The 108,577-nt window shown below is 45.0% G+C and overlaps 6 protein-coding genes across 27 annotated transcripts; 4 read left to right on the plus strand and 2 right to left on the minus strand.

The window, feature by feature from the left end:
- Positions 1-829: 829 nt before the first annotated feature.
- On the plus strand, positions 830-5,072 carry GINS3 (GINS complex subunit 3). Its single transcript, XM_015873887.3, has 3 exons — positions 830-1,043; positions 1,447-1,680; positions 3,482-5,072. Exons 1-3 carry the CDS (start codon positions 864-866, stop codon positions 3,710-3,712), a joined length of 645 nt encoding a protein of 214 aa, XP_015729373.2. The 5' UTR covers positions 830-863; the 3' UTR covers positions 3,713-5,072.
- Positions 5,073-13,791: 8,719 nt separating this feature from the next.
- NDRG4 (NDRG family member 4) lies at positions 13,792-28,240 on the plus strand. Of its 5 annotated transcripts, XM_015873551.3 has the most exons (17): positions 13,792-13,921; positions 16,894-16,985; positions 17,091-17,135; positions 22,214-22,319; positions 22,703-22,823; positions 22,975-23,037; positions 23,210-23,270; positions 23,508-23,594; positions 23,727-23,783; positions 24,048-24,151; positions 24,324-24,380; positions 24,461-24,512; positions 24,659-24,706; positions 24,916-24,951; positions 25,094-25,145; positions 25,503-25,541; positions 26,100-28,240. In XM_015873551.3, exons 1-17 carry the CDS (start codon positions 13,885-13,887, stop codon positions 26,252-26,254), a joined length of 1,212 nt encoding a protein of 403 aa, XP_015729037.2. In that variant the 5' UTR covers positions 13,792-13,884; the 3' UTR covers positions 26,255-28,240. The 5 variants fall into 5 exon arrangements, with proteins under 5 accessions (XP_015729037.2, XP_015729038.2, XP_085407132.1 ...); XM_015873552.3 differs by lacking the exon at positions 25,503-25,541; XM_085551006.1 differs by lacking the exons at positions 13,792-13,921; positions 25,503-25,541 and adding an exon at positions 16,612-16,707.
- Positions 28,163-51,868, minus strand: LOC107319038 (uncharacterized). Of its 6 annotated transcripts, none has more exons than XM_015873528.3 (4): positions 51,551-51,769; positions 40,482-40,587; positions 33,372-33,420; positions 28,163-33,039 (listed from the first exon to the last, which is right to left on the minus strand). In XM_015873528.3, exons 3-4 carry the CDS (start codon positions 33,398-33,400, stop codon positions 30,147-30,149), a joined length of 2,922 nt encoding a protein of 973 aa, XP_015729014.2. In that variant the 5' UTR covers positions 33,401-33,420; positions 40,482-40,587; positions 51,551-51,769; the 3' UTR covers positions 28,163-30,146. The 6 variants fall into 6 exon arrangements, 3 of the variants coding, with proteins under 3 accessions (XP_015729014.2, XP_015729015.2, XP_085407122.1); XM_015873529.3 differs by lacking the exon at positions 51,551-51,769 and adding an exon at positions 41,273-41,357; XM_085550996.1 differs by lacking the exons at positions 40,482-40,587; positions 51,551-51,769 and adding an exon at positions 34,518-34,639.
- A 24-nt stretch (positions 51,869-51,892) lies between these two features.
- SLC7A6 (solute carrier family 7 member 6) lies at positions 51,893-77,344 on the plus strand. 12 transcript variants are annotated; one of them, XM_085551002.1, is made up of 12 exons: positions 51,893-51,980; positions 52,738-52,791; positions 54,871-54,964; positions 56,496-57,068; positions 60,725-60,850; positions 62,188-62,332; positions 63,485-63,608; positions 72,100-72,203; positions 73,255-73,351; positions 74,412-74,561; positions 75,299-75,482; positions 76,481-77,344. In XM_085551002.1, the coding sequence occupies exons 4-12, from the start codon at positions 56,537-56,539 to the stop codon at positions 76,573-76,575; spliced, it is 1,557 nt and encodes a 518-aa protein (XP_085407128.1). In that variant the 5' UTR covers positions 51,893-51,980; positions 52,738-52,791; positions 54,871-54,964; positions 56,496-56,536; the 3' UTR covers positions 76,576-77,344. The 12 variants fall into 12 exon arrangements, 11 of the variants coding, with proteins under 11 accessions (XP_085407128.1, XP_085407126.1, XP_085407125.1 ...); XM_085551000.1 differs by having other exon boundaries at positions 51,893-51,942; XM_085550999.1 differs by lacking the exon at positions 54,871-54,964 and having other exon boundaries at positions 51,893-52,001.
- Positions 77,345-79,345: 2,001 nt separating this feature from the next.
- On the minus strand, positions 79,346-83,461 carry SLC7A6OS (solute carrier family 7 member 6 opposite strand). The gene is made up of 5 exons (XM_015873559.3): positions 83,288-83,461; positions 82,387-82,764; positions 81,577-81,777; positions 81,005-81,131; positions 79,346-80,232 (listed from the first exon to the last, which is right to left on the minus strand). Exons 1-5 carry the CDS (start codon positions 83,444-83,446, stop codon positions 80,111-80,113), a joined length of 987 nt encoding a protein of 328 aa, XP_015729045.2. The 5' UTR covers positions 83,447-83,461; the 3' UTR covers positions 79,346-80,110.
- Positions 83,462-83,507: 46 nt separating this feature from the next.
- Positions 83,508-98,457, plus strand: PRMT7 (protein arginine methyltransferase 7). Of its 2 annotated transcripts, XM_015873545.3 has the most exons (17): positions 83,508-83,781; positions 84,700-84,736; positions 85,713-85,862; positions 87,088-87,196; positions 87,534-87,646; positions 88,348-88,589; positions 88,708-88,885; positions 89,942-90,069; positions 90,316-90,457; positions 90,955-91,038; positions 92,432-92,479; positions 92,806-92,895; positions 93,513-93,674; positions 95,819-95,893; positions 96,352-96,512; positions 97,546-97,642; positions 98,247-98,457. In XM_015873545.3, exons 1-17 carry the CDS (start codon positions 83,687-83,689, stop codon positions 98,403-98,405), a joined length of 2,070 nt encoding a protein of 689 aa, XP_015729031.2. In that variant the 5' UTR covers positions 83,508-83,686; the 3' UTR covers positions 98,406-98,457. The 2 variants fall into 2 exon arrangements, with proteins under 2 accessions (XP_015729031.2, XP_085407123.1); XM_085550997.1 differs by lacking the exons at positions 97,546-97,642; positions 98,247-98,457 and adding an exon at positions 96,625-96,810.
- The last annotated feature ends 10,120 nt before the right edge of the window (positions 98,458-108,577 follow it).

Below are 108,577 nucleotides of genomic sequence, written 5' to 3' on the forward strand. Positions count from 1 at the left end.
AGCAATATTTATGCATCTGACATAGCACTCTGTTCTCTTACTGGTAATCCTGCTGAAGCCAATTGGCTTACCTCAGTTATTTGCCTGCATTTGCACAACAAAGGAATTGCAAAAGCTCGTGTCACAAATCCAGCATGACATTATTACTTACAAATAAGAACTCTCTGCCACAGGCGAAACAAGCAGTTTGGAAATGCAAATCTGTTCCTGAGAGTGGAAGTGATGGAGGGAAAGGAGCAACCCAGGCAGTGTCAGGAAAGGATTTAGGGTAATGGCTCCGGCTGTGGGGTCAGATCAGACAGGAGGCAACCCAGCCTTCCCCCAGTGCTCCCAGCCATGTCCCTGCAGTTTCCTCAGCTGTCTTACTTCATGTATTTAATGCTATTTACGTTGAAACAGGCCCAGCTGTGCAGTACGAGCTCTCTGCAGAGCCCATTGAGGCTGCCTCAAGCCTTCAGTTCTCTCTACCTCACTTTGCCATCTCACACCACAACCTGATGCACTTGGAGAAAGGGATTTTCTTTATGTACTGCGCCCTACAAGAGCCTATTCCCTTTACATCCCTCCTTGCTCACAGCGCAAATCTGGCATTTCCATGTGAGGATCTGCCCTCCAAACTCGATGAAGAAGGGAATATTTTCACTAAGCCATCATCAAACCCTTGTGTTTTATTTCTCTCAGTGAATTAATGCAGGGTTTAATAAGGTTCCACCGAGCAGCTTTAGCTGGGCTCTGACTGACTGGGCTCACCTCACACAGCACCGCCCGTTCCCGCCTCCGCGGCGGGCGGGAATTCTCCGCGCATGCGCAGCGCTGCCCGCTGCCGGCTGAGCGGGAGAGGCCGCGCTCCCACAGAGCTGAACATGGCGGGGGCGTATTTCCCTGTGGGCCCCGGGTTGGGTCCCGAGGAGAACTTCTTATCGCTGGACGACATCTTGATGTCTCAAGAGAAGCTGCCCAGCCGAGCCGAGAGCAACCTGCCCCGCATGGCCTTCGCGCTGGGCCAAGGGACCGGCGCCGGTTCCGGGGATTGCATCCCTGAGGTGAAGGAGTGCTGGGAGAGCGAGGCGCGGAGCGGGGCTGCCATAGGGGGGTATTGTGAGGGGGGGCGTTTTGTTCTGCTTTTGAGGTGGATATAAAGAGCCGGAGTCCTGCAGTAATAAGTATAAAACAATAATAATTAGTGCCTCTGAATAGCGGCTGCTTTATCACAGTTAGAGCTATAGAGCCCTCAGAGTTGGAAGGGACCTTTAAAGGCCAACAGGGCCTGATCCAGCCTGGCATTGCCAGCCCCCAGGGATGGGGCAGCCACCACCTCTCTCTGGGCAGATATATAATAATACCATATAATACCAGGTCTTCACTATGAAAGCTTCCTGTCAGCTTTGAGGGCTCATCCATACGTGTTTTCTTAGGAACAACCTTTACCTTTCTCTCTTCACACAGGGCTCAAAGCTGGAGCTCCCAATGTGGCTGGCCAAGGGGCTGCACGACAGCAAGAGGAGGCTGATCTCAGTGGAGCTGCCGAAGATCTACAGGGAGGCGTGGAGGACGGTGTTCAGCGCTGATGCCAACGTGGTCGATTTGCATAAAATGGGGCCATACTACTATGGATTTGGCTCCCAGCTCCTGAACTTCGACAACCCAGAGAACCCCGAGATAGCTCAGACTATCCTGCAGGCAAGTATTAGAGCTGAGGCCTGAAGTTTGTCTTTGTGTTTGTATATCTTCTTGTTCCCAGTTGCCCAGCAGACTGCAGGAAAAATATCTTGCTCCAATTCAGGTGACTTCATAATGGATTCATGATTTCTAGATCAAATGATATGACCCTTTTGGGGAATGGTGCAGCCTGTTAATGTCAGTGGAAGCCTCAAGTGCCCATCCAAGAGTGGGATTTTAACCTGGAGTTGCCATGCTGTAAATATATTTCAGAAAATCCTGTAAAACAGGACTAAAGAGGGTACAGCTGTATTTAATTTGTCCCCCTGCTGCAAGGCAGAACCTATTTACCCTATTTTTTGTTTTTTAACCTGTTTTTAAAGCTCTGTTCATATTGTCCTGAGCAACTATTCCATTGCTTCACCATAGGCTTAAACAGAATCTGTTTCACAGCAATACAAGCTCTGTTCTGTTTGCCTCACACAAAGTAAATGCTGAGAACAGATTATTCTCTTCCTTCCTGAAGAAGGCTATTATGTATTTGAACATTGGTTTTCTTCACTCTGGGATAAATGGACCCAATTCATTTGGTACCTCACTATGTGTCATGCTTCCTAACCTCGGATCACTGCTGGTATTTTTCCAGTTCAGCTCCATCTGCTTTGACAGGCAGCATCTTGAGCAGCACATCTTCCTGCTTTGTGCCCTTGGAAGCAGAAAGACTCCTCTGTGAGTTTTCCAGGCCATTATGTTGTTTGTTCATCATGTCACAGCTTTTCTGTTTTTCTCGATAGTGTGACATTGACACGTTTGGTCTGCAGTCCATAGTGAGGTGGTAAAGCATATGCAGACCATCATTCTTCGTCCTGCATTTTTGTAGTAAATTACTTCTGCCTTAACGTAGAACCTTGCAGTAGTCCCAGCTAAATTACATCCGATGATTTTCAGGCCATATTTCTAGTTTGCCAGGATTACTTGTGAATTATTGTTTTTGTCCACAGTCATCCCTCCTCCTATTCCTGCATGTTGTTTGCTAACCTAATAAACACAATTTCTATTCCATTAATTAAGTTCATTCATTAAATTATCAAATATTACTCCTTCCTTAGAGTGCTCTACTGAGGGCTTGCTTTCTGCTTTGAGGAGGTTTCCTTTTTCCATCTCTTCCTTCTGTTAATGCATGTCTTAGCAAGAGAACCACTTCAGCACACATCACTAGTTGACAAATATCAAAGCATGCAAGGTGCAGCTTGTTGAAAGCAAATGAAAGGAGCTGTGCTGTTTTACTTTAAAAGAAACACCACCATAAATAAGGCGTTGACTCCTTATTTTTGTTTGGGAATAAAGCCTTTCAGTATATCCTTTTACTTTTTAAAATGTTATGTGTTAGTTGTAGATTTGAGCAGGGGGCAAGTGTTATTTCAGCATGCCAAATGCTCCTCAGTGATGACGTATCTTCTGGTCCATTCACAAGCTGCAGCTTGTCTGTTCCTACAGCAGCTGTTGTGGCACAAGATTCATTCCACTGGTTAAGTGAGATGGAGTAGATGCTAATTGTGTTACACCCTCTCGTCTTCTCAAGCCTGTTGTTAGAGAGCAGGCAAATCTAATTCCATGCATGCTTCCTCTCTGCTATATCAGATATTCACTCTCCAAGCTCATGCAGGAAGTAGTTTGTCTTTGCAACCAGGATTAATTGGTGCTGTGTACAGCAGCCCTGGCAGACCAGCTGTAAGCATCTCCCATGTCTTGAAAGGTTTCTAGCATTCAAGCTGAAGCAGCCTCTGCTTTACGTGTCAATAACTCTGCTTATCTTCTTTAGACATTTATTAGCCGTTTCCGTCGTATCATGGACTCCTCTCAGAATGCCTACAACGAGGACACGTCAAGTCTGGTGGCTCGGCTGGATGAGTTAGAACGAGCCTTATTTCAAGCTGGCCAGAAGGGGCTGAATGACTTCCAGTGCTGGGAAAAGGGACAGGCTTCACAAATCACAGTTTCCAGTCTGGTCCAGAATTACGGGAAAAGAAAATTTACAGACATGGATGGGTAAAAGCCTGAAGAACAGGTGGCTGCAACAGAGGACACCGAGATAGATAGTCACAGAAAGGAAAGATGAATCAGCTTTGGGAAAGGACAGATTCCCAGTCCATTAACAGGAGTTCTTTCCTAACATCTTCATATTAGCCTAGTGCAAATCTTGAAGGCAGATGGCAAGGATATTAAAAATAGATCACATCACATTGCTGGATAGCCTTACAGCTTACTCATACCACCCATGAGGATCTGTGGTTATAGTGCTTGCTAAGTGGCTGAAAGGATGTGAGAGGATTTTCTAAAAGGGTAATTGCTATTTATCATTCTTTAGCTTCCAAATTGATATTTGCAGTGCCAGATCTGTTTGGAAAACAAGTGTAATTGTTTATATTCCATCCTTTCCATACCAGCCTCCTGGGAACATCTGCTTCCAGCTTCCCTGTTCTTTGGAGAACCCCAGATATATGGAGGAAAAAAAAAGTGCTAGAAACTACACTGCACTTTTCCCATTTCTTATACATTTAAGTTTAACAGATGCTCTCTATGAGACAGGGATCCCTTTCCTTGCTGATTTTTGTACACAGCATTAGTACTTCAGAGAACGCTTCTCCACCTGTGCAGGTCTGAGGAGCTGCCTTGTCTTTTCTTTCCCTTCCAGCCTTTGTGGGATCAGTGCTGCAGGTGATGGAGGATGTTCCCATCTGCTGTGAGTGCCTTTTAGCTCTTCCACTCATTTTACAGGAGCATCAAAAGTTAGTCTGGGCTGGTTTAAAAGCAGGTGCCTTAATGGAAATCATCCTCCATTGTCAACCTGTGTCATCTGTTTTCACCATGTGAAAATCTACTTACTAAGTTCAGTTAGCAGTGGAGGGACAGAGCAAATGAACTGAGTTTCCTTCCTTCTGATCCATCCGCAAAGTGATTCTAGTAAATATTATCACTGCCAGTAGGAGAGACTGAAGCTGGTACTCGAACAGCCCAGCATTTATCATCCTACCCCTTCCTGCTCCAGGAGTCACAAGGTGACAGCAGCATTTCTGATGCAAAACCTTCAAGATCTGATGCACCAAGTCTTGTAGGAGTTGCTTGTCTTTGCAGGTGTACCTGGCCATCACATTCTTCAGACTGAAGACCTGCAGTGCAAATGATGCATGGTCATTCCTCTGAAGCTCTGCCCTGGAGGTCATGAGAGGGGGCAGGGTGTTGGCTTCAGCTCTGCTGGGGAGACTAACTGGAAACTGCCTCACAAAGTATTTGGGAGTACTTACAGGCTCAAATGCTGCTGTATGTAGTAGCCTAGACATTTTCCTGGAATATTTGTCTATTTTCTATTTCTGGATTTTTATGCTGAATAAAGATTTTTAAGGGGGAAGTTATTTGATGTAAAGTGTCCATTGTTAGCTGTCCAGCAATTAGAAATTAGTCACAGATAGTGCAGATCTCTGCAAAGTCACGTCTGCAGAGGACAATGCAGTCCTGGTCATCCCATGCCCATTCTCTTTTAGGTGACGTGGTCATGAACTGTTTTCCTGCAGTCAGGTGCAGTCAGCTGTCTAACACACCCCACGTGAGTAGTAGCAGTTTGTTAAAGCCATGGCACAGACACAAAATCAATAGCTTTTATCAGGTTGCAAGTCCGCATTTTCATGGAGATGATTTTCAGCAGCACAGCAGCCAACAGGTGGGAGTTGGCTGTTTCTGTTCATACCCTGCTGCTCCAAGTGCTAAAGCACAGATTGCAAGTCATGTGTCAAAACTGCATCCAGTGTTCCAGCTGTATGGGAAGCAAGATTAACTCCACCTGTGATAAGAACATTTTAGGTTTGGAAGTGTTATGTTAAGATGGTTGCTTTGAGATCTAGTTGGTTTATAACCAAAAATCATTCCACAGTTTCTAGATTAGATTTAATGACTTTCTGAACTCATTTTGTTGTGTTTGTAAGAACGTTTCTCATCATTACTGCTGGGTACAAATCCCAAGCAGATGGTGTACGCTTGCCAGTGTTTTGTGCAGCCAGTTTCAGAGTAGGGAGATTGAAGTAGTCCTTAATGTCAGATGTCACTTAGTAACCCTGAGTGCTTAGTAAAAAAAAGCACCATAAACCCCTTAAATTTCTGATCCTGCAATCTTTAATTGCTCTTTCTGCTAGTAGATCTGATATTCTGTAGATTTTATTAATTTCTGGCAGGAACGTTTTATTCTGTTTGGAAGCACTTTGCTGCTACTGCAGACACTCACTGCTGCTGTTAAGCCTTCAGGGTAGCTGACAAAAGAATGCTCTGTAATTTTTATGAACACAGACTGTCCTTTATGATTGCGCAGCAGCAAGCTGTGTCAGAGGAATTTGAACTCCTGTATTATCAGAATGGCACAATAGCTTACTGAACTGCACAAAAGAGGTACAAAAAGAGCTTTTAAGTGTCACTGCTCCCCATGTTTCTCATCTTTCACACTGCAGGATTACTGATGTCTGATGTTTATGAGAAAGCAGCCCATAGACGTATTATACAGCATTGCTACACTGTTCTCCATGGCAACCAAAATTAAGTGAAATTCAGAATGCTGGTTAGTTATGTGTTCACATTAAAACTCAAAGGAACATTCTTATTATGTGTTTTTTAAGAAACCCACAGGCTGGCTTGATCTGGTCCTTCCAGACCCATCTCAGGGCAATGTTAGTCTGAGTAGCTCCTCAAAAGCTGTTTCTGCTGGACACCCTCCTTGGGAGCTCCGTTCCATTGCCATGCTGTGCTGTGTGACAACCAGGGAGCTGATGTGCACCAATGCAGCAGAAGATGGAGTCACTTGGACTCCCTGGCAGTGAGCTGTCACGTTGGTCAGTGAAACTGAAAAGCTTTCCTCAGCTGAATTTCACATGGACACATGTGAACGTTCTAACACACCAGGCTTCTTCACTCCATGTATTCTTCCAAGTATGTGAGGCAGCTGTAGGCGTTTGAGGCCCAGTTAAACACAAAGAGCTTTGCAGTCACCCATGCACAAACTCTCAGCTATCCAAACTGCTTCTTCATAAGAGTTCTTCTTTACTCCCTTGACTTTCATTGACATAAATGAGGCTTCACTTCATCCTCTGGCCTTGGTTTATTTTTGCTCAGCAGAAAAAAACCCAGCTGTTGATTGCTTCTGCTAGCCAGGAAGCTTTAGACAGAGTCATTCAGACCAGCATCCAAGAGAGGTGGCAGTAAGGAGTACTTTGAAAACTGACATGCTGTAACACCATGTACTACTTGTAGCACAGGAACAATGACATCTAACTGAATTGAAGAGCACGAGCATTCCCAGTTTTGATCTGTGTAATGTGATGGAAAGTGTAGCAACAAAAAAGTAGTAGTGAAATCCTGGGCTGTGACAGGTGAGGATATACTCAAATGTGGTAGCCATAAACACAGAGAAAGGAAAAAAGCTGCTTACCCTTAGAAGACCTTCAGCAAGCAGGAACCTCCAGAGAAACATCCTTGCTCCCCCTGCCAGCCCTTAAATGAGGTCTGGGAAGGGGAGGAGCCAGAATCTGGTCATTCAGGTACATTGCTTGCACCTGAGCTCCACTGGGTTAGCCCTGCCTTCCCACCAGGTGCTCCATCACTGCTTCAAGCTGTGATTCAGCATTTCAACTGCAATCCATGATTTTTAGCCATTTTTGGTGATCAGCTCTTAGAAGAACCTCATTCAAAATGTCAATTAACCCAACTGCTGAACAGAGATGTGATGTAAAACAGCAGTGGGACAGTGGGGTGTGCTTTCTTTACACAGAGCTGCTTCTGTACCCAGATGTGCTGTTTATAAGAACACATTGTCTGGCAGCACATCATACGGCTCAGGAGATTGTGGTTTTATTTAAACATCCACCTTTCTGTTTAGTGCTGCCTCTGCCTCAGAGGTAGTTCTGTACCTCAGTTTCTTTTTCTGATGGTTGAATGATTCTGTGCTCTGGATGGGAAGCAGCAATGTAATTTCTTACAGCCAATATGTTGCCAGGCTTTCACAGCTCTGCTGCATCTGCCAGAGCTCAGCTACTTACTTGGTGAGTGCTTGACAGAGCTAAAAGATTCCCCTTTTCAGAAATCATGCTGGCTTCCTTGATGCATCCCATTAAATCCTTGCTGCTAAGATTTATCAAGGCTGCCATGTATCTGATTAAATACGGAGAAGCACTTTTCTCACCCTCCATCCTTCTCCCCCACCCAAACAGCCAGTTGGCCCAGCAGGAGATTGGCCAAGCATGGATAGCTGAGCCTGCATTTCTGCTCCATTTGCCTGATATTGCCAACTCAGAAGTACTTGTACTGGAGCTGACAGCAGCCTGAGCACTAAGTGCTGAGCTGAGTCGTCACTGGGACTTCACACAAACACTGACGGAAGGATAACAGCTACTGTGGTTTCATCATGTCACATTGAATGGGAATGAAGGGAGACCACACACATTTGAAACTTATTTCTGATGGGTTTGCTTTTAAGTCTGGCTTTGGGAGCTGATCTCCAGTTGATAGAGCATGTTTTGCTTTGTTTCGTGCTGACCAGGCAGGGGGATTCAAATCTGGGGCAGTCAGATCCTGTTTGTGAAAGAAACTGGGCAGTTAAAAGTGTCTCTGGCTTCAGATCACCTGTGTGCTGCATCTCCTGCTGCCATGACCGTGTGGCCATGGCCTGGGAGGGCTGCTGTGTGCCCTGCTGGCCAGCAGCTGGGAGAGGAGGAGTCAAGCTGGAGATGTTATTTTTGTGTGAGCCCTACCACAACTGCTTGTTTCAATTGAAGGTAGTGAGAGCTCTACTGATGTTCTTGTGCCTTGGAGACCAAAGTAGATGGGTAAGTGACTTCTTGGAGTGAGTGAGACTCAAGGTGGATTTAGGTTGCACAGTGGTCAAGAAGGAAGAAGGAAATCGATCCTGGGATCCCCTTCCCCAGCACTGAGGGCTGTCAGCTTCCCAGCACAGGTGCCAACCTTCCAGGGATCCAGGCTGACCCCACTGCTGCACCACAGCACCGTGCATGAGAGCAGTGTGCTGCAGCAGCCAGCCCACTCCTTGGCTGCATGGAAAGTTACAGGGGGTAGCACAGCCCCAAAAAGCTGAGGCGTTTGTTCTGGTTTTCAAAACACTTCATTAATGTGATTGGCAATGCTAGAAGGTTCCTGAGATTAGAATGCTGCTATTTTTGAAGAGTTATTTCTGATGGCGGGCTGCCAAGCAGTGCCACCGGCCTCTGTAATCTTTCTATCTGATTGGCAGGACACACTGTGGTCTTTTGCCTTTTGTTAGCCTCTCTGAAGCCACATGGTTCCAGCTCTTCACAGGCTTCTCCTACAGTGAGAGAAAACACACTTTATCCAGGTTTTCCTGCCCTATGGCAAGGCAGAAATCCCTCATGTTGTGGGGTAGAAATCATTTGTCCTTTAGATGCTGGTATGCTGCTGAGTGGGGTTTGGTGAAGGAGATACCTCCTGAGAGTCGTGGCGATGCTGTCCCATCTCTGTTGTGATGCTGTGATTAAAACAACAGCAACAAAAGTGATAAAAGGCAAATGGACATTGTGCAGCTCTACCTGCGCTCACATCTGCAGTAGCTCACAAGGCTGTGCCTGTCTCCAGCAGTTCTCAGAGTCCCTCAAGGGCTCTCAGGTGCTCACTAGGCAAAGCAGGAGAATATTTGTTACAAAAATGGCTTGTGAACATGCATAAACAGGAGGTCTGGCCTGAACAAATAGGCAGAGTTTTCCCTGACTTCAGACCGAGAGATTGGCAGATGCTTAAGAAGCAGCATGGCTTTTCTTCTAATGCATTAGAGCAAAATGGGAGTAGGGAGATAACCACCCAATAGCACAGTCCTATAGCTGGGGGGTTTGGCAGCAATATACGTGGGAACTGTGAAGCAAATAGAGAAATAAAGGCACCATCAAAACAGCCCTCAGATATTTGCCTTCAAAGCCCACAGCTAGACTGTAGAAACTCTGGGGGAGGCATTAATACCTGTTTGAATGGCAGAGGCTCCAGGTTTGCTCCAGACCGTCTGGATTTATTACCATCATTTTACCAAGCACTGTCTGGAGCCTGAGCTGTGATTTTTGCCATTCAGTTTGGGCTCAGGTGCACAAACACAGCTCTGTCTGCCTGGCTGGCACAGGCAGAGATGGGCACCGCTCTGCATCTGCACCAGCAGCATCAGAGGGAAGCTCTCTGCACCCAGAGCTTTGAGTCAGCAGGGCAGGATGACACAGAAAAAAAAGAAATCACTGCATCGTCTTCCTGCTTACCTCTGTGCACAGCTCTGCCCTCCCACAGCCCTGGCTCTTGGCTGGGTTCCTTTGGCAAAGGGATCCAGCAAGGAGTGGCTGCCACCTGGCAGACCCCTCACCCGGCCCCTCTGGCTGGTGGCTGCCCCTCTCTTCCCCCCTGAAAACTCACAATCACAAGCTGATTAAGCCCAGCGTGTTAATTGGCTGTGACAGCTCATTTTGTTATCTTGTAGTTCATTATTGATGGGGTGCGTGTGACTGGATTCCAAGCAAAGGTCAGTGCCAGGCCTCCCTTTCTGCCTGGCCGGGATGTGGGCACAGTAGGGCGGTAGCTCTGAGGATGGTGCTGGTCATGCTGTGCAGGGGGATGTCCCATGGCACCGGGTGGCTTCACCTCGGCTTCTCCAAAAAACAGGGCTGAAAGGGGCAGGAGTGGGGAGGGAGGTGTGCAGTGGAGGATCAGGAGGATGCAGTGGTGTGCTTTGGCTAAAAGCTCCAAAACTAACGTGCTGTCCCTCTGCCTCCCTCCTCAGCATCTGCTGGGATTGTGGCCCAAATGCAGCACGACGTGAGAGTTCATTAGTGAGGAGCAGGATGAAATCATTAGGGCCGATGGATCCCTCTGAGCAAGAGGCATTGATCAGCTGCAGGTCAAGGAGAAGGTCAGGGACAGAGCCAGCAGGGTGCAGGCATGGGGAGCTGGGTGTACAACTGCTCTATGAAAGCTCTCAAGCCAAGTAAGGAGCAGGGGGTACAGAGACTGACCAAACTTCATCCCCCTGGGAAAGCAATGTGTGTTTCCAGACCTGGTGCCCTCAGCATCCCAGAACTGTGGTGCCCCCAAGCAGCCAGCAACCTGCCCATACCTGTCTGTGTGTCCCCAAACACCCCCAGTGGCAACAAGGCAACTATGAAATGTTGGGGAACCATCAAACCTTCCCACTGCATCGCCACCTCCTTAAGCCACCCCAGCACCCTGGAGCCTTGGGGATGGCATTACCCCACTCTCCAGGGGAAGGTTAAAGTGGGCATTGCTGCTTGTTGTGCAATTGGAAACGCTTTTTAATGATGGAGCATGCCAGACTCTGGGCTCCAAGGAGACACCTTGCAGGCTGCTCTGTCTCACGCCTGTCAGCTTGTTAAGCACATCTGTATGCACACAGTTGCTTTCTGCACAGCTCTGCTCTGCTGACAGGTATTTATTTAAAGCCTGGCTGTGAGTGGGAGCTGCATCCTCCCTGCCTGGGAGGTGGCACCTGTCCCTGTGCACACCAAACCAAGGCGGGACAGGGAAATGCTGTGGTTTCCATGCATCCTGAACAAGGTTCTGGTGTCTCTTGAGGCATTCCAAGGCCTCCAGATGGAGACTGTTGGACACAGCTCTTGCTGTGGACACAGAGGTAACACCTGGCCCTACTGAGCCCCTGCAGGCGCAGCCTTGGAACTGAGCTGGCAGCAAAGTCCTCATGGCTGCCATGCTCCTGGCTTTGCCCTGAGCTCCATCACTGCTGGGTGCAGCTGATCTGTGGGAATTCTGCCTGGCAGCTCGCTGGGCAGGTTGTTGGTCTGGTTTTTGATCAAAATCGTCCCGTTTTGCTACGGTGGAGGGGCTGTGAGTGAATGAAAAGGGAAACTTGAATGGAGCCCAGCCGTTAGAGAATCGTGTGAGAACAATTCATTGGGGCCCTTGGGCTGAGCCGGAGCTTGCAGCCAGGATGGAAAATTACTGTGAGCCCTGTGCTGCAAGGGCAGGAGGCAGCCACAGCTGGAGGCCGGCCAGCACTGCCACGAGGATGGTGCTGCTGTCACAGAGCGTGGACGAGTGTGCCCATGGGCACAGTGTGTGCCCGCAGCTTGCTAAGGGCTCCAGAGATTGGGGTGCCCTCTGCGTTGCCCATTTCCAAGAGTGTTTTAGCAAACAGGCCCTTCTCATGCATCTTGCCCATGGCTGATTCTCCTTGTTTCTCCCCTTTCTGATTGCCTTGACCAAAATAGCCCGTCACAGATCCAGGGCGGAGCGAGGCAGGACCAGCAGCCACGCACTCCAAACAACATTGTGATTTAAGGGTGGCAATAAAAAACATCACACTCCTGCGCAACTGGGGCTAAATTTAGTTCTGATCCTCAGCACATCATCACCGGACTGCGTGTGCCTGGGGGCAGCACCTAATTCCTGCTCGATAAAGCCTCATTGAGCGCACCCATCCCCTGCCTGGGCTGTGTGTGACCATCACGCCTGCCCCACATCAGTCTGAGCTGTGCCACCCCAGCCCCCTGCTCCCCATCCACCTGCCCCATGCTCTGCCATCTGAGGATGGGATGCTTCTCAAACACCTGCAGCCCAGCCTCAGCATCATCACCTGCTTCAACATCTCTGGGCAAAGGGCTCCTTAGTTCTTCAGTGCCACCAGGAAAAGAGCAAACAGCAGAAAACAGCACAAGTCTGCACACTGCATCCCTGACCCTCCGAGAGTCCTTGTCCACAGCTGTGACCTCCCTGATGCCATCTCCGCAGCCAGACCTTGGTTTGACTGCCTTGCTGTCACGTGGCTGAGATGAAAGTGCATGGAAAGCCATGTGGAAAATGCCACATTGACCTGCAAAGAGAAATGTGGAAAAATCCATGCTGTAAAACTCCCTTTAAACATGCAATTGAGGGTGCAGGCCGCACCACGTGCAATGCAGATTCCGGTGCATGGAAAGCTTCTGCTCTCTCCATACACAATTAATTGTGCAATTATTGCAGCCATATGGCCACGCTCCTTTGGCAAGGTAGCATCTAAAAGGTCTTATTTGGTCAAGTTGAACTTTGTGCGGAGAGGATACATTCCTGGTGTGAAAACCATTTATTCCTGTAGGAATCCCTGGCAGTCAGAGGAGGTTGACTTTTGCACAGAGGATCTGATCCCTTCATATCCCTGCCCAGTTCCGGGGTGAACCATTTGCTGTGGTGTAAGAGGCAGCCCTGAAGGCAGAGAAGCTCCTGGCTGAACAGCCCCGTGATCCCCAGCATCCCATTGAGGTGAGAAGGTGAACACAGCCCAGCATGCAGAGCTATCGGCGACTCAACAGGAGAGGCTGAAGTCAGCTGGAAGCTGGTTGCCATCCAACAAGCCTGGGACAAGCTGTCAGCACAGATGTACCGGGGATGGAACAGACGTGTGCCCCAGCCCCGCTGTGGGACAAGCTGCACTTGTGATTGTGCTGTACAGGAGGAGTGCTGTGAGGGCACCCACTGCAGGCCTGGACTGGCCAGAGCAAATACAGCACTGCTGCCCTGCTGCCTTGGGAGCCCTTGGGCTCCTCCATAGACCTGAACGCTGTCATGAGAGTGACTGGGTGATCCTCAGTCCCAAACACCCACAACCCCACAGCTCCTTGTATGTGTACAGGGTCCATCTCCATCCCAGCCATGGCGTCATCTCCTGGGTGACCCCTTAGACCCCACATCTATCGCCATCCCCACTCCCTGCCCCCCAACTCTTGGCCATGCTGTGGGGACACCCGTTGCCCAGCTCCCCCTTATCGCGGTTCCTCCCGGGTCTGTTCACCATCGTGGGGACCCCCACCCTCCTCAGCCATCACAGCCCCTTTCCTGAGGATCCCTCGGACACAGCGCTGCACCCGGAGCTCTCCATCTTCCATCGCTTCACCCCGCTCCCTTTCTTACACACCCCCCCCGTGCCCTCCGCAGCTCCACAGTTGCCCTTTCTTTCCCCCCTCCCTCGTTCTTATTATCCGTCCGGCCCCGGCCCCGCTCCCGGCCCCATCTCCGGCCCCGTCCCTCCTCTCCGGCCCCGCCGAGGGGAGGATCCGCTCCCCTGGGCCGTTCCGCCTCGCCCCTGCGCCGCCCTGCGCTCTCCGCTCCGCTCGGTTCCGCTCCTCTCCGCTCCGCTCCGGCTCCGCTCGCTCCCCGCGCCGGGGCCGCCGGCCCGGCATGAAGGTTCTCCGGCACAAGATCGAGCTGCTCACAGGTACCCGAGCCCCGGGGGCACGGCGGGTCGCGCTGCCGCATCGTTCCATTCGCATCCCATCCGAAGGTTGGGGCTCAGCTTCGCGGTGGCTCCGTTCTTTGCTGCCTCAGCCCTCGGGCTCGAAGCGCTCGTGGCCCCGCGTGGGCTGGGGAGGTTATGAGGGCTGCGGGGTCCTTGTGCGGGGCTGCCGGAGCATCCTGCGGCTCAGCCTCGGGGCCAGCAGCCCCCCTGCCAGCTTCCCCGGTCAGCCTCGACCCGGCTGTGGGGGCTTGTCCTGCGCCGGGGGGTGGCAGGGGGCCCACGCCGTGCGCTGTGAGGTTTTCCAGCAGCCCCGTTCCTTTGGTTTCTCCCCCCCATCCCCGTCTGCCGCACGCCGCTCCATTCACCCCGAGGAGCTGTGCCGGCACCCCGGGGTGCCACGCTGGGCAGCACACGGGGGGCAGCAGGGCGGCCCCTGGGGGTCACCTGCCTTCTGGTCACCACTGTTAAACTCTTCCTGCGGCCTCACTGGGATGAGAAGTATGACAGTGAGCAGTAATGCGTTTCCTTGCCGTTTGCTGATTCTCTTTCAATAAGTGAGCACTGGGCTGCAGGTTGCCAGGGAAGGCAGAGCCGACGGGGCTGCCTCCATCTGCATCTCCGCGGTGCCAGGGCCCCGCAGGGCAGAGCCGCAGCGGCCGATTGCATCTCCCTTCCTCGGCTCAGCCCTGGAAGGTGCAGGGAAAAGGCTGTTTGCAGGGGTTTGTGCTGCCGTGCTGTGAGAGCCCAGGGTGGGTGGTTCCTGGGCACGTGTCTGATCCGTTGAAAAGAGGGAAATGGAAAAGGGGTCGCTTCAATTGCTCCTGGCAGCGCACACAGTGTGTCCTACACAGCAGTGCCTTCAGGGGAGCAGCAGGGCACTGTGCTCCTGGCCCTCAGCTGCTGCTTGGCTGTGCAGCTGGTTGGTGCTGTGCTCTGTTTGGGATGGGTTTGGGATTAGGGAGGAAATGTGCCCCAGCTCTGCTCAGGACGGGTTGGCACCACGTGGGGAAGGCGGAGTGGGAACACCTGGGGATGGATCTGCTGGGGAGTATTGGGGTGAGCTGGAGGGGAAAGTGCTCAGTGCCAGCCCTGCTGGCATCTCCTCGGCCAGCACGTCCATCCTGGGCAGCTTGGAGCTGGGCAGGACTTGGAGGGTCCCCATGCTGCCACTGGCTGGGCCCACAGCCTGGGGCTGCCCACTGGCACTGCTGGGCACCTCCAGGGAGCCACGATGTGGCTGTGATTCCTGCTGCGGGGCTGCAGCACCCCTGGGGCTCCCTGTTATGGAGATCCCCAACGCTGACCCTTAGCTCCCCTCCTGCTCCTGAGCCTATAACTGCTCCTGATGGCTGTCATTCTGCTCTGAGGATGCTGGTTGGAGTGGGGTTCTGCCATGCCTCCCATGGGCCGGTGTTCCCCCCACCACACACCAAGATCACGGGGCCGTTCCTCATCGCTCAGCCTCCCTCCCTCTGATTATCGGCTTTAATTAACGAAGGCACCGACCGTGCGCTAAGTGCTGTCCCCAGCCGCCCTGTGACTGCGGCCACGCAGCGGTCGGTGCTGTCAGTGCACGACTCTCCTGCTCTTCCAGACCTGGCTCCCGGTGAGGCCAATTTCCCCCCACTTTTTAACCTTCCCTCCCTTGAGATGGGGCACAGGGCTGGAGCTGCTGTGGGACTGGGGCTGCAGGAGCTCTGGGAGGCTTTGTGCTGCTGCTTCTGCTTCCAAACCTCTCTGGTTTGTTGGACTGCTCCCAGAGAGCTGAGCAAAGTGTGGTTGCTGCAGAGAGCAGCCAGGTGGCAGAGCCCGCTCGGTTTTACAGCTGAAAACTCGGTTGGATTAGCAGAACACAGCTCTGGAGGGAAGCTTCCCATCACTTCTGTGCTCTGGGTGGCTGGGGCAGGGCTGAGCACACCCTGTGATGTTACTGTAGTTCTGCAGCTCCAGCTGGGGCTGCCTCAGGTGAGGTGCTGAGCAGAGCACGCAGCAGGCCTGGCTGATGGAGCGGGGGCTGCTTCTGCTTGGCGCTGGCACAGACCTGTCCTCGCTGGGCTCCATGGAGGGATTGTGTGGGAAGCAGCAGGAATACGGCCGGACGCTTGGCAATGGGGAACGGGTGGCCATGGGACCTGCTGGGACCCACCCTGAGCATACACAGGGCAGCCTGCACTGTCTCTGTCCCCATTCCCTTTGTCTTTGTCATTGTCTGAGTGTGACCAGCTACTGTGCAGCCCCTCGCTCCCCTTTGCTTCCTGAGCTGTGCTGATATCTGGGGGTATGCTGGCACTGCTGGCATTGGGGTGTACAAAGCCTCGGTGCCCTGCTCAGCAGCACACAGCCCCACACACAGCGAGCACCATCCCTGCAAGCCCTTACTCTGTAGATGAGGGGAGAGCTGTGTGGGTAAAGGCTCCAGGTTTGGCTTCCTCCCATCATTGCCACCTTTGGGTGGGCTCTGCTCCCTGACGGAGCCATTCCTGCTGCTCAGAGCGTCCCTCTGCGTGGCTGAGAAATGTCACACCTCGGTCTGGCTCTGCAGGGAGCTCTCCTTTGCTCCCACACTGTCTGCCCACAGCCTGCACGCAGCTCAGACATTGACCCATCTCTCTGGCCAATGCTGGGAGCTGCCGTGGAAATGGGACCACTGTCGCCCCAGGCTGTGTACTCACAGAGTGACCAGCACTGACACACACTCTGCTCTCCCAGTCTGCCCGAGCCCTTAACTGGAGAGCTGGAGCCGGGTGGGAGCTGAGCTCTTCCAGGTGCTGCCAGCCCTCACTTCCATTCCTGGCCTCAAAGCTGGGTTTACTGCAGCCCCAGCCCAAGCCAGTGCAGCGGGCCCCGCTGGCCAAGTGGATGGGAGCTAATGTGGCTTTCTGGGCAGAAGGGCTGAGGGACAGCAGAAGCAGGACCCCGCAGGGTGCTGATGTCTCCCTCCCCTCGGACAGGGCTGCTGCTGCAGGAGATGACCATGGCGGGGCTGCATGAGCTGCGCTTCACTGAGGAGAAGCCGCTGCTGCGTGGCCAGGATGCTGAGCTGGTGAGTTGGGGGACAGCTCTGGCTCCAAGCTGCGTGTTGGCTGCCAGGACTCAGACACTGGTGCGCTCCAGCCCTCAGTATCTAATGGCTCTTCTTCTCCCACAGGAGAACTCGGACGTGTTCCTCTCTGCTGCAGACACAGACTGGAAGGTAGGACTGGCTGTGAGGGTGGACGAGTTGTCTCTTGCCCCAGAGCTTGGGCCAGGCGCTGGCTGCTTGGTGCCTGTGCTGTGGGAAGGGGGCCGTGGCTGTGGGTCTGCCTGCAGAGCCCGGGGGGTGCTGGCTTGTCGCCTACTGCAGCACTTGGTGCTGGCGGTCGGATGTGGCTGGTGGGCACTTGGCAACGAGCCGGGGACAAAACCTATTTAGGACTGGTGTTTTCTTCTAAAAACCAGGCTGCTTTTCCAGCCCTTCTGCCATTGCCATGGCAATGGTTCCCTGGGTGATGCCAGCTCCCCAGTTACACAAGAGTGGGTGAAAGTGTCTTTCTCTTTTTGGGAGGCAGAGCACTGCCCCTGCCCGGCCCAGCTCTCCTGAAGCAGCCTGGCCTTGGGGCTGCCCGGCAGCAGGAGGCTGTGGCTGTGAGTCCCCGCAGGCTCTGCTTGCACCTGGTTCCAGCTTGTATTTCAGTCCCTACTTCTGTCTTGGGCTCAGCCTGTGCCGTGCTCCCCTGATGGCAACTGGGCTGTCAGTACACAGGGACTGGGATGTGGGCTGCTGCTCCCTGGCTTGTTGCCTGTCCCTCTTCCAGCAGCAGGAAGGCTGGAGCACAGCGTGTGCTTTCCCAGGTCCCTGTAAGGGTACTGCACAGCATACATTGGTGAGCTGAGGCTTGCCAGTGCTGGCTGCGTCTTCTCAGCTCCTATGCTGAACTCCCAGCTCCTGTGAGGAGCAACTTAAGCTGATTTCAGTCACTCTGCTGGACGGGCAGGAGAGCCTCAGTGCCTGTTTGGGCAGACACAGTGCCCAGGCTTTTAGGACTGGCCCCTTCAGCCTCCATCACCCACGTGTGTGGAGTGGCACAGCAGAGTCCTGTCAGGATGCAGGGAGGTGTGGTTTGCAGAGCCGATGGGAACAGGCTGTTATCACCAAGGCAGGGGTGAGGAGGGAGAAGCAGGTGGTGTTGCTGATGCCGTGCTGCTGGAGTGTTTCGAGTGTTTTAGGGAGAACTATCTTCTCCCTAATTGTACCAGAAACTGAATTGATGCTGCCAGGCCTGGAAATGGTGATTTTTCTTACCATTCCTGAAAAACAAAGACAACATTTTCCAGCTTCCTGTTGCCCGGGACATCTCCATATTCCTAAGACCATTGGAGAATAACTGAGGGAAGAGTTTCACCATTATATCATCCACTTCTTTCAGTACCTTGGGATGTTTCCCATTGGGTCCATGGACTTACATGCTGCCACAATGGCACATAGACGTGTGGACAGCTTTGTTCCTGTGCTAAAAGTCTGTTGGGACCTGGGCTTCCATCTCCCACGTGGTCATTCATCATAGCAGAGCATAGTTTCTAAGCCAACCTGACTTGCAGGCAGGATGGAGGCTTCCATCTGTGACTATCAGCCAGTAGAGTTGGGCTGTAGGTGCGGGGAATGACACAGGGCTGCAATGGTGAGAAACCATCACTGGATGTGAGCAGTGGGCAGGTGGAGAGACAAGCATGATGCTGCTGCATGGCCCAGGGATGTGGTCCGACCCACTGGGGATGCTGCGCTGTTCCTCTGGCTGATTCACGTGCCAATAGTGATATCCAGGTGTGGGCTGAATTAGGGCTGTGCCTGCATCCTGCACCAGGCAGGGCTGGGGGGATTTGTGTCGTGTAACCTCTCTGTGGCCACATACCCACACTGTATCTTGTTTCATACGTGCACCTTCCCACCCTGGGCATAGACTTTCTTATGCTCCTGGGTGAGGGGATGGCATAGTGGGGCAACATTCATGTGTGTCCACACGCGTGCACAAGGCTTCACGTGCATATGTGTGCATAGACAGTAATAGTAGTAGTAATAGATCACCTGCTGTGTGTGTCTGTGGGTGCACCAATGCTTCCCTGTGCGTGTGCACGGCTGCAGGCTCCGGCCTGGCTGGCTGCGGGCTCAGGAATGACTGTGCGTGTTTGCACTGTGTGCACACATGGTGCAGGTGAGGGGCGCCGAGCTCTGCCTGCAGGATGCTCCGCATCACACACGGTGTCAGCCCCATGTGGGCGCCCGTGCCTGTTTGTCCTGCTGAGGGAGGGAAGATGGAGCTGGTACCGCACGGCGCCAGGCGTTTTTCTTCATAAACAAGGGTATTTGGGGCCAATTGGAGCATGAATAATTCGCGTGGCAGCCAATGGCTGAGCGCCGGCTGCATCGCGGCACTCGGCTGCAATGGAGGCCAAACCTGCTGGGGCTGCACGTCGGCTGAGGGGGAAGGGAGAGGGAGGGCTTAGCGCAGGGCTGGGGCTCCCTTATAAATCGAGGCGAGGGGCTGAGCCGGCGCAGAGCTCCGCTTCACCCCGGTCCGCTGCAGCGCCGTGTCCTGCGCCGGGACCCCGCGCCCGGCCCTCCCTGACTGCGCACCTTTAACCCGCACGGTCCTCGCCATGCCCGAGTGCTGGGATGGGGTACGTACCGCCGCAGCCTGTCCCGGTGGGTTCTGCCCCGTTTCCTGCCCCACTGACTCAGGACGGAGCGCTGCTGCACCGAGCGGGGCTCGCTGTGCGCCGGGCAGCCGATGGGGTGGGCGCAGCTCCCAGCGGGGAGCCCTTCCTTCCCGCAGCATCACCAGCACCGCATCCACCGCATCCACCGCATCCAACGCATCCACCGCATCCCTGGTGCGGCGCGGGGCTCGGGGCCGCATTGTCCTTGAGCGCGTCCTCCTCGGGCCTGGCGGATCTTGTGGGGCTGCCGGGCCGGGACGAGCGGAGCTGCGGGATGAGTGCGGGCAGGGGGGATCTGCTGCACCCACCCAGCGCCTGAGGGGATGGAGGACCAGGGAGTGACCATCGGGGAGCGACCCCTCGGCTGTTCTGCAGCATCTGCAGTGATGGCAACAGGCTGCTGTGCAGGGTGGGCAGTGGGAACCCTGCGGATGCTGAGCCCCGCACGGAGCTGGGCTGTGCCGGGCACGTTTGGGTGCTGCAGCACCACGGCACCTCGCTGCAGCCACGGCTTGTCAGTCACCCCCTTCTTGTTGGCTTCGTTCTCTCCATCACGAGCCTCTCCCCTGAGCGAGCACAGCCGCATCTGCAGCAGAGGGCAGGGCTGTGCACCCAGCAGTGCCGCAGCGGGCAGGGATGTGCCTGGTCTGATGGGTGGGGGTCACAGCAATGGGAAGGAGATGGTTTGTGCTGTGGAGCTGTCAGGGCTGTGAGGGAGCTGTGTTGGAGGGACAGAGAGCCCCGTGCCCAGGGCTGGGCCGTGTGGACACCTCCTGCTCGGTGACCTTGGGCCAAGACGTTCTGCTGCCTCAGTTTTCCCATCTGTCGTGTGTCCCTGCTCAGCACCTGCAGGGAGAGGTGAGAGGGAAGGGATGGGTGCCATGAGCCATGGAGTGGAGTGATGGCTGTGGCTGAGAGCTGGGTCAGGGTGTCCTTGGGGAGCTCAGCATCAGCTCAAGGAGCCCTTGATGACACCACCCTGTCCTGTGGTGCTGTGAGCCCCTGGGGGAGCAGCTGGCGGCGTGGGGAGGCATCATGGTGAGGAGCATCCGTCCTCAGGCTGCTCCTCCTGCCCGAGCCCTGTGTCCTTCACAGTCCTTGGTGGCGCGTGGCTGCAGGAGCCCACGTGGCTGTGGAGGGGCCGTTCTCCCCGCATCGTCCCATCCGTGGGGCTGGTCTGCAGCTCTCAGGGTCATCCTCAGGCTTGAGGATGGAGCTACACCGCTGTGACCTTGTGGGCCTGGCACAGCGGGCTGGAACCCCCCAGATGGGAGAAGCTCTGATGGCAGCGAGTGGGAGCTGGGGGCGTCTGTGCCCTGAAGGTGTCCTGGCAATGAGGTCCCTGCTGCTCCCTCCTCCTTAGCAGGGCTGAAGTGAGGGTCAGAGGGTGGTCAGGAAGGAACTGCCTTTTACTCCCCCTCTCTCCCTGGCCATCACCATCCTCCCAAGCAAGAGAAAGTCAGGCACAAGGAGTTCCTGGTCCCTGTGTGGAACATGCCTGTTCCACATGGGATTCTGTGGCTATTTTAGCTCATTTTGAGCTCAGGATGTGGCATTTCCCATGGCGATGTTCGGGATCTGGCCGCTGCCTGTTTGCCCCAGGCGCAGTGAATCCAGGCCAAGTGGGTCACACTGTTCTCTCATCTTGTTGCCAGAACTGCTGTGGTCTCCTTCCCTCTGAGACCTCCTGTCCTATCCCGTTTCCCACCCGCCCCATCCCATGTTCACTGCCATCCCAAACCCTCTTCAATCATCCCGAATTCTCTTGTCTCATTTCAAACCACCCTACCCCATCTCATTCCATCTGAAACCTCTATGCCTTCACCCCATCCCGTGGTCCCATACCACGATACACCTATTCCATCCTGGATCCCATCCCATCCTGTACACCAACCCTAAATCTGCCCACCCCATCCCAAACTCTCCATCCCTTCCTGTTTCCCATCCCATCTCAGTTCTCCTGCACCATCCCAGATGCTCTGTATTTACCGTACCCTCTTTCTGGGGCATGGCTGCACTTTTCCTGCCGTGGCTCCTGGGAAGGGGCTGGGCTGCATTTGGATGGACTTTGCTCATTGCTGCTGCTAAGAAGCTGAAATCTGCTCGTGTCGATGGTGAAAGCAAATGTGGATCCCATGGGGAGTCTGCAGAGGAGCCATCCACAGGCTGCTATTAAATATGCAGTAGCTGCATCCAGCTTGGGAAAACTCCGCCCTGTGTGGAGCTGGTGGAGGCTGGCAGTGTTTATCTGCAGTGCTCTGCCCTCTGCTGCTGGCATAGACTCAGGGCTGCCTGGAGCTCGGGTCTCATCCCTCCCAGGGGCTGTGGGGCCGCATGCCCTGCGCTCCAGGAGCCATCTCCATGGTGCTGTCTGGCAGGTGCTTGCTTACCCACAGATGGTTTCCATGGGGAAGGCATTGCTGGGATGCTGGCCACGCTGAAGCCTGTGGCCACGGACACACACACACACACAGACACACACAGATACACACACACACACGACTCTTGGGAGGGTGGCAGTGTCAGGAGGGCTGTGTGGGGCAGGACAAATGTCACCCATCTTTCCTCTTCCCCCAGGAACACGACATTGAGACGCCCTATGGGCTGCTGCACGTGGTCATCCGGGGCTCACCCAAAGGGAACCGCCCTGCCATCCTGACGTACCACGACGTGGGCCTCAACCGTGAGTGCCTGCAGTGAAGGAGCTACGTTGCCCATTGTAACCAGCCTGCTCCTTTCTGAAGCCAGCATGGGGTGGATGGGAATGATCTCGGCCATGCTGGACGGGAGCAGTGTGGCTGTTTAGAGGCCCCGTGGCCTTGTCCTGCAGTGCTGGGTGTCTATCCCCATTCATTTAATTCCTGCTAGGGACATGCAGCCCTTGCTATCAGCAGCCATGGTCTGCTGTGGGGACCAGAAACCCAGAGGGAGGGGGTGGGGGGCTTTGGTGGCACATCAGCGCCTGGCCAAAGGAGTAGGACAGTGGATGACCTGTCTCCATGCACCCCGCACCCAGCGGGCCCCGTGCTGGGTGTTTGGTGTCTGATCGTTGCCTCCCTTTGACAGACAAGCTTTGTTTCAACACCTTCTTCAACTATGAAGACATGCAGGAGATCACAAAGCACTTTGTAGTGTGTCACGTGGATGCACCAGGCCAGCAGGCAGGAGCCTCGCAGTTCCCACAGGGGTAGGTGCCTGTGCTGGGGACCTGCCGTGCCCACTGGTTGTTCTTGACAGGGCAACCTCCTGCTTACCCATGTGGGCAATACGGTGGGTGAGCAGGGCTGTGAGCTCCGTACAGGCCCCGCAACCACCTCCCTGTGCTCCCCCTGCTGCAGGTACCAGTACCCATCCATGGACCAGCTGGCTGCCATGTTACCCAGCGTGGTGCAGCACTTTGGGTGAGTTGACCTCCCCTCAGCTGGTGCAGGGAGCAGAGGAGCAGGAGGGCTCGGGGCTGGGGCAGTTGTTCTGGTTGGCCGGTACCTGCCTGTCATTTTGTGCCCCATCCTCGTTGAAGGGATGCCCTGCCGTTTCCCACCGTTTCCTCACATGTACGTCTCTGCTTTCCAGGTTCAAGTATGTGATTGGGATCGGTGTTGGGGCAGGAGCCTACGTGCTGGCCAAGTTTGCGGTGAGTCTGGGGCTTGCATGGAGTAGCCCTGAGCTGCCTGTGCCTCCTGCCAGCCCAGCATGTAGGCAGGAGCCTGAGCTGGCACCCCAGGCACAGCTATGAAGACTTTTGGAGGGCAGGGGGGTTTGGGATGGCAGTGCTGTGCCAACACAGGCTGTAGCGCCTGCACAGTGGGCAGTGCTGCTGGTGAGCACGTTGCCTCTTGGTGCTGAACATCCCTCCTCTTGCTTGGTGCAGCTCATCTTCCCCGACCTGGTTGAAGGGCTGGTCCTCATGAACATTGACCCCAACGGCAAAGGCTGGATTGACTGGGCAGCTGCCAAGGTGGGCAGGACCTCGAACCCCTCCATGCTCTGGTGGCATCCTGGGCCTTGTGCCCCCATCCCATGCCACCCTGCAGTGCCAGGGCAGGAGCCAGCGGCAGCAGGATGGTAACTCCCTGTGCTCCCTCCACAGCTCTCAGGCCTCACCAGCACACTGCCAGACACTGTCCTGTCCCACTTGTTCAGCCAGGTAAGGGCTGCCTGCCCTGCGTTCTGCCTGCGCCTGTCCCCACAGCATCCCAGCCTGGCTGTGCCCTACCCCCAAGTGCTGGGTGCTGTGGTGCTGGGGATGGGCTTGGCAAAGCCCTGCCTGAATCCCTCCTGCCTGATGTGGGGCTCAGCCCTACCCGGTGCTGGGTGAGACTCATGCCTTCATCCTTCTGCTCTGCTGTCAGTGGGCAAGGCATGGGCACCTGGTGGCCCTGGCCCTGATTTCTGTCTCCTGCCGGTGCAGGAGGAGCTGGTGAACAACACGGAGCTGGTGCAGAGTTACAGGCAGCAGATTGGCAGCGTGGTGAACCAGTTCAACCTCCAGCTCTTCCTCAACATGTACAACAGGTGAGCAGCACCCAGCAGCACTGCCATCTTCAGCTGGGAGTGAAGGGAGGGGAGCAGTGTGCTGGGGGATCACAGTGTGCTGGGACACCAGGGCTCCACAGGGCCGTTCTCTGGGCACACCCCAGCTCTGTGCCTGCCTCCATGCTCACACTGGTTCTCTCTCCTCCTGCAGCCGCAGGGATCTCGACATCAACCGGCCCGGCACTGTGCCCAACGCCAAGACACTGCGGTAAGAGCTGCACAGGCACCGCCCAGGGCAAGGAGCCCAGCCTGAGCCCTGACTGTGCCCGTTCCTCCTCTCATTTCCAGCTGCCCTGTGATGTTGGTGGTGGGAGACAACGCTCCCGCTGAAGAGGGTGTGGTGAGTGATTGTAGGCATCCATGCTTGCAGGCACATGGGCACATGTGGTTGCCTGGGGTGGGATGTGCCAGTGCTGGGACCTGTGGGCAGCTTCTGCCAGACGTGGGACACCCCATGGTGCTAGTTCTTTTCCCTCTCACCCACAGGTGGAGTGTAATTCCAAGTTGGATCCCACAAACACCACTTTTCTGAAGGTAAGTGGGTGATGGGGGGAGCAGTGCGGCCCTCACTGTTTGTGCAGCGCCCTGCAGCAATAGGCTGTCCCTCCTTGTCTCCCTGCCCCAGGTCCATATGGGACTGGAGTGAGCAGGGTGACCTGGCAGTAGGATCCTGCCAGTGGGCACCAGGGTTTGGGGTGGGGGAAAAGGCGTCCCTCGAACTAACCGGGACCTTCTCTGTGCAGATGGCGGATTCTGGTGGGCTGCCCCAGGTGACACAGGTGAGTGTCCTCCATCAGCCCCTGAGACATGGCCTGGTGCGGCCCCTGTCCATAAAGGGATGGGCTGATGTGGGCACAGGAGTCCCACGGGGGTCCTGGTGCTGGTGTGGGGCTGTGCAGCTCCTTCTCTCTCTCCCTGCAGCCCGGCAAGCTGACCGAAGCCTTCAAGTACTTCCTGCAAGGCATGGGCTACAGTGAGTGCCAGGGCTGGGCATGGGGCTGCCTGGGTGTGCGTGTGTGTGTGTGTGTGTGTGTGTGTGTGCCACAGAGCAGCCTGGCACGTGCGTGTGCCCGTCCTGAAGGAGGGCTGCAAATGTGTCTGTAGTGCTGTGTGTGTACAAGGTGCCCGTCCTTGTGTTTGGGGTGTGGGGTGAACAGGCTGTGTGTGTAAGAGGACTGTGTGTGTGTGTGTGTGTGTGTGTGTGCGGGTCCGTGTGCACCCACACAGATGTGTGCACGCACATGGGTCAGGAGGAGCCCTGTGTCCCTGTGCAGCCCCCGCTGCAGCTGATGTTCTCTCTCTGCCCTCCTCCTCCTCCTGCTCCCGCCAGTCGCCCACCTGAAGGATCGGAGGCTGAGTGGAGGTGCAGGTACCGCTGCATGGTGCCCTCCTGGCGCTGAGCCCTGCCACTGCTGGGTGCCTTTGGGAGCAGCCTGGGCATGGGGCTGCCCTTCCCCGGCGGTGCCTTCTGCCCTGCTCTGCTTTGCCCAAAGCGTTGGGCTGCCCCCACCCTGAGCCAGGGCTGCGGGCTGAGCAATGGCGTTCAGACAAGTGTCCCCATGCAGGCAGCATGCCCACCGCGTGCTCTTCCACACAACAGGAGCTGTGCCCGCGGTGCATTATGCTGGAGGAAGGTCCACCTTCACCCTGGGGAGCAGGGAACGCTCCCGTCCCCACTCACACCCCCTGGAGCACGGTGGCTGGGGCTTTCCACTGCCTCACTGCCCAGGGGATTGGCTGGGGCACCGCATCCTCTGCCAGCACGGAGCTGCTCATGTTGTGGCACTGCATGCTGCAAGCTTGTGCCTGGGGCCATCTGCCTTGGGGAGTGGGGCCAGCTCCAGGCCAGCAGCTTTGCTTGCATTAGGCAGTGTCGGCCCAGCCCCTCCTGGCCGAGCACCCAGCCCCCCTCTCTGTGCCCTTGCAGTGCCGTCCGCCAGCATGACCCGCCTGGCACGCTCCCGTACAGCCTCGCTCACCAGCGCCAGTTCGGTGGAAGGTGCCCGACCACGTGCCTGTACCCACTCGGAGAGCAGCGAGGCCATGGGGCAGATCAACCACACCATGGAGGTATCGTGCTGAGGCCCACGGCTGCCACCACCGTTTCCTCCAGAGCCATTTCCCATCCGTCAGCATCCCGCCAGCACCCACCCGCCCCGCGGACGACCTCTGCCAGTGCTCTCGCTCCCCTGGGGTTGATTCATTTTCTTTGCTGTTGGCCACCCTCCCTCGCTGGGCACCGGAGGAGCTCCTCCTTGTCACCTCCAGGCTCAGAGTCCCAGCTCAGCCCAGTGATCACACGTGGCTCTGCCTCAGTCCTCGCCATCCCCAGCACTGCCTTGGCCCTGGCGTGGGAGGGAGGACGGCGTGGGAACATGGCCGGGATGGGTGAGCAGGGATGGGGTGGTGGGATGGAGCAGAACAGTGGGACGTGGGTGAGACGGCAGGACACGGGCAGGACAGCAGGATGCAGAGAGGTAGGTTGGTCTCTGGAGGGTGGCTGAGACAGAAAGAAGCCAGGGCTGGGGTGCTGCGTGTGGTCATTTTGGGGAGAGGGCAGTGCCCACACTGGGGCTGCAGCTGCCATTCTTCTCCCCAGTTGCCATTCCCCGGGCATTGCGTGGGATCCCTGGCACAGGCAGGACCTGCAGCCTGGGTGCACGCTGGGCATCACGAGCAATTGCATCCTGCCTGTGCCTCTCCCTGCCATGCACCTTGGGGGCTGCCCAGGGCAGGGGTGGAGGTCTCAGTCTGAGCCGTCAGGGCAGAAGGGGGTGGTGGGCATCCCCCCAGCCCACATCCCATGCACAGTGCTGCCTTGGCCCCGTTTTTCTTGCAAAAAGGACAACTGCTGCCAAAAATGCTTGGGGGGGGGGGGGGGGTTCTGTCTGCCCCTTGCCTCACCTGGTCCCTGGAGGCTGCTGGTTCTGGGGACACCATGAGGATCCACCCCTCAGCCTGTGGCTGTCACTGCAGCAGAGCCATTAGCAATAAGATGAGACCACCCCACTCCGGGAAGCCCCCTGCACCCCCCGCCCCTCGGGGCACCCCCACCTCAGCGTGTCAGTTCTACAAAGTGACCCCATGGCACACGGGGAACATTCCACACCTGGCTTTGTCCATGGGAGATGGTTCCCCCATGTCTCACTTCTGCAGCGAGCCGGCCATCAAAGGCTTAGCACTAAGCAGGCTGCAAGGCCCCATCCGGCTCCAAATGGCACAGACAGCTGAGCCCTGCCATCAGCCACCCAGCCCAGCTCCTCCATGCCTGGGCCAAAGGAGAGCCCAGCTCTGGTGATGGGTGCTCGGGGCCTCCTGGTGGCCCTGGGGCAGCTGCAGAGCCCCTTTGAGGATCCATCTGGGCTGGAGCAGGTCCCGTGCAGCCCCCTTGAAGCACTCTCCCCACAGGCCCTCGCCCCCATCAAGGGGCCACAGGGCTCCCAGTGGGTGCTCGAGGGCTCCTGGCCCCAAGGCCGGCGCCTCGGTCCGTGCCCCATAACACAGACAGCACCAGTGTCCCTGTTTCCCCCTTTCATTCTGCCGTGTGCTTCCTCTCAGTGTAACTCTAAATGCTAAGCAGACCTTTTTTTTTCTGTAGATACCACTGCGATCACCCATTTTCTCAGCGTGTCCTTCCAGATGATATATATATAAATACCTATACATATTATAGATATGGGGTTGTCTGGTCCCTGACCTTTGGGTTTGCTCCCCTTGTTTTCTCGTACAAGTGGTGCCGTGTGGTTCCATTTGAGGTGGTCTGGCTGTGCTTTGCCTTTGGTTTCCCACCTGGGTTGTGTTGGTTCGTTCTGTTCCCTCTGTGGTTTGTTCTTTTGATCTCATTGGTTCTCCTCTTTTCCTGGTCACATCAGAATTGAACGCGTTTTCCTCCCTTTCCCTGTCTGAGCGCAACCTGGTTTTGTCACAGTGGTGTTGAGGCTGCGGTTCTCACACAGGACGGCAATATGTAAACCAGATTTAACTAACCTGTCGCTGTAGAGAGGATTTACTGTATTGGAAAAAACAAACAAACACAAACAACTATTAATAAAGATGATAAGAATCTGCTGTGCTTTTCTCATGTGCTGAGTTCAACCTGGAAGCAAGATCTGGGTGGGCAGCCTGGGAGCCCTTCACAGCTGGCTGAGGTGGCAGTGTCTGCTCCTGGTTCTGCTTCTGGTTCTGGTTCTGGTTCTGTTCTGCCCTCCTTCCTGCCCCTTCCTCCAGCACGAGGCCATGGGTGCCCTGGGAACGCTCCTCTCACGTCCCACTGCTTCAGGAGTCCCACAGTTTCACCTGGTTGTGCTGAGGTCCCACTGCTGCGCTGGGGTTTCCTGGAAAGCAGCCCCAAAACCCTCAGAAACCATCGCTGTGCAAGGAAAGATGTAAAGCCAATGGTTCTGCATCCAGCTTTTGTTTACGTATTTACAGCATAGCTGTAAACCACCTCAGGACACCATCACCTGGTCACACTCCCCTCCCAAAACTGGAGTCAACTCGGAGATGGCTCAGGAACCACATCCCATATTTGGATATCCAGAGATGGGGCTTTTCCAGCCTCTTTGGACATCCTGTTCCAGTGTGTGACCACGTGAATGAAGCTCCTGTATTTCAGTGTGTCCTCTCCTCTTGTCCCTTGCCTTGGCACAGCTGCAAAGAGTCTCACTTTGTCTTCTTTCTTCCTCCCATTCATTTTCCCTTTGTTTATTCCATGTGTCCTGGTTGACTCCCCTTCCCTGTCTTTCTTCTAAATCACTTCCTCATCACTCAGTAGTTACCAAGTGAGTAATGGTAACAGTGTGACCTGCTGGCAGCCACGTCCTGTGTCCAGGTTGGGTAACAGGAACAATTTGTGCTCCTAGAAAGCAGTGAGGCAGTGGCACAGCTGCCCAAGGAGCTGGAGAATCACCATCCCTGCAGGCATCCAAGAGCCGTGGGGATGTGGCACGGAGGGACGGGGCTCTGGTGATACTGAGAGAGTTTGGGAGAGTTTGAGACCTCCTGGGCTTTCCCACCTCAGCCCATTCTTTGCTCAAAATCTGTTTTCCCCCCATTTTGCAGTCAGAATCCCCAAAAATGGACAAAAAGAACTCAGAGATGGTGCCCCCCTCATCAGACTGTGCCATTGTCTGGCCCCATAAAATGCCATCCCACCTCACCCCACATATGACCATAGCGAGGGACAAGTGAAGCATGGGGGACTTTGCTTTACTGGGGACCTCTCTCTGTGCACAACAGAGCCCAAGGGTGACAACACCTTGTGGGATCCCAGAAACTCTGCTCTGGGGGAGAAAAGCACTTTTGGGGACCTTTGGGGATGGGTACAAGCGTCTTGAGGCAAGAAAAGCCAGTTTGAGGTCCTTTTGGAGGGGAACAGTCTAAAGTGAGGAAGGTTGTTCTTGGGCCTGTTTAGAGGGGAATCACAGAATCTAATTCTACAGTACTTAACAATTTTGACTGAGTAGAGACGTCTGAATTGGCAGATTTGGGTACTTGGTGTGAGACTGGACATTCTGATGTCCCTTGGGAGGGGACCCTGATATTTTGGGATGCGAAAAGCCCTGTTGTGGTTCACCCTGTGGTTTCTTCTCTTCCTCTGCACAGCCAGTTACTTTCTTCTCTATGGCCCTCTGTCCTCTGCCCTGCAGTTGGCTGTCCTCCATCTCACAGTTTTCCTCCCATCTACAGCTAGTTGTCATCCACCCTATGATCAGTTGTCCTCCACCTGATAGCTGGTTCTCCTCAATGCTATGGTCAACTGTAGTCTTTTGTATGGGCAGCTGTTACATTCCATCCTACGGCTGGTTGTCATCCTCCATATGGATAGCTGCTATCCACCCTATCACTGGCTCTCCTCCACCCTTTGGCCGGTTGTCCTCCACTCTATGGATGGTTCCCTGTCACACTTTGGCCAGCTGTTGTCCTCCACCCTACAGTTGATTTTCCTCCATCCTACAGCCAGCTGACACCCTCCCTACACTTGTTTGTCTCCCTCCTTGGGCCTTTCCGCCCCTCCACCCAAGCCTTCCTCCTCCTCCTCCTCTTCTCCCTCCCCCCACCTCAGTGCCCTCTTCAGCCGTGCCCAAAAGAGCGGCTGGGCTGGGGGGTCAAGGGGCCAGCGCAAGTAGGTGCGCTGCAGCAGCACCCGCCGCATGCGGTGGTAGGCAGACAGCTCAGCATCAGCCACGTCCTCCAGCAGCACCAGAACCAGGATGTCACGCCGCTCATCCAACAGCCGGTAGCTGGCCAGCTGCACCTCCAGAGAGCACCACTCGCTGCGCAGGTAGTTGCGGCTCACCACGCACACCGTCTTCCGGCTGTTGTAGACAGCATCCACGATGTTGTCAATGATGCTGCGGCCCGGCTGGAAGTCGCGGTGGTGCAAGCAGAGTCGGAAGGCACCACGCTCCAGCTCAGGCACCAGCTTCTGCAACACCCAGCTTTCATCAGCTGAATTGTAGGACACAAAGCCGTCGTAGAGGTAGCGCTTTTCCTCCCGCCGCCATCGCTGGTTGACCCAGCACCGCAGCAGGTACCAGTGGTACTTCAGCTTCCAGTAGGTTCGGTGGTACACCACCGGCACCACCAGCAGCAGCAGCACTGCCGGTGCAGTCCCAGCAAAGAGATAGAGCCCCAGGTCCAGGAAGCAGACGCGAGTGTCAAAGCTGTGGATGTAGGCATTGTGCTGTGAGCCGCAGGTGTAGTTGTAGGGGTAGACAACCTGCACACGGCTGTTGTTCAGCCAGCGCTGCAGCCATGTGTTGTCACAGGTGCAGCTGAGTGGACACTTGCGCAGGTCCAGGTAGCGCAAGGAAGGCAGCTGGCTGGCAACGCTGTCATTGAAGGTCTTCAGCTCGTTTCTGGCCAAACGCAGCACCTTCAGCTTGCTGAGGTTGCCAAAGACCTCCAGAGTGAGCGAGTGCAGCCCTACATTCTCCAAGTCCAGGAACTGCAGGTTGCCCAGGTTTCTGAAGACGCCGTCAGGCAGGTCATGTATCCCATTGCTGCTGTCAGCCAGTGTCAGGGAGCGCAGCTTGCCCAGGTCCTCGAAGACATCCGGTGGGATGGCCCGCAGCATGTTCCGTGACAGTGACAGCCGCTGCAGCTCCACCAAGCCCTGGAAGAAGTGGTGAGGCAGCATCTTCAGCCCATAGGGCTGCTGCGCTTGCAGCTTCAGGTCATACAGCTTGCTCAGGTTGCGGAAGGGCGGTGGCTTGCGCAGCCACTGTGAGATGTACTGCAGGTTGTTGGCCTGCAGGTCCAGCACCCCCAGGGTAGCCTGCACTGGGGCGAACACAGTGCTGCTCACCTCCAGCAGTCTGTTACGGTCCAGGTACAGCCGGCGCAGTTTGGGCAGCCCCTGCAGTGACTGTGCGGCCAGGTGGCGCAAGTTGTTGCCCCCTAAATCCAGCGTCTGCAGTTTGGACAGCCCCTGGAAGACACCAGCGAAGAGGACAGAGACACGGTTGTTGCGCAGGTTGAGGGTGCGCAGGCTGCAGAGGTGAGCGAAGGAGGTGCCGTAGAGGTCGGTCAGCAGGTTGTTGTCCAGGCGCAGCTCTGTCAGGTTGTGCAGCCCCCACAGCGCCTGCTTGTCCAGCCACACCAGGCTGTTAATATTGAGCCACAACACCCGCAGGGCCGGGGCGTAGGCGAAGGCACTTGGCCCGACAGTCAGGATGCGGTTAAAGCGGAAGGAAATGTTGTGCAGCCGTGGCAGCACCTGGGCCTCCAGGCAAGACGGCAGTTTCTTCAGCAGGTTGTGCTCCACTGTCAGCACTTCCAGCTCCTCCCACTGCTTCTTGCCCAGCAGACGGCTGGCACAGCCCACCTGCTGCAGCCGATTCCAGGACAGGTCCAGCTCTCGCAGCACAGGACACGACTCCAGCTCATGACTCCGCAGCTCTTTCAGCCCATTGCGTTGTAGCTGCAGCCGCTGCAAGGCCTGGGGACCCTGCAGCTTTAGGCACACCTTATTCAGCCCCTGAGCTCCCAACACCAGCCCGGAGAAATCCAGGTTGCGAGGTCGGATATCAGAGATGTCCAACAGGTGGAAGACATCCAAGGGGTTGCCCATCAGGTGGAGCAGGCTGATGTTGTGCAGGTCGAGCTGGGTGAAGGCCTCCGCCCGTGAGATATTGTTGTAGGAGAGGTCGAGTACCTTCACATGACTCAGCATCTCCGGGCTGCCCCCCGCTAACTCCCCCAGCGAGTTGTTGCACAGCTGCAGAGTGAGCAGCGAGGCGGGTAGCGGTGGGCCTGGCCCCAGCGTTGTCAGGTTGTTTGCACATAGGTCCAACAGCTCCAGCTGTGCCAGTCCCTGCACTGCTGCTGCCACCGGCCCCAACCCGCTCAGCCGCCCACCCCGCAGAGACAGGAGGCGCAGGCTGACCAGGGGGAGCAGAGCACTTGGTGACACCGTGCGCAGGGGGTTGTGTTGTACCAGCAGCGAGGACAGGTTGCCCAAGCTGTTGAACACCCCTTCAGCGAGTGTGGTCAGCTGGTTGTGAGACAGGTCCAGCACATTCAGCACACCCAGCCCATTGAAGGAACCAGGGGAGAGGGTCTCCAGTTTGTTATAGGCCAGACCCAGGGTCTGCAGCTGTGGCAGGCGGGCAAAGGCAGAGGGCTGCAGGCAGCGCATGATGTTGTATGACAGATTGAGTGCGGTGGCATGTGGTGGCAGGTCAGACACTGCTGGGGCCGGTGACTCCAGAAAGCGCTGGATGCAGCGGAAGTGGAAAGGTACCTTGACATCCTCGATGCAGTTGCGAAAGCCATACGGGTGCACCATCGGCATCAGAGTCCCTGTCAGCAGCAGCAGCAGCCGGGGTGGGCAGCAGTGGGGGGAACACATCCTGGTGCTGGGCCTGGGAGAGATAGGGAGAGTCAGGGGTTGGTGCCAAGGATGACTTAGTGACCCCATCCCAGTATAACCAAGAACTGCCCACCGTGACCAGTGCTGCCCACCATAACCCACTTACAATAACCCAGTATAACCCAGCGCGCTACTGCTGCCCTCCTCTCTGCAAAACCAGGGCAGAACTGGTTTGGCATATGGAGTTGAGGATCTGGGGACAAGACATGGCAAAAGGGATGCAGGCATTTGTGGACAGGAGGGGTGCTGGGGATAGGATCAGTGCAGGAATGAGGATAAGGACAGGGACAGAGCCATACAGGATCCCCTTTTTCCCCCTCTCACCGAGCTTTCTCCTCCGCTGTCTCCATCATCCTCAGCCGCTGTCTCCTTTCTGGGGTGAAAAAGAGAAGTTGTGGTATCACTTCATGTCACCACTGACGTAGGTGGTGGGAACTGCTGTCACATTCTGGAAGAGCAGCAGTGGCACCTGTTCCCAGTGCCTGTGCCACCTCCCTGATGCTCTGTGCTGTGACTCCATGCCTCTCATGTCCTCATATCTCTCATGCCCCTCCTGTCCCTCATGCCCATATATCTCCATGATCTCCTATGTCCCCCATGTCCCTCAGGTTCCCATGTTCCCCAGTGTTCCCATAATCTTCTATGCCCCCATACCCCTGTGGATCCCACATCCTTCTAGCCCTCAATAATCCCCATGTCTCTCTGTCATTATATCTCCAATTTTCCCCTGTTCTACCATATTCCCCCACCCTCTGTCACAAGGTGCTACTATCACTTCCCCTTTCCCCGAGCCCCCACAGAGCCTCATACTGGTTTTGGTTCCTCCACTGAGTTATACAAAGAAGAGCTGGGCAGAACTGGATTGTAGTGGGAGAGGGGAAAGGACAAAACTAAGGGAAGCCAGTAGATTGTGAGAGCTCTAGAGACATCTAACAAGCTATGGGTCTTCTAACAATCATGGTTTGGCCCAGGGTCCAAGGGGCTCCAGCATGGCCCAGGATCAGCAGCTCCAGGAAGTGGTACAAAGTGATGGCACAGCACACAGCTACCACATGTAAGCAAACTGCTCACAGATCAACCCTGCTTCTCTCTTTCAGGCACCAGCTGTGGGGACAGCCAGACACTGATTTCCTTCTGCCAGGGATTCTTAAAATAGGATCTCAGGGTCAGAATAATTTCTGGTTCCCTTCATCAATGGGATGCACTGCAAAAGAGTTTTATGGAATATAGATGGCAAGATCCCAAGTGGGATAAGGAATGGCTAGTAGCAATAAGCCACGATCCAAGAGTCACATGGGGCAAACTTAACAAATGGAAAGATATGTGGGAAGAAAGACAAGAGGAGGGGAGGATGCTGTGCCCACTGCTGTCCAACGACTGCAGGTGACATGGACTGGAACCGCTGTTCCGAACTATGATCAACAACATTAATTCCCCATCGTTTTGGCTTTTTGAATAGCAACTTCAAACCTAGTTTAAAGTCACGAAGCTCTCTGGGTCTCCTCTCCTGGCAGCGAGTCCGAACTCTCCTCCAGGGGGCGCTGCTTCCTGCGGGTGCGGCGTCCCCATCATCTGATCCCTCCCTCAGAGCTCTCACTGCGAGGGAAAAAGCATCCAGATCATTCGTTACAGGCAGCTAATAAATCAGCCCGTGAAAACACATCTGCAGGCACTAAGTTACAGTGTCCTACCAGGAAATGTCTGCTGGCAGCCAATAGAAGGAGAGACAAACAAAGCAGATGAATCATGGGTTCCAGCTGCAGATCAAAGCAGAGCTGTGCTGGGCATCTGCTGCAGCTTTGCTGTGTCACTTGTCCTTTTAAGCCTGTGTTTTCAAATGTAAGTTGATATTTGCTTCCAATTTCTTTCACTTGAGCGTTTGAATATTAGCTTAACCTAAAAGAGCTTCTCCCAACCCAAGAAAAACACCTTCACTATGAATTAATTTTTAAAATTGGAAACCTGGAATAAATGGGTTTATAGTAATCTCCCTCCTGTGCATCCCAGCCTGGCTAAAATCAGTGGGGCTGTAACTCACTTTCAGTAATTAGCTCCCAGACTTGTGAATCAGCAACACATATATGAAAAACAGAAGCTGAAATCTCAGCTTAGAACAATAAACTCCACATCTGTCGAAATCAACTGAATTTTGATAGAATTCCAAGGAATCTCCAACTCAGCAGTACCACAAAAACAATCAGATTTTTACAAATACAAAACAACAAAAAGGTTGAAGCTGCAGCTGGGTTTACTTCCTGCAGAAGTGCCCAAGAGAATCTACAATTCAGTGTTTCCTATGCACAAGGAAGTGACTGTCTGAAGTCAGACAGCAAAATAAGGCTTTGCTTCTTCTGTAAATACAGCCTATTTGAATTCAGATGTGCAACCCAACTGCAGCTGACCTTCAGTGTGACAGTCACTAACACAGTGCTGCTTATCATCTGAATTCAGCCTGACTGCTTTATGTCATGTTTGAGAATGTCCCATCAGACATGCAAGGAAGATCCTGATTTCCTTTTATGTGTGGATCTCATAAAAGCAGGAGGATACAAGCTCCTGGGGATATAACATATTACTGGTTTTATTAGTAGAATTGTATCAGCCTGTGTTCAAACTCGTGGTTCTCTCCCATTTCCACTGCCTGTGTTCCCATCACTGGATGAAATTCCCTTCAGTCTAAACTGCCTCTCACCTTTGCTGCTTTTTACAGCGACTGGAAGTTGCTGCTTCAGGAAGTAGCAGGTGTCAGATGCTGTAAGCCTGAATGCTTCCTTCCTGCCTTCTCTTGGGATTCTCCAGCATCATGGACTCATGGGGATAGCGACTGATGAGCTACAGGTCCCTCTGCTCATTTGTCCATGAGGTATGTAAGAGAAGTTGTCTTTCGTGAAAAAACTAAGGACAGGCTAAGCCAAAAGAAAACACCACATAAATTATGGGCAGGTGTTGCAGCCTGCTATTCAGCTTCAGCACTGTGCTTTTGTTCACTGTCCTGATTATAGTCTAACCAACTAGAGGTAACAGCAACTGAGGTCAGACCTGCATAACTGCAATCAGAGGAAGTGCCAGCATGTAGTGCACCTCCCTCCTGAAAGACATGTTCATGTAAGGAGACACTTACAGGTGAGTGGGATTTCTAAGGGCAGGGTATCCCTTATCTTCATTACATTCCATGATGTTGCTGAAATATGTATGCTCAAAGACACTACAATAAAAATGACAGATCTACATAACATGGTTGGACAGTATTCTGCATAAGGTCAATTGCTGCAGTGAGATAAATGTGAAATTCCTTGTATTTGGTGAGTAATAAATTACTGTTCCCAAAGGTCTGATATAAATATTTATGTACAGACCTAAATGTTTAAAGCAGCAGCTGCCAAAGCACTTTCATACAGTTTTAGGAAACTAATTACTACAGTTCACATGGTTTCTATGTGTGAACTGTTGTTAGACTTTGTTTCAGAAAGAAATGTCCGTGCTCAGATGAAAATGAGACTTTATCTCAACAGTGCTCTTCTCAGGAGGTCACGTGGAACCTGCTGGCATAATTAACTGAGCCACTCAAAAGCTCATACTTTTAACTTCAGGGATTTATGCAAAAGAGGAATATTGCCCACTGTTACATGTCTGTTTTGGAGCTGCCACATATTTTAGTTGCCTCGGCGAATGAGACAACTAAACTGTGTCAGATTACAACAGTCTGTAAGGACATGGATCATAGTGGGCATGGAGGAGATGGGTTAATGGTTGCATGAATATCCATCCTTTCTCAAACCAGTGAACTTGCTCTTGGAAATGATGAGAACATAAATATGGAATATCCCCAGCTACAAATGTTTGCTTGTTGTTTTCCAGTTTTGGAGTACTATCTTGGGAGAACCTAAGCAGACAGAAACTTTGTAAAGGTATTTCTCTATCACTTGTCTGTTTTTTATTGTGCTAATCTTGTCCCTTACTGTAGAGAAACGCTAACACAAATAGCACTGTGTATTCAAATGTCCCTTTGCCTTTTATTATGGTTAGAACACAGCTTGTAAAGCATTATGTAATAATTATTGTAATCTACTAATGATCCCCACTCTATAGAGGCAGACACTGAGAAAGGCTTCTCTGCTGTGGGCAGAGTTCTGCACGACAGAGCTGACTGTAGGGCTCCTACGTTTCTCAGGCTGAGAAGGACCTTCTAAAAGCACCGCACAGAGCAAACTGTGCTAGCATTCGCACAGCTCTCATTTCCAGCTGCCATCTTGTGGCTGCCCAACGTAACTTCTCCTATCCACAGCAGAACTGATTTTCTTAAAGGTGTAAGGCTTTGTGTAAAGCTGTGTGCTTAGGATACACCCACAATAATTACACTTGTACCCGAAGTATCTGTGTATGTACTTTACAGTGCTTATGTATCTATTCACTTGTGACTTACGGTTTGGAGCAAGTTATTTGTCTTGAAATGGCCTGTTGCAATAAGTAGTCACGGTCACTGTTAAAGGCTAGCATATCTACTAACAAGAGTGTTAACGCTTCTGGCTTTGCATTTAAAAGTAATCTTTCTTTTAATATACATGACATAGCTTATGCTGGAAATCATATAAGAGTTCTGGAGTCTCAGAATTGATTCAAAAAGGAAATCAATGGATGTCTGAGGCATAAGCTAATTAAACTGATCTAATCTAGTTCACCCAGCTGCTCAACACAATAGCACAGTCAATACTCAGTATCATAGCGTAGTTGCAACATACTGATACCTAAACACATATACAATTTGACTTGCAACATGGTATTTAAAATGCTTTATTCCTTCTGCAGAATATGTAGATGTTCTAAAAGGATTTTTGACTAGTATAAATAAGGAAGCAAACTCTACTGCAAACTGCAATCTGATGCACACAAAGGTTTGTGCAATCTTAAGTTTGCTCCCATACAAGGACATTGCTTGACTCTTCGATTGCTGTGGTGCAAAAGCAGGAAAGGTTTTATCTTCACTGCTTTTCTGGACATGCTAAAGAGCTGGAGAGTTCCCTTTGACACTTCAAGTTCATTTAAGAATTGAAGAAAATAGATACTGTGAAGTTTTCTGCCTGACCATCTTAACTGCCACCAACATTATCGAAATCATTGTGTCTTTCCAGTCACCAGCTGTAATCAGACTGGGAAATGCAAGTGAGAGCAAATATCAGTGTCAAGTAGAACAAGCTAGGTCTAGAACCAACACCAGTGTTCTTGTATGCACTGGTTAGAATGCATCCATTCCAAAACCTAGACAGTGTTTGAATGGATATTATGTCCAAAATGACTGTGATGAAGGTACTGGAGATTCTTGAAATTTGATCCCTTCATAAGTGTTGAAGAGTAAAGAGTAAATCTACTACAGATGTACCTTAGTTTTCCCCAGCTTGTACAAGTACCAACACATCCTTATTGCAGACACAGTCTGGTACACTAAGCACAAGATGCTCCAGCCACTTGGATGCTTGAAGGACAACATGCTATAGCAAGCCCAGCATACATCTCTCAGTACAAGGCCATGCTCACCTTCTCCTACATAATCAAAAACTGGATTTTAATTTGGAAGCTGGAGAAAGAGTAACAGGATGGAGTTGGGTCAGATTCTATACCTGCTTACGTGTTAAAGTGCAAAGTTGTTCTATGCAGTTCATTATCACTACATATCAGCATACTCAGGTATGATATATATTGGCACCATAAAATGTCAGCATCAGTATTCTAGCTCCTGACAAATGTGAACTGAGCAAACATTCTGTATTCTTACTAGTGTTCCTGTGCTATTTCCACCCCCCCACCCCAGGAAACAGCACTTAATGCATACAAAGGTTCAGAAGTATTTGTACTGTAGACAGGCATACACAATTCAGAAAGGAGTACTGCATGTCTTTGAGAGTCTCACAAGAGCATTTCCTAAGCTTATTGACTCTCTTGCCAGTGCTGACATTGCATAATAAAACACTTCAGAGCAAAATGTCCCAAAATCTTTTCTGTGTCCCTAACAAGGACAACTATATCCAGTTAACCAACAAAACCCTATTTTACCTTCTTAGAAGCAGCAGGCTGCTGCTCTTGCAAAAACACCCTCTGCCTAGAAGTCACTTTGAAGAACACTTGAGAAGGCCTTAATGCAATGACAAAAATCTAGACTTTATCGTGTGTTTTTCTTTTTTCCCCTCAAATGTCAGCTGGGGAAAAAAGCATCTGCAACTCATTTTCTTAAAACAGCAAGGACAACAGTTTTGTGATTACTCAACAACACTGTTCACTCCCATTTTCAAAGTGATGTTGGAACTTGTTGCAGGCCTGCCAGTGTCAAAACAACTGAAGATTGTGTATCTAGATAAGAGCTAACTTTATACTGAACAACTCATTTTTCTACTGAGACCATGGCTGCTGGCAGCATAGGCTTCAGAAACAATCTAGGACAGCAGTAAAAACTAGGACAGGTAGCCTACAGGTCTGTGCTGCCACAGAAACAGAGGCGACTGGGTAAAGCTGAATTAAGCAAGTCTAGAGGCTCAACAGCTGCACACTCACCCCATTACCTGTACTGATACAGCCTTAGATTCCAAGGCAAAGCTGCTTAGAATAAAGTTTGGAAGGACTTTTTCAAGATAATTCTTTTTTTTTTTTTTTTTTTTTTTTTTCAGGTCATCTGTTCACAAAAACTCAAACAAATAATGAATAAGAAAATCCCTCCTGTAGTACCAAGCTTGTCAACTATTCTATTTGATAGCAGTAAGAATAACAAAGGAAGAGAACATATTTTTGAGATGGGTCTGGCAAATTCTGTCCCGTGGAACACAACAAAGAAAGGTCACTACCTTGAGACATATTCAGCTCCAACTATTCTAAGAAAAGGATAAGTATTACTATTAGTGCCACATATAACTGTTTTCCAAGTAGAAGTGTCTGTTCTCAGAGCTTCGCCCTCTACTGGTGTCCACCAAAGCATGAGCTGACTGCAGAAATGCTTTTTCTGTATTCCTCATACCTTTGGAAATAAATATTGAGCCACAGGGAATTAACTAACTTACAATAACATCTGCATTTCCAAGCATTTAGTTCTGGCCAACAGCTGCCAGATTTAGAATAGAATTTTCTGTAACTTAAGAAACAAATTCTACAGAATTCCTGAAAAACATGAAAGCACACAGCAATATATGCCAAATCTTGCTAGGAGTAGTGACCTATTAACAAGTGCCCAAAGAACAGCTAGTAATTAAAAAGTTCTCCCATCATTTTAAACTTTATTATCATAATAGATATTAATAGAAATTATTATAGAAATTTATTATAATAATAGATATAATAGAAATTATTCTATTTTTACTTGCAAACAGTCATATCTCCTGAAAAAAAGGCAGCGATAGCAGCACTTTGGAGAGGTAGGCTTAGGGTGTTTGGTTAATTGAAAAGTATTAATACCTTATATCCATGTTGTTCTCTGTGTATGTCCGCATCTCAGTGTGAAGTTAAACCAGGAAGAAGAGATGTCAAGCTGCTTGTGTTTTGAAATCATGGTTCTGCTGAACTGCAAAGGAAAATATTAAGATTACCTTTGGTATAATGAAAGTGAGGTTATAGAAATGCTGGTTTTTCAAGTCACAGTGGGATTCCTTCAAGCTGCAAAGCACTGAGATAACATGAGAAAGTTCACTAAGCAGTCTACAAGGATTTGAGACACAAAACCTATGTTGTTCTGCTTCTCTGCATTGCATTTGTTCTCTGCAGATTCAAACTACCTAATTCAGTCATTTGGCAGGTTGTAATATTAGATTCATCAGTGATGTGTTTTCTAGGCACAGGTGAAATAAGAAATGTGTTAATTCACAAACTACAATACTGCTAGAATCATAAACTTCAGTGAGAAATTGCTTTTATATACATTCCTTAAGCTTTTAGACTGCCTTGAGATTAAAGTGTTACAATCAAAATCAGTGTAAGAATGTGTTGAAGATGGTTTTGCCAATTAAAGGCTGATTGCTGTAGGTTGTTTTCTTGTGTTTTTGTTTTTTATTGTTTTGTTTTCTATCTAAGCTTTAAGTGGGACCCTTCAGCAGACTAGAATAGCTGATGAGGAAGAGGACCACTGATGTGGCGTTGTGCTGGTATGGAAAGCATCAGATAACCAGAGTAAAACAGATAATCATCCATTTGTGGGAAAAATCTATAGAATTTTAAGAAGGAATCTTTCAATATTATTGAAACTTAATTACCAACTTTCAGAAATGATTCTGTTCCATTCTGCTGCTGAATGTGTTTATAATTCTGATGGATGTAGCAGCTGGTGGACTATGTTAGTCTGTCTGTTATGTTTTTTCTTCTTTTCTTTTCTTTTCTTTTCTTTTCTTTTCTTTTCTTTTCTTTTCTTTTCTTTTCTTTTCTTTTCTTTTCTTTTCTTTTCTTTTCTTTTCTTTTCTTTTCTTTTCTTTTCTTTTCTTTTCTTTTCTTTTCTTTTCTTTTCTTTTCTTTTCTTTTCTTTTCCTTTCACATAGAAACAGTTTTGGCTCTCACTTTTCTTCAGACAGCTTCTTAGATGAGAATTTCATTTGAAGTCATAGTTAATCCCAGTCTTAATTGTTAATTAGGGAACTGGCATGGAACAAGTGGGAGCAGAAGTTATCTGTTTTTAGACAGATTTTGCTCTTGTATTTGGCTTTCCAACTTCAGTATCTATAATAAGATGTGTTCTTGCAGAGTTACTGATCCATTACCATTCTGTTTACCCAGATTTTTGTCAAGATAATCCAAGAAGACAGTTCATAACCAATTACAAAACACAGGCAAATCTGTTACTTTATGTTCAAATGAACCTGAGTTTAAGTCTTTAAGTATGTTCTTTAATAATTAACTCTAACCCATAATCAGATTTTTTTGACACCTACTCAACTGAAATCAGTGCATGAGTTTGAGATTTTGTATGGATACTTTGGCTAGGACCATTGCCATAAACTAACTGTGCCACTGCCAAAACCTTGTTATTAACAAACTTAAACTAATATAAGGCTTATACCTCAGTGGGGGCAAATGCAAAGACTTCCTCATAAACCTCTATGTGATACAAACATTTAAACTTTGTGTTTGTTGACAGTTGCATCCCTTGGGAATCTTTTTGTGGTGTGATATTTTAGAGAGATGCTTTTAGTTGATTGAAATGAAACTGCTTCTGATATAAAAAGTTTTGATGCAGAACAGGGATACAGTGACCTGAAATAAGCATTCATTTAGTCATACCAAAGATAAACATTCTTAAGAGGTCATAATAAATTGGCAGTGTAATAAAGGCACTGATGTAGATATGTTGATTGCTGATGTGAAATAGCAATCTGCTTAAAGCTCATGGTATTTTGTTACACTTGTATGCCAACCACGTTCATTAAAAAAGATTTCTGTTGTCCTTATCCCCGCTTTCCATAGTTCTATCTATATCACAAAATGTAGAATAAGCAACACTGAGTGCGAGCTGTACAGATCTATTACAGGAAAATACCACAAGTAGGCAGGGTTTTTTGTTCGTATTGTTTTTTTTCTTGACTTTATCAGTATGTATTCTTCTTCTTGGAGCTGCTCACAGCCATCTCTTGCTGACTCGTACAAAGAGGACCATCCCTTGCCCCTTGCTCCTTTTTGCTATCTATACAGCACCCTTATCTCAGCTGGGATACTTCCTGCAACAAAACAACTCCTGCACTAGAATTTTTTGAAGTTAATTTGTAGACAATTAATCTGAGGTGCTGGAATGGAGCTTCTGAGAGATTAGTCTTTCCAGTAGAGAACAAAACAAAGCTATAAATACCACTCAATAACTGTTGCCAGCACGTATCAGAACAGAGTTCCAGACAACACAGGAAGACAAGTGCATGCTCACTGAACAACCATTTCCAAAACCTTAAAAATAATGCATTGATGGGCTAATAGTGTGCATAAAATAATTTTTACACTGATTAGTCTAAAATGTAGAGCTGGGGAGCTGGACTTGATGACCTTCAAGAGCCCTTCCAAATGATTCTATATTTATACAAACTGAAGTGTTAACCAAACCTCAAGTATATACATGATATCATTTCAACTCTGCATGATCTTGCAAACACTTCCACGCTACCACAGCTTCAGTCACCTGTGCTATCCACGTGAGGTTATGTACATATATAAATACTTGTGGGACTGGTTTGCTAGGAAAAGATCTATCCATCACCAAGGCTGGCATAGAGAATTCAGGTTTCTTCACTGCCAATTATTTGATAATGATGATATACATCTATTAAATATGCTTTCCCCTAGTAAGTGCTTTCCCCTTTTTCTAAGGCTGCTGCATTTTTTTTTTCATGCATGAGTATTTTGCTCCTTCTTTTTCTCCCACCCTCTCTGCCTCCTTTGTAAAACATTATTCTGGAGCTCAAAATGACTTAGTGGAGTTTCTGTTTTTTTTTTTCCTCATCAAAAGAAATAAACCCCTGCTTGCCTCACTTGGCACACCCATTAGTGAGGACATGGTTGGCTTGACAGCTGGTATGTCAGCAGAGTTAAACAAAACTCATGGATTCTGAAGGTAAGTCCACATGAATTGAGGTGCTGGAGAACAACAGAGATGTGACACTGAGGGATGTGGGCAAGGGGTGGGGGGGTGGGCTGGGGTTGGACTTAGTGGTTTTAGAGGTCTTTTCCAACCTTAATGATTCTGTGATCAGTTGAAGGAACTGTGTACTCTTCCAACCAGGTTGAATTAAACGGCAGTTAGTGATTTAGAATAAAAACTTCACCCTTTGAAATACAATAACCTTCCACAGTATTTCGACACATTTCCAACTGCTGGTCTTGAACTTTCCACATAGCAACAATACCCACATGAGCAGAAAACACAGCTGAGTTTTCCTGTCAGAAGTGATCTGGCAGTACTCCAGAAAGGTCTGTACAGTTTGTTCATTCTTTAGGTTTCAGAGAAAAGTGCTTGTATGAGGCAATGGAATTACTACCAAAGTTATATCTCCTTTTCCTTTATTGACCAAATAAGGCTTTATATATAAAATTATAAAAAAACATAAAATTATTATTATTATTATTATTATTATTATTATTATTATTATTATTATTATTATTATTATTATTATTATTATTATTATATTTTTTCCAGCTAGAAAATTCAAAATGTTATCTGGGGTGAGAGAGGGGCTATGGGTAAGCACTGAACTACCCACTGTTTTCCATTCCATGCTGGTTACATTTTAGCTGCAAAACAGTATTCAGCCCTAAGCTTGGACTGAGGAGAACCCAGAAGAGAAAGGCTGATAAGCAGTGAGGAAACCTGACAAGTAAGGGCAAGTTGATAAAATGGTGTTTGTTTGGTCTAGCAAAGCTGAGGCGAAGGGAGATAGAACAGTCTGGAATAGAGGTAGAGAACATCCAGTGATGAAACAGGATCTGGCACCAGCCAGTTGTCTGCCCTTTATGACATGAAGGTGCTCAGAAGTCATAAAAGACAGCCTTCCTCCCCTCCCACAGCCAGAGCAGAGCATATTTGTAGACTATTTTCAAACAGGAGAGCTTCAGTAGACAAAATTAACTTAAACAGCAGAGATCTGCTAAGTGCTTTCCTTCCATGTGCCCATTAAGTATCTAGGGATCTGTGCATGCAAGCTACAAATCTCATGCTTAATTATGATGATTTAGGGGAGAAGAGAATGTCTTTGCTGAATGAATTTAAATAACTACACTGTAACTTAAGCAGTATTTACTTCATTACAGTCTACCCATGAAGTCATGTCTGTAACTCAGCTATCTGGAAGACAGCATGAAGGACACCCCCACTTTTCTCCCTGTTGGCTATTGGGTAGGATGGGGGAAGAATTCTCAACATTAAAATATTTTCCTCCCTCTTTTTTGCATGAAATCATACAAGAATCAAGAAAAAGTGACTATGTACAAGGTTAAAATGCAAATAAAATCATAGGGGAAAAAAAAGAATACACGATTTGTGTTGAACTGGTAAGACCTCACACAGAAACGTGATTGTTTTCTGAGGGACTGCATGTCTTAGACCTAAGTTGTACTATACCCTGAATGAGACAGTCTGCAGGCAAATTACTTCAGCTCAGGGAAGCTTCCACACAACCAGTAAATACATCTTCTCCTTCCTGGTCTGACTCGAGGAGCTGGCTCAAATGCAATCCTCACAGCTCCAGCTAAGACCTTCCAGCTAAAATCAATTGTATCCTGGAATTCAAGGCTGCAGGTAAATTGATTTTACAGAAACCTCTCACTTGGGTATAGGATTAACTAAATACATCAGAGAAGGGAAATATCAGTGCTGGTTTCGGTTATCATGTATTTCAAACCCAAAATTTGACGGTTTGTGGCTTCATTTTTCTGTTGGAAAAAAAGTAGTAGGGCAAAAGTTTGAAAAGCTCAGCTGCTATACTTTGCTTTAATGTGTTTAATAAGGATGTTGGGGCTATTCCATTATTGGTATGTCAATACAGAGATTCACTTTTTGCTCCTCTAAGGCTTATCGTTTCTATTTTTCTTTTAATCCAGGGACAACTCTTGCTCTCTCTGCCCTAACTGGCCACCTGGAAGTGAGAGCTGTCATTTCTTGCTGGGTGCTCCATGTGGTTGTCCTCAGTAGCAGGAGAAGATGCATGCAGTCAGTGGGCCTCTTTTTGTTGGCCAAAGGAAGGCTTTTTAAAGAAAAAAAATACAATTAGCTGTATCTCAAAGCAGTAATTTTACTGTACTGAATATAGTGGATTCAGCTGCAAGGGCATACACAACAGCTGGCTTCTGCCTGTTTCAGTACAACCACTGAATGTAAATCTGTCTCTGATTTTTATTCTAATGAAAAAGATAAAGGGTAAGCGTAACGTGCATTACTCCGGCATCCAGTAACCCAGAAGAAGAATTTCTCCAGTAATAAAGCACTTCAGTAATAAACTGCAATAAGGACAAATATGGAGTTGTTCTTGTAGCGTGGCACCGAGCAACCCAAACAGTGGATCTCCTGAAGTGTGAGGTGAGGACACGAACAGGGCTCCAGCCATAAAGTCTGTTGCGTGCAGTGACACTGATGACCCATTTTAACAATTAACCTGGCTGCCTCCTACAGTTTCAATGTAAACTGATGTCTTCCAAGTTTCTCCCAGTAGTGACACTGAGGTAAAAATATCTGCCTGACCTCCACGAGCAGTAATGTGACACCCAGAAGCGGGAGGTTTGGTCTCCTTTATTGTGCAGCCTCAGCTCTGGCACAGAAACCCGAGCAATCGCTCTCTCTTCACTTACTCTCACACAGCCACCTGAAAATAAAGACATCAGTGTCACCACTGGTGTGTTATCAGTGATCTATCTCTCATCAAATCAACATGGCTGTTATTCAATATGTGCTTAGTTTGTGGGATTTAAGCTATGGAAAATAATACTGAAGAAAAAAGAGCAGTAAAGTGTAAAAGAATCACTTTCTTCTGGAACTAGAGTAGAAGTACATGCAGCACGGCTCTGATTCTTTTCAGAAGTTTGATTTATAGCACTTCACAGTATGTGACTGGGAGGCTGAAAAGCCTTTTCATAGTTGTGGGGATCTTGCATAACTCGGGAAACTCTTGATAGTTCTTAATTAGTCCTCTATGATTTGCTCTGTGGGACGCTATGCATCAAATAATCAAGAGCCAAATGTGGAACAAAGGAGCAAAGTGCAAAATACACACAAATAGACTGCTGAGAAATCATTTCTGTTAGCAACACCAGCCATCATTTTAACTTTAGGGCTGAATACCTTCTCATGCTGGAAAAGAACAAACAAGAAATTGGAACAACTGTGCTGGCAGACAGAAGACTAAACCCATTAACAGGACTATCCTATTGATTGCAAAAGTAAAATTGATTGCAAAAGTAAATGGACTGGCAATAAATACTCCTGTGCTACAACAAAATGCAAGTCCCCTAATCTTTTAATGTTAAAATGGCTCACATCTCAACCTTTAAGGCTTGTTTTTAAATGTCGAGGCATATTCTTGCTCATGGGGCATGTCTTGGGCAGGAGTCCTGATCTCATCTTCATGAAACAACATTGTTTTGATTACTTTACAAAGAACTCCTATGCTATGTAAACCTGTGAATTAAAACGTGTATAATGATCCCAATTTCTAAATATCCAAAGGAGTGCTTACTACTTCATTCACTTCTGCTTACACGTAAAATTCAGGCCAGTATGCATAGGCATAATTTCTTATTTGCCCACATTGTGTGGGAATCTGTAGAGAAAGGTCTCTGGGTTTACACTTGGGAAAGCTTCACCTTTAAACACAGCTGATCCTGAAGGATTCTGAAAAGTCTTGGCAATAAAGGCTTTCCTCATGAGCAGCTCAGTCAAAAATTGTTACTGCTGCCCAGAATTATGCTGTATGCATGCTAAAAGTGTGATGTTTTAAGTTTTTCACATAAAATGAAAGGGAATTCTTTTATAAATGTATACAATTATTTCATTATGCAAACCTCTCAGAATAATTCAGTAATTAGGAGAAATCAGTGGGATCAGAACTGATGGAGCTGAACTGTAGAACACAGAATTAATGCAGAGTAGCTCTGCTAAGGAACATCTGGTGGAATTTTAATTGCAAAGGCTGTTCTCAGCATGGGAACACAAACAAAATGATGATATTGGCTTCAGCCTCTGGTAGCAAGCTGCCTGCTAACAGGATATCAGTGTTACTGAGCATTAGGAGACTCCTCTAAGCTTCCAGGCTCCTTTTAACAAGAGACACAAGCAGGTATTGCAAGGGAAGAAGGTACATCTGAAAAGGATTGATGGTAACACAAGGGAATTTGTAACATAAAGCAGTTTTGCTGTTTGAAGAAAGACTGAGCACACAAATTAGAAGAGAGAGTTGTGTAATATTAAAACAACAACAAAACAGGCAACAAACAGTTGTCTTCATGCTCACATCCAAAAGGAATGTATCTAAATACCATGAAACTGGGCTATAAATACTGCTACACTTGGGTCCTAAATCAGGAAAAAAATATTTATTTGTAAGAAATATTTTTTACAGCTAGAAATCCTCTTTACCTTGTTTGTGGTTTTATTTTATTTTTTTTTTTTTAATATTTAATCTTTTTTTTTTACTGGCCTTCAAAACAGACAAGGACAAACAGCTTTATCTTTAAACATCCTTGCAGCTGTTTAATTCCTGGCGAGACAGGGATCGTAACTCTTGTGTTGTTTTGCAAGAAAGTGAAGCTGGTGATTCATCCCCTCACATCAACACAGCCAGAGCCTTATGAAGGTAATTCAGTACAGGTAAGTACTGAATCAGTGTCTGCAATAAAGGCTGGGCTCTCTGAGCTGAATGTTTTGCTTGTCTTGAAGTTGATCTGTTTCTTCAAAAATAAGTGGTACTACAAAAGGTCATTTTTTTCCCCAAATAATAAACCCCAAGATTTGACTGGGGAAGACAGGAAATATTGCACATTCCTCTTATAATAGAGAAGATTAGAGTAGGAAACAGTAAAATGAAAATAGCTTGGGGCATTCATCAAAAGAATGCTGAGTGAACACTGTTTCTTGTTTCTTCTTTCTCCTGGTAAGGTCTTTTGGTAACATTTAAAAAGTGATCCATACTCAGAAGATATCCACCTCTACTTCTACCTTGCAGCATGGACAGCACCAGAGCAAAAGAGCTTGTAACCACGTGCAACAGTGATGTGTATAACAAATAATAATAATAATTATGAAGTAACTTAAATAAGCAAAAACATTTTGATGAGAGCAGGTGAGGTGATGAAAAGGACAAGACAGCTGACAGGTGACAGAAGCAGACAGATGATAAATTGAAAAGACAAAGAGCTGATGCTTATGTTACAATCTGTTCTAAAAACTTGCAGTAAAGAGAAACTAAGTTTCCCATAAAATAAGGCCTAATCTGCAAAGTATGCAGCTAAGATACAGTTGTACAAGACTGGGCCTTCTCTCTGCACCTGGTGCTTAGAGAGACGTTTTCCATTCACCTCTGCCAATTTCTTTTCTCTCTGCTCCATATTTGCACTTTTTTGATTATGACAGCAAAAACAACCGAACCCAAATAAGTATTTTTGGTCAGATTAGAGAGCAGAATTGCCTCACCAAGTGGGTCAGATAACAGTCGAATGCTGAGAGCCAGTATAACGACGTAGGAGGAGGCATGCTGCTGGGAGCACTGAGATATATTTAGAAGCCTAAATTTAGACATTTTGTTTAATTGCTAGCATTTTGGTGCTTGCAGTCACTCTCATTTGTAAATAATAATCACTCTGTTTCAAACAGCTACAGCAAAAGTTTGTATGACAGAAAAGACTGAACTGGCAAAGGATCTAATTTGTTTTTGTAAACAAAGTCACTCAACTTAAACCAAATAAAAGACACAGAGGGACTTAAGCTCATATTTTGAGCTGTTTCTGCATAGCATGTGGTTTACTCTGTGCTGTCTCAGATGGTCAAGTTTGAAAGAAGAATGCCTGCTTTTAGCGCTCACAGACACTGTCATTTCCTGGGTTTTGGTGAAAGCCACAGATTGACTGGCACACAAATCACTGTATGAGCCCTATATACAGCTCATTTCAAAAGAAGCACAGATGTGGGCCCAAGTTCTCATTTTGTACAGCAAATCTTCAAAAGGAATCAATATAAACCCTCACATGGACGGTTGGAAGTGTCATCTTTATGGCAGGTAATGGCCTTAGTTCTGTCTAGTATTGACTACTTCCTACGGATGTACATTGTTCAGAGTTGACCTTTAACAAGCTCAGCACAAGCTCTTTTTTTCCCCATGAGTGAAGTGCATGAGCAGTACAGCTTTGGGTGGACTTACATGGCAAGGATGTGCTTAAACTCATCCTACGCTCCAGGATTAACTTACTAACAAGCACAAAGCTGATAAGCAGGCTTCAGATTCACTGAGATTAAACAGCAGTTTTTACCTCAGCTCTGTTACGTTCTAAAACCATTTCCTGTGTATTTGGCTTTCTTTACTATGTTGTAAGTTCAGTTTTGGTTTGTTTAGGAGTATTTAAATTGTTTATTATTCAACTTTTTATTATTATTTTTTTAAGTTGAATTACATTTCCTATGTTGTATTTATGTGGAAATATTTCCTAAATTGTATTTAAGTGGAAATATTATACAAAAAAAAAGCAGATTTGCTAAAACTGCAGGAGTTCTTGCATGAGTCTCCCCTTAGGATGATGCCCTAAGTGGGTCCCTCACAGAAACACCAATAGTTTTACAAGTTTTCAGAATTCAGAGGGTGAACTTCTATCCTGAAATCCTCAAATGGGCATTTTTTCCAATAAATATTTTCCCAAAATCATAAAATAAAATGCCCTCCCCTGTACTGCCAGCAAACATGTAAAGGTTTGATTCTGATGCATCTCCAGCTCTCATCTATTACGTGTTCCTAAAGGCAATGTTCTAATTTCCTGACATTTTATGAATGCATTTCTTGGAACAGTGAATACTGTCTCCAGTAAATCCAATTTATGAGGGTGCTTCCAAGGCAGTCCAACACCACCTCAAATCAGCAGCATCTGCATCACACAGCCCATTTTTGATTAATGTGCGAGACTGACTTCAAGTATGTCTACCTGAAAATGCTGTTAGCATTATAAATAGAGCACTATGGATATTTGTAATTAGTGACTAAGCACTATTTCTATCTACCAGCCAGTCTCTGGGCCATATTATCTAAGTGCAATTACAACTTCATACTGTACAAAATAGAGCTATATTCCAGGAATGACTTCTATATCTTTTTCTTTTCTGTGTAAGTTGACTGAAAACAACAATTTCATTTACCAGGAAGGGCTGCTGAGATCCAGAAAATGACAGACAGGCATTGCTTGATGCTTTATAACACAGTCCGTAGCTTTAGGAGGCAATGGATTCAGTGTGGCTGTACTTGTGCAAGACCTAAAGCCAACAAATACCCAACAAAGAGCTGAAACAGAGGTGGTGATGACAGAGCTGACATTATCAAAGTGCTTCAGATTACAGCCTGCGAAGGACTGTTTGGCCACAGCACAGTGCAGTCTGCAAATGGAGCCCAATGGAGCAACCAGGAAGCTTCTCCTGGTTTCTGTACATAAGCGGCCAGCTAAATAAAGACTCCCATCAATCATTGTTATCCAAACACAAAGTAAGAAGTATTCGGAGAGATGTATGAGGGCAACAGTGGCTTTGTGTGCAAATAAAGGAAAAACAACACAAAACAAAACAAGATTTGAGATCAAGTGGTATGACAACTGGGAACGTGTACCTCATGGGGATGGATCCATTGGTATCAGCTGGAAAGAACCTGTAAGAACCACCGAGTCCAACACCAGAGTTGGGCTCCACCACCGTATTGACTGACTGTGGGAATTACAACACTCATTTTGCCTTTCCCAGTCCTTCTATAGCCTTGTAATTTTTTATATGTCTGTAAAGCTTTTATCCCAGTGTAAGGTACCAAAACGTCCTCCCTCAGGCTCACCTGTTAGGGCTGCAGATAACAGCCGGAGAGACAAAGCTATCACCCTGCTGTCTGGGGCTCTTGAGCCCATGAGGGAGCAGCTGGAAGCAGAACGAGGGTGTGTGGAGGGGGCTGAAGGAGCCGCCCGGGCCGAGGCGCCATGTCCCCACAGGGGCTGCGGGCGGGAACGGCGCCGAGGCGGGAACGGCGCCACCAGAGCCCAGCTCCATGTTGAGCCGGAGGGAAGGATGGATCCCGGCCGCATTTGGAGCTGGGGCGTGGCGGGCTGGGTTTACCCGGCGGGGCCGGGCGAGAGCTCGGGCCCCGCGGCGGTTTCCTGCTGAGGGAGGGGCGGATCGTGACGGGCGCGGGGCTGCGAGGCGGAGCGGAGCGGCCGCCATCGTGCGCATGAGGTAAGGACCGAGCATCCCCGGAGCCGGCAGCAGCGGAGGTAACGCGGGCAGCCGAGCCGGTACAGCCGCCCGGAGCCGCCTTGCGGGGTGGCGGGGTGGGGGCAGCGGGGTGGCGGGGTGGGGGCAGCGGGGTGGGGGCCTCAGCACGCGGGGCAGCCGCAGGTGCAGGAGCCGTGCGGGTTTGTCGCCGGGCGCTGAGGGGCTGCGCTCGGCCCGCCCGGCTGCCGCCTCCGCCCCGAGGCTCCTCAGCGCCGCAATAGCAGCCGGCGCTGCCCAGAGGGCGCGGAGCGGCGCTGAGCTGGGCTCCTCAGGGACAGCCCCGAGCGGCCCCTTGACTCTCCTCGCGCTTCCCGGGCAGCTCCCGCACGCTGCGGGGTGTTGTGACAGCGGACGGAGCCACGGCCGCGCTGCAACGGCCGCCACAGGGACTGAGGTGTCTAAGCGTTATACGGCGCTGTGACTGGCACCGCCGTGGCCTCTGTGCTGGGAGCTGCAGCTGTGTTAGTCCAGACATCCCCTCCCTGCAGCTGCCCCGACCCGGCTCCTGGCTGGGGGCGGTGTGCCGGGAACTCGTGAGTTGCTTTGAATTTCCAGGGAATAAATGGGAAGTGTGAGCAATGCGGAGCCGTAGTGGTACAGTGACGCGTTGTTTTCCACTCGTAGCTGGCTCGGTTCCACAGCTTTAAGGTGGCTGGGTTAGAAATCTGCTCCTGGGGTAGATCTGTATGGAACTATAGCAAAATTAGCTATGTTGTTTGTGAATGGGCTGATTTTCCCTTCGTCTGATGTTCACAGCCGTTCTCAGGGCTTCAGAGCACGTGGGTGGCTTTGCTGAACAGCTTCACACAGGTGCGTATTTACCGATACACCATCGAGTGAATAATTGACCTAGAAATGACTCAGTTTACTTGATAAACACACCTTGCCCTTTCTTGAAAACGGATGTTAGAAGCTCGTTTATTTGATCTGAGGATTGTATTGGTTTATTCGATGTGAAGAATGAGGCAGAAATGGGGTGCTGAGGGAAATGGTGGGGATGGGTTGGGGTTGGGGGTCTGAGTTTAGTGACTGTCATTCTGTGCTCAGGGAGCCTGGGACACTTGGCTGAACAGGTTAAATCTTTACATTGGGGATTACTTTTGTCACAAGGCCTTGCTGGCTGCGTGTGGCCTGGACAGGATTTTTCTCTCCCAGAAGCAATAAGAACCATCCTAGACAGACTAAGCCTTTCCCACATAAATGCTCAGACTGCGAGGTACCTAAATACATGCATTGCAAGGAATAGGCATTTCTGGGACCTTTGCTCTGCTGGTGCTTAACTCCCTGAAGGTGTTTATGTGAGGTTTAGTTCATGTAGTCAAGAGAGCTGCAGAAGACAGAGGCAGGAATACTGGTCATCTCTTATAGTGAACTGGTATTATATGTGAGCGTTTGGTATTGGACATGGGCTCAAAGGTTCCCTCCCATCTGGACAGCCGCTGTCCTGCTGAGTGGGACAAAGGGGTCTTCCTTTACCCCTGTTCTTGAAGGAAGGTCATTCAGTGCTAGTATATGGTTAAAGGCAGGTTAACCTTCATTAGTTCCTTTGGAATGTGGCCACTATGTGATAGGCCTTATCAGAATATCCACTTCTGAAGTGATCTTAATTTCAGATCATTACGTGCTGGTTTCCTGTCAAAGCTTTCTATGTCAATGACACTGTTACTCCTGTAAAAATCCCGTGCAAATCAGCAAAAAGATTCCTCACAGCTGCAACCATCAGCAAAAACAAGAGGTTAAGACTTTGTATTGCACAAGGGTGAGTGGTGAAGAAATACACGTGTTAGCTTATGTGATGTCACAAGCCTGCCTTAGCCTTAGTAGTCCTATGGCAGGGCTTTGGCAGTGTTAGACTTCTGTTTCTAGCTATTACAGAATTGCAGTGTGTTAAAAGATACAATGTTATCCCTCCCTTGTTCTTCCCTTCCAAGCATATATTTTGTTTGCACAAAAACAGTGGCCTTGTGCCGGAGTAATAGATTCTAATATGTGGTTGTTTTCTTTTCTTATATTTTCTAACCTTGAGATCAGTTTCCTCTAGTCTCTGTTCTCACTTCCTTTCTTTGGTGGGTGTGTATGTCTATATATGTGTGTGTATAATATGCTTCCAGTTGGTTGAAACAACTGGCTTTAGTTCTGGTTAAATGAAGTTTGTAAACCAAAGAAACACCCCAAACCTGCCAGTAGTTTTGATTCTCACCTGGTGTAATAAGACACCAGACTCAGTGGAACAAGCAATTCCTGCCCTGAAGGCTTTAAGGGTATAAAACAAACAGGGTTAGAGAAGAGAACCAAGTGCCAAATCTTGAGTGAGCTGTTAAACACACCTTCATTCAAACCTTAAATGTTGTTGGATACCTAAAGTTGTGAATAACAAAAGCAGACTGGGGGAGGAAGAAAGAGTATTAGTAGGAAAGTGAGGCTGGGAGGATACTGTGGTCGTTCTTTCTCGGGTAGGGTAAAGTAGGGCAAGAAACAGTCAAGGTCATCAGTAAGAAAGTTGTGTAGAACAGCAGTCATGTGCTGCTAATTGAGATGGAGGCATTTGAACAGTGATAGGGTCTGTACTTACAGGTAATTAAATTTACCTCTGGACTTTGGACCATGAGGTGAATGACAATGTCTCCATGTAGAACGTGCCTATGTGTGAAAGACTCTCATCTGATTTAATTAGAATGATTCAATTGATTTGAATAAAATAATCAGAATGCCTGATTGTTCAAAGTGATGCTTCCAAACGAGCTGTGCTTTGAAAGGTGTTCCAGGAAGAAATGGGAGTAGAGATTAGAACATGTGGTGTAGCAAATCACAAAGCTGTGTGCTTACATGTGGCATGTTTTCAATCAGATGCTATAGTAGTAGCTATTCTACTCTTCTTTTCCCTGCTAGGATTTCTCCAGAGTCATTTGCCTTCAGGAATATGTCTGCAGCCAGTGTCCTGTCTGAGACAAAGTAGACACTTCAAGTTAAATTTCAATTTCAAGTTAAGTGCTATTTTTGCTAGAGATAGGTGCTCATCAAATTAGAAGACACCTGTGTTGGTTACTTGTCCTGCTATTTTACACATTTATGCTTCCTGACGACTGAATCATATTTGTGTTTGGTTATTATGTTTTCGATTTACCAATTATAACTGAACCTTCTCTTTCAAAGCAAACAAAATAATCTTAAAGCTTACAGGCCACGCTGTTTTCTGAAGACTTTACTACACCAAATAGAGAAGATCAATCAGTCTGTGGTTGCAAATGCATTTGGCAGAAGCAGTGGAAGACAGGTGCATATTTAGGAAGAGTGACTAGGTACAAAGTAGCAAGGAGAACTGGTAAGGACTGGTGAGCTGAACTTGCTTGAAGTTTCCTTTGCAGGGCACACGTATGAGCACACTCAAACATGGAAATGATGTGGATTCCTCTTCTGTAATTAGTTTAGTTCTCCTGGGGGTGAGTTGTTATAGCAGTCCAGCTTTTAAGTTCTGAAAGAGCAGAGTTTCTGGACAGTTGAGAAGCTTTGGTCTAATTAAAAGTGAAATTTGATGGCATGTGATGACATAAGATCTTGAGTTGTATAAATTGATAGAATGTGTATTTAGTAATGAAGCATATTTAGGCTGTTTCTTTAAAATACCTAAGGAAGCAAATAAATGAGATGTTCAACTAAACAGACTGAGGATCTTGTTTTTCATTACTTAAAAGAACACAGCCTCTATTTTGATGTGAAGGAAGCTTGAACATTCACAGGAGTTGAAGAAAAACGATGTTTCAGTTCCTTGTTTGTTGGTTGAAAATAGTCTTTATCCTTTTTGTATCTTCAAAACTAATGAAGTCAAGTGACATCAAGCCAATTTTCCTGTACAGTAATATACAGATGTTGGCTGGGTAATTAAGGAAAAGTCTGATTACTAAGTTTTCCCTCTGGAAAACTTCCTCTAACTGGAAGGTTATTGGAGAAGGCTTAGAAAAAGGAAAAGCAAACTATTATGGGATACAAATCAGCAGTTAGATGAAGGGAATTCTGGACTAAGTGTCTCTTCATGTTGCCCCTGGTAATAGCCTGTATTACATTGATGAAGTGTGCAGTCCTGCTGTTAGATTACTTACAACTTACCTGTGTAAGTGTTGGCATTTGATGGATTTGTTAGTATTGCAGTAAATCTATGTTCATGCTTCAGACTTCCACTTTGGTCTTAGAATGCTTTCATTTATTTGTTTCCTCATTTTGACTCTGCTCTTTCTCAGCTGTGCAGTTCCTCAATTCTGTTCTTTCTACTTATTTATTTTTTCCCTAAAGTTAGAAATTCCTTTCTCTATTTAAATTATGCTGGCACTTGTGTCGTGCTGTCTGTACATTGGTTAGTTTGTTTGCTTTAACTACACATGGATTTCTCTTTGTGTAATGACACATATGAAGTAATAAAAGGGGATTTCACATAGGGTGGGAAGTTGGAAAGAAGGCTTGGCAAGAATATTACATGATAACAATTTTTATCATGATTTCAGCTGTCTCTCTTGTTTTAGATTGCAGTTCGGAGCCGTGGAGAATTCACACCCCTTCCACAATGGGAGAAAGGACAGACTATGCTAAGTCTCATAGCTCACTGGCTGAATACAGCCCCGTCAGTAAATCAGACAAGACAGATCCAAATGACCACTCTGAAATACAGGATGGAAACCAAAACACAATGCAATTAAAGAAAGAAATATCTTTGCTAAATGGGATAAGCCTGATAGTAGGCAACATGATCGGTTCAGGTATCTTTGTCTCACCCAAAGGAGTTCTCATCTACAGCAAATCTTATGGATTGTCTCTAGTCATTTGGGCAATTGGAGGGATTTTTTCAGTCTTTGGAGCTCTCTGCTATGCTGAACTTGGAACTACTATTACAAAATCAGGAGCCAGTTATGCGTACATCTTGGAGTCTTTTGGGAGCTTCATTGCTTTTATTCGTTTGTGGACCTCACTTCTAATTGTTGAACCAACTAGTCAGGCTGTTATTGCAATCACCTTTGCTAACTACATAGTTCAACCTTTCTTCCCATCTTGTGATCCTCCATATATTGCTTGTCGTCTCATAGCAGCTGCTTGTGAGTGTAAGTATTTCTACCACGGTAATTTTTTTTTTTATCTGCAGATAAGCTTCATTTAATCAAATCCTGCTGAGTCCCAGTGTTGCTGTGTACTGAAATGATTTGAATTACACTAGGAAAAACAACTGTTTCCAACATATGAACAACTTAGAAATACTATTCCGTCAGTTGATATGTTCTAATTCAGAAGCAGAACAGTGTTTGACTCTTCCAGGCTGACTTGCCTGAGAAAAATGAAAATAAGTTTGTTTTCCTTCAGAGAGGTATATTAAATCAAACCCTAAGGTATCCTTGGTATGGTCTATGAGTTGTTCTTATGCTGTGAATTCTGCTGCAACTTATTTTTCAATAACTTCTCAGTGTATAAATGATCAGGTCATTTCTCTGGTTGATTTTCAGAAGGTCAGAGATTCACAGAATGGCTTGAATTGAAAAGGGGCATTAAAGGTGACAAGGTGACCTCATTCCAAACCCTGCTGATGATCATTCATTCTGGGTTCTTTATGCTTGTGGTTAACAGTAGCATCAAAAAAAAAAAAAAAAAAAAAAAAAAAAAAAAGGCTTGTACCTATTGTAAAGCTGTTTTGAAATCAGGAAATCATGTGTGCAGATAGAACACTGAAATGTTTGTAGTCAGATAGCTGGTTTGGTTAGTCAGTATAGAGGACCATCATCATATGCTTCAAATCAGGACTGTTTTGCTGTATGAAAATAATGGAACTGATTGTACAGTGTGTGCTTTGACTTTGGGTATTTCATATGAAGTGCTTATTCTACATCCATGTTCTTCATTTCCAGTACACAGTGAAAAATATGTTTTAGGAAGTCTGCGTGGCAACTTTTGGTTACGTACTGTGCAGTGTCACTGCATGTGGAGCCTGCACTCCCTGTCAACCTGATGTTTTTGTCATACAGCTGATAGGGAACTCGAGCTTTTTGCTGCTGCAGGAGGGAGATGTGCTGTTCCTAGTTGGTTCCCTTCTGAGGCAACAGGGAGCCTGTTGAAATAGCTGTGATGTTCCTTGTGTGGTTGTTTGTGTAGAACTGGGGGGGAGGGACCAGGCACAGTAGCAGTGTGTGCTTCCAATAGTTGAGCTCTGTAATTAGCTGTAAACCACTCCCATCTCCATTTTTAGGGGGTTAATTTGTTATTGCTGGGAAAGCACTCATGTGGGCCAAGGGACACAGCAAATGGGAAGAATAATCACATACTTTCTCCAGAAATATCTGTCAGCTTGCTCAACTGTGTTCCCTTCCCTCCCCACCCCCCCAGATGTATGAACACATTTTGCCATGACAGCTTCAGGGCAGGAATGGAGAACCTGTAACATCATGTCCATGTTCCTTGAACAGATACTGTCCCAAGGTATCCTGGCACAGATCTGTTGCTAAGAGAGGGAATCTAGCACCTTTTGTTTTTCTCTTTCTCTTCCCCCCTTTTCCCCCGCCTTTCTTCTGAAGACATGACAGCAAGGTCACAGTCATGGAGATGAAAGACTGATTGTAACAGCCCATGCTGTGGTTTAAATGCTTGTCCTGCCTTGTTCCAGGCCTCTGCTGACATTCATCCCTGCTCTCCAGCTTCATGTGGCTGTTGTTGCTGAAGCCTATGCTGTTCCCTGGCAGGGCTGAAATTGTGTCAGTCCTTACCTGTGGGTAAGGGTAATGCTGTATTAATGAAGCTGCTGGCAGCCAAAGTCTGAATGCTGGTTATGTATAGGTTGTATGCGAGAATAAATGTGCTCGTGGTGGTGTTTTGTACTCCGGTGAGGTCTGTCTTAGAGTTACACAGCAATGTTTGTCATTTGTTTTGGAAATCGGGTTGGCATCTGGTGCTGCAGATCTAAACATGGCAGTTCTCAGCAGCCTTAAGTAGCCAAATGATGTTAAGTTGAAGAAAGCATGAGAGAATAACGTAGGTAAAGGGCATGACTTGTTCAGATTCTTCATTGTTTTCTTTCATTTATCTTTTTTAAAGAGTCCAGAGACAGAATAGCATTTTACCTGGAGACCAAAGCACAACTCAGAATAAGAAAGAGCTAATAACAGTTGCTCCTAGTTGAAAATTCCTTAAAAAATATTTGAGTGCTGAAATACACCCTGTGAGCAAATACTCCGTGAGTAATACCAGTCGTTAACTCTGAAGAGCGGAGACCAAGCAGAGCTGTTTATTTCCTGAGCGTTCTTTGCTGGCAGTGCTGCCTTCTGAAATTTGATACAACTATTTTTCCCCTCTTGCCAAGCTCTGTGGAGTCTGGTTCAGCTGTTCTGTTGTACCCGCACCAGCAGTGAGATCATTACCTTTCTTTTGTTACCTTTTACATGATTACTCTTCTGTTTAGTAACTATGCTCATTATATTTATATCTTAATTGGATCATATTATTCTTGGATGATTGGAAAGGAAATAATTTATCACATCTCTGATTTTGATGTGCTGCCACCTTAATTCTTTATCAAATTGTATTTCTATGTATTAATGCATGTGTTAAAAAACACGTAGCACAAGAAAAATCTGTGGAGATAAAAACTGCAGTAGAACATAACCATGTTTTTGCTAACACTGAGAATTGGAGGAAAATACGTAAGGGTTGGAATAAAATATATAATGATGATGATCTGCATAAGCAAAATGTTCACTGATAGTGTTTTATTGAGTAAAGGACCCTGAAAATACTGAACCTATGAAGGATTCAGCATTGGAGTTCAGGCAGAGGTTGGCTCTCTGCCTGAGGAAAAAGTGAAGTGCTGAGAGCCACGAAAACAATGTATTTCAACAGTAGCTTGAAAAACATTTTTGTGGGAAGTTGATCATATGAGTAAGTTTAGTCAGCTGCTGTTAGAAAAATACTTGTGAAATCTGGAACTCCAGTTCCATTTCAGTCTTGTGAAATAGGTCTGACACTGATTTATTGTGGGGTAGAGGGAAGAATATACTTTGATTACACATTATTTGCCACCAGTTCCTAAAAATACAGGATCATAGAATAGTTTGTGTTGGAAAAGACCTTAAATATCATCTTGTTTCAATCCTCTGATGTAATATTGCATTAGTAATATTGTATTAGTTACATACCACGCCGTTTGGTCAGATCTGTTCTAGTCTCAGTTGTTAATTCAGTATAACACAGCTGGAAAAGTGCAATGAATTGCCTGTGAGCAAGTTCAGTATTTTAAATAGTTTCTGGATGTTGAACTGATCCTCAGAGTTAACAAGGAAGAGGGGAACCTTTTAAAGCACTATTTTAATAATTAACTTAAAGGAATTTTTGGATAATCTTTCATTAATCAGAACAATACTGTTAATAATTTCATGTCTTTGTTTCTCTAGCTTCAAAATTGTTGCAGAATGTATCTGATGGAGGTAACCAGGAAATGGGTCATGTTATTAGAGGACCACAAATGTGAGGAAGGTCTTTCCTTCCCTCTTTTGGAACACTGTGTTTTATGAGCCTTTAAAATGTGTTTCCTCTGTTGTGTGTTTTTTTGGTTTGTTTCCAACCAGTGTGTTTTGAATACCTATATACTGGTATTCTGCTTAGTTTAATCTAAGTAGTAATGTAGCAGGTGAGTGCTTATTGTCTTTGAGAAATGAATTAAATTAAATAATGTTTAAATTGCATTTTAATTTTTTTTTTTTTTTCTTCTCCCCACCCCTAGGTCTTCTAACATTTGTAAATTGTGCCTATGTAAAATGGGGAACGCGGGTGCAGGATATATTCACTTATGCTAAAGTTGCTGCTCTTATTGCCATCATCATAACTGGAATTGTTAAAATATGCCAGGGTAAGCATATAGTCATAAAGCAATATTATACTGTGATAAGCTGTCCTGTCTGGGTTGACTTTGAGCTAGGAGAAAGAAGGTAACTGATTGCTCAGCCATTTTGTGCCATTTACTGCCTGTTATGGGGAATAATAAAGGAAAACAGAAAAATACAGAGCAAGCAAAATACAGTGGGAGTGAAGGAAGCTGTGAACTCCGTGAAAGAACATTTTACTTTGCACTGAGGTCAACTGAGGGCTGTTTTTACAAAATTAACTTTGTGCAGGTCGGAAGGTGACTGAACCTGAAGTTAGAGAGACATGTAAGGACATGTGACCAGTTCTATGTGACAAAAGCTTGTGGCTGTTTTTGTGCTGAAACGCTGAGTTCTGTTACAGCTGTTGGAAGTTAGAAAGTTGATGCCTTTGGGGATTCTGTGTGTGTCTGGTCTGTGCTGGGCTTGTGCCTTCAAGGAGAAAATTCTCAAGCAAGTTTTATTCTTATCCTTTCCCTTGAGGAGGATTTATTACTATACTAACTTCGACATGCTTAGAATAGTTAGATGTAACTTAGAATAAATAAAATTGCCATGCTTCAGGCTGCCACAAGCACCTTTTCCTGGCCATTTGTGTCCTTTGCTCTAAGTGGTTATTGTTGAAATAAACTATTGTGAATGGAGCAAGAATAATGTAGGTGAGCACCCTGCCAGCGTGCTCCATCCTTAGCATGACTGTTTTGCAGGTACTAAGCTTGTTCCATACTAACTACTTCTCACTGGCTCATTTTATTTATTTTCTGCCTACATTTATGTCAAGGGAATAGTGATCTGTGATTAGGATAAAAAGCAGGAAATAGATGTGAGGGTAGATAAGAGGCCTCAAATACTTCCCCGTCCAGTTCTGATGAAGTCTAAAGACTTTGGGATGCGTAGTGCAGGGGACATTTTGTAGTGGCATAACAAGTCACCGTTGTGTTTGGTCTGTATGTGTAAAGTAGTCTGAACATATACAACAGCCATAAGGAGGAAGGTAGTTTTGTGCAGGCACAAAAGAGTGTAGTTATAGTAGTAGTATCATACACAGAGCATAGCTTTTAGCATTTTCTGTGCTCTGCTTAGTCTCATGGCTGAAGCACAGAGTGGAAATGAAGAAAGTATTCAGTAAGCAGCTTTGAAGAAGTTATGATTTGTGAGTTCTTGTGTCTGTGTGTCAAACTGAAGGAAACTACTGGATGTATTTATCATAGAATCACAAGGTTGGAAAGGACCTACAAGATCATCTAGTCCAATTGTCCTTCCATTACCATTGCTACCACAAATCTAATTATCCCACAGCTCATTGTGTCTTCTCTGTATGCAGGATATTCGTCACACTTTCAAAACTCTTTTGAGGGATCTTCTGTTGATGTCGGAGACATTTCCCTCGCTCTCTACTCTGCCTTGTTCTCTTATTCTGGTTGGGATACACTCAATTTTGTGACCGAAGAGATCAAAAACCCAGAAAGGTGAGAGGTTTGAGCTTTCTAAAACCTGGCTATTCCCAGCTGCTCATTTTGTATTTGTCTTTTGCTAATGAGCTCTAAACTTATACAGAAATGAATGAAAACTACTCCATACACTGATGGCGAGGCCATGGATAATCATCAGCTAAGAATTATTAGCTTTAATCACAGTTGTGAGAACTAATGAGTCTAGATCTAGATTGCTATTAGTTGCAACAGGTGTTAATGCTGCAATGTAGTAGTTATGTAAGTCTGGCCTATATTTGTGCAGTAATTCTAATCTAACACTGAAGAATGTTATCTTTTTCATGAATTAATGGTGTGAAAGTGTGGCTGACTACACTAGTCCTGTTCAGTCCTGAGTCTGTAAGCAGACACCTTTATGTTAAAAATAGAATGTCATTTGATTATTATTTTTTGCTTCCTATTATAAGCAACAGCTCGGATTGCTATAGCTGGAAGATAAAGAACGTAAGAATTTTTGTTGTCTTCTTTCAATTCTCCCAGCAGTGGACTTGCAGAATTCCTTCTGTTACCCCAGGGCTCTGTGCTGCACATTTATTTATCAGAAGACTTGTGTATTAAAAATATAAAATAGTGGATAACTACTTACAAATAATATACTTATTACTTATAAATAATAAATATACTTACATAATTGTCACCATTCCGTGTTTTTATTTTAAAGTGAGTGACTGGGAGAGGAAGGCTGAAAGTAGTGCTGTGTATGTCTGGTTTCAATTCCAATCATGCACTTCACACTGCAAGTCTACCACTAAGCCATGTCCATAATCACCAGTAATAAGCAGCCTGCTTAGTTTGTTCTGTGCTGTGATGAGAGCAGATGAAGGCTTTTGCTTTGATGTAGTGGATCTCCATGCTCTCATGCTAGAGCTACAGCATTCTTCAGGGAGAATGAGTGCAGTGGCTCAGAGTTCTGCCCCTTTGGATTCTATCTGTGGTGCTTAACATGGGTAGTCGGAAATAATTTAAGGCAGATGATTTGAAGGTTGTTGTCACCAATCTGGAAACCCTAAAGTTAGGGTGTTGAAGAACATTTCTTCTCTAAGGTAGAAGATGCAAATCAGTGAGATAATTCTGTTACTGAATTTTTCCTTATGCTGCAGGTTTATTTTTTTTTAACTTGTCTTACAGGAACTTACCACTGGCTATTGCTGTGTCTATGCCAATTGTGACTTTCATCTACATTATGACCAATGTAGCTTACTATACAGTGCTGGATGTTCAGGCTGTTCTCTCTAGTGATGCTGTGGCAGTGGTAAGTTGACCGTGTAGCACTTCACTATGTTACTCACCCTTCACTTCTTTGGGATGTGTTTCACATGTTTCTCAAGTGGAACAAAACAGGAAAAAATGTCCTTACTCTTCTGTAATGCTTCAGTGAATACAGAGAGAAGAAAAGATTTGCCATGAAATTTTTGTCTTAAAATAGAAAAGTTAATGAAATCACATGCAATAGTAATATATGAGCAGACTGAATAAAGTAAGCTCAGATACAACTTGTTAATGTGTTTTGCATAGAAGCTAACCAGACTTGTGTGTTTTGAGCTGATTGTAAATTAGACTCATTAGTACATAATGGCCTTTTCTGTTCCTTCATGCTGCAGTATTTAAAAAGCTCAAGGTTCTGTGTGGGTATTCATTGGTGTGATGCGTATCTGGGGAGCAATGTGTTGCATTAGCTGTGACAAAGTTTAGCTTTGCATCTCCTTTCCAATAACATAAATCCATGTCTTCCCCATATTGTATTAATTTCACCAACAACTTTTAATATTTAAAATGTTTGGGTTTTTTTGTATGCAAATAGAAGTTCAAGTCCAATTAAAGTATAAAGCTTCTTAAAATGAAAGCTGGACAAAACATGTTTTATACTCAAAGCTGGTCATTATACAAAAGTGAAGGGGTTTTATTTTGTTTTGCTTCCTTTTCCTGTAGCTGTATTTCTTATTTCTGTATCCTTAAGATTTTAGGGGCAAAATCTCACCGCCTTCCTGGATATTTACACTAGAGGGAAAGAAATAGCCTTCTTCCTCTTTATATTCTCATGTAGCTCCTAAAATTCAAGTAGCCAGATAATGGACAGAGAGAGTTAAATTAATCAAAATAAAGCAAATAGTGCTTGGTTCCCATAAGGGATTACTGTAATAAAAACTGGTTTAGCCAATCAGCAAACTCTTGTCTAACTGCATTTGGGCAGAAGGTTAGGCAAGAGCACTTATTTGATGTATTTAAAACTTGAGTATTGGTGTTTAATGTAAGCTTGCAGAATAGTTAATGGTAAATGTGGGTTGTATGCTGTTGTCTCTAAAGTAGTTACGCAGACATTTATTTCAAAGCATACTGAAAGTAGACAAATTCTAATTCTTGGCCTCTTCTTAACTCGAGTGTAGAAATGGCAAGTTGTCATAAAATGCATCATTAGAGACTTGATGAAACACTTCAGAATGAAACAAAAGAAGACAATGGTGGAAATATTTGAGTCAACATATACAAAGGGATAATAAAGTCCCCAGGAAGGTTTCTGTTGTAGGCTTTGGTAACCCATATGTAGTATCTTTCAGTGACTCTCAATGGTATTTTTAATTCTTCTCCATAATGAACTAATCCAGACAAAACTAAAAGCCAGTACAAAGTTCATTGTCCATCATGACTTCAGGAAAGCAATACAATGCTGTTTTTTGTAGAAGATTTGGAAAATATTTTGCCTTGACAGCAATGAAACTCTTCAGAGCAGGTTGCCCACCGAGAGTACGCTGTGCCTACTGCCCAGCTCCTGGCTGTTGCTGTCACAGAGGGTTTTTGGTGAATGGGTTCAGGAAGACTGATCCACTTTGCTAACTTTGGGGGAAAGGTTCAGTTTGTGGCCTGTCCAGTCTTTGTGGCTGTGCATAGCACGTGGTTGCACTGCAGCAGGAATGAGCAGCAAGATAAAGAAGGGATCAGGGATACCTGTATATTAATATGCATGTGAAACCCAAGGCTAATTCTCTGTGATTTTACTTCTACTTCATGTAGTTATTTGACATGGTTTTAGATCAAAAGTGAGTATATATTTACCTGTGTATATATACCTTTGTGTGTATTTATACGCATATACACTGTAATTTTACATGAAATTGCAGTGCACAGAAATGCTCAGGTCTTCTCTATTATGGGAATCATGTGAAAATGCAAGGTTAAAAAAAAAAAAAAAAGAAGAAGAAAGGCTTAGTGGTAACTTAATCCTCAGTCAATCTAATTACTTGCTGAGATATTAGGTGACTAGAATGTGAATGAAAGTGTGTTTGAGATTCCAGGGGATTTATGGGTAGTGATAATTTTAATGGAACTTAATTGGATGATTGACTTTAGACATCTAAGGCTGAGCTTTTTCATTAGATCTCAGGATTGCCAAATACTTGTGCTTAAAAGTTTAACTAAACTAAAGGCATAAGTGTCTGAAGGCATTTTGCTGAGACATGTTATCAGCTGGCAAGCAGCATTCTGCTGAGTGCCGTTACTTATATGCCTGTTAGAATGAAAAGGTGGAAGTTCAGCTGAACTTAACATATGACTCATTAATGATTCCTTTTTGTTGCTGATACAAATTCAATTGCCCAGTTTTAGAAACTAAATTTAAGCATGGTCTGCTAATATATTAACAATTAATGTGGACCTCAGCAAGGAATGAGGTAGAGTAGAACTGGTGATCTGACTCAAACTCTGTGTAATACTTGCTGATATTTCAAGTTGCAGTAGGTGAATGCAGTCTGTATGCTCTTGGAATATACCTTCTGGTTTAGCCCCTCCTAAAAGGGAAGCTGCCCCTTGTTCTGAGACTTAAAGCTCTTTTTTTGTTGAAGTAACGTGGCAGCAGCTGGCTTAGGAGCCTGCAAATACCATTTGGCTATTTGCTGATCATGTGTAAATCACTTCCTTTCTCAAAGATTCCTGTCTGTTTCAGTTCTCACTTTTGTTTTGCTTTTGCATGCAAACCATCACAGCCATTGCTGTTAAGATCTACGCACATGAAGCAGTTCCTCTGTAGCACACATATAGACTAAAGGGTAGAAATTTTATATCAGTTTCCCGTGTCCTTGAACAGCTGTTTTTTGCAGTTGAGTGCCACAGGAATTTTTGTTCATGAAGCCTCTCACAAGGCTGTACAGCTCAGTCATCTTTATTCCAAATCCACAGGCAATTTCAGCTGTGTCTTTCAATTCTATCTTGTGATTCCAGCACCGATCAGTCCAATTTAACCTGGTGTGCTCATATTCTAGAACAGACTATGCTTTGCTATACCTCCTCCTCCAGTGAAATAGGAACGTGGGAGTCTGTGTGACTTAATGGTTTCAATTTTCCATAGTGTATAGTTAAACAACTTCCTAATCATTCTTTTTTCTGTTTAGCCAGAAATTGCCAAGTCATTATTAGACCCTGTGTGTTACTTCCCTTACTTCATTTGGCCAGTCACTGGCTTCTTTCCTGAAGAGGGAAACCTGCTTGTGTTTAGCTGCCTATGTCACATCCACTGTCCTTGGTTACACTCGCATCTCCCAGTAAAGTTCCTTTGGATGAAATGCATGTTCCGTACCTTATAATGGAAGAACTGTTTATTAGAATCATACAAAGAGATAATTATGCCTCTTCAAATGATTCAACCAACAGAATGGCGGATGAAACGACAGGAGATCTGAACAGTTTGTTCTTAAATGTCTTTGTGTCACCTTTACAATTTTCTGCCTGTGTTCCCAGTTGATGTTCTCCCTTTCTCCTGCCTTTATAATATTCAGCAATAAATCTAACTTAGTCAAACTCAACAGATGTCATACAGTATCTTGACAAATGTGATCTATGTCAGTGAGAAACCTGATGTGCTCAGTGGCTTTTTTATTTGGGCAGCTTCCTGATTGCCATAGATCATGATCTTTGTTTCCCTTAGGAATTAGCCCCTTAAGGGCCTGGGAAGCTGAAAACTGAGAAAACAGTTCAGATTACCCAATCTTGTAATGCAGGGATGTGTTCATAGTCTGCCTCAAGAGAAAAGTCATAACAGAATTAATTGCACTTCATAGATACTAGCCAGACTTCTCATCTCTTTCACACGATATGTGAGGTAAATTTGGGCAAGAATGTTGTAGAACCAAGCCTGGAAAAACTTGCATGTGCAATAAGGTCTTGAAATGAGCTATTTAAAGAGGCCCCGTAGCTGCCTTTTAAGCCTTCCTAATCAAAGTACCTCATAATCTTTCAGTGTAGCTTTGTATGAGTTTCTGGTTCCTGTTAGAGTACATTCTCTTTGCATTTATCCACCTGCTCAGTGCTGTTTTTCTGACTTGCCAGCATTGTTTGCAGCTCAATGTGCTCTCAGTGCAGTCTGCCATTTTTCACGTGCACTTTTGTGTGCAGCCAAGTATGATGAAGTTCTCATCTTGTGGTTCCTAAAATAAATGTGGGTCTTTTTGGTTGTCCTGTGTGCCTGAACTACTGGGTGTGAGGTGGTATCCCCTGTGTTTTGTTGTGGCAGCTCTTTATGTGGGATAACTCCTGCTACATTTAGTTTAGAGCATTAGTATAGAGCTACTGTTTGGGCACTTAAAAGGATAGAAAGTATTCTTGCAACCATTCACTGAGTCCCAGTTGATGATCATGAGATCAAACTAAGACAGGTCAAAAATGTAGTTAAATTAGTCATTCATGTCTTTAGACAAAGCTGTATTTCAGTTTTCAGTAGTTCTTCTGGGAGTAATATGTAACATTTCAGTTGTGAGGAAACAAGGGCAGTCCAGCTGAGAAGTGCATGGCTGGGAGCACCTGACTTTTTCCTTCATTATTTTTCCTTGTTGGCCATTTGGGAAAAAAATCAGAATGAAGGAAGTGATTCTAGGTGCATGTCTTTCTACACTGTGTGTGTATATATGTATATCTTACATGTCCAATGTATGGGAGAGCATAAAAAGACATTATCTTTGATTGCAAGTGCTGTATAAGCCATTACATTCTTTTATGTTTCCTAGCTATTAGAAGCAGTTGTAGTTGAAGTCTGGGCTACAGGGCTTGACAGACTATAGCAGAGATGACAATTTAATCTCTTAATCCTTCTTGCTCTTTAGACTTTCTCAGAAGAAACCTGAGAAGAAATCCATCCCCATAGTGGTGGCTTTCTCCTGTTATGGTGGACTAAATGCTTCTGCTATAGCTGCCTCCAGGTAGGCTCCTCTGTCATCCTCCACATACCCTTCCAAATGCTCCATTCTTTCCCCTGCTGCCAGCTCATTTGTTTGTATAAATGCACTTCACTGCTCCCAGAAGTAGGGGTAGTTGGTCAGATGCTCAGTTCAGAGCCCAGCCCTAGCTCTTTTATGGAGGACTCATGGTTGGAAAATTATGGTGTAAGCAGAAAGCAGCCGCTAACTCTTCTCCCTTCCTTTTTATCTTGGCATACTGCACGTGGTATATGTGCTTCATTACTTGACTGTTTTTTGTACTTTTCTCTGCCCTACTTTCTTACACAGAATAACCATCTGATATGCATGCAATTGAATGCTTATCATGGCCGCTTTTACTTACTTTTCAGTAACATCCTTTGCTAATGAAATACCATAGCATAGCCTTGGTGAATACATTTCTTAGCATCTGTCAAAATAAAGTGTTGGAGGATTTACTAGCATGTAAGTGAAGGATAAAAGTATGATCTATGTATTAGTACTAATGTAAGAACTTGGCTAATTTTTTTAGTTATATTTTTAACGTTGAAAACAAGATGAGTAGAAAACCTGCACAAAACCTTTGGGTCTATACCTGCCATGTTAAGCTAGGCACTATCTCTAGAAAGTTCACTTCGGATACCTTTCAACTGAGCAACTTTGTTTTGCTGAAATGTCATTTAGCAGACAGATCTACTTGGCAGACCAAGCTGAACTTCATAGATCATTCTGAATTAAAATAGTCTTTTGCCTGTTCTTACATAGTAAAGATAAGCTCTTACTGTTAATGCTCTACCTTCTGTTCTCTTAAGAATCCCAATCAGGGCATTAGAAATAAATCAGAAATGGTAGTGTTGGTAAAGGTCCTAATTAGGTTACTCTCTCTCAAGGGAGCTGACCAGGAAAACTAATGATTTAGCCTTTGAGGTGGATCAACAGTTCATACATATCTTAGAATCACAGTCTGCTTCTGGAATACACTGACTGTGTAACATCTTCATCTGCGTATAATTGGTGGAAGTGATACCATAGCTTTGCCTTAATGCTCTCTGGGTTTTACTGCTCATATGACTGATTCCTGTTTTTCAAGATGTGTGAAATAACACTAGCGTATCTTAGAAAGATAGGATGTATGTGATAGGATGGAAATGGACTTTGAGTTAGCTTCGTGTCTGGCATTCTGTAATGGCCCTGTACTGGATGTTCCAAAAGGAACTGGAAAGCACTTACAAAGAACAAACACACACCTGCCTTCTGGGGAAGAAGATTCTCCAGCTGATTTGCATTCTGTAGCATAAGATTACATCATTATGTTTTCTTTCTCTTTTTTTAACTGCAGCTGTTAGTGTTACTTACCTCAATGCTTATCATTTAAGCAACCTTACTAAACAACTTAATTCTTTAACATCATGTTGAGTGAGTTCTGTATTTTACCTTTGCATATTTAAAACAAATCCTCTGGCAGTTATAAGGCTGGTATCTAACTTCACTTGCTGTTTGGCTTTGGAAATGAGGCACTCCGGGCTTAAATATCATCCTTTAAAGCAGCTGAAGACCTTGTAACAGTTGTCAGAGTTTTCATCATTCTTAACCTGCTCTGGAGAAGCTGTAATGCTTTCACTGGGTTATTACAGAATGTGTTCTGCTTTGTGAGATGAGTTTTGTCAGAGCTGCATTTAGATCTGATAAAGATCTGAGAGAAGCACTAAATTCTTGTAGTTAATCTTGAGCTGCAAAAAATCTTATATATTACTAATGTAAGTTATTATTTGCTTCAGTGGACTGAAAATGAGCAATCCACGGTACCCGATTTTTATAACTTCCATGGGAGTTTGTGTGCATGTGTTTTTCTTTTCCCCTGTGTTGATGCTGCATTTTGAGGGAACATGTGCTAGTGTGTCCAAAAAAGGAGAGGTCAGGAGGAGCAGTAAGAATTATGTTGACTATCACAGTTAGCTTTGTGTCTTTTGGCAGTGCTCTCATTGAAGTGAGTACGTACTTTTGTGCTGTCCCTTAGCAGCAGGAAATCCTATTGTCTTTGAGGTTGAACTAATTTACACAAAAGGATGGAATACATTTTCCTTTTTAACATGGATTGTAGTGTACAGCTAGGCAGAAGGGGATTCTGAACCTTCACCTGGATGGTGTGCTGAACAAAGCACTTGGTCAGCCCAGACAAAAAACAGGAAACTTTTACTGACATAAAACCAAAACTTGGCCAGTTAATTACTCTCAGACCGAAGCTATATGCAGAGTTTTGTTTAAATAAATAAATCAATCCCTCACTGCACCAAATAATAATAAAAAAAAATCAATTGAATTTAATGTAGGTTTTATCAACCCATTCCAAAATCATATCATAATGCATTGCTTTTGTTAATCTTGTTCTTGGAACAGCTAAGTCAAAAATTGACTGCTGTGAAAGCCAGCTTTATGTTCTACAAACAAAGGCCAATTCTGAATTGTAACTCACTTTAACTGGACTTCCTTGTTCATAAAAAAAGAAAACAAAACATGGTGACAGTAGTAGTTCCAAAGGGAGGCCAAGGAGGGAGATGGTTGAATGTATCAGGATATTAAAAACTGATCCAAAGGAAAAAATCTTGTAGTAGAAAAGATAAATCCACAGAATGCTGAGCTAGATTATAGGCTTCTTGTGTCTGATGGTCTTGAAAACAGTTAAGAGAACTGAGGAATTGATCTAGAGAGGCTCGTAAGATGTGTAAATGACTGCTACCTGCTGAGATGTAGGGTATTTACTCTGTGTCCTACTACCCACAAAATCTTGATGGTGGTGTTGTTTTTGAATACCACCGATGTGTAAGTACATCTATTGCTGTTCTGTAATGATTTAGTGCTAATGCAGACCTGATCCCATCACTACTTTGACTGTTAGTTTGCATCAGGAAAAGAAATAATGGAAGTAATGAGCTATCAGTAGTTAGGATGCAAATCACTATCTGTTTGCACTGTGCTTCTCAGATCACTGGTGTTCAGTACTTCTTGCTACATGTTTTGAAATCATGAGGCTTCTGGCTCCTTAGTTTTGGCACTGTGTTATGGAAGGTCACATCACAGCTGGCCTGCAGTATTGCCTAGCACTGCTAACAAATGTCTGTCTGAAAAACTACTTCCTCTGTTAACCAATAGCCTTGTTGTGAAACTAGAGCCCAGAGGTCCTGATGACAGAGCTAAAGGGCAAAAATGAGTTGCATAGGAAATTAGAAAAGCAAGAGAAGAAAATAGTCGATAAGCTATGCCTGAGCTCATTAATAATGTTAGACACAATCAGATGTACTAAGATTGGTGAGAAAATTGTAAGAGCACTGCTGTCTTTTATAAGAATTATTTTGTGAACAGAGAATGTCAGTCCAGGTGCTTGGGTAAAGAGTTCTGCTCTTGTTTAGAATGAATAATGAGAAATGCTGTGTGCTGCATTATGGATTGACCCTACAAAGTTTCTATTTTTTCCATATAACCTTACAGCAAAAACTTTGATTACACTGATTTAACTTTGACTTTGTTACAGATATTTTCATGTTTGTTTGTTTTTTCTTTCATCAGACATTTGCTGACGAGGTGTTTGGTATCTTCAGTTGGACAATTCCAATTGCTGTAGCCTTCTCTTGTTTTGGTGGACTTAATGCCTCAATTCTAGCCTCATCAAGGTATCTCTTTTTGTTTACCAAGTGTTCTTCAGTATCTTGTGTGTTACTGTTGCACTAGTCTGAGAGGGGCAAAAGCAGTGTTGTACTAGAACCTGTAACAAATAGCTACATTAAAATAACAGATGAAATTAAACCACAGCGTGGGTTTATGCAGTGCTGCCCTAAGCACTGCCTTACTCGTCCAAAATGTCTGTATCTGTGGTGTAGAATACAATTAAACGTCAAATGAACATTGGCTATGGGGTGAGTTCTCATGTCTTCTAATTATTTGAATTGAATTATCATCCACTTTACTTGATAGAGTTGTTACAGCAAGTTCTTGCTTTTCAATGTATCCACTTTGAACTTACTTTGTACTCTTAGTACCTTTTTCTCCAAGTAAGAAAGTTTAGAAAGCTGTTGCTATTAAGCTTACACCCAAAAACATAAAATATAATACAGAATCTTTTTTCCTGATTACTGATTATAGGCGTAACTACTGGTTTTAAAAAGATTCGTTCAAGCATTTTAACATCCTTCCACTTCACTGAATTTACGCAGTGTATCTACAGAGAGCAAATATGATCTGGTGAGATCACACAGAGCAATTCATGATTGACAGTAAAATCAGATATGATTGGTTTATGACCAGACCTCTAAAAAAAACCACACTTAACTATATATAACTATGCACTCATCTCTTCTGGTTGTTGCTGAAAACTGTTCTGCTGTGAACTGCAATGTTTTCAATAGTAGCTTTTAGAATTATTATTATTTTTAATAGTGATAGTGCTTTATTTCACTTTTTATAGACTTTTTTTATTTTGTATGGGAGATGGCTTTCTAAAAAGTGATCGTTAATGGCACGTTTCTAAAAGCTTTTATCTTTGAACGATTGTTGTAAAGTACATCTTTACAAGGGAGGCTGAGTCCATTTTCCAGTTTAAAGTATGAAAACTTAGTGGTATAAAAATGTATTTTGAGTGGTATTGATTTCTTTCTGTAATTTGTCTGGTCTTATGGCCTCAATATGTACTTTGTGATCTGTTTGTTTTTTTTGTTTTTTTGTTAGGCTGTTTTTTGTAGGTTCTCGAGAAGGTCACCTTCCTGATCTGTTATCTATGATCCATATAGAGAGGTTCACACCTGTGCCAGCACTGCTCTTCAATGTAAGTTACTTCTATTTTCAACAGTCTAAGTGAAATTGAGACAGCCTAGATCTGCATTAATTATATAAAAGAAAACCTTGTTTTTATGTAGGCCAGAATGAGACAATAGGGGAAATTCAGTTCAAAACATAGTGACAGTCTCAAAAGAGTTTCTTAACTGAAAAAAAGAAAATCACAACCTGCTGTACTCCTGTTATGGTCAGACAGATCAGTCTAGTGGAAGGGCAATACAGGAGTGTAATAGCAAAGAGACAAGCCCAAATGGAATGATGTTACAAAGGAAAAGTACTCACATGGCTTTGAAGAAAGATCTCCAACCAAAGATCCTTCCCCAGTGGCAGTCAGCCCTTAAATGAGGTCTAAGAGAGATGCAGCCAGGCTTCACCCCTTCCTGTCACACAGCTGAAATGCCTTCACCTGTGCTCCCAGGGCTGAGTGGGTCCTTTCCCCAGGTGCTCAACCAGTGTTTCAGGCCATGACTCAACAGTTCCCATACAACTAACAACAAAGAAAGTTGAGAATGACTGTGATTGGATTCTTTCGTTGGGTGACTCCTGTGTAAGATCTGTTAGCAGACTTATTTCCTCTAAGCTAAATACAGATAAAACTATTCATAAAATTAATATGTGGCTTCTGTATGCAGAGTCAACCAAGGATGAAGATTCTATCAACTGTAAAAATTCAGTTACTGTATAACCTAACTTGCTGATAAAAACCTCTAATGGATACTAAAGAGTTATTACAAACTGATATGGAGATAGAAATTATTTCTTTTAATCATGGCCAGATTGTAAGAAGCACTGTAGTTGTACTACTGTCTCCATGGGAAACATCAGTAAATCTCAACAGTGGGAATACTCAGAACTAATTGTTCAGTTGATAGCACAAGAGTCAGATTGACTGTCATCATGGTGATTTCTGAGACTGCAGAGTTTGAGGGAGGCATAAATTCGTACTGAACACCAAGGAGGGAAGGAAGGTGTTAATTTAATGCAAAAGCTGCATAAATTGTGTGTTTTAAACTTCTCTTGTTCATTCCAGTCTTATTCTTTTCTGACAGTGTGCTATGACCCTAATTTACCTGGCTGTGCAAGATGTCTTCAAGCTTATTAATTACTTCAGTTTCAGTTACTGGTTTTTTGTTGGTCTGTCTATTGCTGGTCAATTATATCTACGTTGGAAGGAACCAAATCGACCCAGGCCACTTAAGGTAAAGATTTACTTAATACAGAATTGTTTAAAATCCCTCCTTTTTCCGTAACTTTAATGCACTAAGGTCTGTACCATGCTTGTTATGCCCAAGGCTTATAAGTTGATCAGGACACAGAACTTCTTCTATATTGTCCTGTGAAACAGCTTGTTAGCCAGATGAGAATAAGTAGGTGTCTTAATAGCGTGCTGTATTAAATTGTGTGTTACTTCAGTCAGCATCACATCTCTGTCAACTGAAAAATGTCTCAGTAGGCTGATGTAGGGAACTTTTTTTCCCCTAAAATAATTTTCATTGCATTAGAAATCCCAAGTTAGGAATACTTAAGTTAATTCTGTCACTGTAGGCCATACTTAATTCTTTTGGTGTTTCAGTTTAATATGCAATCCTCTTATCATTTTCTCCTACCTAAGGTTTATATGCCTTGTGAGAAAGTCCTTCATGTTTCCTGAGATTGATTTGTTTAAAAACAGTTGCTACACATTTTCTTTGGACACAGAGGACTTACCGTACCTTGTTTTGCCTTGTGATTTTTAGCAGCAGTTCTCTTGAAGAATTCATACTGTGTTATTGGTTTATTTTTTGAAATGGTTCTAAATAATCAGATGTACAAAAGGAAGAACAAACAATTTCACAAACAGGGGTTCAGAGAGAAGAGGTTATAACTGTCAACAAAACACATACAATTGTAGAATACAGTTAACTCAATAACATTGTGTTATTTTTTCTGTCTCCAGCTCAGTGTGGTTTTCCCAATAATATTCTGCATATGCTCAGTATTTCTCGTGGTTGTGCCACTTTATAGTGACACCATAAATTCGCTGATCGGAATTGCCATTGCTTTATCTGGGATTCCAGTCTTTTTCCTGGGAGTCTATTTACCTGCATCAAGGAGACCTCGGTTTATCAACAAGATTTTAGGTATGTTTCTTTATAGATGTAGATGATATTAGGAAAGAGAAAAATGTAGTGGGTGAATCTGAGTTTGTTGATGAGAAGAGTTGTGGTGGATTGAGTCCAGCTGGCTGCTCAGCACCCACAGAGCTCCCCACCCTCTGCAGCAGGATTGGGGAAAAGGGTAGGAAGAAGGGAAGCAAGAAAGCTGTTACTGACACTGTTTTAGTCACAAATCTAAAGCATGGCACCATATGGTCTGCTATGAGGAATGCTATCTGCATCCCAGCTAGACCTAGTGAAAGGGGATACTGATTTTATGTTTGCTTATACGTTCCATTTTTATTCACTCTCCCTACAGATTTTGTCCTCAGTTTTTAAACAGCCTGGTTTAACCTAGCACATGAGAAGTTTTTTCCTTAGTTTAGGTTGATTAGTGTGAAAGGGCTGGATGTTCTTGGCAATGCAAATAAACTGTCTTGCTGTACTGTATCAGGCATTTAAAGATGCTGTTCATGTCAGATACAGATTGAATTTTCCTTCAATTGAATTACTGCAGTTAAATGATTCATTTCTTTCCAGCACTGCATCGTTGTAGTTACTGAGAAAACTGTAACAAGGGATGCAGGAAGGAAGTCTATAGCATAATCTTGGGATGTAACAGGATGTGGTGCTGCAGCAGTTAATGAATATGTAAATACTTAATAATATTGTCACTGTATTTTGTTTTGTTTCATTTTTTCCTACCAATTTTACACTCTTAGTTAGAGGGGAAAAAAGATTTTACTTCAGTAACATGGTAGAGTGCTTGAGGGGAAAAACAGCCTGGGCAAGAGATAATGAAATCAACAGGACCGCTTTAAATATTGTTTGAAAATACTGAGTGCTTTCTTTTCTGGTTAGTACTTCCCTTAACAGAAGTGAGCCAGCATTCCTGATGATTAACTGTCCTTATTCGGATACATGTTGTATAATTACAGTTGAGATAGGCATCAGTTCTGATCTATCTTTTATTTCCTCTGCAGATGTAGTCACACGAAACATGCAGCTGCTCTGTTGCTGTGTTTTAACGGAGATGGACACAAATGAAGAAAAGAAACTAGAAAACAAATCTAACTAAAATTTGAAAGCCACTGTAAGAACAGGAAGGAGAGTAAAGTGATTACAGCAGTGAAAGGGAATAAACGGAACTGGGAAAAGTGGGAAAACTGTTTCTACTCATCTCTCAGAGTACTTGCAGTTAGAGTCCTGCGTAGACCATGCCCTCACGTCATCTGCTTGCACTGAGATGTATTTTCAGGGCAGGTTTTTATTGGATAATTATTACCTACTCATTTCAGGTACAAAAGCTATGCGTAAATACTCTTCATTCTGAATTTTCTTCAGAAATGCTAGTAAAATGGTAAGAGCTAATGGATCAAATGAGATTTCTGCAGAACCTGCAAGTGAAGTAATGCATTTTTAACTGAACTGAAAATCGCTTTGAGTCAAAGGACCGGAAGCCATTTCCAGCTTATGATGGAAGTTTGCATGAAATGATTTGCTGTGCCATCTCAGTTCTTATCCCAGAAGACAACTGGCCACATCACACCATGTAATTTGTCATTACTAGCAGAAAAATGAATCAAGTTGTGCTACTATGTTTAAAGACTTCTATCCCTTCAAGAGAAACTTACTGTTTCCATACGCTACATGGAAATGTGGTATCTATCTGTGGCAAGAATTTAATTAACAAAGCAACCTTTCAAATGATACAGATTCCTTGATGCTGAAGATTTGATTTAGGATTCAATGATTGTTTTCTTTCTTTCCTGTCAGGTTGTTAGTAGAGTCATCTACACGGTTATAAAGAACTTTAATAATTAAAATGTTCAGTCTGAAGCTTGTAAGCATTTGTTTCTGAACTGTCTGCAAACACACATTTGCAATATTACTTCAGTCAGAGAAGTCCCCATCTGAATTTCATTGTTGTTCACTAGAAAACGACTATCCATAAACTCACAGAACAGACCACTTTTCTTTTATAGCAAATATAATGGTCTGAGGCAGCAACTATATTTTGAAAACTAAGTGGCAGGAAAAGAAAATAAGAATGAAACCAGGAAACCAGGAAGGAGTAGTAGTGTCTTACAGACTGATGCCAGTCAGTAGTATTTGTAACTAAACAGCTCTAAGCCTAACAATAAGATGCTGCTACTGAACTTTGTTGTACCAAAGGGTAACATGAAGCTGCTGTTCAGCCAGCAAAGCAAGATACCCTTCAAAAAACACTCATATGATCTTAATTCAGAACTTTGCTCTCAGCTGAGTTTGTCCATGTGTACAGTTATTGTGCATTTAAGGTGAACTTTACTTTGCAACCACAAGATTATTGCTAGAAGCCTTGTCTCCTTCAACTGCTGCATGTTTCCATCATCTCCTTGAATAATAGTGAGTATATATGGATTCTTGTACTGACTTCTCATCCAAGGTTATCTTAAACAAAAAGCTATAGATAACTGCAAGTTGCAGAAAATGCAAAATAGACTGTGGGCTATTTTCAAGAAGCAGCATTTGTATATAAGGTTAAAATTCCAGGTGAGGAAATTTGAACACAGTTGGAACAGAAACATGCAGGGTGTTCTTGCTATTTCATTTAAAAAATAGCATTTAGCTTTCTTACTGCAGCTGTTTAGTCTTATGTATGATTAGTATGTATTAACAGTGTTTAAATTAAGAATCATCTGTCCAATTGGCAGCACAGTTTTAACAGATTAGGATTGCAACAGTTTAATAGTCACAGTATCCTTCCTGAAAAGAAATGAAGCATTTTGTCTCCATTACCTTGCGATCACCATTCAGAACTAATAGACCACAAAGTCCCCGCTGCACTTACAGCTCATGACTGACGTTGATCTAACATCCCATTAGCCATTCATTATGGACTTAAGTAGGAGAGTGTTGAAATACTTCGAAGTGTCTAAACAAGTAACTGTCAGGTTTGGGAGATACTTGTTACAGAAGCGACTGCTATACTGAAGGAGATGTTCAGTATTGCAAGATTGATTTACCGTTAGGGATCAGCCAGATGGATGAATCCCAGTTTTACAAGGTTTACATGTAAAATTATACAGGTGATGGTGCTAGGTTATCATCTGACAGCCGCAGTACAGCAAAAGCTAAGTGTATAGCAAAGGAAACGAGCTGTTTCCAGAGACTTCAGTCAGAGAATAGCGTTTGGGATGCTGCCCTCTTCTGGACATAAGAGGGAAATTTAACTACGCCTGGAAGTAGAATAGCATACTGAGAACTCTTGCAGACTTTAAAATTCTTCACGTCTCAACAAGGTCTGATAATACCTGCAGTTTTAATAATTATAACACAACAGAACGTGCTACTCAGTATGGAGCTTCAGTAGGCTTTGGTGATGTTGTGGCTTAGCTGTCACTTGCTCTGTACATTGAAGCTGGAAGCCAGACAATGCACCTGTGTCCAAGGAAGGGATGGTGGAAGGCTTCTCCCTTATAACAGCACTAATGCAATCTAATGCTGGAAAAGAAGTGCAGAGGTATCAATGTAGCTCCTAAACTTCTTGGATGGATGTTTTGGTAATCAATGTTAAGTACGTGTATGATTAAGGTAAAAAAATGGTCTCAAGTTTACTACAGACTACAACAGGTACACTATGAAGCCTATATATGTATATATGGATATATGTTCACTATCCAGACTACAAAAACTCTGCAGACTGTTTCCCTGACAAAACAAAAACCTTTTAAGTGTTGGTGCTGCTAGGCAACATTACAACATAGATCAGCACCAGCAATCAAGTACCTGATTACAGAAAGCTGTGCAAAAGTTACAGTAACTAACATTCTAAAGTAACTTCAGCTGAACCAACTTCTGTGATCTTTGAGTAAAGAAAACTTAATCAAAGATTCTTTATTTACAATTCAAATGCATATACATTGTTCCACTGGAATTACCGGACAGAGAGCCAAATGGGTGGTTTGTACACTCGAACATTTGAAAGAAGGTAACTTGAAACTTAGGAACAAATACAGTAGAAAGCGTGAGGAGAGAGTGCCTTTTCTGAGTAGGAACTTGCCCTCAGGGCAGCTGTGTTCATCCTTTGAAACTTGGTACATTAGTCACGACAAGAACCTTCCTGTCATAACCCCAGCACTGTGGAACTGGAGGAATATTCTCTTTTAAGTCATACAGCATCTTCTACATGGAAAGAAAATTTGCATCATCTAATGTCCATACTCGGACCAACTTATTTAGTATCAGCTGAAGCTGACTGAGCATTTGTGACAGCTTGGATGGTAAGAAAAGCTTTTACTGTTTGCCAGAATTCCAGTTTAGTACTCGAGCTTGGACAGCATGCATCACGGTGAACTATGCCAGCCACAAACAGTTTAAAAATGCTATTTAAAAGCCAGCCAGGCAAGAATTCAGCTTACAGCTCATTCAGGTAGAGACTGGTTTTCTATTGTCCCAATCAGTACAACTTCCAGCAGAAAGTGTCTTTCCAGGCATTGATTGTTAGGGCTTTTTTTCATATTGTTTTTTTCCCCTGTAACACTTTTATGAACAGCCAGCAGTAGCTGTCTGGATTTGCAGTCCTACTGCAGTAGTTCTATGGATTTCATTTTCCAATAAATAAAAGGCTTTTAGTCAGAATCCAAGTCCTGGATCTCATCATAGCCAAATTCCTGTAGAACCTCCTGACGGTATTTGTTCCACGTTCTTCTCCTGTAACATTGGTCCTCATCACTGGAGCTCTCTTCAGAGTCTAAAGAAAAGCACATTAACGTTTTTTGTGTTATCCCTTTGTTAAGTTAAACAAGTTCTTCAGACTGTTTTAACTTCTTGAATAACACATGTTAATTTTAAGCCTGAACAACTGCATTACATGAGATTTGATTATTATTTATACTTGAGAGTACACGGATGGGGAGTTAAGAAACTTTCATAAGAATGTGGAACGAAGTCACCTATTCCTTTTGAAATCAAGCAATAATTTGCAATTGCAGCACCCTGAAAGTGAGGACTTTGCAAGATCTGCTGTAGGTCCACAAAAGATAAACCTCTGTCTAAAGATGACAGCCTGCAAGAGTATCTGATCTTGAACACAGCACAGCTGGAAAAGTGAAATGTATGCGTTTTAAGGCCAGTACCTAAACCTTACATGTTAGTTTTACAAGACACAATGAAACCATTTAACTGTTCACTTCCTCTATCAGAAGTTCATGCTCCCCATTCTGTATTCCTTCATTCAGCATCAGCTTCCTTTGGTGAGGTGCTAAAAATCACAGGATCACACAATATCCTGAATTAGGAGGGACACAGAAGGATCACTGCTTCCAATTCCTGCCTTAACAGAGGAACACCCAAAATTATCCTTCTTTGTGCACATTTAACCCAGTGCAAGAGCAGAACAGTAACCCAGCAGTGCTGTCAGGTTTTTTGTTTGCTTAATTTTCTCTAAGAAAGAAAACACAGGAAAATGGATGGGATTTATATGTGCACAGCATGAAAGCAAATAATACTTATGACAGACATACCTTTTTCTTCGTCATCTTCCTCAGCTAAGAATTCATCTTCATCAGGATAATCATTGCGCCAGTTATCTTCATCATTTTCATCATCTTCATCTTCATACGTTTCAGTTGGGACTTGAACATCATCTACCTGTATGTCAAAACAGAAGGTTCAATATTAATACACCCACTTTGCAGTAAGCAGTTCTTCAGCTGCCTGTATAACAATCACAAAGAGCCAAGAGAAGCTGATCTGCTGGCAGCACAGTAACTCCACAGTCACACAAAGCACATGGTAGAAAAATTCATGTTGCCAGTACGTCCACAGAAACATGGCAGTCTGCTATAGGGAAAGTGGGATATGAATTACTTATGTCAATATCTGTCATTTTGAGGCCAGCTGAATTCCTAGTACGTGAAAATCATATTCAGCATTCTCTGTCATATCAGAACTTGACTGAATCAAGAGTAACTTGAATGAGCACAGAACTGGCACTGAGCATAAATGGTCCTTCCCCAGCCATTCTTCATAGGACGCTAAGCATATTTATTTTTGACCTTTCTACTTAAGATCAGTCTGTTCTTCACGCCCTTACCAGTTCATATTCTTCTCTATAAGGCTGTACAGAGAGGATGTTTTGGATCCAACCAGGAGCTGCTGTTTCCATGCAGTAGATGTCATAAACGTACTCATCTTTCTCACGGTGCTCCACTTTTTTGTGATCTTCAGAAACATTTAAACGCTCACGGATCATCTCTACTGCATTGCAAAGAATCACGTCAGGATCAGCAGATTTCTGTTCAAGAAATAAACAAACGTGCAGATCTTCACTGAACCAGACACACAAAGTCTCAGTAAAAGTTTATCCTACGACAGCAGGGAACAGCAAAGGGAGACATGCTGAAATCTTAGGCCAAAACACTTTCCATTGCAACACAGATATCTGTAACACTAACAATTCAGAACAGCAAAGAATATTGCTCTTAATGTAGTACTGTGCAGCCATGCCTTGTTTCACATTACAGGAAACAGCTGCTGGGATAGGTTCACTACAAACTACTGAAGGGATATGAATTAGTCTTCTTTTCTTAGCAGGGAGAGAACAACATAGCAACCCATCTAACAGATAAATAGGAGCATTAATATACATGAATAGCACACAGGAAAAAACAGTGGTATGAGCCAAATCTGAATGGCCGTCTAACATCTCTAAGGTGCTCTCAGGTACTCAGACAAGTTGCTTCTTGCACCATGTGTTAACCAGTGCAAGTTACAAATCTCTGGCTGAAGCTCCTGTTGAACACAGGAATACAGGATGCAAAAACCTTCTTTAGCTGTCAGTCTGTCCACACATCCCAGTCAGGGACAGAAAAGTACTTCAGGTATGCTGGGTTTATCTGCTGACCTGTGGGTTCGCTGCAGTAAAACTGGGGCCTTCCACCACCTCCTCCTCTTGCACGATATCAAACAGCTGGAAGTTCCCCCCGCAATCCAAGCTCTCATCGCCAGCACCGCTCTCCTCTTGTGACGCATCTCCTGCTGCCGTAGGGGTCGATCTGCTGCCATCGCTCCCTGCCTCGCTGTCTGTGGGGGTTGCTGCTGTCCTGCTGGATCCCGGCCGGTGGCTGGCGACTACCCGGTATCGGTTCTCCTTCCTCCTCACCTGCTTGGAGGAGCGCAGCTCCTGTGCGATGCGCTGCGTGCTCCCCAAGGAGGGCCGCAGGCTCTGCGCTGCTTTGTCTTTACTGATCCCTTCCTGAATGTATTTCTGAATGGGTTCGTTCTGGGAGAAGAAAAAAAAAGAGAAGGAGAAGCATAAACCTGTTAGAGTGCATCCGGAGAAGGGATGAACACCTCCATACGAGGAGAGGGTGAGAGCTGGGGCAGTGCAGCAGAGAAGGGAAGGCTCTGGGACAGCTGAGCAGCCTGTCGGGATCTGCAGGGGCTGTACAAAGGGACAGACCTTTTAGCAGAGTCTGCTGTGACTGACAAGGGGAAATGGTTTCAAACTAAAGGAGAGATTTACACGCAGGGAGCGGGGCCATGTGGCCTCTACGGTCCCTCCCACCTCAAATGACTCTACAAATGGAAACGGTGTAACCGTCAGCGGTAATCATGCTTCTTTCTAGAAGCGTCTAGAAGTTAACTCACAATATCATTTACAAGCGGTTATAGCGGACCAGAAAAACCAATTCTTTTCAGCATTGAAAAGCCATTAGCTGGAAGCCGCGTCACCGAGCTTCAGCACCCAAACTCCGCACCGCCTTCCCCACCATCATCCCGCAGGCCGCCCACCCCGGCGGTACCTTGGAGGACACGGTGGCCACCAGTTTGAAGACGCCCTTCTCCACCGGCGCTCCGTGCCCCGGCTCCGCCCGCAGCCTCTTGCAGGCGAGCAGCAGCGCCTCGGCCGGCTCCGCACCGCCCCGCTTCCGCTGGACGCGCAGCACGGCCGGCCGCTCCATGGCGCCGCGCGGCACGCCGGAACGGGGCGGGCACTGCCGGCAGCGCGGGGCAGGACGGGCTGCACGCTGCCGTACTTCCGAGAGGGGAGAACGGGAGTGGGGGGCTGGGAGCGGCCCAGGGTGGGTTTGTGGGTTGTTTTCTTTATTCCCTGTTCAGTCCGGGGGTTGAATACGCACGTGTGTTTGCTTGCTGTACAGCCGGTGTTTTGCATCGCGATAGCAAAATTGCTGAGATAGATCATGAAGACGTTTTGTGGAAGAGCCAACCCCACCACGGGCTCGTTGGAGTGGGTAGAAGAGGACGAGGACTATGACTACCACCAAGAAATTGCGAGGTATGAGGGGAAGTCAGCATGCTGCTTCCAGTTTGCTTCTGTATCCATAGAAATGCCAGTGACATGCAGGGACAGGCTGAGTGCTATGGCACGTATGGGGCTGGGCAGTAAGTGCACAGATTCATAGAGCATCCTCCAAGAAGTTCCACTGAGGCTGTTCTGAACGTTTCCAGGAGGTGCTGATTTTAATAGTGGTGTTCATCTAATTGTGGCAGAGTCTGTTGGCTGAATTTCTTAGGGATCCATATTGCAGCACAGAATTGGTGGCTGTCTGCCCCGGACTCAAGTTGTTACTCGCGTGTGGGGGATCAGGTTGGATATTAGGAACAATTCCTTCTCTGACAGAGCGGTGATGCAGTGGCACAGCTACCCAGGGAGGTGGAGGTCACCATCCCTGGAGGTGTCCCAGAGCTGTGGGATGTGGCACGGAGGGATGTTGGATGTGGGCATGGTGGGATGGGTTAAGGTTGGACTTGGGGGTCTGAGAGGTCTTTTCCATCCTTAACGACAGTGTGATTTTATGATTAATTTAGCTTGCAGCTTTTGTGTGAACGCTGGTAATTAATGACAGACCATCATTAGACAGCCTTTAATTGCTTTGTATGATCCTCCCTGTGTCCCAGCTGTTATTTCACAGCTGACTGTTCATAGGTCCATACTTTTGGATCCATTGTTGGAGAAAGGATATGTGCCAGTAATTAATTAGTTTGTGGGAATTTGTGGCCACACCACTGACATTACTTAATTCCTTATGTCTGGGAAACCACTTGGAACTTCAAAGAGCACGTCAGAGTTATCTGCACACGCTCATGGGACATGGGACTGGTTGCATTAGCAGGGAAAAACAAAGGCTGTCCTATGAGACTTAGTGTTCTGTGGTGTCTCGCAGTGTGCTGATTGGAGTTTCGTTTATTGCAGGTCCCGCTATGCAGACATGCTTCACGATAAGGACAGGGTGAGTACAGGAGCAACAAACTTTTGAATGGTGAGGAAACACTCACTTTCTTTCTCTTGAGCAGCAGTCACTGCATGATGGTGTAGGTTTCTCCAAAGAATCACAGAATTGTAGGGGTAGGAAGGGACCTCTAGAGATCATCGAGTCCAACCCCCCTGCCAAAGCAGGCTCCCTACACCATGTCACACAGGTAGGTGTCCAGGTGGGTCTTGAATATCTCCAGAGAAGGAGACTCCACCACCTCCCTGGGCAGCCTGTTCCAGTGCTCCGTCACCCTGACTGAAGTGTTTATATTTGCACTCCTCAAGGTATCTGACCTGCTCTTAGATCAGGTCAGATTCTTCTTACATCTGTCTCTAGTGCAGAGTTTTTTACTGCAGAACATGGTATTTACACTCAACAGCTGCTTTTGTTGCTCTATATTTGTCATTTTTGTTGGGATTGTGACATAGCTCACTTGGTAGAATTTCACAGGCTGTAAATGTGAAGCCGGGCTTTGTAGTTCTCACAGGCATGTAAGGAAAGTCTGTCTTTATTCTCCATTATTATTTGGTGCAGTTACAGATGAAGACTGCGAAGAAAATTAAGATGAATAGTGTATCTACAGGTGTGATGAAGCCTGGAGGAACGGTTTAAATGTTCCTTATGCTCAAGATGTTTAGTCACAAACCTTTTAAAGAACTTCTGTGTGTCTACACTGTGACACCTTGAAGCAAAAACTGTAGCATCTTACACGGTTATTGTTATCAGCTTCATAAAGTGTCTTGTATTTGTTAACACTTTTACTAACAGTGGCTTTGGTGTGTCTGTACAGCATAAGGAATGACTGTAGGCCTTTTTTTCTAATGATGAATGCATGCAGTCTGAGAAGGGAAAAATTTCTGCACAAAAGTTAAAAGTAGGTGGAAGGTTGTTGATCTCATTTTATTAAAAAGGCAACCCCTACTATGTATTTACTTCTATTTCATTTCCACAGAACGTGAAATATTACCAAGGTATTCGTGCTGCCGTGAGCCGAGTAAAGGGAAGAGGTGAGAAAGCAATTGTTCTAGACATAGGGACTGGCACGGGACTCCTGTCTATGATGGCAGCTTCAGCAGGTGCAGATTTCTGCTATGCAATTGAGGTAAGCATTTGTTACACATTGCATCCGTGTTTGTAATTTCTTTTTAAGAGCTTCAGTGCAGTTGTTGTGCCTTCACAACCAGTGGCGTGAGTGCATTTGCTGTATGGTACTGCACCTTCTGAAGTGCAGATTTTATATCTTCATGCACATGAGAAAAGGTGGATCTTCAAAGAGTATAGCTGAATATGCACATAACATTTTTGTGGGGAACAGTTTGTGTCAATAAGGAGATCATCAAACAGTCCACTTTCATACTGCTCTGTCTTCCCCGCTTAACTAAACTCCATTGTAATATGGAAAACTTGAAAACAGTGAATATTCTCAAGCCATGTTGCTGATCTTCCTGAGTTTCAGTTCTTGTTGATGGGCTCTCATACCAGTAAATTAAAACACGGGCCACATCTTAATAGAGAGACTGCCTCATCAACTGATTCTTCCATCTCTGTGTTTACATAGAGGATCTCCTGCTGCATTGACAGTTTTGAATCCTGATGGTTGCTAACAGCAGTTACTTACATTAAGGGAATATTTTAACCAGTTTAACATATTCTTGTAATGAATTGTAGAAACAGACGACATTCACTAGGTTGAATCTGGAAGCCATGGGTATATAAGTTCTAATAGCAGTATATTATTCCAGTTATGGAAAAAAATCTGTGTGCTTACAAACAGTGTAGTCATTAAGCCCTTTTACCATGCTTTTCATTATTTGCTTATTTTCAATCTGTCTCTTTATTTTTCTCCTTGTTCTGAAGGAACGAAAACTTTTCTTCAATATTATACTGTTAATAAGATCAGAGTTGTGGTATATTCTGGTGACTGTTTATGGACTGGTTGTTTTTTCCTCTTTTAATTTGATATACTTACTTTTACATCTTGAGCACAGAAAGGTTTCTTGGAGCCCCTTGGGGGGGTCCCTTTACATTTAAGGGCAAGTTTGTTTAATGTAAATGTTAGACAATTCGTGAGGGATGTTCTTGTCTTTCAAGAGTTAGTAGAGTAGCTTTTGGAGACAGCTGAGAGTCAGTTTTAACCAGTGCCATTAGGGACCTGTGAACTTTTGAAGGGAGGCTTAAAGTCTTGTTTCGTGGTCATGAACTTCAACCACAGGAAAAAAAATACAGGTGTAAAATTTTAGCAACACTAAATGTGCTGCGTGTTGTGTTGTTGTATTTTTGGAAGGTAACATCAGCTCACCCATTCGTTGCAATCTTGCTGTTTACAGGTTTTCAAACCTATGGCTAATGCTGCAGTGAAGATAGTGGAGAAAAATGGTTTTCGTGATAAGATCAAGGTAATCAACAAGCACTCCACTGAAGTCACAGTCGGGCCAGGTGAGAAATATAAAGCGAGGTTTATGTATATATTTCAATACTACTTCAATACTTTGAGGAAATATGTACTTTTGTACTTCTCTAAGTGATTTTAATTAAACAAAGGAGATCCTTTTCTATCCAGAAAGTAATATTGGAACACTACTTTACAAGGAAATGTTTCTGGTAATATTTGAATAGTTATGTAGTCAATAAACTTCTACAGGCAAATATTTTGTGCGCTTCAATAGGTTCTCAGTCAGGAGAGAGTTTTTGAATGACTTGTCTTTTCAGCATACCAGCTTCTTAAAAGACTTTTATATATGAGTTAGTATAGCAACAGCAATATGTCTTTCAGATGGAGATATGCAGTGTCGTGCAAATATCCTGGTAACAGAATTATTTGACACAGAGCTGATAGGAGAAGGTGCTTTACCAACCTACGAGCATGCGCACAAATACCTTGTACAGGTAAGAAAATGTGGTGTGTCAGATTCCTTGATAGGGTTTGTTTTTTTTTTGGAGTAGGATAGAGGTAGATGACAAAACTTGAGCTTTCTAGGCTTCATTTCACCTGTTTTTACCCTATAAAGACAAAAACACTCCGTAACTTTTTTCAGCTCTCCATTGTAATTGGTCTGTTTTGCCAAAGTGTAACTCCCAAGCCTTGCAGCCAGCTTTTAGTTCTGTGCTTGTTTAGAACAGCTTGTATGTTTTCTGTGCTTTAAACATGGTTATGAAGTTGTCATTGAATAAATATTTGTGCCAGTATTCTATGTCTATATATAAGCTCATTGCAATAACAAATTCTGTGTTAACGTTGATCGCTTAATAGTTATGTGCTTGGAGAAGCTCAAAATAGATCTGTCACCTCAGAATGAGAATGCAGATATAAGTTTAACTGAGCAAGTATTGTTGTATCACTAGTATAACAAAGTGATCTTTCAAAGTAGTCCTAAAGGATGACTGGTGGGATGGACAAGCCGATCATATTTCACAGACAGAGTGTTCTGGTGTCAGAAGTCTGTGAAAGAAATGGAGTTTAAGATTTCAAAGTTCCCAGTCTAATTACTTATCCTTTAAGTTGGCTGGCATTTCAATTGATGTAATTTTCATGTATGTTAATAAGGCAGCTTTGTTGAATTCTTTTACCCTTTGTTTTGCACACTCAGGAAGGATGTGAGGCAGTGCCTCACAGAGCAACAGTGTATGTCCAATTAGTGGAATCCAAAAGAATGTGGTCCTGGAACAAACTGTTTCCTGTTCATGTTGAAGCAGAGGACGGTGAAAAAATTATTGTCTCCCCTTCAGAAATGGAGAACTGCCCAGGTGTTCCTTCTGTTTGTGATATCCAACTGAATCAGATGCCTTCAAGTGACTTCACCATCCTTAGTGATGTGGTGACTATGTTCAGGTAGTGTAGGCTCAGCTTTGTTCAGAGCAAAGTTTTTCTTTAAGTTGTGCATTCTGCTGAGGAAGCAGGTGAGCATTTCAGAACTGTTTCTATTCACAATTTTGGTGCTTCTCCACAGCGTGGATTTCAGTAAGCCAGTAAGGAGTGCATCTACCTGCTACAGAGTGCAGCTGGAGCCTGTAAAATCTGGCAAGGCACAAATTGTTCTTTCCTGGTGGGATATTGACATGGATCCTTCTGGAACAATAAACTGCACGATGGCTCCATACTGGGTAAAACCCACGTCTGCTTTCCAGGTAAAATACTGAGCCCTCAGATACCATAATCAAATGACTTTCAGTAATTATTTAAAGTTCTTACTGGGGATTTTAAACAGCTGTCTTGTAAACAGTATAGGAACTTTGCTAATATTTTATGTATTGGAGGGTGATAAATCATAAAAATGCTAATTTTATGCACAAATTGTAGGTTTGCTTTAATGAAAAGCTGAGGCTGCCTTGTAGATCTACAGTTCTTGATTTTTTTGGTGTTTACTTTTGTTTTACTTTTAAGAAATAAAACAACAGTTTCCACATTTCTTTATTTATTTTTTAAACTAGTCTCTGTCCTTGGTCAGAATATCAGGCTGTGTTTTGCTTCCATGGGGCTTTTCGTATGAAATTTCCAAATGTTTTAACTTTAATATATTTATATTCCCATAAGGAAGAGGACTATTAGGGAAGACTGACGAGTTGATAGTGGATATTGAGAGGAATGGGAGATCACTCCTATGTTTTTGTATTTACTTGCAGGATAAAGTTAGTCAAAAGGAAACTACAGAGCACTTGTTTGCACTTACTGTGTTTGAGAATGAAAGGGGAAACTAACAAGCTTAGGGCATTTAGTTGGCTTAAAACATTCGCATTACAGAAAGCAACTTTTAGGAATGCCTGGATTGGTGTGTTGTCATGTCACAGTGACACTAATTGGGCTCATTTGATTCATGAGACTCCAATCACTGCTCACTGTCAGCAATTCAGTACATGCTTCTAATGTAAGTGTAGAGGTAAAACAGCATTAATAAATGTGTTTTCATTATGGTTTTCATTTCATAAAGCACAAGCTTAGATACACAGGAAGCCATTGGTCTCAAGCTTATCCTATTTCAAGACAACAATGCAGAGTACCTTTATTTAATGCACAGTATTATTCCTTACTCAGCCTCGCTAACATGAAGAATCTTCCAACTAGTTATATGTCAGTGCTTCAAAGTCATGCCTATTCTTACTAATTGATATTTTGTATTTCTTTCCTTGTGCGTTTACTGTTTGAGTGAATCTCAATCATGGTTTTGTTCATCAACTCCTTTTCAGTGGAGAGATCACTGGATGCAGTGTGTTTATTTCCTTCCAAAAGAAGAGCAGATTCTCCAGGGTGCGAAGGTGCACCTGACTGCCTGTCGTGATGAATACTCCGTGTGGTATACACTGCAGAAAGCCAGGTAGTGAGATATGTGTGTTAAAAAGGGGTGGTAGCTTCCTCCAAGCTGGGCTAATTGCTGCACTTAAAGCTGAGATATTTGATATAAGAATGAGATGAAAAGCTAAAGACTAGAAAATTACCGAAAGCCTAAACAAATTAAAATACACTACAGTGGGCTGGTAGGAAAATAAAAAAAGAAAGTGCTGCATAGAAACACAACTGAGCTTTGGATTGCTGGAACCTGTACTTATTTTTGTTGTTCCAGAGAAGAAGATGAGAATAAGGCAGATGTTCGTGTTGAGAGTCCTGTTTGTAGATGCCAGGCCCACCTTCTTTGGAACAGACCACGCTTTGGGGAGTTGAATGATCAGAACCGAACACGCCAGTACATCAAGTCTCTGATGAATGTGAGTGCACGCTGCCTTTAGGATGCCTGGCTTTTCTGATAGGTGTATTGTCTTAGTTGCAATTTTTGGAGTTTTTTCTGCCTTGCTAAAGGATTTGTTCATAGAGTGTATTTTATTTACATCAGCAAATGCAAATTGGATTTGGTATGTTGTAACAAGCACCTTTTTGGTGTGTCTTTTGTTTTTCATAGGAATTTTAGGAGCTCTGTGTATTGGTGTATTGGATAAAGACAGGCTTATGATCATGTGGAAATAAAAACATGTTCTACACACTGATATGTGTTGGTGAAACCATTTTCTTTCCTAAAATGAGGGATTACGTGAACATTTCTTACACTATTCTGTTCTGCTTGAAGTCCTTATATTAATCATGTATATCTCAGTTCATATTTGCTATGCAGCTATAAAAAGTGAGGGAAAACACCTCCAAAATGTCCAAGACATGAGTATTCTTTTGTTTGGAATAGGAATAACAGCGACAATTTATTTTCCCATAGGTTCTGAGAACAGATAGTGTTTGCCTTTGCATCAGTGATGGCAGCCTGCTACCTGTGTTGGCTCACTGTCTCGGAGCAGAGCAGGTACAATACTTCCTTCTGGGGTGGCTTTTTTCCTGAGCTCTGTGTTTCACCTTGGTGTTTTCAAATCTGTTGTACTCCAGCACATTATTTAATTATTTCCAGTGCCTCTTCAGTGACAAGTGGGAAAGAGGCTCACATTGTATTGAAAAGTAGGTTAAATTCATCAAGCTGAGCTCTAGGGAGATAACAGTAACCAATTTTGGTGTTTGCCAATGCAAAGCCTTGAACGAAAGTGCTGTTTTTCATTCCTTGCTGATTGCTGTTTACCTTCATATATGCTGGGGCTTTTGAAAGTTCCCCCGAACAAAATGTCTGGCAGTCTTTTTTTTCTTCTTTTTCTATTCACAGTTCTATAATTACATTTATTATCCACTTGAAAGTGGAAGGTCTGTGACAGCCAGATAAGAGGCTTTAAGAATACTGAACCTGTGTGTGGATGAAAGACTGAGAGTTGCCTGGCTGACACATTTACATACCTACCTTCCTTGGTACATTCCTGCTTGAGGCCCCTCAGCCTAAAATCTGTCACAGTAGGACTGAACATCCAGGAATGTGTAATGTAGTATAATCCCAAAGAAGACTCCAGGCAGCTCATAGAAGTGAATAAACGTGCTGAGGTCAGCTAGTGACTGATGGCTCTCATACTTTTAGTCTTAAAAGAGGCCAGTCTGTTTTTCCATAGGCTCATAGGATCATATTGCTTAACAATTCACTGAGACTGAATGAAACCTAAATGTTTTCCTATGTTGTTTTTTTCCCCCCCTTACTCCAGAACATCTTTGCACATTTATTTAAGTGTGCATAACTAATCTGGATATCTTGAGTGAACGTTCTGATGAACAAGAAAACTAGGGGAAGTCTTGTAGCTTGACTGGCAATACAGTTAAAACTGTTTATTGCACTATAACCGTGTTCAGAACATAAACTGCACACAATGCCATTTATAACAAGTCCTCCTGAAGCTTCCATCCCGATAAACCTCAATCCCCAAACTGTTGTCAGAGTGGAAATTTGAATATCTGGCTGACTGCAGTTTGGATTTCAGGGTTCTGTTGTAAGAGTTTCCTTTATAGGAACATCCCTTTGTTTGTTCAGAGGTAAATCTGTGCCTAGAGCGAACATTAATGTTATGTGCGTTTTTAAAAAGGAAAATATATGGTTGCATTTGGTACAGTTTTGTTTTTTTTTCCCTCTTGTGAAAGCAGCATTGTGTAGCCAGTAGCTACTGAGAGTTTTACTGACAAAGGACTGTAGCATAGATGTGAGTTTCTTATTAAGTGTGTGCAGGTTCAGTTCATTAGAGTACCAAAATATCTCCTTCATCGTTCAATCTATAATCATTTTAACTAAGAACTACGAAGCTATTTGACTATCCGTGGTGTATTTTCTATAGGTGTTTACATTGGAAAACTCTGCCGTGTCCTGCTCTGTCATGAAAAAAGTGAGTATTTGGTTTTGTGTTCAAGCAGTGAATATTTGTTGTGAGGATGAGTGGAATGCAAGAGCACTGTCTAGTTTGCAGCAGCCTCACCTAGGAGGTGACAACAAGCAGTTCTTTCCTCCTGCTGAGGGATGCTGAGTGCACGCACCCTTCAGGAATGGATTTGTCCCATCCTGAGGGCTGAGGTGTGGAAGGCAGTTTTTAATGATTCCTTTTGTGTGTTTGTTTCTTTCTTGTTTATTTTTTATTGAAGTATTATCTTGGTGTGGGTGTGAGTCTCATTTGTAGCTTTAGATAAAAGCAGAATGTTCCTTTATTTTTTGTAGCTTTTTAAAGCCAATCATCTTGAAGATAAGATTAAAATAATAGAAGCCCGTCCTGAGTTGCTGACATCGTCTCACTTGGAAGATAAAAAGGTATGGAATAGTTGTCATGTACTGAATTTCAGTGGTGTGACAGGAAGAGGAACAGGAAGGTGATTTTTGCTTTCCAGTTGTGTTGTTGCAACTACAGGGAACCACAGTTCATACAAAGTAGCAGTCATTTGAGACTTCCACCTGCTGAGACTGAGTGGAGCACAGCTTAAAGACTTGGAGGTTTTTAGTTGTTTTTTTTTGTTGGTTTTGCTTTGCCTTTGAAAGGAATGATTTCCCCTTCCAGCATAATTTCCACTTGCAGTTAAACCAGTTTAACCGCGTGGATACTTCAGGGCTGCAGCTCTTCTTCCTCAAGACAATCTGAAGATCGCAGTCTATCAGGATGTCCTAAAATCCTTCAATTTGCAGTTCTGTCCCACTTCTTATTAAGCTTTCCATTTGAAAACTGCAACAATTTTTCATGGGATTTCACCTTAAAATTTAGCAGCTTGAAAAGATGTCTGTAATACAGTATTAAATCCATATGGAGAAGTTTTTAGATAGATGACTTTGCTTGCTATATTGCACTGCCAGCTGTTGAACATGTAACTAGCCTATGTTATTCTTTGAGCTGTTGTTCTCTATTATGATGCCTTCTGTCTCTTTTCTTTGCCAAGGTTTCTGTTCTTATTGGAGAGCCATTTTTCACTACAAGCTTGCTGCCATGGCATAACCTGTATTTCTGGTACGCTAGAACGGCTGTGACCGAGCATCTTGCCAGCAATGTCACTGTCTTACCTCAGTCTGCTGCCTTGCACATGATGATCGTGGAGTTTCAGGTGAGTCTGTTTAAAACCATCCATTTTGTATCGACACGAATTCACCTAAAACTGAGTACACTTTCATAAGTTTTTGACACCAAGTTTATGTAGTTACAGTGTTGTTCACTTTGATGTGCGTTGTGCTTGCCACCTGAGGAAAGAATGTTTGACATCTTGGAGATGAGTTTTGACATTTCAGCCATCCCTTATCAGAAAATGACCTTGAAAATTTTTGCAATTTTAAATGAAAAGATTGAATGCTTTAAAGAATTTCTTTGGGTTAGACAGATATTATCGAGCATGTCAGTACTGTGGTTACGTTCTTTTCTCCTGTGTGATTATTCATCCATGCTGCCTGTTTTTGCATAGACCTCATGGTTTTCTGCAGAAGTGTAGAGAATTTGAAGTGCATTCTGAGAAAATAATGTAAATCCAAGTCACGTAATGGGAAGCAGATGTTTAATCAACAATAATCAGATTGAAATAAGCAGTTAATTTGGATCTTACGCTCTTTTATCCTGAGGATTTACATCCCTAGAATTCAAAGGGTTTCAGAAGAAAGTAAATATTATTCTCTTCATGTTATGGATGACAAAACTGAGGCACACAGAGTGATGATTAGGTTTATTCTGTATTCTGGCAGATGAGCCTAGAATGACATTCGTATGACCCAAGCCTCAGTTTTATGCTTTTATGATCCTATGTGCCTATCGTGTTAGAACATAGAATTTGCTGTATTCCATTAAGCTACTCCAAAAGTTATAACTTAAATTTGATGCTTTCCTCTTTGTTCAGAGGTGAATCTAGTCTAAAATGGTCAAATTTGGTTTTAGATGAACTCTACATTTGTCAGTTCTGGATTAGACAGAAGAAACAGACAAACTCTTGTAAAGTATTTTGCGGAAGTTCTGTAGCCTGTTCTGTGTTGTCAGAATAGCAGTATCTCATTGCACTTAAGCAATTAGCTAAGGCTGGATTCAGGAGAAGAAATCTGATGAACATTTTCCAGTTATAAATGAGTCAGTCCATAATTTCATTCAGGGAGCAGGATGCTACGTGCCTAATTTCTAACAACATAATATCGTAGCAGTCTGTAGCTACCAATGATCACTTATAGGATGTTATCTTTAGAGGTGAATGCAGAGAGATTCCATACACAGAATGTCTCATGATCCTATTTGAAGTTCTAATGTATCTTGTTCACCATTGGTGAGATGAATATGACCTGGAAAACTGGTGGAGTAGAAAATCTATTTTATTCAAGTCTTCTGTGGGCTGTAGAGGGGAAAAATATATTGTAAATCTTTCATGCCTTAATCTTTCTTTCACTGTCAGTTAATCCTTCCTGAAGACTGGGGGAGAAAATGTTAGGATTACACGTTCACTGTGAGTGTTCAATGCATAAGGTCCTTTTTTTGTCCCAAGAAAGGCCTTGCCTTGAATATTGCATGCAGTTTTGATCTCCATAATAAAAAAAAGGATATCAAGATACTTGAATGTGTCTGTAGGAGAGCAACACTGTGAATTTTTGAGAACATATTGCCTTCAGCTCACCCAGTAACTTAATTTTTATCTGGCCATTGCAAATTTGTTGTATTACTATTTAACTTTGTTTTCCATCTAAATAGAAGAGGAAATAGTCCCTAAAATATTCATTCAACAGAGTGGTTTCTCTTCATGTTTTTCCTTATGATTACACTGAAATTGCTCCTGTAGTAAGAATTCAGGTCTTCTGAAGGAAAATTATGTCAATTTTAGGGCAAGAATATTTTTGTCTTAGTTTAATATGTACTATTTCTGTATCTTTTGCCTCTTTTCCAGCTCTACGTTCTACAAGGAAGAGTGATGGTTTATTTTCTTACTTGTCTTCAGACACAAGTGCTCAGCATTGATATATCCTTAGTTAGGAAGGAACTGATTCAGACCAATTCACTCAGTGAAGATCAATTAAAATACAAGTGTTCACAGTATCGGCTACCTTAAATTCTACTAAAGTGGGTCTGAATTCCTTGCTGTGACTTAGAGGTATAATGTAGTATGTCATGTTGTGTGGCAATCTAGGTTTGGCTGGAGGGAGGTGCACACACTTTATTGGCAGTTGACTTTACAGCTAAAACCCTTTCCATTAACAGGGTGAAATAAAGTCCTGTTTTCCTTTTTAGGACTTATGGAGAATCCGGAGTCCATGTGGCACCTGTGAAGGATTTGATGTCCGGACTATGGATGACATGATTAAAGTAAGGCTGTTTAACAGTGAGTGTGTCAGTCAGCACCGCTGTTCCAGTTTTTCATAAATATTGTTGCTATTGAGTAAACTCACCTAGGAGTTGTTGATAAATGAATCCTGCAGACCTCGCTTGCCCTTGCAGGTATTTGTGGTAGCCATTTAGATTGGCTTTAGTCACTGTGTGGGAGTACAGGCCCCTGTAGAGCAGAATTCATCCCGAGAGAGAAGTGAAGTTTGAATGCATTGTATCTTGAAAAATACCCATTTTTATCAGTCTATCAAGGGCTGTGGTCCTAGCACTTAGTGCATGCATGCAGTGCATGATTTTCCTTTACCTAAGAAGAGCAGTCCCATCCTGTTGGAACCTTATTGCTGAAATATTCTGAAGTCACGATGCGTAATTTGAAAACGGGGGATATTTGCCTTTGGATTGTTTTCAGATAATTGTATTACTTTTTATTTCTTCAGAATTCTCTGAATTTTAGAGAATCGAAGGAAGCAGAACCTCACCCTTTGTGGGAATACCCTTGTAAGTCACTCTCCAATCCCCAGGAGGTTTTGTTATTTGACTTCAGAAAGACTGTACCACAGCACTGTCTCAGCACGGAGGGGTCTGTAAGTCTGTTACGGTGAGTTTTCTCGTTGCTATGAGTGGTTTTCAGACTGTGTGTGTTAACCAGTGGCATCATAGTTAATGATTTTTTAAAATGTAACCCGAAGTTGTGGAATTTACTCCAACAGAAATTTCCCATGGCAACTCACGATAGGCTTCAACAGCGAGAGGGTAATTATTTAGATAATATGCCTGTATTTCAACAGTGACATTGTAATAGATGTCACCATGATTTAACATGTAAACAGGTTAATTTCTAGTTTTCATAACACATAGTTGTTTGTTTGTTTGCAATCTTTGAATTCGTTCCCTGTTGCTGTGTTCCTGCAGGCAAAGCTCCTGTTTAGCTTCCCAAATTATTCTGTTTCATAGCTTTGAAGTGTACACAATCTTTCTCTTTAGCTATAATTCTGACAATCTTGGTATTTTTCATGTCGTCTGAGACTCTTTTCACCATAACTATGGATCGTAATTACTGCTCTTCAGATATGAAATGCTGTTTAAAACTAAAAAACAGGAGGAAGTTACTTGTAACTATTCAGGGTTTATGTAAGCATGTGTTTCCATTGTGTAGCCCAATTAATGGTTACACAAAACCCAGAACCATCTGTGTAGGGTCTCTGTTGCCTTTGCACTGGTTGCATTTAGAGGCAATACGCCAGTATGACCTCTGCCCTCGTGAAGGACAGACTTGAAGTGAGATGGGTTGTGTGATTAATAAAAGTGATACAGACTGCACCGTATCATTTCTACCTTGCTTTATTAAGTGCCTGTTAAATGGCTGTGTTTATTAGCAGGTTTAGTTATGACTTAAGTTCCTCTTCATTGTCTTTCTTAGATTTAATGTCTGCAAATGTTTAAGAAGTTGCAAACCATTTACCACATTATTCATCCTATTCAATATTGTTTTCAAAGAAACAAGTTCTTTGTGCTTTTATAGCTCTCACTCTCTGCCAGCTAGATGAGGAATGGGTGCGATGTTTAAAGGCATCGGTGTTACATAAAGATAATGCTATGGTGATGGATTTTAATCCCCTGCCTCTCTCCAGAAAGGGAAAGAGCCACGGAGCAGTTCTGTGGATGGAATATCATCTTACTGCTGATATCTCAGTTAGTACAGGACTGATGCAGATTCCAAATGAAAAGGTACTTCTTCAATCTGATTTTATTATCTCTCCAAGTCTGTTAGGATTACAGTGCTGAAAAATGAATCTCAGTTGGCCTTGCTTGATTTACATAGTGCTCTTTATTAAACTCTTTGAATATTATGTAAACAGAACTAGTAGAGCTCTCTGTTTATATCTTTGTGGGAAGACTCTTAAAATAAGAGTCAGAATTGGCTCCAAATGCTTCTGTAGATTGAAACCACATACAGGATACAGATAGGAGGCTGGTACAAAGTAGTATTTATACAGCTTAAATACAACTTGCTTATAGACAACATACAACTTCCTTTTCTCGGTTAAACAAAAAGAAAAAATCAGAGAAGGATGAGGTGTTTTTGGTACTCGGTGTAAATATTGCTTGACCAGATCTGTTTGTTGTCTGTAACTTCAATGTGCAGCATAGCATGTCAGACTTCAAGTTACACGTTCCTTTAATGAGCGATTGGCAATGATTGTGAGAACTTGTATCTGATCCTTCTGTACTGAACTGAAAACAAGAACTCTTGTGCTCTTATTGCATGATTACTGTGCAGCAATAACATCCTAGGATTGTAACTACTTTCACTTTCAACGTTTTCCTGTAGGGAAACTGTGAATGGAATCCCCACTGCAAGCAAGCTGTCTATTTTTTCAGCTCTGTTATTGAATCAGAAGCTCTGACAGACCTTCCTACTGCTGTCACGTATGCGATAAATTTTGACACAAAGACAGGGGAGATTGCCATGGATTTTAAGCTATTATAAAATACTTGTGATGTAAATTATAATAAATCTGTACAATATTCTTTGTATGGCAGACGTTTGTTTTCTTTATTGTGCTTAGAGAGCAAACATTCTAAAAAATACTTCTAAATCTTTTTGGTTTCGTTTTAAATATACCTGCCCAGGGAAGGAGAGAGAAACGTTTCCTTAAAGACGGTTGTTCCTTGCAGGATTCATATTACAGCTATGCATGTACTTGCTGGCATCTCTTCTGGTGTGAAACTGTGTGTATTTTGGGGTGCTGAATAGCATTATGGGAATACAGAATGGTTGGTGTACTGGGTATTATCTGGCATATTAGGAGATGAAGACTCTAAACCTTATGCTGACATTAGACAAATGTGAGTTAAACTCATCTAGTTCTAGGCTTTGCTCTTGTTGCTGTCTAATGGAGGTTAATCATCAAAAAGAAATCCCAAACTACATATGTGTGTTAATATGCTCACTAGGGAAAAGGAGCTATCCCAGCTACTTGCGGACTCCTGTACGTCGTAGTTAGTATTAAACTGAAATAGTCTGTGAATCAAAATATATTGCACTAACACTCTTCTGGAGCCTGATAAGCTGCATTTCTGAAGAGACAATTATTGAACAGTGGGCAAGGTCTAGGAATATGTACAGACTTGGATTGATTGTAAGTGACCAAATGATGATAGTCTGACCAGGAATTAAAGACAATGAGCCATAGCCTAGAAACAGTCAGATATCTATAGGATTTAGGTAACATGTATATGTGCAAACTTCTGGCTTATATCCATCCCATAAGTGGACTGAATAATGTCTTCAAGTTCAGGTAAGCTGTAAGTTGTTCTGCAATAATGTATTGTCCATAACTGAGGTTTTTTAGCTACATTCCAAATTCTGTTGGTAGAAACTGCAGTGTGTGACCATGTGTGCAATTAATTCTGCTTTAGATGAACAATCGGTTGCTCTGCCTTGTCTGTGTTCTTTGAAGTCAAATAGAAGATTGGCGTACTGCCTGCCCTAGGTCATGTCACCCAGCTGCAGGGATAACTGCATACCAAAGCTACTCCCATCTCCTCTGAGCAGCAACTTCTGCCAAGTGACAAGAATACTGTAAAGAAGCAGTGAGGGAGCAGGAGCCTGCTCTGCTTTGCCTGGTCACCACAGTGAGTTTTTCCTCTTCCTCAGTGTGTTCATATTTATGGACCTGAAAGCCATGTGAAATACTGCTAAATATTTTCCTGACCAGGATCTTAGCACTTAATAAATGTAAGGACTGGGGAAGAGAAGGATTACATAAGTAACAGTTCTCTCTATAGGAGGAAGCTCCTGACAAGCTGTGTGGATTTCACTTTTGGAACCTGTGCTTTTAGGATACTTAACCTCAGACTCATGTTTTGATGGGAATTAGCATTTTGTTATTAGAGTTACATGTTGGAGATATGTGAGCACTGTGATAGGTGCTAGGCACTGTGATTTACAGGTATCCTTCTCAAACCATTTTGATTTTGTGAGACTTGGCTTTCTTCAGACTTGCAAAGGTGAGCATAGCAAAAGTGAAGGCCACAAGGAAAACAGCAGCATTTCTGCAGAGCTGGGCTTCTAGAGCTGGACTGCAGCAATTAATGTAAGTCATTATTAGCACATGAGGATAAACATCTTAAGTTTCAGTATTCCTAGAGCAGTAATGATATTGCTGGTGCAAGGAAGAAGGAAATCTGGAACACTCTGCATATTTTAGCACCTGTGTGTTCTTTAGAGGAACAGAATCTGATGAATGCACTTGGGAAACCTGGATTGCCAGGAGCACTGTTAACACTGTTAATGCTTTCTGGAATGCTTGTGTACTTAGACAGGCATTGAACCTGCTTTGGGAGTTTGGTTAGAACACACGGAAGTTGCTAGGTTGAAGCAAGTCTTTATCACGTGGTTTCAATGTTTTCGCATCAGCCACACCATTCATTAAATTCTGTTACCTAGAAAACATAGAAATATTGGTAAGAATATGGGTGAATTAGGGGAAGCCTTTTCACCTGTTATGAGGAGTGCATGGCATATAATCACAGAACCATCATATAACGGCTGGGGTTAGAAGAGACCTTAAAGATCATCTTGTTCCTACCCCTGCTGTGAGCTGGTTGTCACCCACCAGGTCAAGCTGCCCAAACCCCATCCAGGAGTGGGGCATCCGCAGCTGTTCTGGGCAGCGACTTCCAGTGCTCCACGAACCTTGCAGTGTAGCACTATTCCTTGGCTTCTGTAAATTCTTCAGGGTAGACTTAAAAACATGGTATGATCTGTAAATTGTGTGGAAAACAGCTTCATGCAGGGGGAAACTCTCCATTCCTTGCATATGTGTGTTTTTAAAACAAAGCACTTATCTCTGTCCTTTTCCACAGGGCATTTTACTGCAAGCACACAGGAAAAAAATAATAGAAAAAGCCACTTTATCAGAAAAACACATCTACCCAGTGGCAACATTTCATGTCCCATTTGTTCCCAGACTTGACAGAAGCATTGCTGTGATGTGCTGAGTTGGAAGAGCTCCTGGCTATTGGCATCTCAATATGTTGATCATCCTGTTCTCTCCAGGAAAGAAACTTATTCTCTGCTGCCTCCAGAGGCATTTCCCCCCCAAATGACAACAGGTTCAATCCTGACTCAGCCTGCAGGCATAGATGCATGTTTTAAAAGAAACGAGATCTCCTGCCACTACTCAACTGATATTATAGCTCAAATATTGCATGAGAGCCAGTATGTAATGGACTGTTGACTGTATGTGGCACAAGAAGAAATACTTCCAGTAAAGATAGGTTTTTCTAAAGTATTAAGAATGATCAAATGTTAAAAATTGTTGCCATCCATGTTCCCCACCACAGTTCTGCTGCTAGAATAACTTTTCTCTTTAACTCTGAAGTTTGACCAAGGTTTGGTGGATGTTACTACGTGGTTATCCCAGTGCCAGTCCACGAGAGGGTGCTGAGAATCCACTCCTCATAGTTCAGTGTGTTTTCAATTCATACATGTTTACACTTCTGTTAGGGAAAGGTGCACGGTCTTACACTGCACCTGTCTCATTTGTGCAAATAAAATGTTGGTGATGCTGTAAGATACACCGTGCATACACAGACTGAAATAGAAAATGAGTACTAGAACTGACAGCTGCTGGTGAGACTGATACGGACTTGCACCTACTAATGAGCAGGCAGGCAAAGTGTCCCGTTTTAAATACATCAAATGAATCATATTAGAACAGTGAAGTTGTCAGAGTCCTGATGGAGCAAAGTCTTGCATTTTATTTAAAAGGTGTTTTCTAAGTCAAGGCAGCTGCAAGTTCTGTTTCCACATTGCAGAACTGCGGAAGGCTGGGCGACCCAAAGGCCGGGATCCAGGAGCTTGCTTTTCTCCTTCATTAGTCCTTCAAAACTGCTCTGTGAAGGCTTCCTGCACTTAACAAGATAGAGGATGCAGTTCAAGACTAATTCATTTAAGCACTCATCTTTTGTATTCTATTTGTAGTTACAGCTGGTTGTTAGGAGGGAAGGAGACTTGCAGCTTCTTCACAGCAGATTTTTCTGGTGATGATGAGCTGAATACAAGCGTTGCTTGCGTTATTGTTTTACCTTATTGACCCTGCTGGCATTGCAGAATGTTAATGTGGTTTGGTACTTAATGGTCTTCAAACTGCATGTTTCCAGGCATTTAATGTGGATTAATGATTCAGATGCCTCTTCTCAGAGAGGTATGCATTATCAGCCCTGTTTTTCAGATGTGGAAAAACCAAGAGTGGTTTGTGTGGGTGTCAAAGTGTTTCATCTGCCCCAAGATCACTGTAAGATTAGGGCCTCGGAGCTAAAAATGACTTGCTCAGGGCTGCACAGCATCAACTAATCCCCTGGCTCCCTTGTTCTGCTTTAATCATTTGTTTGCTTAGTGCAGTGTGATTTCAAGTGCAGCCTTAGGAGGTTTGACCGAGATACAGCAGATAAAGGCTCAGAGGCAGCAAATCCTTAGATACTTCAGTAATTAAAGCCATGGTTTAAAAATACATATATAAGGCCATAGGGCTTTGTTGTTGTTTTGAAGGCTGTCACAAAGTTGACCCACTTTTTTTCCTTTTTTTTTTCCCCCAGCAGGGTTCTTATCTAGGATTCGAGAGCCCTAAAGATGCCTCTTCTGTGGACACAGGCACTGATCAAGGAACGACAGCAGCTCAGTGTGAAGGGAAAGCCCTTCAGCTGAGGGCCATTGGCTCTCTGTGGTCTATGGGCTCAGCCCCAGGGGCCTTCTCCTCTTCCTCAGGGCTGTGCTGAAGGGCAGCTGTGTAACATAAATAACGTGCAGTGCTTTATGGCATTCTGCTCAGCAAGGCTTGATGGATCCTGCTCCAATAAAGCAACTGCATGCCTCATGTCCAGAGTGTCTGAGAAGCCAATTATTCACAACCCTGAGAATAAGCAAATAAATCAGACTGCCATGATGAATGCCATTGAGAGGGAGGGAAGCAAACAGCCTTTGTTGCTGTACTTGAAGATGACGGCTGAGAGGAAACATGACATATTTCTAGGAACCTTGAGGTGACTGTGCTGCAGGTCTGCATGCATAATCCCACACCCCCTCCCAGGCAGCAGCAAAGGTGTTTATAACAAGGGGTCGGTGCCCAACTCGCTGTTTGTGCTGGGGAAGGTGAGGGCAGCACCTGTGAGGGCCGCCATTTTCACCTCAGCACGAGGCGCATCCCGCTCCTGACTGGCGGCGGGCGCCATTTTGTCGGCCTGCAGCCTCAGGACGGGGCGGATGGGTTCTCTTCATTCTGCCCGCTTTCCTCGACGAGGGAGCGGCTGTTCTGGGTCAGCGCTTCGCCTGAGCACCGTGGGACACAGTCGTGAGGCCTAACGGTGAGGAAAAGCCGGGCTGACCGAGCTAAAGCGGCCGTGAAGGCGAGGCGGGGCTGCGGCTGTGGGCTCTTGTCTTGTGGCGGTGGTGGGCTGCGGCCTTACCCAGCTCTGCTGTCTGGTCTAGGCCTTCGTGTTGTTTTCTGTGTGAAATAAACAGCGCCACCTGTTTTCAGCCCACAAGTTTGCAGGAGGGAGCAGACTTTCTTTGGGTTAGAGGCCTGTTTTGTGTTGGGAGTCATATAGTGGGACTTCTGGAACAAAGCTTATGGTGTTGAGTCCGTCTGTGTGACTGTCGGACCAAAGAAACCATGCATAACTGTGGGTGTTTTGCTTTCTCCCATGCAGTTTTGCTTGCTCCTTTGTGTGTAGCTTGGCGTGCCAGTCTTGTTCTGATCAAGCAAAAGCTCGTACAGCCACTTTGGCACTGCGTGTGCACACCTCTGGTGTGCTAAAAGGCATAACTTTGGTATTTTATTGCTGAAATTGTGTTGTTTTCAGATCTAATTTGCAGGAGAACTTTCATTTTTCTTACAGAGCTGGCTTTATAAATAACAAAACAACCCATGCTGTCAGACAAAAGTAGAATGTGGTGTGTGTGTGGGGGGGGGGGGAGGGGGGGGGGGTTGTTTGTTTTGTGGTTTCTGAGTTACAGGTGGCATTTATATCCTACTTTTCCTTCATCAAGAGGAAAGAGGAGGGAGGGTAACAAATGAATGCATGTTAATTGTACCTCCTGTGTGATGTGAGCCAGCTGAGACAGACTGACCTCAGCTGCATGCCCACAGCGGTCTGTCATTGTGCCTCTCAGGTGGAGTGCTTCCATCCAAGTGATTGAAATGGCTTTTGGACTTCAATCTGGTGGTTTTATTCTGCTCAGTTAATGTTGTGGTCCCTAAAGTGACCTTAGTGTCACATCTCTTTGAGCTATGGCCTTGCCCAAATCAGTGTCCATCTCTTCCATTCCTCCCACCTCTGTGTTGTGGTGAGGACTGGGCTGTCCAGCTCAGCTCTATTTTCAAGAGGCTCACAGAAATGCAAACCAGAGGCCTCCCATAATTAGCATGATCAGAATTAGTAGAGTTTCTCCTAAACAAAAGGTGTTTCTGCCTACAGAAAAGTTTCAGCTAAAGTTTATACTTCTGGAACTGTGCTGTAGAAAGAAGGCCACTAAACTTTAATGTGAAGGAGCCAATGAGTGGAAGATGTGGTAAGATGACAACGAAGTCAGTCTCATTTGGCCTCTGTGGCATTGGAGAGCACTATTTGTAGGCATAGCGTGCAGAGGATGCAGGTCTTGTGGCGGCATGTTAATGTTTTATGGTCCTGTGTAGAAAACTGGGCTAATGTATTATGTTATAATGGGTCTTAGCAGCTCTTTTTCTCAAGAGCACATCAGGAGTTTGTGGCTTTGGGTTTAACTGCATGTGTCTGGATGTTCATATTTTGTAGGTTGTCTTCTGTTAAGTTTTTCCATTTTATTATTTATGTGCTTGGCTCAATTTTAGCTTCACAGAGCACAGGAGTGATACCTCTTCCATGGTAGTTCAGAGCTGTGGTTCTGACTGTACTGAGATGGTTCATAGTCTTTGCTGCTTATTTGCAGGTCGTTTCTTATGATGTTCCTATTTTGTGTGAATCTGGTACAGAAGATGCAACTCTACTTACCCACCACCCCTGCCCCCTTTCTTTTTGCATAATACACAACAACCAGCATTCAGCAAGAACGAGCAGTGCCGTCTGTGTCAAGAAGCAGGATAAAACAATAGTAAGGTCAACTTAAATGTACGTTTTCACCCTCTGGTACTATCTTGATGCGTACCTTGCAAGATATGGCAAAGCAGTCTCCAAAAGAGAAGGCAGGGAGAAGTCTAGGCTGGACTATGTCATTTGTCTTTCAAAACAAAGCAGTATTTCTGTCTATTGTAGCAGCGTACTCACCTCCACAGGTTCCAGAGGTGTATGTTGACAATATGTTCAATTTCCTTGTGTTCTCCTTTGTGTTTGTCATGGAGAGGAATCTCTCCAAGGTCGTTCTCCTGTTGTGTTCATATGCACTGCCCTTATTGTTGGGCTGTGACATGTATTTGGGGTTTGTAGATTATATATGAGCAGAGCTGGGGGGGGTTGGAAGAAGGAGGTGAAGTAGCATTTCATTTTCACCAGCACCTTGAGTCATCAAAGCAGTTCATCCTAAAATGACTTAGTGCCAGGGTTGTGTTGTGGGAAGTTGAACTCCTGTAATTTTCCTCTGTAGGCATGCTAATGTACAGATGTGCTGGAAGCAGGTTCCTCGTTCCACAGTGGAAGTCATCAGGTTGTCAACAGGGGTTTTGTGATGAGGTTACGAAGTGATGCTTCTCAGTGCTGGGTAGCCTTTTTTTTTTCCTTTTCTTATTCCTTTGAAGCCTTGCTGAACAGGAGAACATCCCATTTCGAATGCTGCCATGTTAGTATTTGTCACGGTGCCAGTCAGCCAGGCCGTGTAGTCTGCCTCAATAAATAAAAGTATTTTCTCACAGGAGATCTTCTGTTTGGATCAATGCAGTGCCTTATATCCACTGCCAGCTTCCTGCTGCTTTCTTGGAGGCTGCTGCCTGCATCCCTTTGCTGAAGGGAAGAATAATCCACTTGTGTCAGCCTCTGGCTGGAAACAAGGTACACTGCTCCGTTCTTTGGCTCTCCTTAATGCTGAGAGCTTTGACTCGTTTTGAGGCAGTGTGTATTTGCATTCCTGGGTTGTCTGGGCAACAGCTAATCAAAGAATTCTATTTAAAATGAGATTTTATCAAAGCATCTGTAAAACTAAAGGGAATATCAGTATAATCGAGCTTTTTAGAAATAGTGCTAGCCAGAACTTTATATTCTGTTGAATGGCTTTAAAATAATTAAGGACCATTTAATATTTCCTAATGTTCTTAACGTTGTTTTTTTTTTTTTTCCTTTTTAGATGCTCTTGTACCTTTATAGCACACCTGCAGACCCACTATCTGCTTTCCTCTCCCCTCTGCCTCCCCCAGCCCAGATGGCAGCTCCAGGTCTCTACAAACGAGCTCCTCACCCAGAGCAGTGACAGGGAGTCATTTGTATTAGAGTTTCTGTGAGCAAAAGCCAGTTCTGCCCATGTTTAAAACATGAGTAGAACGATCTTTTTTTTCTCCCTCCTTTTTTAAAGGAACAAACAGGGTCCCAAACAGATTGTTACGTATGCACTTGTAAATAATCACTACTTAGAAGTCAAAGAAATTCTGTACTTTTCTCCTGACCTCAGGAGAACTCAGAACTGAATGGAACCTTCTGGTTTGCTCAGTCTGGTCCCTTCCTGTGCCTTGCACATAAAATCTTCTCTTTTCAAATACAACAGACCAATGTAGGACAAAAACAGCAAGGTTTTCTCTTTGCATTCCACTGAGGTTTGCTGGGAGCTGCTTTTGAACTTGGCTGGTCTTGTGGTCAGAAACCTCCTTCTAATTGTCAGCCCTGGGAGCCCAGTCCCAGACCAGGGCTTTCTATACTGGGTGGGGAGTCATTGCCCAGCATTTAGCCAGACTCAGCATTTGTTTCTGTTGCTGTATAATAAATGCTGCATTTACAACATGCAATTTGCTCTAACATTGGAACAGACGGTTACAGATTGGTGAGCCCGAGGATTTGCAGTGAGGTGGAAGCACGCACAGGGTCAGCTGTGGGCAGCAGGGATCGCACCAGGGGAGAGAGCTGAGAGCCTGTGTGTGCCACAGAGTTCTGAGAACAGCAGTCAATTAGTGAAGCAGCTGCAGCATGAAGCCCTTCTTATGTGCTTATTGTGAGTTACAAGACGTGTTCTGTTACAAGTGAGTTTGAGGCAGCTATAAATAAGCAAAAGTGGCAAAGGGAAATTATAGAGTTTAAATACCTGTTTCATAACACTTCTAATTTAGGGCTGAGATAATGGACCAGGCTGCATGCTGAGAACCAGTTTGTCTTGTGTGATACACCGTTCATTAGAAATATATTTAGCATAGTGCTTGGCACCATACTAGGCCTGGGATTTATTTACCTTTCCTCAACTGGTGCCTTGTAGACCTTGTGACAGCCTGTTGTTCCCAGATGGCCCGAAGGTCTTTGAGCTTTCCAGTAGCTGACAGTATTGCTATTGACTTCAGGAGAAACTTGTAGTTGTAGAGAAAGATGAAGCTGGATTTTGCTGGGTACGTTTTTGTTTGGAAGAAGCGGTGTTCTGTGCAGGATGCCCGTGCAGACCTTGCAGCTTCCTCCTGTGGCAGCAGTGGAAGCTGGTGCCTTTGTTTTTAATGCATCTTTCAGAATCTTAAGATTACAGAAGTATGACTGTGGAATGGAGCAGCTCTTGCTGTAGCTGCATCGTGACCTCTGCTATGTGAGTCATGCGAGGCATTGGTGAGAATCACAGCTCACAGGCTGGATGTGAAGGTCTGCCTTTCCCCTCCCTCTATTTAGAACGACGTTGCCATTCATTCTGTGAGCAGGTCTGCTTCTCTGGCATAACTCTGCAATGACTTACTAATTGTCTTCCATTTTGTATCGTTAAGGCGGAAGGATTGATATCAATTACTTGCTATTATGGTGTTTCATGTGTGTCTCTGTGAGGCTGATTCCATTTTGGCTGGGTAGAGAGTAGTCAGAGATATCAATATTCAGTACACTAACGATCGTGTGGCATTCAGGGAATGCATTAAGGTCTGTATTGAGCTCATCAGATTGACGCATCTCGTTCTGTGATTTGGAAGAGTAAAACATTGCAGATAGGAGTGGGACATAAAAGGCTTCAGGCTGCTTTTGACACATTACACTGGGTTGAGTTCCAGCAAAGCTTTGCAGAACTCAGGTAATCTCAGTGATGGTCATGAGAAGATTTTCCCAGATAGTTTTGCCGTGGCTCAGTGTCCTTGCAGTAGAAGCTGGAGTTTTTCTGTTGGAGTTGTTCAGGGCTTGGTTTGAGCTACCTGGGTTTCTGTTCTGAAGGCTGACTTCACCTGTTGGTTGGGCTCAAAGGCAGGAAAAGTGTCTGGCATTGTGAGGGGCAATGGTATTGGTGTGGGCATGGAGATGTGTAGTGCTGAGTACAGCTTGAAGTGTTCTGCAGTCATAGATGTTCCTCAGACTCTTGTGAAAGAAAGGGAATGAATGTGAGGCTTAGTTAAATGTTGATGGGTTCCAAAATCCAATGTGTAACTGTCCTCAGATACCTTTTCATCTACCTTAGTTGCCATTAATGCAGGTTTCTTCCCATATGTATCTGGTGGCTGTAAGAAGCAGTTGTTAAATCTCCCATTA

This window comes from Coturnix japonica, chromosome 6 (assembly GCF_054131305.1).
Source record: "Coturnix japonica strain WE chromosome 6, WE-NBRP24, whole genome shotgun sequence".
Classification (NCBI taxonomy): Eukaryota; Metazoa; Chordata; class Aves; order Galliformes; family Phasianidae; genus Coturnix; species Coturnix japonica.

Excerpts from the sequence above, each read along its gene's own strand:
- NDRG4 (XM_015873551.3), top strand. The coding sequence starts at position 13,885 with ATGAAGGTTCTCCGGCACAAGATCGAGCTGCTCACAG. Across the intron at positions 24,381-24,460 it reads CCCAACGCCAAGACACTGCG|CTGCCCTGTGATGTTGGTGG; the intron begins GTAAGAGCTGCA and ends TCTCATTTCCAG. Across the intron at positions 25,542-26,099 it reads GAGGCTGAGTGGAGGTGCAG|TGCCGTCCGCCAGCATGACC; the intron begins GTACCGCTGCAT and ends GTGCCCTTGCAG.
- SLC7A6OS (XM_015873559.3), bottom strand. The coding sequence starts at position 83,446 with ATGGAGCGGCCGGCCGTGCTGCGCGTCCAGCGGAAGCGGGGCGGTGCG. Across the intron at positions 81,778-82,386 it reads TTACTGCAGCGAACCCACAG|AAATCTGCTGATCCTGACGT; the intron begins GTCAGCAGATAA and ends TTTCTTGAACAG. Across the intron at positions 81,132-81,576 it reads ATAGAGAAGAATATGAACTG|GTAGATGATGTTCAAGTCCC; the intron begins GTAAGGGCGTGA and ends TTTGACATACAG.
- LOC107319038 (XM_015873528.3), bottom strand. The coding sequence starts at position 33,400 with ATGATGGAGACAGCGGAGGAGAAAGCTCG. Across the intron at positions 33,040-33,371 it reads ACAGCGGAGGAGAAAGCTCG|GCCCAGCACCAGGATGTGTT; the intron begins GTGAGAGGGGGA and ends TATCTCTCCCAG.
- PRMT7 (XM_015873545.3), top strand. The coding sequence starts at position 83,687 with ATGAAGACGTTTTGTGGAAGAGCCAACCCCACCACGGGCTCGTTGGAG. Across the intron at positions 87,197-87,533 it reads TGAAGTCACAGTCGGGCCAG|ATGGAGATATGCAGTGTCGT; the intron begins GTGAGAAATATA and ends TATGTCTTTCAG. Across the intron at positions 95,894-96,351 it reads CTATGGATGACATGATTAAA|AATTCTCTGAATTTTAGAGA; the intron begins GTAAGGCTGTTT and ends TTATTTCTTCAG.
- GINS3 (XM_015873887.3), top strand. The coding sequence starts at position 864 with ATGGCGGGGGCGTATTTCCCTGTGGGCCCCGGGTTGGGTCCCGAGGAG. Across the intron at positions 1,044-1,446 it reads CCGGGGATTGCATCCCTGAG|GGCTCAAAGCTGGAGCTCCC; the intron begins GTGAAGGAGTGC and ends CTCTTCACACAG. Across the intron at positions 1,681-3,481 it reads TAGCTCAGACTATCCTGCAG|ACATTTATTAGCCGTTTCCG; the intron begins GCAAGTATTAGA and ends TATCTTCTTTAG.
- SLC7A6 (XM_085550999.1), top strand. The coding sequence starts at position 56,537 with ATGGGAGAAAGGACAGACTATGCTAAGTCTCATAGCTCACTGGCTGAA. Across the intron at positions 60,851-62,187 it reads AATTGTTAAAATATGCCAGG|GATATTCGTCACACTTTCAA; the intron begins GTAAGCATATAG and ends CTCTGTATGCAG. Across the intron at positions 75,483-76,480 it reads GTTTATCAACAAGATTTTAG|ATGTAGTCACACGAAACATG; the intron begins GTATGTTTCTTT and ends TTTCCTCTGCAG.